This window comes from Battus philenor, unplaced genomic scaffold, assembly GCF_028537555.1.
Source record: "Battus philenor isolate CCGP_79_NKW_IND1 unplaced genomic scaffold, ilBatPhil1.0.hap1 SCAF_3, whole genome shotgun sequence".
Lineage (NCBI taxonomy): Eukaryota > Metazoa > Arthropoda > Insecta > Lepidoptera > Papilionidae > Battus > Battus philenor.
In genome coordinates this window covers 7977654-8091128 of record NW_027181693.1, presented here as the reverse complement: position 1 = coordinate 8091128, position 113475 = coordinate 7977654, and the positions used below count along the sequence as shown (strand labels likewise).

The 113475-nt window shown below is 32.2% G+C and overlaps 5 protein-coding genes across 15 annotated transcripts; 2 read left to right on the top strand and 3 right to left on the bottom strand.

The window, feature by feature from the left end:
• Nucleotides 1-47880: 47880 nt before the first annotated feature.
• Nucleotides 47881-49504, bottom strand: Rap2l (Ras-associated protein 2-like). Its single transcript, XM_068770106.1, has one exon. The coding sequence runs from the start codon at nucleotides 49182-49184 to the stop codon at nucleotides 48639-48641; it is 546 nt and encodes a 181-aa protein (XP_068626207.1). The 5' UTR covers nucleotides 49185-49504; the 3' UTR covers nucleotides 47881-48638.
• Nucleotides 49505-50228: 724 nt separating this feature from the next.
• Nucleotides 50229-61139, top strand: scramb1 (scramblase 1). 6 transcript variants are annotated; one of them, XM_068770230.1, is made up of 6 exons: nucleotides 50229-50342; nucleotides 51532-51886; nucleotides 54618-54883; nucleotides 56512-56736; nucleotides 58557-58718; nucleotides 59615-61139. In XM_068770230.1, exons 2-6 carry the CDS (start codon nucleotides 51547-51549, stop codon nucleotides 59666-59668), a joined length of 1047 nt encoding a protein of 348 aa, XP_068626331.1. In that variant the 5' UTR covers nucleotides 50229-50342; nucleotides 51532-51546; the 3' UTR covers nucleotides 59669-61139. The 6 variants fall into 6 exon arrangements, with proteins under 6 accessions (XP_068626331.1, XP_068626330.1, XP_068626328.1 ...); XM_068770229.1 differs by having other exon boundaries at nucleotides 50229-50369; XM_068770227.1 differs by having other exon boundaries at nucleotides 50229-50373.
• Nucleotides 61140-63167: 2028 nt separating this feature from the next.
• On the bottom strand, nucleotides 63168-65847 carry tef (teflon). Of its 2 annotated transcripts, none has more exons than XM_068770752.1 (3): nucleotides 65584-65847; nucleotides 64593-65499; nucleotides 63168-63518 (listed from the first exon to the last, which is right to left on the bottom strand). In XM_068770752.1, the coding sequence occupies exons 1-3, from the start codon at nucleotides 65688-65690 to the stop codon at nucleotides 63297-63299; spliced, it is 1236 nt and encodes a 411-aa protein (XP_068626853.1). In that variant the 5' UTR covers nucleotides 65691-65847; the 3' UTR covers nucleotides 63168-63296. The 2 variants fall into 2 exon arrangements, with proteins under 2 accessions (XP_068626853.1, XP_068626854.1); XM_068770753.1 differs by having other exon boundaries at nucleotides 64593-65496.
• Nucleotides 65848-68451: 2604 nt separating this feature from the next.
• LOC137926895 (regulator of microtubule dynamics protein 1-like) lies at nucleotides 68452-71444 on the bottom strand. Its single transcript, XM_068770632.1, has 4 exons — nucleotides 71322-71444; nucleotides 70544-70729; nucleotides 69941-70195; nucleotides 68452-69402 (listed from the first exon to the last, which is right to left on the bottom strand). Exons 1-4 carry the CDS (start codon nucleotides 71406-71408, stop codon nucleotides 69052-69054), a joined length of 879 nt encoding a protein of 292 aa, XP_068626733.1. The 5' UTR covers nucleotides 71409-71444; the 3' UTR covers nucleotides 68452-69051.
• Nucleotides 71445-77131: 5687 nt separating this feature from the next.
• pnut (septin 7-like protein pnut) lies at nucleotides 77132-113207 on the top strand. Of its 5 annotated transcripts, none has more exons than XM_068770060.1 (11): nucleotides 77132-77182; nucleotides 101238-101546; nucleotides 102975-103134; nucleotides 103644-103854; nucleotides 104523-104778; nucleotides 105238-105433; nucleotides 106617-106785; nucleotides 109134-109212; nucleotides 109801-110021; nucleotides 110880-110920; nucleotides 111845-113207. In XM_068770060.1, the coding sequence occupies exons 1-11, from the start codon at nucleotides 77168-77170 to the stop codon at nucleotides 111883-111885; spliced, it is 1698 nt and encodes a 565-aa protein (XP_068626161.1). In that variant the 5' UTR covers nucleotides 77132-77167; the 3' UTR covers nucleotides 111886-113207. The 5 variants fall into 5 exon arrangements, with proteins under 5 accessions (XP_068626161.1, XP_068626159.1, XP_068626157.1 ...); XM_068770058.1 differs by lacking the exon at nucleotides 77132-77182 and adding an exon at nucleotides 77834-78269; XM_068770056.1 differs by lacking the exon at nucleotides 77132-77182 and adding an exon at nucleotides 86647-87171.
• The last annotated feature ends 268 nt before the right edge of the window (nucleotides 113208-113475 follow it).

The following is a 113475-nucleotide window of genomic DNA, read 5'->3' as shown; positions in this document are numbered from 1 at the left end:
GCTCTTTAATAAAAACCCTCTATTATTATGTATAAAAGATGTTCACATTTAAGTTTTCATGTGCAGGTATTTAACCTTAAATATAACAAATTAATTTTTTAATGTCTGTTAATTTGTAATTAATATTTTAGAAGTACATCGTTTTGATTATCGACACTGTAAACTTGTTTGAATTTCGATATTATTACATGCTTTTCAATAAATTTTTATAGGATATATTATACCAAAAACTTTAAACCTTACTTACTCAATATTGAATAGCTTTTTTTAAGAAAATTGCCTCAAAATAATCTAGATTCTAGAACACTGGTAGCCAAGCGGTGGAGGATTTTCCATGGATGCAATCTTATATAATTCACAGTTTGGGCATTAGTTACATAGGATTGCCACTGCTTATAAACAAGTTTCCAGGGGAAAGGCAGCAGCGTTCTCTGCGTACCAAAATAACACACTGCGATCACCAACCCACCTGTCTGGCGATTATGATATATCCCTTATAGAATTCTTTGTAGGACGCCTATGCCTTGCAATAGGAGCCCCTCAAGTCCGCAAGTCATAGGCTGTAACGAAACGAAATGTATCTAAATTCTTACATATTAAATATCAGAATACTACAAAACACTATTTTCGTTTTGCAAATATTGCAGTATTAATACACACAGGTATGTTCTATTATGATTATAAAGGTTTGTAATGCTTTATAAACCTTAACTAGCGTGGAACAACTGAGAATGTAAAGAAATTTTTCTTTAAAAAAATATGCACCCTTAGATATTATTATTAATAATAATATGGTACAAAAAAGAAATATCCAATTAAAGTTGACATACCAAGGTGTGATGATTCATTAAACAAATATTTCAGATATTCATTTCTCATGACTAAGGCAAAGTACGTGCTCGTAAATTATTACGACTGTTTTGAAGAAGAAACAATAAATTTTTAAGCTTATTGCCTCGTAGCACACAGTACCGGGAAAATTTAAAACAGCTTATTGAACTTTTTTCCATTTAATTTATTGCTTACTTTACTCGAATCACATCAATTAGGTTTAACTATGACGACTAAAATTTAAAGAATTTATGGAAATTAATTCTTAAAATTGTTCGCTTATTTTTGTGGATTGTTAAGTGTATTAGTTAACTATTCTATATTATCTTCTCAAGAAAATCATAAAACCACTATTGTTACAGATATTTGTTATTTAAACATATCTACAATAACAATGGTAACATTAATTAACGAAAGTATATTCCAACGGAGATATTGTAATGAACGCGTAAACTAGACTGCTAACTTCTCCTTTTGAATTATAAAGTTGCAAGATCCCGCCGGAATCAAACTAATTAATTCTTGGAATACTGCTTGAACAATGTTACAAATACTCCAAGGGCTAATTATTTCAACTACAGTCTTATATCAATTGAACTTACAAAATTTTTTACCAAATCCTTTATACAACGCCAAATTGATGTACCAAGAATGTATTGTAATTAGTTGCAACTTTCCTGTACACGTCATGCCATGGTAACAAGTTCAAATTTCAATATTCTTCATTTAACATAGGATGGATTAATTCTCTTATTTACTTTAAGATGAGATTGCCACTTGTTCGCATGTTAAATGCTATAGACCGGAGAATAATGAGTAAAACACCTTATTTTTTTTAAAAGCTAAAAAATAAAAATTTGAGTTCGACGCCAGCCAGAAAAGTTAACAGGGCTACACACCAATCAAATATAGCTTAGTGACAATTTTTAAAATCTGAGAATACGAGCATACTAAATATTATTATGGATCCCATGGAATAAGCATGTACATTTTCCATGGCAAGATTAACAAACTAACTCGACGAAGAGTCTTCATACGTATTATAAATAAATATAAGCATAATGAACAAAGGTTAGTTTTCGACGTGAGCCTTATAGACATCGATTCTTTCCAAAGAATAGCATATACGCTGGTGTTACTGAGAATTAAAGAATATTGCCTGCTTACGTGTAAGTTCCATATTAATTCAACACACAAAACAATGAGTCAATAAACAGAAATTTTATGAAAATTTCCACTAAAAAGAAAGTTCTTCTTTGAAAAAATATACTGACGTTTCAGATCTCGAAATAGTTACAGTGTGTACTAAGTTATTTAAGTTGGAAAATACTTTTGTAACAAAATACAAATTATGTTAAATTTACAGTTAATTGGTTAAATAAAATCATATGTAAATTTAAAAAAAAGTTGTTACTAACACACAATCATGAAATGTAAGTTCGTTAAATATAACAAGATTTTCTAGTTTATATGGTTAGTGAATAAAATACAGTTTGAAAAATAAACTAACAATACTTACAACAAATCTCTGTGGAACCCAATTTCTATTAGCCATTATTTATATTTAAATAGCTTATTCAATAATAACATTAAAAAAGTATCGATGTTAATGGATAGCGGCATCACTTTCCAATACGTATAACCTATTTCTCATAACAATTCTGTTACATATAGTATTATTAAAAAAATTCCTTTCGCACGCTCCAGTTTAATAATTGTTTCTAAAACGTCCTGTAACTGTACCACTAGTTAAAATTGTTAATACTTTGGTCGCCAAGCCTCACGTAACATCGCGTTTACAGAGGTATAGTTAATTTCTCTTTTTATTCGTAGTTGCTCGATAATTTCGTGACATTCTATTAATGAAATCAATATTGTTAACACAACTAACACACTAGTAAATAATGCCAAATTAAACCTTTTTTCTAGCATAGCACTCAGTACACACGTTATTTTCATTGAAAATACATCATTGTTACGATCTCCTAAATGCATATCGGTTGCGCGCTCTTTGCAATGCGAATATATACATTTATGCTTGTTTATGCGGACTTTCACATGCCTCTCGTGAAAAAATATTGTCAACAATTAGCCGTAATGAAACACTAATGTTGAAATACTAACGCTACTTAAATCATTCATTCTTTTAATAATTAAAGAAAGATATATATAATTAGTTGAATGACAATAATTTAGATGCAATATAAAAAATAAAAAAGGCATTTACACGCACTTTTGAATTGCCAATTATATTAACATCAATAACGTAACCCTCGAATGCTGATCTACTGAGAAGAGTCGGCCAGAAAATCAATAGTTGCTCTTTTTAAATGAAATCTTTTTAAATGAAATTTAAATGTTTCGTATACATTACAATCACAATCATTGGACAGGACAGGCAGGAGTCAACGAACACAGTTGTACACATTTCGAACAACTAAAAACTTGAAAGTTGTAATAAGTTTTGTTTTTTAATTGTTTTTAAATTTTAAATCTAGGAAAAGTATGTCTAAGATACTTTTTAATATATGCCTACACTCTGTTAACTTTTTGAAGACGAAGTTTAGACGTTATGAGTTTATTATTATTTTTTATATTTACATGTGTCTTTCGCTATTTTATTACATAAGAATTAAATCAACCCGAATATGCTATGAATAGTTATATTGTTCCATAACACACCAACGTCAAAACTTCAATTCTGGTTCAGTAAGCTAGAAGTAACATTTTATGAGAAACATACTATTTGATTTAAACATTTACCGATAAAATATAGTATCTATGTAGTATTGTTTATACAAATATATTAAACATATTCATAAATTATCTATTACTCGTTCTAGAAACCTCGGTTTGACTCCAATAATTATATACGCTTATCAATTAAAGCAATGCTTAATAATTACTTCCACAAATACATTATTAATGAGAAGAAAATGCCTACAAGGAAAATATTGATTGGTAAATAAAACTGTTTTTGTTTTATTTGCTTCAGTGAGCTTCGATGTGATGGCTCATTAGTCACGTTAGGTAGGCACCTTGACAACCCGGTAGAAGGTTGAACCGACCGGCCACCGCAAAAACTAATGTATAGCTGTTTACCTGTTGGGTAATGTATCAGGGTATATAAAACGGTATTTTACTCAAGTAACATAACACCCTTCCTTGTTTATTAATATATACGTAAATATATATATATATATATATATATATATATATATATATATATATATATATATAAATATTCACACATATTTCTTGAAAATTATGTCAAGTTATCCTCTGAAGTTCGCAAAAACGATGCCAGCAATTTAATTTTGGACACGCCGCCATTTCTTCCCGAATGTTCAGCTTTAATTCAGCAACTATTTTCGGAGAGCACACACAGAAGATTTGTTTTTGGGATGCCCCCATATCTTACCAAATCTGGAGTTCGTGGTGCTTTTTCTCTGTTAATGCTATTAGCCATAGGGCTTTTACAGCTTTATCGATACTGAGTTCACGGAGCGAAGGGTCCGTGAAACATATAGTTCGTGGTGGCCACTCAATGTCACCCACTTCGACATGATTTTTCTTGAGAACATTTCTCGCACAAATTCGATGCTGATATTAGAAGTGACAAGTGACCCCATCCTGTTGGATAGAAGTCAAGAAGTTGTATTTATTGAGCTCTTGAATATTTAGCTATTTGACAAACCGAAGAACTTTTGATGGCCTATATTGCAAAAAATGCTTAATTCTCAAGAGACCTATGTATGTCACGCTCGAGCGCTTTTACTCATGCAGCCACTGTTTTCTTCACCACATTAAATACAGAATAGTGGTGATCTTTTCTTCTATAGCATCACGCCGAGGTTGAAATTTGGCTAAACTTTTAAAACAAATTAATGTATGTGTTGAAGGAAATATTATTCATGTGTTCAGAATAGAGTAGTTATTGAGAAGTTTATATATATATATGAATTCAAAGATGTATCGAACACCTAATTATAGCAAAACTTGTTTTCAAACAGCGTTAAATAACTTTACACTTTAAAACAACAAAATATAGATTGAACTAAAGTTAACCATGCATAATATAAATGCTTTATGACATATTTTAGTACAATAAAACAGTCGATTTAAACTTTTTTGTAGTTTTATGTAAATGATCAATGGATTTCAATGGTGTGTGTGTGGATTTCAATTTTAATGGTTCTCAAGTTTAACACTGTTACCGTGTTTTTATTGTTAATTATATTTCATTGGTTAAATAAAGAAAAAATGTTAATTAAAAATGATTAACAATACATCATTAACACAGCTTATATCGTTAAAAAAGACCTACACCCAAAACATATAAGTCAACAATTGTTAAAAAATTAAAGAAAAAAAGTGAACTGTATCAATACAGTCAGTATTGATATTTTTCACCGAGAGATGATATAGTGTTGCATTATGCTTACTATTGTTTTAATGCCACCTTGTCTTTGAATAAGATAGTTAATCACAGAGCACGTCACTAGCTACAGTTAACTGATGTATGTGACCACATAACCGCAGATCCGTGTGCATAGCATGCAACTTAAACAAAATGGATTTAGGTTGATTTTGTGATACATGTTATATAAATGTTTTAATCAGCTTTACCGCACAAAGACTATCGAATAACAACCTTCTATCATCTTTCTTCTCTTAAATCGACATTTATTTTCGATTACAAAAATCGTTCCATTCATTCATTCGTTCAATTCGTGCTGTCAATCTTTATGACTGTCAAGTTTTCCGCTTCTTCGTACTTCGGGATCTCGGTTACTTAAATTGAAAGTCACTCTTTCAGGGTACAATTTGCTTCAAAGATAGTTAACGTTTCCTTTTTTTCGTGTTTTTTTAAGCCTTAATAGACTCGTGTATAGTATTTTAACAGTCAATTTAAATTAAATTTAAGATGTATGCATTAGTTTTGACATTATTCTACATATAGTGTTGCCCAGCGGATTGGAAATGAATGTGGGCAGGCTACATAGCGCGCAGAACAGAGGCCCACGCCGTCTTATCTTATCTTAAGATTCTATAGAAGTAACCATAGACCGACAGGCGTAGGGTGGACGTCTACTCTTAAAGTGAGCAGACCACTATGTCAAGCTCGTCAGAAGACTCTATGCAGGACAGGCAGACATCTAATGCAGGCCTCTTCCGTCGGTCCTATTGGAAATCTATGCAGTTGGCCCATGGACTCAGTGACCCTGCTACGGCTGAAGTGATGGTGGTAGTATTCAATTGTAACGCTTATTTATCGCAAGTAAGTATAAAATCTAAATTAAGTAACGAAACAGTATTTTCCCATAATATAACTCAAGCTATAATGAAACTCGACCTCTGTTGTATATTTCAAAGTTTCATCTTAACCGTGTTTCTCACTTTAGGGTTATAATAACCTGGTCAAACATCAACTTACGTGATTATTTAAAATCACAAGGTAGAAACATCCGTGGTCTTTACCATTATTATGTAAATCATAGTCCGCTTGTCCATGCGAAGCGCTAATCTGTCCACTAACGAGACAATACAGCAAGGCCACTGCGAGGATATAGTACATTGGTTTTAGACAAAGGGTAAAATATTGTTTTTCCTTGTTATGTTACTTCTTATTACGGTGCTATTATATTGCTAATGTGTATTGTAATTGTGAATATGAAGTCTTGTTGATCCAAATAAAAAAGAGGTTGGCATTCATCTTATAGGAAATATCACATCGGCCGTAATAGGAAAGTATTATAAAATATTAGTAGAAAACTATACTCGTGCTCTCCAATTTGACATATGATATTAAATTAGTCATTTAGCAGCTATCACTTTCAGAAACTGGAACACAGTATAACTTATGACAGGTAGCTATATACATTGCGATTCTAAAAGAGAATTTTTTAAAACCGCAATAGTAGCTACCTAATTTTTCATCTCTCTCTTAGAACATAATATCGAGAAAAAGGATATTGAAGGAGCAGCGATGCTTAAAACATGTAATACGGTTCATGCAAAAGAGCGAGTCAAATCCTGAGATAAATGAGCGGCAGGAATGGGAAGGTAAATAAACGTCAAGCCATCTATTCACAAACATCTTGTGTGCGTCTTGTCACTTCTGCGCACATTATGTTACATGTTGTCTTGCTCAAAAAAACTGAGTAATAATAAGACAAAGACTATTGTTATATCAAATCGCCAACTACATTTACTTTTAGGATTAATCCACACTAAACTATTACGAAGTACGAAATTGTTGCAAGAAATAAATGTTTTATGTTTATCAATTCCGTCATTGTTGAATTTCAAAATTCCGGTGGTAGTTTACAATAGAATTTTATATTCCTCACGCTCAAATTTTTAAGAACAATATGGTATCGTTATTAAATGTAACCCATGTGATGTACACAAAGAAGTTTCTCTGAACTAATATTCTCGGAACAGGCCGCGATAAATTCCGTTGCAACCTAAGACAAAAAAGTTTTCCTCTCTTTTGTTGGCGGGCGAGGGTGAGCCCACCGATGGAGAACAGAGTCCCGCACCCGGTCCGCATCAGTCGCTGTGTCGCCGCGTCGTACTATGGAGTTTATAATAAATCTAGTTTCACATAAACACAGCCATGCTCTCTTCTTTTCTTGTTTCATAGGTTTAAAAGGGACGAGTATACTGTGTTAACACTGCAGCACACTCGGAGCGTCCGTAATACACTCGACGCCCGTTCACTTGGCAGAACGCCCAGTGACGCGTGCCAACGGCCACGTGCAGTCAGACAAGTAATGAGTTTACAGTATAAAATCAGCCATTTGATACCTCTCTTATATCGCCAGTCCCGTTTGGCAAATTACTACACTTTATTAATGTATAAACAAATATCGAACGATGTCTTCAAATAAAAAAGCCGTATAATGTCTTACTATTGCATTTAGTTTATACCAAAGTGTGCATATTCATTAAAATTATGATATTTGTTGCCATTACTGGCAACAATAAACAAATTCACATTGTATTTTTTGAAAGAAATACGCATGCGCTTCAGAAATTAATTACAAATATAGAATAAATATTATAGGTAAGTTTAGCCAGCCGTCTCAACAAATGAAGCACGTATGTCTAATCGCAATTAGTACCTATGCTATTTAAAAAGATTAATTGATAACACTGAACATCTTTATTGCTGCGACATGCGTCATTTAATCGAAATAGACGACAATTGTTGTGTATATTTATATAAACAGTCGGTGAATTAATGTTTAAAAGGCGATAATCATAACAAGGGACCATTAAAATGGCGCAGGACATTATTATAATATTAAAATTACACTTATTTTTTTTCCATTATCAAGAATCTGTGATCAGTTACTTGAAATATAATAAATAGAGCATAATTATGGAATTATAATAATGTCTCATTTTAGACGCATAAATCCATATTTATTTGACAAAGAAGAATTACAATAAATTTATACGCGTGATATCTAAGGTATTAAATTGTAATTCTCACATCCATACATAGATGGCGTTAGTAAACTATTCATACTTATAATTATTTTTTAATTCTTTTGTCACTCCTGTACAATTTCGTAATAGGAAATATACATTTTAAAGTATTTATATGTTCCTTTCGATGAAGATAATGGAAAAATAATTTCCGTTAATTTTTTTACAATGTGTCTCTAATGACTTACCCCACTGTCAGTTTTTATTTTATTAAACGATTTTATTTGATTTTATTTATAAATAACTAGTTTGCATTTATTATGTCTATGAAAATTCATTACATGAGGAAAATAATTTCCATCTAGGTCGGATGTTGAAAGGTCAGCCCTCATTAACAGAGTTATAATTTCAATAATTAAAAACCAAGGATTTAGGAAATCTTACTTCTTATTGCTTATGATTATGAATCACGATACTAGCGTTAACACAAAAAATGCCTAGATCTCAAGGTTTCGTTAATATAGTAATATTACTTAAACACGATAATACTACGCATTGGGTTTAGTTTATGTCAAGGAGTTGTTTAGTATCATTGAATCTCAGTGAGATAATGGAACATTGTAAAAAGAGACGGACACGCCTTGTGGGTGACGTCACATTCGACTGAATCATTCGTCCGTGCCTGCGGGAGCCGAGCGATGCTCTTACGCATAAAGCACAGCTCGTTCATTATGTACTTGCCACAATAGCAATAAACCCAAAAAATACGACTCTTGTTATTCCAAATACGCTGTCGATATTATAACGATGTCCTCATTCCTATTGATTATCACACTCGACAAAACGGATAAACGGATTTTAGGGTGCGTACAAATGTAGCGTTCTTATGATTCCATTTTTTATCTATGACCCGGTGATTATTTAATATATAAATTTTATCATATAAAAATACTCATCATTATACTATTTATTACGTTATACATATACGCTACTACTATATTTCTATATGCTATTTACTACTAATATTCTTAACTTTCCTATAAATTGTGTTACAATATGAATGAATGAATATTCTTACAAGGTGCTTTGAAAAACTCCCGCAAGATTATTATTTATTAAAAAGAAATAATGAATATAAACAAATATATACTACATGTACATGTGAATTAAAAAATAAAGTCTTATGCACAATTTTAGTTAAAAAGTAACCGTCAAACTAATACTAGCATAGGTAAACTTCAACGTTACAACACTATACACGTTTATTCTTTGAACCTACGTTTTAATAGTTTGTTATAGGAACGTGTCAAGTTACAGAGGTCTGATTGAACAGCTAACAATATGGTCAAATTAAGGAAGCAGCACACGTCTCGGCAAGTGCGACGCAAGCGTGCGGAATGTATAGGCGCACAGGCAGCTATTCAATAGCTATATCAACTATATTTACTTCAAGGCTGTTTCTTCAATCTCCTGATAAATATGTACATTTTAAAGTATATAAATCCATGTAATAAAATTTAAATATAAAATCTTTAGTAATTGGATATCCGTGATGTAAATACGCACGTGTTTACATTTAATTCACCTACATAAAAGGTTTGTTAAACAAAAATAATTTTATATTTATGTTTGATTAGATAAGTACATATTTCTTCCGCTAAACAATAAATTTGTGTAATTGTGTTGCGGTAAGTTCATCCGTAGTGAAGTAACCGGGCTAATGACCGTTACATTAAATTTTACAAAAGTGTGGGTAGGAAGTAAGTGGTTAATGTTTTTAATTTAGTAAATGTATTAACATACGAGATCGAATCAGCACTAAGGAAATTCTTAACAAACGAATGTAAGCGAAATAGCCAAGGTTGGAGTGGCAGTGGGCAGACTACAATGCGAGCAGAAGAGATGACCTTAAGGTTGTTAAATGAACACCGCAGACTGACAAACACAGGGTGAGATGTCCATTTACAAGGTGAACAACCTTATGAAAGTTGTTGAAAAACGCTGGAAGCAGGCTGCTTCGGTCTTGTGGAAAATCTGAAAAAGGCTGAATTTATGATGATGATTAATATAAGTAAATTCGTCTTGAATTTTTTCGACTATAGCGAACAATCGGACCGAGACTTAGCGCTATGGGGCTAAACATTATCTTGTGACAGCCGAAGCCAAGGTAACCTTTAAGAACTCTTATTACGGTAAAATTTCTAATAAAACGGTCCAAGCCCATGTTCCCAAATTATTGAGCAAAGTTGTTGATCATAGGTTTAGGCTATGCGATGTCAGCGTTGAAACTTGGTGTAAATAAAGCAAATACTGACCTTCATTATACAGATTAGTATATACAGATTAGTATATATTATTATGTTTAATAAAATACAACAAAAAACTATAGAAATGATAAATACAATACTACAAAACACAAAATGCTCGCTTATATTGCATTAGTTTAAAACTGTGTCGATTCCAAAGTTAAAAATGATGTAAATGACTTCTTGCCACCTGCTGCCTTTTACGAAATATTATATATATAGACAAATTACTAAGAAGCTTGACAAACCGCCATTTGTCATATTGACGTAAAGAATTGCATCACATTTTTAACTAAATTTAATTAGTGAAAGATTGTTAACGATATTTTAATTAATTGGCTTAATGCCATACTTACATACATACATACAAACACTGGCATATATTTATAATTTATCTGTTTATCTGTAACTTTAGTAACATGTATAAAAAATTTACTAATATAATTTAAACAGTTATTCTATATTTCTTTGAATTGATTCATCGACCCATACAACTTTTGCCCTCACGTCCTTTGTTTAAATACATTCTACAATCACACTTGTCACGAATGCATCCATCAATGGTAAGATAAGAACTCCAATGTGTGCCAATAAATCATCTCTTTGTTATTGTTGCATTTGTAGCTGATATATCAATCACCGTATGCTACAACTCTGGATATCAATTCGCAATTGCAAACACTATATGTCACACATTTAAGCGCATCACACTGTTATTCCCAAAATTTTAATTTTATAAGCGACTAGATTAATTTGTAGACTGACATCTTGCGTCGACAGTGATTGTTGTATGGTTTATCAATAAATATTTTAATGGTAACAATGGGTTAACAAGTTTTTTAAAAAAAAAGATAAAACCCCAAAGGAATGATTAAAAAGAAACAATACAAAATATTGTGATAATAAAATATGAAAATTTTAACGTCTTACACATGTATTTTATTAATCACAACGCTATTTATTTCTTATAACAAATAAAAGACTGACCTTAGCAGAATACCTTGTTAAAGTTGTTGGAAGACGCTGAATACAGGGAGGTCCATGTCCACGGGTGGACATCCCAGAACTAAAACGATAATGACGATGATGAAGAAATAAAAATTTTTTTTTACTAATATCTATGTTTATATTTTCATGTTTCAATTGAAATTTAATAATTATAAATATTAGCTGATCAATAGTTTTTATTTCGCAGTGGTGTTACATTATAAAGTGACGATCTTTTTGACTATAACCCGTTTTAGCTAACTGTCGATTACTGGTAACAATTTTGTTTTACATCATTTAATTAATAAAATTATTATCAAGATATTCAGGATATTTAAGGTGTAAAAGCTTTACAGAGGTAAATCTATAGCCCATTTGCCATCACATAACGTATCGTATAATCAATGGAAAATCAATTATTTTTAAAATAATAAACAACGTGATGATAATATAGTATGAAAATGCGTTTTAAAAATTCGGATTAATAGATTACGACGATGCCAGAAGCTACTAGCCTGTAAGTTTACATTGATAAAGAATTACTCTGCATAATAACTAAAGAAAATAATAAGTATGTACGTATTCACAAAACACGTGTAAAGTACGTCTGCAGGGGTGAAGAACCCGACAGGCCGCGCGATAAACTCAGACGCTGACTGGACGATCATTATAAATCATAGACGTAAATGTTGTAGCTTTTGACCTCCAGATTGGTGACGCCTCCTCCCCGCCGAGTATAAATATAACTAAACGCTCTCATGAAACAAATTAAAACACGGAAACCGGTCCTGAAGTTTCGCAATTACATGTTATAATTGAGGTCAGTAGATCATAGCAATGGATGACTGGATATCGTCAGTCGAGCACTGAATGATCATAAATGATATTAAAGTATGGCGTTCCGATGCGCATGCGCCCGATTTAGCTTCACTTGTTAAATCGTTTCACTACTAAATGGAAAGTGAACCAAGCCAGTATGTTTTTTCCTTTTGAATTTATTAATTGAGTTTTCCTGGATTTGTATTAACACAACTTTACTTTTTATTAAAAATACCTACCCCATGTCACTCTTAACAAAGAAAACCGCAAATACATCTAAACTACAAATGAAATAATTATATGAAATATTTAACTAGCAGATATGATATGGAGCAATATGAAATACATTCAATAAATACATATACAGAACAAGCCCACTGGTTACTGCACTGTTTCCTGTGATAGCACTGCCGCCGACCAGCGCCTCCGATAAACGCATCGACTTCCGTCCCATCTCCATCTTACTCATCGTAAAAAACATTGTTTGTATACTGATTTTAAAACATATTATTGATCCACAAACATTATATAACACTAGCTGTATTCCGCCCGCTTCGCCTGGCCCACGCTATCCTTTGTAAATGTATTTTCGTAACATTCATTCTTTGTAATTTTTAACATGCTATAAAAATATTCTGTCCAATCCTTATACCCATAATAGGGCTGTATTTAGCAAAATTCTTTTTTTTTAATGCATGTCGTCTCAATCCGTCTTGTAGTTACAATGCAATCCAATGTTTGTAATTTTTAACACGTTTAAAAATTTATTCTGGCGAAATTTTACACCTATAAAAACTATAATATAAAATTATCCATTTTAAAATGAACGAACCATCAATCCCTCTCGCGAGAAGAATTTCATAAAATTCGTTCTTAGCTAACCTTGACTCGGCTAAAGAAATATTTCCAACAAATTCTCTAGGGCCTATAGTTCCAGAAATATTTTGATGGTTTATTATAAATTAAAGGTTAATGAGAGATTTTTGAACTGTGATTAAATAAAATTGTTAATATATCCTTGTTATTTTAAGAAAATTTTTGTAAATTTTTAATGACTTATAATTTTAATAATAATTACAACGTTCGTACTATTAGTAAGTTAGAAACCATTTTTATTTAAAGACTAGGTTATAAGAAATTGAAAAAGAAATACTAGGTTATTTGGAAAAGAGTTTATAAACATTGTTGTATAGCATATATGATTAATATCAACACTTAAGAAATGACTAGATTCGCAGAAGAACTAAGATTACCAACAGCTGGAAAGATCGCTTGTCGGAAGTGCCAGCGGGCGGGGCACATTGGCAGGGGCGGGGGTGACCACGAGCCAGCAGACGTGGTATGGGTAGGCTTGGCACTAGCAGAAGCTAGCTGCATCACAAGCCCAGTCGTCGCGGCGATCTTTATGAGAGGCCTACCTTGCAGTGGGCGTCTATTAGCTGACGCGATGGTAAAGATGATAATGATTATTACTTGAATATAATATCCAGAAGGAATAAGCTTAGTACCTCCTTTAAAGGAGATTGTTAATTGGAGATAAATTCAATATTTAGAGTATCTCTTCTTGGTCAAAATACCTTCGTACCTCTGAGTATACTTTTTTATTTTTATTTATTATCGACAAACTTAATTAGGAATAGACAGCGCATATGAATAAACAATTACATGTTAAGTATATTATTAATGCTAGTATTAAATAATAATATGTAAATATTAAGTGATTTTTAGATAATGGTTTATGTACACATAAATTTTAAGCCTTATGTGCTAATTGAATTTTTAAATAACAAATTTAGCTAGTTCCCGTCATTTCTTATTTAGAAAACGATGAAGCCAGGGTCGTTGTCCTTTATTGAAAACAAGTCCAAACTATTTTACTTATTAATGACGATTAAGTTTTAGACAATTTTTTTTAAGTTTTTAATTGATGCAAATTTTTCGGGGCCAGTAATTAAAATAATGCAAATTTTGCTGTTTCTTGTTCTTTTTAATACTTTAATCGTTAAAAAAATTACAGAGAGTTTAAATGCAATTAATAAAAGAATAAATCGAAAATTACATGTAACTATTTTAACCTAAAATGCTCATTTGAAAGGCTTACATTTGAACTTTCGTGTCTCTATTAATGAAAATACTAATAATTTTATACATGCATCGTACGATAACACAAATTTATTAAGTGTTCTTATCACAGGCCAAGTAACCAAATGTCGATAAGTGATAATTCGAAGTGATCTGGTATTAGGGTCAATTGCCTTGTTCGCCTGTTGACTGAATATTTGATATCAATATTTAAATAGCTTCAATCGCGATCCATATTTATTACCTAAATGATATAATTTTAGGTATATAAATTTATTTGGCTATGTAATTTTCCGTTTTATTATCGTAGCTATGTCGCCTATTCAATACTAATTCAATGTTTATTTCACTAAATTATATTCATATTACATAGCTGAACAATTTGTATAACGAATTTCAAAAATTAAACAAAATATGTTTGTACGGGTTGTTAAGTAGTTAGTATTATTATATATATTGACTGTGAACAACTTTTGAACAGGATATTGATTTGCACAAACTTAGCAATGCTGAGACAACGGCCTTTATTGTACTTACCATTAGCATCTACCAACAATAGACGTAGTACTTTCTTGTTACATAGTGCAAATAAATTCAATGAGTTTTTATGTTATTTAGACCTTGACTTATTCTGCAGTAGTAGTAGGGCAGTAAGGCGCTAAATGTATACATTATTTTTTTATTCACTCTAAACAAGTAAGCGACATTTTATAGATATCAAACTGTGCTATGTTTACATGCATGTTTTAGTAGGTTTATTTTTTTCATCGCTTATGTTTTATGGTTTTTACTACGCTTCATATTTTTTTATTGTAGTAAACATTATAAAATTATTCGTGTACTTTATCTTTGGCTACATGCTTATATGTATAAAAACCGATCTCTTTGCTTTGCACATTTAATAGACATCTTTTCAACCCAAATTGCGAGTGGTATTTTGTAAAATCCGTTTTTAACTGACCCCTGCTCGGCTAAAGGAATATTCCTGTTAAGTCAATTCTCCCAATGTTAAGATTTTAGAGATATCGTAATAATTCATACATAGGTGGAAATCTCTTTTATATATAATTTGTGGACACTTGTTATCAACACACTTGCAGCTTACTTACTTTTAAATATTTAGTATGTTTTATCAGTGTTTTAGCTTTTCTGAAAATGTTAAAAATGTATGTAGTTACATGAGACAATTTATAAAATAAACTTCAGTAATATTTTCTGCTTATATACATTTATCATGGTTGATATGTTATAAGAAACTTGGTGAACAAGTGATCTGTCATGTCACGTTTTGGCGCCAGAACGCGAGGTCGCCAGTGTCACGGTCGCGCGGATTGCGACAGTGGTCACTCAGGAGTGTACACACGACCTCACCGCTTCGCTGCCCCGCCTGCCCAACGAGCTGCCGTAATACGGCTACGATTACATTTTTTTTCTGTAACTGTAATTATACTTCGTATACGTTTGATACTTTTATACAGTTATATTTATCAGTCATTAGAAAACAATTGATAGAATAATATTTGATAATAGAACGTTTCATTCTAACGCACCTTATTAAATTATAATAATAACCATCTGTTACTGTAATAATGGTTTTATAATATCGAAAGTTCTATGTTATGTATACATACATGTAAAAGCGGTTTCTCATTTATGTACTGACTCATCATGATTTCTATGTAAACACAAGACTTAGGGACTTGAAATTTAGTAGAAAATTTCTTTCGCTGAGTATGTATAGGTTTGATAAGAACGGATTTTACAAAAATCTACCCCCGCGAGAGGTGTTATTAAAAAATGCATAATTTCTGGTTCTTGTCCATTTGAAACTTAATTTGATTTTTTGTCATTTTGATGTTTACCTAGAATGGATGTTATGTAATTACAACCACAAAGGGCAGCGCAGACTACGCGAAACGCATGGAGTCCTTAATAAAGAGTAATTATTATTTACTATAATAACGGTTTTATTACACTGAATCTACTATATCATATATAATGCAAAAATCGAGACAAGTCAATTTATCTTGCAACAAAAAAAACTTTAGTAACCTAAGAAAAATGTTTGGGTTTGGGTATTTAAGGGTATAAGTCGTTTTTGCGGAAGACCGTTAAGAAGTAGCACCATTGTGACGTCTGTCTCCGACAATTAAGGAGTATGTACGCACTCATATTACGGCTTGGAACCAAATTCTCTATTATTACACTGCATGAGTAATCATACACCCCTTCTGTACCAAATGGTACACTTTGAACTTCAGAAACATGTAAATTGAACATATTCATCTATGAAAGATACATCTTAGATGTTTTCCATTTACATTTTTATTACTAATGCAAATATTATTAATTTTTTATTGTAAAATAAACAAATGCGTTTAAGTGTATAACATATGAACAACACTGTTTATCTGTAACACAAATTAAAGCATCTAACACGTACATGCAAGTTTCTGATTTTGTAATGAATCATGCAAAACATTTGTAAAACTTTTATCGTTATTGTAATAAATTCAATTTTCGCAGAATAATTGCGCGTTTGACGGCGCTGTTTACTTAGGCAGAATATTTATCTTTCATGAATCGTATAGTGCATTAGTGTGCTGACTGATTCACGTCCGTTTACATTGGAACGTAAGTCGGCCGGCGGACGGTGGAGCGTGAGCGTCAGGTCCTATTATTTAAATCCCCTTGGACACTGGTCCTATTATCCCCCGAGCTCGGCCGCGCAGGCATTCGTGTGAGTACGCCCGGCTGACTGCTGTCAATGCCTACATCATACGTCGGACCTGGAAATAAAAAAAAATCGAATGTTAAAGCTTACCTAAATAAAACGAATTTATTAAATAAATGTTGCATAAATATGTTTTTAAATGTTATGTGTATACCTCTTTAACAGAGCCTAATTAAACAAAAATTAGTATCTAGTTGAACTTTCCTATGATGACATCGTACAAAGCTACAAGGGTTCCAAACCTCATTGGTTGTAAACTCATGCAAGTTTTATTTTTTTTATAGTTAAGACTTTTCTACAGGACACTATTTTATTTTTTGATAAAATTTGTAAATTCAATGTATGACAATTCTAATTTTTAAAATTGAATTTTTTGTACAAAAGCGTTTATAGGATAAAAATAAGTAAATCTTTATAGATTCGAGATCATTTTTGGTAAAGTTATGTATCTAATACCAAAACTAAGACTAACACAAAATGTCATGCTACAATATTCTTTCTTTAATAAATAATAAACAGTTTAATATTAAAGGGAATTTAAATTAGATCATCTTGAACGAATTTTGCCTAAAATTAATTTGTAATTCCGCATAAAATTTTTCAATACACAAATATAGTAAAAAAATAACACATGCATTTAAACTTAAACATTGAGCTTTTATAGGCGCATTGAACCTATGTTTATTTGTGGACTAATTGGTGCGGCCTATTATAATTCCCTTGCATGCATGCAACACAACATGGAGTTGTTTCAACGACTTAAGTACACGGTCTTACGCAAAAAGAACAAAACGCAGGGAAGCCCGTTTCGTAGTTCTTAATATGGTCTTCTGTAATTTGTCTCCAAGAATTCTTTTAAATTTGAGATATAAATAGTACAAGAATAAATAAAATAAAATGGTTGTCTCTGCTGACAGAGCGATTCGTTCAATTTAATGACATTTAAAAGATTTTTACCAAAGTTTACACCCTATGATATATTTTTTTACTTTACGATTATGCTCTAACCATATTAATGCAAAAATAGGCAGATTTTTAAAGTTCAATGATATTCTTCGACATCGTAGGGTATTGCACAGATGATATTAAAATTTGCTGTTTAACTGATAAGATAAAATGTTGTTGGTGTCATTTTCTAGCCCCTAGAGGAGACGCTCAAACGAATTTCTTAGTCTTCAAATGTTACACAGTAACTACTAATGCCAGCACTCGATCAACAGTCAATTGATATAACCATAAAAAATACAGGAGACTATTTATTTTTCTGTGATATTATTATATATTTAGGGATTATGTCTATAGGGTAATGCTACTGATACAATTTTGTGCTTCAGAAGACAGCTCCCTGTGCAATCTATTCTATGGGGGCTAGAGACTAAAAAAAGAAAGCTTGGTGAAGAAAGTATTATGAAGGTATAAATATATACATGTGTGTATTAACATGTGTATATATGTATATATATACATATATATAAATCAAGACGCATTTGTCATATGTATGACAAACGCGTCTACTTAGACAATCAATCTTCTCAGACCACGACGCGTTTAGAACATTCGTATATTTAAATTAAATAATTTAATAATAAGAGAGAGATCAATCTCTTTCTAGTTTCTCATTTACAAAAGCGGTTTACAGTAAATGATTCTATGTGGGTAATAATATAAATAAATTAATAACATTATAGTAGCACTAAGCAGGAAGTAAATATGGAATAATGAATGCATTTAATAATAAGGAAACCCGCTGCGCAAAGACATTCATGACAGTTATCTGAAGCAAGTATTACCTAATGCTTTTTTAACGTGAATTTGCTCTACAAAAAAAACTGAAAGCAGAATCGAGTGACAAATCGATTGCGAGGAAGTACTTGTTTGATGAGGCAACGTTAATTAATCGGTTTACTGCCGGCGGTCGTCGACTCGCAATACGGCTCCTCCATTAACATGGTCCCACCAGAGACCGTATATATCTGTTTTACAATTGCATCATTCCGAATGTTAGAAATTACGTAGCAAATATTTTTCCGTAATTTTCCATCATCTAGAAATATTAGGACATATTTCAGAAAAATTAAATAAGTTAAATGCAGAATAATAAATATTAAAATACTGTTACATAAATTATTATCCAAGACGTGAAGACGATAGTCAGGGGTTATCATAAATTCACCACACAAACGTCTTATACGCTTGTCACAAACACTGTCCAGGGATCACTCGTGTAAATATTTGATACTTCACCTTCTTAAGTGCAGTCCAGTGCCGTGACATGGATGTACGTTAATTTTTAAGCAAGTTCTTGTTTACCGACGAGTACGTGAGTTTCAAAGAAAATACTTTCTCTCGTCCCGCGATGTTCCAAAACCTAAATACGATGAAACATCTGTTCGTGTTTTTATACAATTTAAAACTTAAGTATTTTAAAGTAATAAGTGCGGCTAAATCACTAACATAAAAAATATAATAATAAAAATAACCAATGCAGTAATTCGTAACATTAACAAAAGTTAAAAAAATCCGTGTTTTCTTTGTATAGTGTAAAAGAACTTAACATACCCGTATTATTGTTACTACTGATAATAAAATTAAATAAAAATAATCAATAATAGTTCGAAGTAACAGTTGGCGTTCATCAGGGATCCGCACTTAGCCCATTATTATTTAACTGCGTCATGCATTACCTCACAAAGGATATACAGAATGCCTTACCATGGTGCCTTCTATATGCAGATGATATTGTTCTTGCAAACAAATCAGCGGATGATTTGCAGAGAGACCTGAACCTATGGATTAGAGAACTAGAATCCAACGGCCTCCGCATAAGTAGATCCAAAACGGAACACATGCACTGTGCATTTGCACCAACACCAACACAAGGCCATAGCAATCTGAACATCAGTGGCATTCCAATACCATCCGTCACTAAGTTCAGGTACCTAGGGTCGACCTTAAGTATCGATGCAGACTCAACCGCTGATGTCAAGAACAGGGTACAAACTGCATGGATGAAGTGGAGGGAAGTGTCAGGCGTTCTATGTGATAACCGTATGCCCATTAAGACCAAGGGTAAAGTCTACAAAGCAGTTGTCAGACCAGCTATGCTCTACGGCTCGGAATGCTGGACTGTAAGTCAGAGACACGAGCAAACACTTCATGTCAATGAGATGAAGATGCTTAGATGGTCGGGTGGCGTCACTAGAATGGACAAAATACGGAACGAATATATGAGAGGTTCGTTTAAGGTAGCTCCGATCCCCAGCAAATTACAGGAAAAAAGATTACGATGGTATGGCCACATTCAACGGAAACCAGATAACCACGTAGTAAAAACTGCCTTAAGCCTCCCAGAATTCCCAAGAGGGAGAGGGCGTCCAAAAGCTACGTGGTGGTCTAATATCAGAAAGGAACTGGGAACCCTTCAACTTGATGCAGGGACAACCCAGGATAGAGTGGCCTGGCGCAAATTGATAAGGAGACCCGACCCCAAATAAAGGGAAAAGGGAAAGAAAAAGAAGAAATAATAGCTAAAATTTATTGTAAAATCTAAAATTTTAAATTATATAATGTGACAGACAACTCATTTGAAGGAGAATGGAAACACGCCTTTGCTGTTTTATCAACAAATACCTTTTTTACATTTACGCCCAAACTGTTGATGGAACAGAAAAGCCTACTGGCTGTTTTTTAACTTTTTATTGTACACCAAGATAGGAGATGAAAATAGATCCTATAAAATGCGCAAATTAAGTTCAAGTTACTGAAGAACAAATGGGAACTCTGAACCCGCATCTGTGTCTTGTGTATTAAATATTATTATCGACCTTTAAGAATTAAAAGTATACTGTTTCTTATATGTTTATATTCAATAATTATTTCAGAACATTACGTATTGCGGATATCCTAAAATTTCGTTACAATCATTGGCTATGATTCGTACCAAGAACCAGTCGCTCAGTTAGCGCGTAGCACGCAACCGTGTAAAGGATTACACGCTTAAATCTCACTTTCACTTTTTCCTTTTACGCTTTTGTATCATAACCAGCATCTCCGATACGTGAACGCAGTTTAAATTGTGTAGTGGCATACTCAGTAAGAGCCGGGATCGGGACAGCTGCTCGGTCGAAGGGCAACCGAGGCGTAGGTAGACGCCACCGCAGCGACAGTAATTATCGTGGCTATGTCGACGACTCCGGGCAGATCGTTCACCCCGAGGGACGTGCATAATACGCATGTGTCGGGATCGCAACCTATCGAAAACGCTAAACAGAATTCTCCGGTCCGTGTAAAAGGTTTCGTAACCGATACACCAAACAGACCGCATCTATTGCATTCAAACCCGATGGTACCAGAATTAATTATGAGAGCGTAATATGGAAATTATATCAGGTAATTATTTAGTTATACTGTTGCAATGAGCGGGGCGAGAACAGCCAATCGTGCAAGTCGACGTCTCACGGCCGTCTACCACCCACTCGCCGCTTAAGCCCATATAAAGTATACAGCTTGAATGTACAGTCATATTCATATTTTTAAATGTTATAGTCCGTGAGGCAATGCACTAATTGACAAACAGTCACGCACTCGAATTCGATTTTCATCGAGCGTGTACTTAACGGAGCAATCATGTAAATCTCTTTACGACGGTGCCATCCCAGTATGTGCTGCAAACACGTGGGCGACCTAGAACTTTATGACACTAATGACAATACATTGCGTTATAAAAATAACTGCTTTACCTAAATTTTTACAGATTTAACGTATTTTAATGGACATTTTTATGGTTAAAAGTATCGATGTCAAGGCATACACATTAATGGCGTAAAGTTACATAATATTCGTAACTATTTGTTAATAAGTCTGTACTTGTAGAATAGATGAGGGTTCTACAATTACAAGAAACGTTAGCCAATGATCGCACATGATACGTGATGCACGTAGTCCTCTTACTCATTAGAAGGTGAATTGTGTTTGTACAACAATGCGTCATTACCTTTCCCGTGCCGAGCAAATTCCCGTGATCTCCGCGCAAATTTCATACAAGTAATTACGACGTACCACTAGCGTTAGTGAAAGCTTACTAATACCTATACAAAGAATGAGGACTGTTACACTACCTTTTAAAAATCATACGATTATATTTTGAATTCTGTCGCAAACACAGTATATGGCAAAGATTCTTGGGAACAATCGGCTCCGGTTCCATCTGCTCGTCTACATATTACATACAAGGTAATTATTTAATTTAATGTATGTAATGTGTTAGGTTATTCAAAGGAAGAAGTATCCAATTTCTTTTCAGTCTCTATCTGCCTTCCGAAGCGGAGACAATGTAAATACATACATATAATATAACGAATGTTTTATAAGCTCCTGTAAGCTAAGTATACTTAAAATTAAAAATTTTGAATGTTGATTAAATTTACCAAATTAATCAAATGGATTCATATTTTTTATGAATATGTTTTGATAACAATAAAAAAGTGTACTTGGTTTTCAGTATTTTGTAATACAAATATTGAGACGTTAAAAAATAAATGAAAATTTTAATTACTACTAATGAACTGTGTTCTAATTTAGGCTGAGTTCGCTTGATGCAGATTTCGTAATCATAATCTTTACATTTCTCAAAAATAACTGTTACTCTGTTCTCCATTCTAACGTAATTTTTGAAGAATTTTTGTTTTTAACATCTACATTTTCATTACCTACAAGTCTCCTAGGGAGCTGAATTTACAGGCAATATCATTTACCAACCAATTAATAACTTTTTTACTTAAAGCTGGTTTAGTACATATTAACTACTAACTTTTCGTAGAATTTTTTCTGACTAACTTACGAACTTTAATTCATTATTTTTGTTCATTAATTAAGTCTTAATTTTTAGGAAATTTAAAAGAGACAGTGTACTACAACGCTTAAATACAATATTATATCACAACGCTTTTATTATAAATATGTATTTACTCCAATAGCCCGCAATTAAACGACCTGGACTTTAAAATTACGATGATATGCATACCTAGTAAATATCGACTTGAAAAATTGTTTAATTTCCAGAATCAAAGCCGTAAACCCTGAAGTTTTACAAGAGTTATTTAACTATTATGACACCGAAACTGCGCCTTCGGTATGCGCGCAGCTAGACGAAGTATCAGCCGTTCCTTTCCGTCTGCCGTTTACGCGGCGGCGCTCGTGTCCTTTCTTCCTCGACCCGCACCTCGTCACAGTTTCCTCAAGCGCGGTACACGGTACGGTTTCTATAGCACTATAAAAATAATATTAACAGATATTAATCACTACGGACAAACTGTTTGCAGTCTTCGCCTATCAACGCGTACATTGTTATGAAAAATATCAAACACAACTAAAAGCATAAAGATGACAGTACAAAATGTGATTAATGTTGAAACATTGCAACTAATTCAAAGGGTTTTTATATGGCACTAAATGTAAACAGATTTGTTACCAAAATAAATTGCGTCTCGGCTTAGTTTAGGCAAGGGCGGAAGGTGCGGGATGGTGATTGGGCGGCGCGGCGAGCGTAGAGCGGAACGCAAATAGCCACGTGACCCGGCCATTGACTCGGTTTATCCTAATCCGTCCTACTACTCCAGTTCAATCCTCAAGATGCGGCCGGAGCCGATCCGACACCGCCCGCTTCAGTCGTTTCGTCCATACACCGCACCGAACATTTGCAACTTTCACATGACCTAATATTTTTGTGCAGCTGTGACGGTTACAACATCATAAACATCGCAATAATGTGCATAGATTAATGTCATTGTTAAATGTGTTTAATCGTTTCACAGAGTAATCTGAATTTGGTGACCTCTGGGAACTTTTGTACTTGTACCAATCTATAATTTTATTGAGTATATTTCTTTTTTAAATGTAATGAAGTTGAAATAAATAAGGTTTAGATATAACACAGTTATGTTACAATTTTCAAATTATGGATAAGGCCCATATCAAGCAGTGACTAACGATTGAAATGATGATGATAATGGTGATATATGTCTATAACGCAGGCAGGATTTTACGATTAATAGATTCACTACAGTCATAAATAATGCAAGAAATAAATAGTAAGGAAACTTTATAAGTTATAAGAAAAATCATCTTCAAAAAGATGTATTATCTTACCTTCAAGTTTTATAGCGTAAGATGAAAATTATATACAGAACAAATTCATTCTTGTATACAAATTCGTGTAAAATTTTCGGATGCAAAACATCGCAAATATTTGTCTAGTTAAATACAACATGCTGTACCGAATACTCAAGGCACAAAATACATATGTTATTTAATGGGCAAACCTTTTGTATACAACCAGACTTAGAAACAGATGTGGAAACGTGGCTCCACGCCACTTTTGCGCAAAGTAAATAATTACAATCCAACAGGCTAGTCACACAGAACCATCTAATTGAATTTTTAAGTGGCAATGGTTCATGTAAGTTACAATGTGTACAATCTAATTGTATACTTAAAATTACGCGGTAATTGTTTATGAAAACTTTTTTTTTCCATTCTCAGTTTCATCTTTATAGAATAATGTACATACATAAATGTTGTAAGGAAAAATCCAATTCAACGTTATAGCAAATACAGTAAGTATATTACTTCTTTAATATCTACTCAATCTTCATATCATTACTTACTAAACAAAACTCGTAAATATTGTCTTTTTGGGTAAATATAAGCATAACATTCCAAAATAAAAAGCAAAATAATGAAGATAAATCCCAAAATTAGTTTATAATCTTTATCTACGTTACGTCATCTTACAAGAAGCAAAAGGTACAAACCTATTATAATCTGTTATCGGCCAGAGTCCGTTTTGTAATTTCTCAACTTTACTAACAAATAATTAAATTATTTGAGCATGATTAGTTGTGCTCAATAAATATAACAATTTAAATATAACAAAGAAGATTTCAAGCAATATCTTTTGGTTTTACGACGATAGATACGTCTAAACAAAGCATTTGTCTTGTCACGTCATTAAGGAAACATCATCAGCGTTACTTAATGAGATAAACAATGAACGGAAATGTTTTCACTGCACTTTTAAGAATTGATAATTATTTCAAAAGGTGAAACGAAATTATTTTACATAACAGGATAAACAAATATTTTTATTTAGATGTATTTGTAATAAGTTACCAAACCTATGTATGTGTAATATTTTATCGATTTAAATATTAATTTAATTTAACTCTGTACCACTTAGGTTCTTTAGTAAGCGTAAAAAAAAAATAGACTTTGCTGTATGCATTTCATTATATATATATATATATATATATATATATATATATATATATATATATAATGAATATATATATATATATATATATATATATATATATAACGACGGTTTTACGATGACGTCACAGATATTAGATTTAAAAATATGTTTTGATCAATCACTCGACTTCTGTACCTTTATTATCGCCCGAAGTACGTACTGCCCCGTCGTCAAACACACTTTCAACTATTCTCTACATTCACACGCTTTGTTCAAAAACAATGAGCCTCAACGTTCTTTTTGTTTTTATTCAGACGACCTTTGTTGATAATAAACAATATCTCGACTATCAAGAAAGAAATCATGTAACGTGAGATTTTTGAGGCCTGTGTTTTGCAACTATTATATCTATTTTTACATTTAATATCATTAATTAATTCTATAGCTCAAGGTCTTTTGACACGCAATTTAAACATTATTAAAAATTAAATTACTTAGTTTTATAATCGCAGCAATTTCTTTTGAAGATTTCTATCAAGTTATCTAAATATTACAGGTTATGAAATATGCTCGTATTAATACTGTATACCCATGCTTAAAGAAAAAACACTGAATCAGCTCTAAGTGAAATAACAATACATAAAATATCGCCTAACAAAAGGATTTGGAAGCTTCTCACGTCCATTGAATTGGTTTACGTCAATGCGGCCATTACGCCCAAAATATCCGACACGCGAGCTCTAGGTCGCTTAAAAAGCATGTCAATCGATTTACATTATTTTTTTGAGGGTGGCGAAGTACGTAACTAAAGCTCACTTATAATCACCTTTATGTCACAGCCTGGATCGATAAAACTCGCCATATAATTGACAATACAATTGCAATGGTCGGATACATTGAATAAAGTAGTCTTTTCAATTTCATAATTCAGTTAAAACTTTTCACTTAAAATGTGATATTAACATTTAAATAAAGAGGCCATTTATTGCTTCATTTTTGCGAAAATGTTATGTAATACAAAATGGACAGTGCGCATGACATTTACTCTCGTGGAGCGAGTCGTGTGCGAGCTCCTACTTCGCCCAGATATGACTTCTGGCCTTCGTTGCGCTAAAGCCGGCCATCCGTTCCGCTCTAGCACCTACGTAATGCTTTTGTTACTGATAAATGATACTCATAGAAAACGCTTTTGCGTTCATAACTGTCACCAAATACCTACAATCAGTAACAGGACTCTCTATAAAATATAGTATTTAACAAGTTGCTCAAACTGTTCATCATGATCGCATAGTATGGACGGTTTCAGACAAACAGCTTAGCATGACTGAATATCATCGTACAGAGCGTGTTATGAAAACGGAGACCGGTTTCGAAAATATATCAATTGAAAGCAGTCAACTGCTCGCATGTTTAATATTATTGTGCAGCACCGTGCGTCGTCTCACTTGCAACATCATCGGCCGTCGTTACATTACCGAGTACTGTCTGCACCTTAACCAACTTTATGAAAATGGGTGGTCATCAAAATCAAAACTCACCTGTACTATGTACATGGTATATACATTTATCGAACAATTTTAACGGATTCGCGACGCATTCAGAGAAAGTTAAAGTACTTTCGTTATTTAATTATTGATGTTCGGAGACGGTGTTCATGTTTTTTTTTCAACTATTCATTAATTTGCATAACAACAACATATTACTGGGTTTAGGTATTACGTAAGCACACTGATTTATTTCTGGTTAGATTGTGAAACGACGGATTGATTTCTTGAAACGTATTCATACGTAAGAAATATCGAAACACTAATTTTGTTTTTACTTACAAGAGTAAAGAAATGTTTTCGGGCAAGCTACTAAGAAAATGTCTTATATCACACGGCAGCGGTTTTCCTTTTGAGCATCACCTGCTCACACTGTCAGACCACGTAAAAATCGAATTACCGTTAGACATGTGTCATCGCGTCCTCGTTATGGCTGCCAGTGCGCTGGCCTACCAAACTAGTTTCATCATATACCCTTTTCAACAATATTTCATTTCATTTAATTTTGTGACTCGTAAAAGTTAATTGCGTGATTCGAATATTTACCGGAACTATTCAATTGTAATATTTCTTAACTACCGTATGCTCCTACGCAATATCTATAACCAGATTATTTAGTTCTTCTTATCTTATTAGTTTAATTAAAAAAATTAGAGTACGTGTAAGTTTGTAAAAAATATGAGGTTATAGGTGAAATTTACTTTTGAACCATATTCAGGAAAGTTCATGAGGTAATAATTCAAAAAAATTAATTTCCTTATCTATTCTTATTTTTTATAGACAGCGCTTGGGATTTTCATTTTAGTGCTAACACTACTAATGGTACTGATTGTTAACCTCTTAAATAATATAGATATGCTTTTTCACTGTTGTCAATCAAAAACCTTTAAACACTAAAGGTAAAAATAATAATACACTGAAACAATTACCGGCAATGATTATGATTCCTAATTTTAAAGATACATGACCTGGCCTTGAATATACTTCACTTTTGTAATTATAGATACCGCAACAACGAAATACTATTTTCATGACAGATATTGCTTACATCTGTCTTTAAACTGTCAGATATAAAGCAGATGCAGCGACGGGGCTCTGTGCCAACTTATTGCAGCCCTTTATAACGAATTTTCGTCTATCACATATCATATTTGTATATCACATCATATGTGCATATCACATCTGTAACTTGTATAAAGAAGCTATTTTCCACCACAATAAAATATGTATGAATGAAATATTTGCATATGAAAAATAAAAACGGTGGGGAAATGCTCTTTACATGAAATCGTTAATTGCAATGTAAGTACCAAGTAATTTTAGTTTCTATTTCATTTTCTTGGAATAAACTCACAAAACATACATACTATGTTAAGTAAATTGTTTTTAATATTAATTTTAAACAGCGTATAGCTTGAGTTTAATTTGCCTTTGTAGCAATGATAATACATTAAGATTAACTGGTATTATATGAGTAATTCCTCTTGTATATATTTAATTTTAAATTCATACCAGTACTTGATATACAAGCATAAATACATTTTTAATTGATTTATAATACCTTCCTGTCTAGAACAGAGTATTTGCAATCGTAAAGCTAGTACTTTGCAATGAGATGACATATTTCGTTTAATTTACTCAAAAACATTTACTTTCCCAAAAGACTGTTTTTTTTAAGAATATTTATCGGTTATTCGATAAGATTAGGATAGATATAGAAGGCCAGTGGTATGATTCGGTCGTTACATATCCGAGCCCAACTTTTTTTGAAACATCGGTTGGAAGGCAAAATTATGATCGCTTAGATAAACTGATAAGCTATCATCGTTTCTGGAACTGTCTAAAAACCATTGATTATATTATAAAGGATCTTTCACTCACAACGACCCTCTTTGTCTAGCAACCAGAGACTCAACGAGCCATGGAAATGGCTATACACTAGATTTCTAAACGAGATCGAATCAGGAATGAGGAGAAGAACGAAAGTAATCATAATAGACCAGCGGATTTAGAAATTAAGGAGATAGTGGGCGGGCCACATAGGACAGAAAGCCGCCAGCATCTTAAGGTTTTGAAACGAGACCACAGACTCGCAAGTGCAGTGTAGGCCATGAACGCATAAAATGGCATACAACCTTTTACAGGTTTTTTGAAAGAGATGCAGTCCGCTTCCAACCGATGTTATCGGAGATCGATCTACGGCTGAAATGATGATAATCCTTATAATATAAAATATAAATGGTATTATAATTAAGCTTCATTTGAATAGCGTTATCAACGCTTGCTGATAAGTTTCCGTAATACTTCTAAAATATTTTAGCTGGAATCGTTATCACGTTTTCAAAAGCGATAAACTTATCAATATAGCTTATGATTTTTATTTAAAACAGATAAATACTTGAGTTTATTTTAATTACTATCTGTATTACGATTAAAATACAGCTTTTTCCTGCGTAATTATACAAGGGCTTGTGTAGCAAGATTTAATGTGTCAAAAATACAGAAATTAATCGATTACACTTTACGTATTTACCTCTGTTTACTTCATTTTGTATCTATAAGTTTTCAGAACTGACACGAACAGATTTATTAAGAATAGGACATGTTTGCACAATAAAATGCAATCACTCAATAAATACACTTTAACGTTCCGGAAACTGTCACGCATTCACCTTATCTATTCAAGTCAAGGTAACTAACATTAAAACATCTTTCTTCCGCTTGGTGTACGAAATGCAATGAATTCCAAATATTTTAGTCACGGTTATTTCTGTGAAATAACGTCTGTTACCATTCAACCGAATGCATATACGAACGGCCAGTCGATGATTCAACTAATGACGGCACAGACGTAATGGACTTCCAAGGTGAAATAGGCGGTAATTTTTATAAATTGGCTGACGCTAATTCATTATAATAGGCAAAAAATAAATGTATTGCTAGGAAAAATTATAAGAAAGACTTAGACGTATTAAAGAAGTTTGTAAATACAATTTTCTGTCAATGTTTTGCAATTATTTCTTATAATTGACTTAAATTAATAATCTATAACAATCTATTTTTTATGTTGAATTCTCTCTGACATGTCTGCTTTCAGATTCCATAATTTATCTAATTTTTTTAATTAGGCACAAAAATACCAGTTTCCTCTACAAAAACTAATCAAGTAAAATTTTAATACCATTAAATTACATTCAGCAGTTTTAAAATTGTTGTGAGTTCGTTAAAGATCGTTTGGTGTTAGAACCGTTTAAGTTCCTTTTTATGCAACAATTATTTGCACAATCACAAAAGTTATTGCAAACTACCGTTTCGTCTGATATTTATACGACTTATTTCACCGCTATGTGACTTGCAATGTTAACTGTACATATTGATGTAAATTATAAATCGTGGAATTGGAACTTCACATACATTACTCACCCTAATTATTTTAAAACTTTGTTAAAAAATTAAATATCATTTAATATATAGGTAATACATTTCACAATTATGTTCTCGTTACTAAACCATATCACAAATAGAAATTTAAAAAAAATAATATTATCACGTATACAGAATAATTAATATTAAATTTAAAAGCTTCAAAGGGGTGAAGGTACACTTGTCAGCAAATGGCTTTAAACCTTTTATATTTATTTCCAATCAGTGCATAACGATCAACAGGATTAAGTTACATTAATTTATTTTTTCTATTGGAATGCGACAAGCCAATAACTTCTGGCATACAAAGGCTGCAGGGACAAATACTAAACAATAATTAATATTGATATCCAATTTTTGAAAAAGTTTTTTTTCTTACTATACTGTCATTTTTTGTTAATACTTCTGAAATAATGGATTTACCAAATAGGTAAATTATATTTACCCTATTGAGTAAATTAAAAATTTACCCAATAGGGTGTACCAAACATTAATTCCAAATGGGGTATACATTCGCCAATTTAAAGATTTTATATGCAACACCTATAACCAATCATCCCTTATATATGTATGCATAGTCTGTACCGGCATTGTTTATAGAATTTTGTTAATGTTGTTTCTTTAAAGTTTATGTATTAAAAGAATAACTACAACAGTCAAACTTGGTTTAAAAACTCTGAGCACACTGGCACAAGCGTTTTAAAAGTTATGAAGTTACTTCAGATTCAAAATATCAATAGACAATTATTGTGTCTAAATGTCATTGATGTGTCCCGCTTTAAAAAATCTTGATATGGAATTTAGTAAATAGTGATATAAAAAATATGAAGGTCGTACAGTATTTGTAATGAAGTATGTCTTATTCCTTATAAATACAAATATTGATACCACAGATAACAAATTTGTTGTATAATATTTGTGTGACAGTCAGACTGCAGTGGCTCCCACCTCGACGCGGCCATAAGTAATCACAGTAACACCTGAATCAACTCTATTTGTCATCAGGACGATAGCGGCCGCAGTCAAAAGTATTACACCGAAAATGGAAGTTATTAACGTATCCTTGTCTAGCTCATGGGTGGTAGTGAAGGAGAATTCGACCTTTTGCGAATATTGCAAATTAAATCTCGAAAAAGCTACGACTGCTAAGAAACAAAAAATAATGTTTCTTAACAATAGCATATTTATACGCTACATGCTATACATTATTTTTAACCTATAATATTTAACAAGGAATATTCACATCCGTCAATTATGAGTATTATCGCAACAACTTCATTATCTAATCTCCAAAAATCTGACTTTTGTGTTATATTTTACATTTTTATATTACTAATGTTATAATAATGTGAAATCCTGTTTGACTCATTTGGATCTATAAGGATTTTACGATGAATATTGAAATGACAAATAATAAAAATGAATACGAACGTTACTCTGATAGTGTGACTGTGTAGATAGCTCAGATACATTATACCGATGTTAGGAGTGATGTATGTGTTTGTTATGTGTCGTTGTGTGAAGCGCTTATCGCGCGGCAGGAAGTGGCTTGGTTTATTATTCGTGTCGTGCATCATGCGGCTGCGTGCGTCGGCGCAGGCGTCCGTGCTCCTGAACAATTTAAACGTCAGATATACGACACTAACGGGACACTGATATTATCTGTCATTAAATAAAATTCCAAATACTTCTAATTTCTAACTTCATTATGGTTTAACTGGTGTTTATCTTCATTAATCATGAAACTATTTACTAATTGAAATTTTCATTATTTTTTTTATCAACAAGATGTAATCTACTGAAACACATCTCTGCATTGCTCATATAGATAATGAAAATCTCGATATTCTTAATAATATTTGCTTGTTACATAGTAGCAACAAACTACATTTTAACATTGGTACTATAGTTTGTTGGTCTATTTTTTCCATAAACAAGAACACGAAAAACCTCCAGGGATATACTATCATAGTTAATATTGAATAATAAAAAACAATTTAAAATGTGTTACGCAATGGGAATGAGTGAAGGGTCTGTTTGGAGTTGCATTAGGAGACATGTGTAGGAGTTGCGTTCCAGTTCGTCATTACATTAGTTAAGAGGTAATACTACTAAAAGTAACATTTTTAAATTAATTTGTCATGGATCGCTTTTTTGATTAGAATCTTAACAAAAATGTTTTTTAGAACTAAAAATATTTTCAATATTTATAGTTTATTGTAAAAATGCAGAGAGGAGGTCAACGCGCGGCACTAGTTCAGTCTACAAGCACACAAGTCCTGTCCGGGGAACGGGTTTGACGGCAGGGTGCAATTGCAGGTCAACAACTCACCTTACTGATCCAAACACGAAGACCTATCAACGAAGATCACGTCGCTGTGCAGTTTTCGCGTCGCGATGGTTTAAGATAGAAGAATTTACTCTGTATGTTCAAATACAACTAATTAATTGTATTAGTTAATACCATTTTACTGTTAGGTGTAAATTTATTAACCGAGGCCCATGTTTGTTTTGTTGTTGCATAAAAATTATAAGATAAATATTATTACTTAACCAAAAAAATCTTATTAAAAGTATTTTTAAGCTATAGTAAAGCTTGGTAATGACTTGCTCTACTATTTGGACATAAAAGTAACCATAAAAACTCGTTCGAGTTTGTGGTAGAATTTTCTCAAATCAAAACGCATTTTGGAACTGTAGTAGCTTTTAAATTAAAGGATGCAATTACAAGGAAACTCAAATTGATCCTTATTTCTATCAAGTTGAATTCTTCTGGTGTTCTTATGCTACACACAAGTGGTTAATATACTATATATGGATAGTAATTAGAATAAATATATAATAACCCTCCAAAACTTTATGTGTAGATATCATGGAAAATGCAATACAAACGCATTGTATTTTACTTAAACGAAACAAGAGCTAAATTGGTTCTTACATACAAAATGCAGTACAGGTTTTCTTTTCAAATGTAACTAGTAATCACTAAGGCCCGAGGATGCATAACTTCGTTACTTATATAGCATTCGACATGTATGAAATAAACAGCAACAGTAGACAGATACTCAAACAAATAGCCGGTTGCGTGTATAAAAAGTCTTCTAAACGAGACGAGACCCATTTGCTTTTGCATTTAGCTGGGATGTGGAGAAAAAACAAATAAATAAATAAAAAGCAGTCTGTTAGCGACTAACTGACAAACATTAACACACGCTGATTTAAAAATCTAAAAGGTTTTGAATATATTCATTATTTGTACTCTTTATCACCATTTGAATATCGATACAAATACAACAACATAGATTAAATAAATCTTGATATCACGTCAAAGAATGTACGAAACGATAAATTAAATGCCAAACTTATATGACGTAACCTACTGCAATGGTTAACAGATGGACCAATTGTCTATAAAAGGAGATTTAGAATTGTATTTGTTCGAGTATTTGAAGAGTTAAGATGTCTACGGAGTATGCCGGATGAGCCAATCAGTATAAAGTGAGTCACACACATAGGCAGCAATGAGCCACGCACGTTCCCGGCCTATAATTGAGCCCCTATTCTATAATGTGGATGTTTACCCATAATGGATGTTACGATCTCTCATTCGCACGTACAATAGCTGCCACTTTATCCTGGAGAGTAAAAGAGAGCGCCAAACGAATTATAAACATTGGGTTACAACCAACTTCGCCTCGTTAGTTGTGTAGTAAATGTTGTGATAGCGCTACTGGGTTACAGTGAAACTGATCTCCAATAAATACGTAATAAAGAATGTCCGTTATACGCAATGAAGTATGTCAATATCTAACACTTATGTAACCGTTAGATTAGTGTGGGAATTTTTGAGTATTTTTCACCGTAGTTTACGTGGTCTTAAAATTATTCTATATATTTATAAGCTATAAAACACATAGATGTAGTATTTTGACAATGTCTTTTCGTCGTGAAGTTCAAACTAGTCAAATATTACTGAAATTATCTAGTCGAAGATTAAATTAGCCAACAAAAAGAGATCACGCCTTCACAAAACATTGGCGTAAAGAATTCCATTGTATCAGATTTTAATTTTTAGTTTTTAAGTGGTTATATCAGCACATTTTAAACTTAATAAATCTATCTGTGCTCATTTTTTATCTTTTCTCTTTTTATAAAACCTTAAATCAAATATCGTAGTAATATAATTATTTGTATTTTGACTTACCTCAATTTACACGATCGTTTTGATTGATGTCATGAAATGTGTTATAGAAATTCGACGATGGTGTCTCAAATGTTATATTAGACAGTGTCAGTGTTAAAAAAAACGTTTACATCTATATACATATATATATATACATATATATACATACATATATATATATATATATATATATATATATATATATATATATATATATATATACATAGGATTATAATTAATAGAGGTAATATATATAATATTGTTTCCGCCAAATTCATCCTTTGAAAAGTACATAAAATATTATCACAGATGTGCGTACTTTCATATCTTAGAAGTTATTTATAATAAATATACCAAATAAAAATTAAATTTAAGATATAAAAATATGTAAAATTTATTACAGTTTCATAATAAAAGCGTCGTATTGAAATCCGAAGTTACTTGCGTACTTTATTTAATTAAACTTTTAAACAAAATAGTTAATTATTATGTTCATGTTTAAATTGACAGTCATTTATTAAAATTTAATGGAGATAAATAACTTAACTTTGAACTTAAGTAAAACCGATTACAGCCTTGTCCGAGTTATCTTTACAAATACATCATTAACACTCATGACATTTATAATTATTTTTTAAAACCAAAATTCCAGATATGTCAAGAAACCATTTTTTTCTTATATCTTTATTTTAATGATAAAGTGTAAAATTAAAAATTTGGAGAATTGGCAAATGAAATGATACTTTGGAAATACTACATGTTACATTCTTATCGATTTGCTTTCTACTTTGAATTGATGCCCTCGTCCACAGCCTGATAAGCGAGCCTTATCTTAGGTAAATTGTTAACAAGAATATAATCGAACAGCAATAAATTGCCGAGTTGTCATTTATTTATATATAATATGATTCACTTGAGACCATTTACAGTGATCACTTATGAGCCAGAAGAATGCCGGAAGAGCCCAATTTGATAAAAACTAAAATCAGCTTCAACTTTCCAATAATGGCATCGTTCAACTTAAAGCTACAAGAGTTCTAAACACATTCAGGTCCGTGAAAAGCCCATGACAAGATCAGTTTTTTGTAAGAGTGATCACTTTTACAATATCCCTAATGCAGGAGTAAATCAATCAATCCCCAAGCCTTATTATCACTTAAATGTCCTTCTCATTTTAATAAGGTTTTGATAAAAAAAAGAATATTTCGTTATACTTTAGAAACATTAAACGTAAATACACACCTATTGTAGAACTGTACACTGTTGCCCCGCAAAAAATATACTAATTTTATAAAACCTTGAGATAAGTGTATGGAACTTCTTAGTCTTATTTATTGCTGAAGGTCGCATCCTTCATGGAAATCCTTGGTCGAGGATTCAACGAGTTGCCTCCACAGGTCTCTATGACCTGGTTTTCTGAGTACTTCCGTTACTGTGAGCTAACCTTATACAGAATGAATTTTTATTTTACAACAGAAGGCGTTTTCAAAATAGCGTGCCGTTGCTGAAAGAACAAAATTATTTACTTTTACTCTTTAATTGAATAGTCCAATGATATAATAAAATAAATAGCCGAAAGTGCAAATACTCTTTGATTTATTGTTAAAATAAACTTTAATTCGTGATTTTTTGTATCGCTATGTTGGTTATACAGATTAAGACCAAATATAATAAGTTTTTTTATCATAACTAATCGAAGTGTCATCATAAGCAATTAATCGTGCTTTCATTACGACTTTTGTTGTTAATCAGACTCACAAAATCAAAACCGGGTCACCCAACCGCAACACGCACAATATTCAAGTTAATATCAAACAAGGCTTTAATTAGGAATAGTTTATGGGGTTCTATGTTATTGGCTAGATTTAATGCAAGCTTTTTTGCCATAACTTACATTTTTTTGACAAGATAACGCATTGTAGTAATATTTCACAAATTAATTTGAGGAGGTAATAACACACTCACAAATAATCATGTAATATAAAAAATCGGCATATATTTTTAATACACTTCTAACGTCTTGAATAGAATTAAAGAACCTAACATTTTTTGCTTGAGGTTAGGGTATACATCACGCATGCGTTGCTTACATCACTCCCAATATCGTATCAATCAGTATTCATAAAATAAATTATTTAATAAAACGAATCACGATTCGCAGCCATGATTTAAAATTTTGCGGGATCTAAAAAATCTCCATTGGCGCATTGGTGCAGCGCAAAACTGTCTTACAATAATGTTAACTATTTTTTGCATTCACGTTATTTTCTGAAAGGAATAAAATAGATTACTTGAATATTTTAAAGTGATGCAAGCCTCATGTTTAAGCAAATTAATGTTTTTATTTAGTACAGCAATGTCTTTGTAAACAGTCGGTAAAGTATAATGACTACATCATAAACTGAACACATGTTTAGATTTAGCAGTTGACACAAAAAGTCAATAATATCACTGTAACTCCAAACGAGCGTCATTGTACCCAACTACATTAACACCCCAAACGAAAATATTAAAAATGTTGAACAGACCAACAGATGTTTTACTTTGGTGAAAAGACACGGCTAAAACAAACAACATATTCCTTTCGACTTGGTTTATTTAATTTGCTCGCAGATCTTAGCGTATTTGTAAATAGGCGAGTGTATTCCTTTCCGACGTCTGGTTATAAACATTGAAACATATTGGGAGCATTGGCGGTGTGCCATTGCAGTAACCGTGATTCAAGCGAGCGTCGTGCCGACTTGCGCTTGACTAAAACCGCGTGCTGTGACGCGCACGCATGCTACTGTACAATTAATGTCTTGTAGAACTATACCGGTGATTTTTTGCAACGATTTGTGAGAATACGATTTCACCGAGAGACACAAAGCGACGGTACTTCGCTCGTTCCAATACTAGGCGGTACTCGACTACGTTTGACTACTCATCAATGCCTTAATACCAATTATTGATATCAATTTTCTTTTATAAGAGTCGTTGGTAAATAAAATTAGTATCGCTGGTGATAGAACTACTTCAGAAAGAATTTATAGCTAGATATCAATGTGGCGTTTTAACTTATCTACAATTATTGAAATCTACTTACTATATATATAAATCTACTAACTTTAAGTTAGGGCTAATTTTAACTTACATCTCAAAATAATAAGTACGAAAACAGTTAGTATTATACTTTATCACGATATAAATCACCATTAAATGATTACCTTCCTCGCTTTTTGTTGTAAAAAAGTTTATTCCACAAGCTTTTATTCGGAACTTCATCCGAATGAATAAAGTTGCGGTTGACTCTGATTTTTTTACGTAAAAGTACCACAGTTTTTATACTGTCAAAAATATATTATACATATACCTTACATCTGCTGTTTCTTTTTTAAAAACTTCAATGAACAGAAGCCACTTTATTATTGTGCTTCGGTTCGTTGTGTGGATTATTTAGCTTTTCTAGAGTGGACTACGATATATAAGAAATACAAATAATAAATAAATTTGCTTACTCGCTGTCAATTTTAAAAATAAAATTATTTCATATTAATGAATATTGCTTGTATTGTAATTGCAGTGATGCGATGTCACTGGGATTTATATGAATGTAAAAGTGTCACATGCTAAGAATTTTCATTGAGAATTTTTTTCAAATGTGTAAATATCCATCCAACGAACAGAGAAGTAGTACACGTTGTCGTCGGCATTGAACTTCGCGCTCGAAACATCTATACGCAGAGCTGACATACATTTGGCAAATTACCAACTTCTTATGCTCAATCGACTAAAGACAAAGCTTGTGTAGCGTTCATACGGCTATAAATGTGGCGGCAGAATTTCTGAACAGAATATAGGGAAGTTATTCCAAAAGGGCGGTGACGCCTTTTACACACCAGTGTGTCGAATTTTTTATGAATTATCCTAACTTTTTCTTTAACGCTTAAGCAAAAATAGATTTATTGCTTAAGTTTATAGTTGTGTAAATACTATCGTTCACAACTATGTAACATTAATTAATAGACTAAAGGTAAATTTGTATTTTTTTTCTTCTTTACAGCAAAAGAGAGAACATTTTTGTATATCCTACATGCTCTTAGCATTCCTATCACAAGTTACCAAAAAACTTTATACTGTAGACAAGAATCGAAAATTTTAATATGATAGATATAAATATCACATACATTAAGAAAAGTGGTAATTTGGATCAGGCAAACAGACCAGACAGGAATAAACAACTTTATATGCAAACAACCTAGACGAATATACTACACAATATAAAAATTAATCGCCGAATGTGTTTCTGAGACTAAAACTAGTCTAAAGTAATCGAGGAGGGTTATAAGAAGCACAGGAGTAAAAAAAAACACTTTTCTGTTATTATAATTATTATCCATACAAATAACAGTCACAAAAATAATAAATTAAGTGTTTACTCTGAAATATGTTTTATTTATTGTATTGCGGCGGGATTCATTTTACAGTACAGTCTCTCGTAACAGTGACTGTCAATGTGTCTTTAAATTTATATAAATTGGAAGTATATGTAGGTACTTCGTTTTATTCATCGGATTAAACATCATATATAGTTGGAAAGTAACAAATTTCTAAATATAATTATGATGTTACCAATTCCCTAAAACAATATTTTAACAAAAAAAAACACATAGACGGACAAATGTCATTAAATTAAAAAAGTTAATAAAATATACTACACACGTAGTATAAAACTGCCAAACATTTGTTAGCCGACAGGTTGTCATGTTACCGAGTTAACAGTTGAATTCGTTTCATAATTTCACTTTCTGGCACGACGTTGTGCAGTGTAGAGTTTCGGTGTCGGTCGACATCGCATGTAGCAGACAGTGAGTACATAACACTCGCACGCAAAACTTATAATCACTAGTTGCGAATTAAACATCTTTTATTAGTTTCACTTCTGCCGATTAGCCGATACGTATGTTTTTACTCTCTTAATCAATGTCACTCTTTAATGAAATTTTATTACGTTACGCTCCACCGTTAATTACAGTTTAACCAAGCACAACGGTTTAAGCAGTTTTATTAAAACATAATGGAAATCTTATGAGTTTTCAAATTTTTTACAAACGGATCATTTTTACATTATTCTTTACAAAGAAACACAAGCTGTACTATAATAAAAATAATTTAAATATGTTGAGTATTTATAATATGTTAAAACGCATCCGTTTTATAAACATAATTTATACATTAAACATCAAAAAATCTAAATTTGTAAACAAATGATAGAATGCAACAGTATAAATCAGTTGCGGTCAAAGAGCGATGTGTTCCCGAGCGGAAGTCAACTGTCGATGGATGTGCTCATGTCCATAAATACAAATGTTTATGATACCTAACTGCTTACAAACACACGCACATATACTAGGAAAAATGTTAATCTGCGTTATAATTTATATAAGAATTAATCTTACTTCATGTATTACATATGTATTTATTATTTGATCTATTTAATATGGCTGCCTACAATAGAAAGGTTTCAATACATCCCATTTCATACAAACACAACTTAAAATTAACAGGATCTATTACTTACGGTAATCGACATCCCATGTCGAGACATACTAGTCAAAGATACACTAATCATGAACAAACATGATCTATAGTTTACTACTTAACACAATCCAGTGGCCAATTTCTTTAATAGCGTGTATGTGTCTGTATAACATACAGAGAGTATTCTACTCATTGAATTTTATGAAAATGGGCTTACTTTGCAAGTTTAAAACTAAAGTCGATCAGACATTAAATATTACTTTTTTTTCTGTTTCCTTAAAGTAACCTATGGGTAGAAGACCTAAACATGTATCTTTAACATGGTTGTGACATAGTGGGGTGCCATAATTGTAAAGCTTCTTTACATTCAATATCCCTTAAATTTTGAACTATTGAACGGAAGCTGACTAAAATGAAACCTGCTCAACACGTGGCTGCATTTCACGCCAAGTCCCCCGAACACAATGCATGTCTCTCATTTTGTTATTATGTCGACCGCTCGGAAGCAAGCACGTGTGGCTCATCCCACCCGCCAATTTATCTCTATGCATTCAAAATCATCTGTTAACCTTAATAATTTAAGACTCATTATTGCTCTTTTGTGTTACATGGTTGACAAAATGTGACATTAGAAATTACACACTTATCCTTTTATAAAGAAAGTTCTTTTTACTTTAGTGACAATGATAATAGAGTAAAATATTCGTCCATTCTTGTAAAACATTATACCGAGAATTACCAAGAGAACAAAGTTCTCTTTCGTTTTATTACCACGAAGACAACTAAAATTGATAAATAATGGATGGAGTGTGTAATAATTAGCTTGTATTGCTACCGTAGTTTTAAAGTACATAAAATATTTAAGACGCAACATAAACATTGTCTGATACAGTAATGAACAGACGAATGCTATTACCGACTACATTTTTAGGTAAGGAAATTCAATGGTGTTAATATTTGTACATGGTAGGACTTTCACAACAGAACTGAATCTTGTTTAATCAAAAGTAAATGAAGTTTTAAGATCCAAAAAAGCACGTTAGACGCACTTGTCTATTACACCATTTCATACATTGATTACCTCGATTTATAATAAGATCGATTGAGGAATGAGGAGACCCGCAGACAGCGTCTTCTTCTCGTCTCACAGAAACACTTGAAGGTACTATTCATTAGCCAAATGTTATTTATATCAAATAAGTAAAATTTAATTTAAATAAAATTTGTAACCTAAACGTGCTTCATGCTATAATGACAGTTACCAGATTCTTAAGTTGCAATAAAGTATCATCAGCGTTATACGAATAACGTTACATACAACGTAGTAATGAATAAGTACGTTGTAATATTTTTCGATATTTTTTATTATTTTTCGTCTGAGGTTGTTTATATTTTTTTGGTGTTTAAATGTCGCTAATTTAAAAAATAAACATAAACAGTGGCACGTAAGCAACGAGTGACGTCGTTATAAGAAGATATGGCAATATTGGGACACGTTGGTTAAAGCGGGCGCGCCATATTGGGTGCAAGTAATGCAAGTCAAGGTGGGCGTTTGCGCAACTCTACAAGGACTGTGCAGCCGCTGGGATAAAGTAGTAGTTTTAAACAGCATTTGCCTAGCAAATACTAGTTCACAATGTGGATATACAAGACAATTTTTTTTAAATACAATACTTACCTTCGCAGGAATGATTTTATATATAATAATAATAATAAAAAAAAACATACCACACCTAAAACAATTTTTTATTTTGATAGAAATTTCGTGCTAAAGTCGCCGAAAGACTGGATGCAAGTTGATTTTAACCGGTCCTGTCAGAGATATATGGGGGATGTAGGCCGTTCAGTAGTGGATTTTCTATAGCTAAAATTATGATGATGAACGTATTCTCTAATTACGGATTGCTATAAATATATTTAATAAAGATCTATATATTAATCTAATTCAATGCATATTACTTATGTAGATTGATAACCTGAAAAATATAAGGTAACAATAGTAGAATTAACATCGATGGTTGACTCCCGTATATATAGCGTGTAAAAATTATAAATAATTTGAAGTCTTGCGTAATGCTTAGGTAACGATAGTGTTCAAGAACGCAGCGGGCCGTTTAACCTGGAATCAAAATATGTTCGATCTACTACTCACGAAACGGCATAGGCTGTTCGGCCTACGCCTTGCACAATACGAGCGAGGACATCTGGCTCGACGGCGCCCATTGACCAGTTTATGTAACTCACTAAGAACTTTAAATTCAAAAATCAGAATTTCTTATGACGTTGCATTGCTTATAAATACGTATACGTATATTTTCACTACTTCATATATGAAGTAGCGAAAATACTGTTTAACACAACGAAAATCATAATTAAAAAAATTAATTTGCTTTATCATTAGGTTGATTATTTAGGTGTAAAATAGGTATTCCTATAGCACATTTATTAATAAAAATCATTAAGACTCATTTATTTCTAATCATTTTGAACAAAGTGATTGCTAAGAAATATGTTACATTAATTTTTCAACTTCTTGTAATAGTCTGCAGGGACAAATAGTGAACAATGATTAATTTTAATAGGCAGTATTCCGAAGTTCAAAATGTTTTATGCTATTATTACTTAATCCATTAATTTTTAGATAGGGCATCCCATAACCAATTAACTCCGTATACTCCGGCAAAAGATTTTTTTTAAATATTTTCTTTATATTAAGAAATCATGAATGCTTGGTAAGGCAATACAGAGCTAAAATAGTAACCACTGATTTCACGAATGTGTTGTGCGGCATACAGAGACTAGCTGTGAAGTATAAAAACAATGAAATAAAGTCGAATGTGCGGCATGGAGTCTGACTTTCGTTATATACAATTCTTTACATGTCATCTATGAAATATATTCAAGAAAATACGATTAACATTGTTATCAAACCACATTCAACAGCAATCCAAATTTTTGACTATAATACTGGATTTCACTTACTATAAATGTATCAGTTGCATTTCAAAATACACTGGTTTGTACACATTTATTCGAGTCCAAGATAACGACAAACTTTTTATTAGGTTAATTCAAAACATCGTATTTTACAATGCCTTATCTATTATTTTTACTTAATATTATCGACATAACTGTTTTTAGACATGTAAAAACATGAATAATTGTGTGTTCTGTAACGTTTTCAGGTGAATTATTAACATTGTCATCCATCGTTATTTTTAAAATTTAGTCCGTCCTCTGAAGATCGCCACGATGATCAGTCCTGTCCACATCCAGCTGTCCGCATCCAGTGACTTCCAGAGATCTTAACTGCCGTTTTAAAATTTGCTGTTCTTTATTTTTTAGCCATAAGTACTAACTCTATACAATTAGATTTTATAATTAGTTTTCTATAAAAATTTCAATACACCCTTTCCTAAAAAAATTATTTCGCAACTCGGAAAACATTCTATATTTCAAATAATAAAATATCGAACTACTACTATAAAAGTAACACAGACAATTGTACATAATTGAGATAAAAATAACTTAACATCTGTTCATATTTACTAGTAATACTCTAACATATTTTAGGTTATTAAAGATTTGTTTGTGTAGTGACGTATATACATACATAAAAAAAATAATGTGAATTGTAATAATATGCAAGAAATTATTACAAGACGACGATAAAATAATTAAACAATAACTTGAAAACCATTTATAACTATACAAATTAAACAACAGAGAAATAACATACACGCATTGGCAATTTACATGATACTTCAAAGCATGAGAACTGAAGGTACCCAACAATTCATACCTTATTAAGCAAATAACAATACATTCCCATTGCCCCTTGTATGAAGTAATTGCTATTAAAGAGCAGTAATATAATATAACCGGTAACTATTGTTCAATGTAACGTTGTGTAACATTATTTACGCCCTATAAAGCAAAATGTTTTGTGCATATTAAGAGCCAGGGAAGCTGCGACTTGTTTTTGTTTTTTTCTCTTTTTAATTATACTACTAAACAGATAGGCAAAATATGGAACGGGCAGCAACCGTACATTGCTGGGATGGGTATTTATAGCCGCCCCACACGCAGTTAGCTGCGAGTCGCTAAGCGCATCCCGCGATACTCGAGGGACGCCATGCGCCAATACTTCTGCTTTTGAATGGACCCAGCACGAATATACCTCTTTAAAGTTCAAGCTTTTCTTATAATTTTAATAGCATTACTTAAAATATAACAAACTATTATAGACATCACATTGAAAAGTCTTGTGCGAAAATGTTACAGATTATAAAATACTTAATTGTTTACCTCTGTTTTCATACATTACTATTTTTATAAAACTGCAACTTCAGCTATCCCTAAGTATAAATAAATAAATAAATACCAAAACTAAGACTAACTTATATGTGGATTAAATTACAAATATATTTCTAATGTTATTTTCTACCCTACATCTTAGATATATATATATATATAAGAAGTATATATGTGTATATATATACCCAATATCATTGGTAAGATCATGATCATGTCAGCCGATAGACACCCACTACAAGGTATAAGCCTCCCCCCAAGATTTTCAGTGACCGGTCTCGCTCTATCCGCACCCAGCGACTTCCCGCGACCTTGACTATGTTGACGGTGCACTTAGTTGTGAGGCTGCCCACGCCACGTCTACCGGCACTTGGTCGCTGCTCGAGATCTTTTCAGCCCCATCAGCCTACGGTTGTACGAGCGATGTGCCCGCCCACTACCACTTAAGACGAGGAATTCTCCAAAATACTTCAATTATCTTAGTTCTACTGCTTCTTCTCATTTTTGATTTTTTACATATATATTTCATATATAAAACAGCACCGACGAAATATGGAGATTCTTTGTCCATCAGCACAATGGAATTATTTAGCGAAGTATATTTTGTTAGGTATATTCATAACTTTGTAGTAACATCGTTTTCAATTATTAATAGTACAAAAATTGTTAACAAAACGTGTTTTTGTATGCGGAAGAAACTAAAAATACTTTAAAGCTAACTCTAGAACAACTAATCCAAAGCTGTTCGTCTCAACATAGCAATGCTATTTGAGTTTACAGAAATTAGCTTGTTTCTGCTAAAAAGTAAATGACAGTAGCTGTTGACCCCCTTATGTGCTTATTACATATCCACAAGTGTATCGATGACTAAGTCAAATATTTTATAATAATTGTTTATATAGCTGACTCAAGACTTATCAAGTGTATTAATCACTTACCTTACCGTAAATACGTGTTTCCTTACCTCTACTTACAGTTTACGTCAACCGCCGCAAGACCTTGTGACTGCGTATAATTGATTTCTTCGTTGTCATTTTTTTCTTCATTGTCATTGAAGTTTAGTAACTGTTCTTAAGTAATATAAACGTTGATATAGCAAAACATTATGTAGGTATCGACGACGAAAACAGACGTAACAAAAAGGATTAGTTTTTGAATGAATGAAGGCTGAATGAATATATTAATTACTCCCTCACAATACTAATGTATGAATGATTAAAAGGTTAAAAACGGTAAATACGACATATCTGTTTTAAACTGCACAAACAGCCAAAACATATCTTCTAAACAAATTGATTTGTACATGAATTCATTGTTGTCCCATTTATTAACCTATTATGGTCAATCAGTTTCGTAATAATTAAAATTAATTTTATAAAAATAATAAACATTTAATATAATTAAATATTAAAAAATCTAAAAATATAATATATAGAAAGCCAATCTTATAACAATTCAAGATAACTTCAGTATTTATTTTAAACAATTTATTTTTATGAGTATATAGTATTGTTGTGGACTTCATTACAAATTATGAAGTATGACTCTTGTATACAAAGGTTATTCAATATTCGACCTTTTTCGTACACAATATAATTTGTAATACATTTAATACTAAAAAGCATCCCTTCTTTACTAAGGCTAAGAACAGAAAAGTTATGGTCTGAAAAACAATGCATAACAGTACAAGGTACTTGATTTATAAATACAACCTTTATTAAAATGAACTGTATATATACCTATGAATCACACGCAATATGCTACATATATATATATATATATACTATATAACTATGTAATATATGAGCCCTTCATGATTCATCTGTTAGAATCTAAGTCCTGTTCACAGGCACCATAACATTCCATATGAAATCTTTCACAGATCTCCACATTTTTAATTATTCACTTCTAACTCTTTAACTGTATGAGGTATACAGATATATAAATAATGATAGATAACTAATTTAAATTTAAATTTTGTAAACAAATATTTCCACTACAGTAATATAAATTTGAAATCAAATTTTGTCAAGGAATGTCCTACTAGCAAAGCTTTATATTTTTTCATCAGGTTTTCCCAGAACCCTTTTCCAAAATGTGACAATTTATTACTCAACAATGGTTTATCATTTAAAATTACTATTGCCAGGCAAACAGAACCACACCAAAGACACTTTTTTATATAATCTATTTATTCACAAGTGTATTTGTATATTATATCGCATTATATTTACAAGAGATTTTGGCACAAAATGATACATTTTATTATTTCAATATAAATTATAATGTTTATATGACTAATCTCATTGTTAAATATAATTGAACTCAATATTACCATTTTGTGATTTTAACTGCAGTTGAAAGACCGTCATTAACAACTAACATCAGACACAAGTTCAGTCATAAGGAACAGTTGTTATTTATATGAACAACAAATTTGTCCCATGTTATGTGAACTTAATAAAATAAATTAATATATCAAACAATTAAAGCTTTGAAGAAACCAAGTATTATAAATGTTCTCTTGTAGACAATAGTGGACCAATGTACATTATTTTTAAACTTACATGGATATTTATATACTCTTATATGACACTGTTTCATATTGCAAGTATAATCATGGAAATAAAATATATTAAAAGCCCTGATTACTAAAAATACAACAAAAATTCATTTTCAACTTTTATGCTGCAATTAAAATGCATTGCCCCACTATAAATTCCAAAAGTTCATGGTCAGTCAATAATTGTTTTTTTTTTAATTTTAAGCAGTAAACTAATGTCAAATTGTGATAGAATAAAAATAATGATAAAAATATGTAATTCAAAATTAATAGGATAGTATTTGAGTAATATCACATAAAAGTTGATGTTCATATAGCACACATAGATAAAACAAGTGTCAATTTTTTTAAACACATTTATCTCTTAGTAAGGTAGCAATGGTCATGAAAAGTCAAACACTCAAAATTACAAGTGGTCTATTAAATGATGGACATGTAAGGAACATGCTGACGACTCTATATCCATTTAAAAATAATTAGCCATTTGTAAATTAGCAATCATTTGTCCTTGTATGGCAGCTAGCTTTGATAAAAGATCTTAACAAGAATATGTTTAAAGCCATGTTAAACATACCTCAACCATATTAAAAATTTTTGTTGCTAAATATGGTGAAATTTTGAAAGTGGAAACTTAACTCTGCTGATGTACACGGAATGGTAAATTGACTAGCAGATCTACTTATATTTTGGTCATAAAGGTTTGTCAATATGTTTTAAAACATTAATCATGTAAGAAGTGAATAAGTACTAAAAATTTTACATAACTAAATTTTCTCAGTAAAAACTACTTAAAGCATGATATTTAACAAAAAAAAATAGTTTGAATTAAGTAATAACATGTGATGTAGAAGCCACAATAAACTTTTAAATGACATATAAGAGTATGAATGTTTACCTTGTTTGAAGAATAAAACTTCACTTGTTATTCTCCCACATAAAACTTTTATTATAGATATTTTGTTATATGTATTATCACAAATCCTGGTAGACTTTAAAACACAATCACACAACTGACAATTCTTAAATCTGTGTTTTCTTTGATTACTGATTTTTCATAAACATAATTTACACATAAAACACAATCTGCATGTTGACTTAAGTGTAACTTTATGGGGCGCACTTTACACAATCATAAATGTTTATTGCATATTTGGATGGCTTTTTAATTCCCTAAAACCGTCCTTGTCCTTCCACATTATTAATCTCATCAAATTATATACAAAGTTCACTAACATTACTTGACAATACATTTATTGTTGTTGTATAAGAATCAGACACCATCCCAGTTACTTGAGAACAAAATCAAACTTATTACAACTTTGCTGCTACATACTATGTTCCAATTTGAAATAATACTTAATTTGGTTGTGATAACGATCATTGCGGGAGTATCTACCAGTACTAAAGTATGAAAATATAAGATAAAGCACCTCGATTGGACAATGGTATGTATCATAGATATTAACAACGTGATATGACGCGCTCCGCGGCCGCCGAGGGTCCGGCGACGAGGGCCAGCAAGGCGCGCACGAAGTCATCCGCGCGCCCTTTGGAGGCAGGCGACCGTTGAGCCAAGGCGGCTGCTTCCCTGCCTCGTCTTGCAGTCTTACGAGAAATAAATGCCACATTACACTCTAAATATTAAAGCACTGTACAACAACAATAAGGTTTCTTGTCCTTTTCTGGACTAACGTTCATTTCGCGCACAATCTCGGCGAACATTTCATTTACATTAATACGACTCTTGGCCGATCCTTCGAAGAAAGGGCAACCCCACATTTGTGCTAGACTTGAACCCTCAGCTTGTGAGACCTCCCGCTGATGTTCCAAATCTGCTTTGTTACCAACCAGTAAGATTGGTACACGCTCAGAACCTTTTACACGCGTGATTAACTCTTTCATTGGCTTTATATCTTGGAACGTCTGATGATTAGTTAACGAATATACCACCACGAATCCTTGGCCATTTTTTATATATAAATCACGCATTGATGCGAATTGTTCAGTCCCCGCCGTATCCAATATTTCTAAAACACAAGGAGAATTGTCCACTTCTATTTCTTTCCTATAAAAATCCTCTATGGTGGGGTCGTATTTTTCCATAAAACATCCGGACACAAACTGCACCGTCAAAGCACTCTTACCGACCCCACCCGATCCCAGCACAACTACTTTGAATTCGCGCATTATTGTAGTATCTAAATCACACTTGCCAGTCTTCTTTAAAACGTTTTAGAAACGTATTCTCACTGTGTGCTATAATAATGTCATTGCTATGTCGGTTTATGACTCATTCGATAGGATCTCTAGAGAACGTTCACATCGAACAGATAACTAAATGGTAAACAGCGACGCCATTTTAGTTAGATGAATAGAAAAACAACTTTGATTGCATCCCGGCGTCGTGCTAGTCACTTCACACGCGAAACTACAAACACGGAAGCAAACATCTATCCAACTGACTTGTTTCACGACAGAGTCGACAGCGACAGCAGGTTGGTCAATGCACTCTCTTGCTATGGTTTCATTGGTGAATGGAATAATTACCAACCGGATACCGATGTTGCAACATGATTATTTCCAAATAACACAATTCTGTGAAAATATTTTTGAACGTGTTATATGTTTTAACTGATGTAATCTAACTCTTTATTAAGTTACAGATTGCACTTAGTTTAACCTTCATGTGAATGTTTTAAATAAATAAATATACAATTAAAACCTTACAGATTAGTATAAAAAATATTACTTTTAAAAACAAATCAAGTGAAATTAAGTTCTAAAAATTTATGTACTAAAAATCTATTACTTTCCTATAATTGTTCATGAGCTAAAAAAATATCATAATATTATAATTCCACAGTTATGTGGAAAATTTAATTATAGTGCTACATTAAACCGGAAATGCTTTCAATTTTAACGGGCAACACTGATAATCGTTTGAAAATAAATAACACCTCCTTAAAACCATCTAGAAAAATAATTTATGGAATATAATTCTATGCTGAATAACCAATATATTAATAAGGTTTTGTAAAGTTTGATGCATCTAATTTAAATATTTCTCATAATTTTAAAAGAAATTATTGCTAATATTACAACGATTAGATAAACATAGATCTACAATATTAAAACTAATATTTTGTTAAATTTAGCAATTGTCATTTACGGAGTGCAGAAACTGGTTGCTGTCAGTTTCATTAATATCTATGACCTCTGACTAAATTTGACAATTGCGTTCGAGCTATTATTATGTTTTGACGGATTTGATATTTCTGTTCTTACCTTTTATATCTCAAATAAAGTATTTGTTAAACTGTCGGTAATTGCTGTAATCCTATATTTGTAAGTTACTACGAAGTAAATTATAAGGCAGGTAGGATTTTTAAAACTTGCGATCTTCGATAGTTTCAGCTATTATGTATCTGATTTTTTTGCACATCCCGGCTACATGTCTATAAGTATACTATTAGAATAACTAGTTATTTTTGTATTTTTTGTGAGCTAAATGTATTCTACTTTGCTTGAATAAGTTTTTAATTTCTTACCATTCCTATTATTGTTTTGATTCCTTTACTACCTCTATTTCTTGGTATCACTAAAATTAATCGTTTTTTTCTTGTATACTTTGATGTCCATCACAACCAGGAGATTCAGTTCTTTTTACGTTCACAGTAGCGATTGGATAGACTAGATCTTTTGTTAAGTATAAATTTTTATTAGAAAAGTCTAAAAATAGAGTCTATTTCTAATTTTTGTTGTGAAAGTAAAATGTTATGATTTTAATCCTAGAAAGTGACGATTTTTATTGGTATTAGAAGTAATTTCTAAACTGTGTGTGAACTAAATTTCTTATTTTTGTCTTGGCAAAATTAAAGAGGTTAATGAGGCTCTGGCTAGAAACAGCAGTACAGTGTATCTTGGTATAACTGCAGCACTGGCTATGACCAAACCATTGTCGGATAGTTAGGATACTAAATAACATGAAATTTAAAACAAGTATAATTAAGTAAATTGTAATAATGTAAAATATTAGGTCAGATAAATGAATTAGAATTGATTATGCTAAGATATATGAATTAGAGATAAATAGTAACCCACCGTGCCACCTATTTGTTGCAAATACAAGACATGCACACATTGTACATGTAGATCACAGAATTACTTGATAATTTAAGACAGAAAAATAATATAAAGTGGTTGAATTTTAGCAACAAGTAACCTAGGTGAATGATAATGATGTTTAATTACATACCATACAGGCAAACAGAAATAAAATAAAGAATTACAATAAGAAAAATGTAAAAAGTAAAAATGATAATAAATGTAACCAATATTAAAGAACTTTGTCATTTGGTGGCTGAAGATTTATGGGTAACTTAAAAAATATTGTTTTACCATATTTTATTTCTGTAGTCTTCTATAGCTCATGTTTGAAAGCAAATTCAATTTAAATAACCATCTATAAATATGTCTTTTCAAAAAAACTACTATGTTGACTTTAAAAACTTGTTTATCATAAATATGTTTACAGATTAACATTGAAGGCATGTCTCATAAACCAACACCATACAGCCCTAATTTTCCCCCTGGGCAGGGCTATGAGCCACCAGCAGAAGGAGGAAAAGTAAATGAAAGTTATCCTATGAATCCACAAGGTGGTTATCCTGGACCTCCACCAAACCAAGGACCTCACCCAGGTCCTACCCTACCACCTGGGGCTCAGCCTTTACCAGGAATGCATTCTGGATTCCAACCAGGATTTCAACCTGGTTTCCAACAAGGATTTCAACCTGGCTTTCAACCAGGTTATGCACCTGGATATCCTCATCCGCAATCCGGCTACCCTGCACCAATTGTTCAACAACCAGTGCCTCAAGGTCCACCAGGTATGCAAATTTTTATATATTATCATTGATATTTACATTTCAGATAAAATCTCATATAAACAAACAATTATAACTCATCATCATAGATGAGAATTTAGAAGTTAGTTTGTTATTATTTGCTTGACACAGTACACTTAAACATGTTGCTATCTATTTTTTTCTAGTATATTAGTTGTAATTTTTGGCAGCAAAAACGTCAATGAAAAATTAAAACAAAGATCACAAACAATTTGTAAGTAAAAATTAAATATATAAAAAGAAATATACATACCTGTCATGATATTATTGTTATTAAGCATGCGCCCCAGCCGCGCATCAACTGTTGCAGGTTCCGATGCACAGATATAAAGACTGCATTGCAACCTTAGGTTTTCTTGGGGTGTCAGCGATTATTACAGACAAGGAAAAAGGTTATAGGGATATCTTCAATGGGAGAGAACCCATGCCCTTCTCAAAGAATCACATCAAGTGTGGTGACCACCTAAAGATGAGCAGAGCAGTACCGCCTTAATATTTCAAGCCTTTATGGATAATAAAATGATATGTGACAGTAAATCTACAGTGTGAATCTCAATGGGCAGCATACCAGTGCCTATCAACGAAGGATGTTATTCACTGGTTTAATATCTGCTTAAAAAAGACACGGTATTCAAATTACTTCAGAGGCTCATGCTTACCTTAGAATTGGTCATGTAGTACATAAAATACTAACAAGATCAACCTAAAGGTCCAATTAAAGGTCCCTGATAACGATGCTGGTTTTAAGTTGTTGTCACTAGTGGCAGCAAAATGGACAAGTGTCATCACAGGAGTGTAGCTATCAGCTGACAATCTGTTGCTGAAAGGAAGTATCATAAATCGGACGCTGTTGTTAATATAGCAGATGTTCAAGCAATAGCCACATATGACAGTCCTCTGCTAAAAACTAATCAATAAACAATCTTGCAAGGTTTTATTCATGAATTTCAATAGAGAGTGTTTACAGAGAACATTTTATTGGATTATTAAAAATTAAAGGAATGAAAAGATTTGTCAAGAATAAAAGATGCACTGAGATAAAAAAAAGATGAGAATGCTTTTTAAAAAATCTGTGAAAAAAAATATTTTGTAAAAATATTTTGTAAAAATAGTCCCCATGTACCTAATTCAGGGGTAGTACTAGAGGCCCTTAAAAAAAGTGGCCTTTAAAAAAATCATTTCATTGGAAACCATAAAACATACTCATTATTTATTATATAGACTTTGACTTATAAGTCATTCACTTGGCAAAGCTTACCTCACTAATTGGAATAGATTATACCATACAAAAGTGTGTGCTGTTATTAATTGCAACAACCAATGCTTGTATAAAAACCTTTCTCCTTTATTGATTTAAATTTGATTGTTCATACTTTTAGTTCTATTTCTTTACAAATAATTTACTTATTAAATCAGAGACAAATTAGGCATTTAATTCAAAATTACATTTTTGAATTAATGTTATTTTATTTAAACTCTCACTATAAAAATAAATAATTTTTACTATAATTTCACAAAGTGTCTTTGACTTGGAAAGTTAATTCTCATAGAGATTCTGTTCTGCTATGTCTGCACATGTCTGAAGCCAATGATATACAAAAATTATGTGATTTTTTGAAACAACTTCAATTAAGACCCACATTATGGTCATGTTTCTGCATATAAAATGTGTCAATAGTAATAATAAAATTTTGTTTTCAATATGTTGCCCTTTCCTATCATCTTATACATACAAGTTAATGACTCCTTACTCTGATAAGGATATTTATACTTCTGCAATAGTAACAAATTATCACTTTGTTGTGATATGGTGTTAGTGTATACCTGTGTTCGTTATTAATTTTAAAAGAATTGTCTCTAAATCTTGTGAAGGTTTATTCAAAGAACATGGTGATTGAATATATTGAACGTCCATTTGATATTTTGGAGGAAGATTTGTGTAATAAGGATCAAGTAACAAATAATATTAAATGGTGGAAAAATAAGAAATATTTTTCTAGAAAGTGTAATTTTGAAAAATTGAGAAGTCGTTATATTGTATACATTCAAACGCTGAGTACATCAAGTGCCAAGAGGACCATTTCGAGAATATTTCGTAACCTTTTTAAATCACGCCACACTGGCTATGAACAATTTTTAACTGAAGAGGAAAAGAGGTTCATCATATTTAAGACCAACCGGGATTTGGTGGAGGATATTAAATACTAATTTTTATAAAATAACAAAAATGTTTGTGGTACTGTAACAAATATATTTTCAAACACTTTTATAAGAAATGTTTGTCATAATAAAATGCGTGGTCTCTAAGGATTTATTTAATATTCTCATTTAATCATTTAAATATTGTATGAAACTACACACTTAATTCTTCAATATTGTCTACATGTTGATTGGTTATTAATGTAAAAGCTTTAAAGGAGTGAACATAAAATCCATTTTCTGTCTAATATAATAATTTTTGCAGATAAATGAGCTACACATTCCCTCTTTAATGCATTTAGATTTAATCACCTTGTATAACTGAGCCTATCAAATTCCTCACTTATAAAAATTCTACACAAATTTGTTTTAATTACATAATTGTATTTAGTACATTACATTACATTCTATTTGTTTGTGTTACATATCTTGTAATCACGTCTTATCATATGTAGGTAAATACGACTATTAACCACCTAACTCTTTTACTATCACAAGTTCTGTGTTATTTCAGGTGGTTGGATGACTATTCCTCGAGGGCTCAGCAATTGCCCTCCAGGTTTGGAATACCTATCTATGATTGACCAGCTGCTGATGCACCAAAAAGTAGAACTGCTCGAAGCTTTTACTGGATTTGAAACAAATAATAAGTATACAGTGAAAAACAATGTTGGACAAAAAGTTTACTATGCAGTTGAAGACAATGATTGCTGCACTAGGAACTGCTGTGGTCCTATGCGGCCGTTTGAAATGAAAATCATGGATAATTTCCAAAACGAGGTGATGACTGTTCGAAATATTAATAGATAACGCTATACGTAAATTACTTTGCGGCATTTATAATAATGCAGTTTTTCTATTTATGTGATGTGTGTTAAAGATAAAGCACCTTTACAGAATACTCATTTTACTGCTATATATATATATAATATATAATTAATTTTGGATTCCATTTCCACCTGCGATTCTCTATAAATGACAATTTAAACACAGCGATGACAACAAAATGACAATTTAACAGTAAATATGTTTTTTCAATAATTTATTGCAAATAAAAATTGACCTATGGATCAGAGAGGTGATATTGAACCTTAAAAGAAAGCTTGCCCATCTGAAGTGGCACAAAGCTCGTGCATCGGAAGGCCATTGGTGCTGTAAGGTTCTCGAGTGGCGACCACGAGCCCGCAGCCCCCCCACTAACCGACACGGACCACGGGCCGGCAACATAATCAATGTCGTGGAGGTCATTGGACGCGGGAAGCGCAAGACCAGTCATTGTGGCAATCTTTACGGGAGGTCTATGCCTTGCAGTGCGCCAATTTGACGTGAATGTCAAAATATATAAAAAATTGCCGTTTTTTTTAATCTGTAAAAAAGTAAAATTATTAACATACATTATCGTCCAAACGTCAAGAAACTTATGTTTTAAACAAAACAAAGGATTATCTACAAGACGTGACAATAAAATTAAGATTTACGTTCTACTACTACATTAAACAAGTTTTAAATATTTAACAGTTTAGCTTCGTTTACGTTTCGTCGGAATAGATTTTTCCTAGATATAACATAGTTTCTTTAACAGCTGACAAGCGATGATTTTCAATATAATATTATCAATAAAAAAAGAAAATATTTATAAAAAAAAAGAAATAATAATTTCAATAAAAGTAATTATAACTGCGTTGATCATTTTAATAAGAAATTGCAAATACTTAACAAATCACGCTTAAATTACGAAGCGTTATTGTAGTAAGGTGAACTTTATAAAAACAACTTAATAAAAAAATTTCGAACTATTTATGAATAATTGATCCGCATAAATATGCTAAATATTTTAAGAAATCAATATGAAATTTTAGGCATTTACGTATCGTTAGGAATAATAACTTGCTGAATTAATTGTATGTATTTTTTGTATGATATATATAGGCAAAAAATAAGATTTCCAGTCTGGCATTACATTTTTCTTCGTCTGCATTTTATAATATGGAATTCTTCATGCACAGTACACGAAATATTGTTATAAGCTAAGCACAGGGAATAGAAAATGAGTTTCTTTTTAATGACATCCTTGTTTATAATTAGGTGTTGATTTACCTGGTAACAAGCCATTATTACCATCCTGACATCCTTGGAAATCTGAAATATTTTATATAAGAAATTGAAATTTGATGTTCTGTCAATGTAAATATTGTTTTAATTTCAGGGTGACTGGTTAGAAGTGGAAAAGCTTTAGATCTATTTCCAATCATCACTGTATAAAGAGTAACTCTAAAATATGTTACATTGATTAACAAGGCTAACCACTGAACATTAATTAAAGAAAAATGTTTGTCTATACATATATATATATGTCACAAAACAGCTATTTCGTGTGGTAATTAATTCCTGGATTATATTTATTTCAGGTTATACATTTGCATCGTCCCCTAGCATGTGACTCTTGTTGTTGCCCTTGCTGGTTACAAAGCATGGAAGTAACAGCTCCTCCGGGAACAGTCATTGGATCGATTGAACAGGAATGGTCTATTTTTCAACCATCATATGTGATCAAGAACGCAGCTGGAGATGTTGTACTAAGAATCAAAGGCCCTTGCTGTACATTCTCAATTTGTGGGGACGTAGAATTTCATGTGAGTTTAATTTAAATATTTAAATCAAAAACTACCCTCTGAAACATCTTGTTTATGATACTTTTACAAAGTGTGTATACCTAGATTGCAATGACATACACATCTTACAGTATTTATGTGCAAAAGTGAATATCTTTTCGTGTTTAGTCTACTTTTTATATACTATCTGTCCCCGAGCGCTTTGCGTAACCCGCCGTAACTTTCGTGGGTGTGCTGGATGTTGGGCACAGTCATCTGTCCCATAGTAGGTAGTCCGATGTAATGAAAACACTTGTCAGATGGTTTAAACGTGTAGTAAAATATCACAGCATCAATGTCAATCAAAGTTACAATAATTCTTTTATTACTATAGCGGTATTAGCGACGCATCTAGCCGGTATTGCAGCGCGTCAAAGATAGAGACACACACGCGGAATCTAAAGAGAGAGTAGAAAAATAGACGCGTTCTTATATAATGAGTTGGGGTGCGTTTTATTGAAAGCCAATGGTGTAATTTAATAAAATCTTTTGTTGGTTATTTTTTACATGGCAAAAATAATATTCTGGCAAAATTTTATATATATGTGGTATCATTTGAAATTAAACATTTTTCATGATCGCTCACACCTCTCTTCAGGCTAGTTTCATAAAAATTATGCGTTTAGGCAGTAATTATGCATTTTTATTAAACGCCTCAATCTCTGTTAGGGAGTAGAATTTAGTAGGTCTGTTCGTATCATACTTCTACTCGGCGAAATTAATATACTCCTACCAAGTTTCAAATCTCTAAGCCTTATGTTGGAAGATATATTGTGTTGAGTCAGCACATAAGTGTAAATCTCTTACAAGTATTTCAGGTGGCTTTTATTGCTTTAACATATGTGAAAGTTGTTCCGTATTTTTTTTTCCATTATAGTTTATTTAATATATTTTCTTTTACAGTAAAGTCTAAATATAACTGAACAAAAACATAGTTTGTTAAGCATTGAACAATGGTACTAGTAACTAGTTTACTGGAGATACATACTTTTATTACTTATTATTGTAACTGTACCTAAATGGGAAAGGTTTAAATCAGAGTTCCCCAAACTTTTTGGTGTCGTAGACCCCTTACCATGTATTTCCGTGTTGGGTAGACCCCCTACTTACCTGATATTGATTTCCTGTAAATTTTTAACTGATGTGAAGTTTAGTGTTAAAAACTTAAAGTAAAAACACATGTTAATTTATACATTTTTTAATCAAATTTAAATTAAAACTACTCAAAATAAAATTTTGTATCTGTCATGTAAAATATACGTAACATTAATAAACTTAAAGTAAACTATAAATAAAAAAAACATAAACAGTGAGTCAATATTTTTAGTGAGAAGGATGAACCTGATGCTTTAATAATAAATTATCAACATTTGGGGTTTTGATATTATAAGATAGTATGATGTAAGTAAATAGGTACTATCAGTGTATGTGTTGAGATCCAATATCGTGGACCCCCATTTTCATTTCATGGACCCCCAAATTTTTTTTCGCTGACATAGACCCCTTGCAGGTTGTCATAGACCCCTAGAGGGGCGATATAGACCACTTTAGGAATCACTGGTTTAAATGCTTACGGAAACTGTAATACACTATAAGTATGTTTGGGTTTATATATTGTAAACATTTAATATTATAAAGGCAATACAACAGTATTTGCTTGCAAGCATGTCAACTTGAAATATGAATATCTATATTCTTCACAACAAATTTTCTATGAAAGCTTATATTAGATTTGTGTAAAATACAAGTAACATTTCATAATAAAACCAAATTAGCATAAAAACACCGTGTAACAATTACAGGTATATTCAAAAGACGGCGAAACTAAAGTTGGTAAGATAACTAAGCAATGGTCAGGACTCGCACGAGAGTTCTTCACAGACTCCGACTACTTTGGTATAACCTTTCCAATGGATTTGGATGTGAGGATAAAGGCAGTCTTATTGGGTGCATGCTTTTTGATAGTAAGTATCAATAATATAAGATAACACTTAGTGAAGATTTTCATCATAAGGAATGAGTAAAGAAGCATATCATAGAATATCCACGCACAAGGTGGTTAGATAACCGGGTTTAGTTCACTGCAAAATGTTTGTTAATAGCTGCTTCCAACTGATCCTGTTGGGACGGCCTAAGTTTAGCTGAGGACGTCATATGGCTGAAATGGTGATGATAGGATGTTTTGACTCAAGTTTGATTTCAAAGCAAAACCCAGTTTTACATCATTGGGGAATCCATTAAGCCTTTTTTAATTAGTTAAGTCAGGACTAATAAGCGAGTTAACCTCATAGTGTACTTTAAAGACCATTGCGCAAGTTGCTTAGTTTAATTTACTCATTGGCGACAAAAAATATTCAAGAATAAATTATTTGTTCTTATTCATACCTTTATAAGTACACTAAATAAAATATCTTTGTACTTTATTGTACATAAATAATTCTGTTCTATATCCAATTGATAGAACATATACATGTTCATAACAATTTGGTTGAAATAAAAAAATACTGGCCAGTCTTGAACTATAGATAATTTAATTTTTTTAATGCTATAAAGTAACGAAACGCACATCTTTCACATTGTAGCAAGTGATAATAGCATTAAGAGTGCACACTTTAGGGAATTTTCATCATCTACACTCATAGCAAAAAAAAATATGACTTATTAGATCAATAATTACACTGGCCTTGGCCTTGATCATGATGACCATATGGCGACATTGTCTATATAGGCAAGTAGTTGATTAGTTGATTTAAAGTCTTTTTATATTTTATGTTCATAAATTTGTCAACTACATGTGACTTAGACATTATGACAAATATTCCCAGTAATTCACTATGACCTATAATAAATTTATTTTCAGGATTTCATGTTCTTCGAAAAAGGCAAAAATGAAAATACCAGGGTGGAATTCTAAGAGGGACACGTATAATACTCGTGTAATGTTAAGATACGTATAATTTTTCAAATATACATGTAACCAATGTAGTCTTATGATCTTTGTAGATCTCGAATTTATGTTAATTTTAACTATATATTTAACTATGTGCTAAATTACGAGTTAACTCTTGTGGCAATTCATACACATATAGAGAAAGTCTCTATAGAGAATATTAGCACAAATGAAACCTAAGGTTTGAAAACGCTTTTATCTTATGCTACTAAAACTTAAAGCTTTACTGCATTTTTTACTCTGTTACTTTTTGAATATTTACAGTATAATCTAGAAAATTAGTTGATAAGAAAGTAAACCGATAACATTTATCTTGTTTTTTATACAAATTATTTTTTATAATAAATACCTGTATTTTTACTAAAACTTGTCATAATTTAAGTTGGTTCAAGATAAATATATTTATGACAGTTTTAAGAGAAACATATTCCCATTTGGTGCTCTATTGTTTAAAATTAGTATTTCTTATTTCCTAACACTTAAGTATATTAAACACAATATGTTATATCTTTTTTACAATATATATTTTTATTTTATTTGTTATGTTCATTGATAATTAACAATGTTTCGCATTAAATCTTGCCTATTGTTTAGAAAGGTTTGCAAACTTTTTTTTCTCATAGACCACTTTCGAAATTTTGCTGGTTCTGGTGGAGCTCCTGCACATTTCTGCCAAATGTCTGAAACTTAACAAAAAATTTGAAGATTAGATTACCATATATTCCTGGGGGTCCATGTGAATCACTCTGAGAACTGGTTTAGTAGATTGTAATTTCACACATCAATAGACCTATACAAAATAACATTTAAATTAAAAAATACTGACTTTTGAGTTACATACAATTAATCCAATCTGGTAAGTGTAACAGTCCGACCTTTGAAATTAAATACACTTTATTTACATAAATGTAATTGAATGCGTTTATCTCTCATGTTTTATGGAATGAAGCCAAAAAAGCTAAATACAAATAGTGGTAGAAAAAAATAGAGATGTGATAGCTGTGTATATCAGGCATCATACTGATGCTTTCTAAATTTAATCTTTTTTAAACAAATTTTTGACGATCGACTGCAATATGCTCATTTTTGCTAAGGGCTTTTGAGGATTGTTTTAATCATACTATAGTTGTGAAAATTTTGAAGCAGTATAATAACCGTCTAGTATAATAAATATCACATTGGTAAATTAAAAACTTGAAAAATAAACAAATATATGCTCATGTTATTCACTTGTTTCCTATATCTTATGACATTATTTGTGATTATCTTTTCACTGCATTTATATGTTCAACTTTTTATTACTTTCCATAATTTAAATGACTATGCATACTATTACTACTAATGTATATTTTTGAAACATTTAATTATTAGTGGAATATAATTCATGATCACATTATACTTTCTTAATGCATGCTATATGATGTTTATGACGGAAAATATTCTAATCTAGATTAAGGTGTGAAACAATGTAAACATTAAATGAATATAAACTTGGTAAATGCTTAGTTGTGGTTTTATTATCAACTTGGACTAAATTACTGGTCCGCTAGAGATGTAATTGGTACAACACAATCGGGAAATTACACAACTGATTCAGAATTGGATCAATGAAAAATGAGGGACATTACATACAACTGTCTAAGCTATAAATTCATAATTGGTGTTTGTTGTACATATATATATATATATATATATATATATATATATATATATATACACACACACAACATATGCATCGTGTGTGTGTATATACAGACATAAACAACTAAAATCTGTTTTGATACGTTTTTATTAGGATTTTCGGCCAGTTTGTTTATTTGATTAAAACAATATTTTTTAATTTCACAATGGTCCCTTTGTTAAGATACTGAGCTGACATTGACAAAATGTGGTTTAATTAATGTAAAATATCAAACAGATTCTTAGTCCAAGGATATGCTGGATTCCTGAAAATGTTTGCTTTCACCATTTATAAGAAATTGTAATGTTATATAAATTTAGTGTGTACAATCTACTCAAATCAAATTCAAATACAAATCAGGGACCGGACGAAATCCCCATCGAAGCTTAGAAGTACCTTGAAGATAAAGGGATAGATCTTATCTATTTTTTCAAAGCCTGGGAAACTTCATGTCTACCAGACGCATGGTGGTTAAGCACCATCATTCCCCTCTACAAGGGCAAGGGTTGTAGATATGAATGCAACAGTTATCGCGGATAAGTTGATGAGTCACACGATGAAACTGTATGAGCAAGTGATCGATGCCCGGTTAAGAACTGAGAGCTCCTTAACTAAAAACCAGTACAGCTTTGCTCCTGGCCTTCAACCATAGGTCTCATGTTTGCCATAAACATGGTTACTCAGGAACACAAACGCTCTTTATCGCTTTCTTAGACATGGAAAAGGCATTTGATCGCGTTCCTGTTACAACAATCTGGTGGAGCCTTCGTAAGAAAAATATCCCTGAGAGGTACGATATGTATAGAAATGTGAAATCGGTTATTCGAACTGCAGTGGGGCAAACGGAACCAATAGCGGTTACCAAAGGGGTACACCAAGGTTCTCTACAAGTCCATACCTTTTCTGCCCGGTGATAGATGCACTTACTGAGCATGCCCAAAACAAAGCACCATGGACATTTATTTACGCAGACGATGTAGCTGTTTGTACAACATCCCGAAAAAAGTTGGAGGTAGCTCTCGGTGAATAGAAACGTCAGTTACAGGCAGGTGGTCTTCAGCTAAGTGTTGCGAAAACCCACTACATGGTGTGCAACGAACCTAATTAACTTGAATACCCTCTCATCATTGATGGACAACAAGTCACTACATGTGACGAGTACTTACAAATATTTAGGTACCATTTTGCGCAACTCAGGAAATTTGGAGGTAAGTTTGGAGTAAGTATACAGCACCGAATCGCAGTTGGCTGGCTAAAGTGGCGAAAAGTAACTGGCGTTACCTGTGATCAAAGGATGCCAGTGAAGCTTGAAGGCCTGATATATAAGAGCATGACTAGTACGTTCGCGGTAGCCTCGGGGTAAGTGACATGGCCGATAAGCTACAAGAGAGTCGGCTTAGATGGTAAGGACATGTAAAGAGCAGATCTGAATACATCAGAAATGTCGCTATAGATCTCAACATTTCTGGGCCCAGAAGAAGAAGACCGAAAACAAGATGGGCAGATACCATAGCGAATGCCTGCAATGTTTCCGCGAACGACGTGTTCAATCGCGCGAGGTGGAGAAAGAAGATAAAGAAAGTAGACCTCGTGATCAGATGGGATTAATAATGCTCAGGAGAGAGAGAGAGAGAATCTACTAAACTAAGAACTGAACATTTGTTAGCTAGGAACTACAATGCCGCTCAATATTATATAATAATAATTACATATTCGATAAATTATATTCCTTTTATTATATTAACGATACAATGATTTAATAGATTTTACACACAACCATCATAAAAAATGTGTAACAGTTTTGTAATTTCATTAAAAGTATGTTTGTGAATTAATTCATTTTCTTTAATAAAATTAGAACATTATAAATAAGTTACAAAATAATCTACATGTGAAGGTATTGATTGATACCTATTTTTTTAAGTTATATGAGATTTTTTGTGTGCAAACTGAAACTTCTGCCTGGTGCAAGGTGAGATTAGCAAAACTTTCTTCCGATTGAGATTCTGCAGGTTTCTTTGTTAATATATTCTCCCTATGAATATGTTTTGTTACAATTGGTTTTGGTAAAGAGGTCATCAACTGTTTCGCCCATTGGCTTTCCGGAAATTTCTCTTCATTTGGCTTTTCAACCTGGGCAAAAAAAAACAATAATTGTAAACATTACTACTAATTTCTTTGTGTTTAACTAAATTTTGTTCTTAAATTTTCTTGATATTAACTTAATGTATAAATTCTGAAACTGATTTTCCAAAACAAAGGTACAATAAAACAATTATATTCATAACCTTGTTATTCTCCAAAGAAAGAAGATTTAATTTTTGGGGTAAATCTAATTATTTGTAAATAAAATATCCACCACTACATAGAAACTATTAAATATAAATGGATTGATTTTTTTTTATTTAAATTGTTAAATAAAACCTAATTTTATAAAAGCAGAAGGATGTTTGATTCTTAAAAAAGTTATAGTACTATTTTATTTACAAATACTTACCAGATGATTGATTAAAGTTGTAAAAGCTTTAAAGGAGTGAATTTACATTTAATTTTATGTAAATTGTATGATATACCATCACCAAAAATCAATGGTTGCATTAGTATCAAATAATGTCATCATATTATATTAAAGTATTTTCAAAAATTAGTTTCCTACACAAATAAAGCCTACCCCCGCAGAATTTGTACTGCCAGACATAATTCACCTGTTGCATTTCAATATAAAAAATAATATAATCTTACATATTGTAGAGTGATCACTTTGTACTGGGTGATTGAAATTGTTATAAAAGCTTTAAAGCTTTTTGTTCACAAAAAGCTGTACATTTACCTCTTTTTAGCCTTTACAACTATAACCTATTACCCTGTACCCAGTGCCAAAATTGGGCAGAGTCCCCTAGACAAAGATCTCATGGACTTTCACTCAATATGCATGCAGGATTCCGACTCGTGGGTGCTTGAGAGAGCCAAACTTTCACTAAGATGACTGTGACAATTGGAATAAACATATTGAAAGGTGACATAACTACTAAAGGAATTTCAAAGTCATAATATCAGTGGTACCAAGACAAACTCTTGTATATAGACTTATCATTGACAACTGTAATACCAGCAACATTCACATATTTGTGCTTGGTTAATAAAATTAAAATATCATCTAAACTGCTTCTCTGTGTGTATGTAATTAATATCAAAACAAATATTTACCACTTTAATAGTTTTGGCACATTTGTAAGCAACAGTTGGTAAGTTGATGTTCTCTTTGTTGGATTTATTATCAAGGGTCTTCACTGATTTAGGGATGAAGGATGTTCCTTTCAAGGGCATAGTAGGCTTAACATTTTTTAGCAATGGGACATGAGGACTTCGGTTAATATATGCAGCTACAGGGCTTGTTATATATTGGTATGTGTTAACTTTGCTCGGAGTTTTATTTGAAGTGAGAACAGTTGGTTTCTTGACAGAATTAGGTGTTCTTGGGGTTTTAAATTTAGAAATTTCTTGGGTTTTTTTCTGAGGGCAAAGCTTTAGATTTTCTTTAGGGCTTAGATTTTCTGCTTTTATTTTTTTTGTAGTGTTTGAAATTTGAGTTGATACTGGTAAAATATTATCTAAATTATCACTATTTATAACTTCATTTGGTATTTTTGCCGGCAAATTAAGTGTTATTTCTTCCATGTTTATAGATTCTGTTTTTACATTTATCTGTTTCCCTGTAGTTTTGTTTATTACATCGGTAGCAAGTTGACTTTCGATAGTGTTTTTTTTTTCATTACCTACAACACTGTCATTTACGTTTTCAATATTGTTAGCTTTGTTTTCCTGCTTAATGCATGGTGCATTATTTAATATGTACTCCACCACATCAAGTGTATTGTCTAAAGCTTCCGTTTTATTGCTTACTTTATCCATTTCTATTGCCGAAACTAAGTTTTCCATTTCCAAAAAACTATTATTAGTTGAGTTAATATTCCAGTTGGAACAAGCCCCATTATCCGTTGAAATGTCTGAACTTGAATAATTTAGAGAATCTTTGATGTTGAGATCAGGTTCAGAACAAGTTTCAATTAGTTTAACACTGATATCGCTATCGCTGCCATCCGCATTTCCACTGCTGTAAATTATTTTAAAAAAGTATGATGAATTTGGTAAAGTAAATGTAATTAAACAATGACTAGTCTCAATAATATTTACTTACGTTACACTATAGCGATCAAATTTTAAACGTTTTTTAACTTCTTTTAATGAAATTTTCCCGAAAAAAACTTCATCGTCGCTCAAACCACTAACATTGTGCATAGACATGTTTCTAAAATGAGTTGTCAATTAATATTCTTAAACAATAGTTTTTCTAAATCAGCCTTATTAAATTTGTTTAAAAGTTAATGCTTGTTTTATTTCCTTATATAAAGTCAGTGCTTTGAAATTAACCGCTACCTATTTCAATTTGAAAATTGATATATTTCACTTGTTGACAGTGACATTACCAAAGAGTGTATCAAGTGTCATTGTTAGCAGCGATATTAACATTAAAATGACGCCCACATTCATTGAAATAATATTGTGCTTACATATGCATAAGAAGATTTTACTTCTTTTATTACACATATTTTAATGATTTAACTTCAATTTAAATTGCATCAGTTGCTAATTTTATTGTCTTTGCTTGTTCGGGAACAGTTACGTTTAATAAAATTATTACTTCGTTTCCAAATCAGACCTTAGTAAACATTACTTAATTTCAGAGTACTTTGTATTAATATATTTTAGGTAAAACATTTATTGAAATAATACTAATCTTTATAACAATAAATGTAGGTAATGGCACACTTTGATGGAATAATTTTCGATATGTCGAATTTAAACCTCGAACTGTCGCTGTTTGCTTGTTGAAATTGTTGCGGCCAACATAGTACTACAAACCTACCGAACCCTCAAGTACTTAAGCCCATTGCAGTTACAGTACCAACTTACCTATTATCTTACAAAGAAGTAACGAGCGTTATTTTAGAAATAAGTTACGACTAGACTCGACGCGACGATATTACTAAATGCTACTCGGCGTGCAATTGCAACGCAATTTTTTCTTCTTTTCTTGACGAAAGATTACTGTTGACTTATTGACATTAACATATTTCGCGGGCTTAAGATACTAGAGCGCTATTACACGTTAACTTACACCTCTATTTAAGTAAATAAGCTCGAAGACCCCTTGGGCTCCCCAAACTCGGGCTATTATTTAATATTTCAGTAGTAAAGAGAGGGTACCTATCCAGCTTGAAATAAAAAAAAAAACTTTTAAAATATATAAACCAAATAGACCGCATTACAATTCCATACGGAATGCCATTACGAAATACTTGTATTTATCAAAGTTACATGGCCATTTGTATATACCTACGGAAATAATATCATGGAAAGTTCCCACAGTCACACGGCGCATAAGTTATCGTACCACTTCGCTTCAGTACAGTCCGTCGTCTGTCAATAAGTCAATTGTTTTGGCATCGGTTAGGACTCACAGGTTAGCAAGAGGGTGATAAACTATAAAGGTTCTAGTAGTAGTCACAGTGGCCCCTCCCTCTCCCCTCAAAAGAAGCGTGCAGGTAGATCGATGCGTCTGCCGGGATGTGATGAGGTTAATTAACTTGATATTTCCCGTTGGCTCGTCAATTGTCTTCGTTGAACTTAAAATGTCATCGTATGCTAGGTTATGTGAAGGTATGCAGGTTTGAGACGATCGATTTATATTGTACTCTGCTGGCTAGGGTAAGGCATGGTGAATACTTTGTCTGTTAGCTTTATGAGAGACCCATTAAGTGTTGCAGAGGCTTCTTAACAGCATTTCGTCGAATAAACACTTTATCGCTGGTAGTTACTTATAGGTCGGGATGTATGAATATACTTCAACTGTTGCTATGTTCTAATGGTGATTTTACTGATTTCAATAGTGGTTTATGTAGTTGAAGTTGCCGGTTGAAGTTGTTGCTTTTAGCCCAGGGGCTTTTACAGCTTCATACGAGCAAAGTTCACGGAGCGGAAGGGTTCGTGAACTTAAAAGGTTCAAAGAAGTGAATGTACGTATGCGTGACACGGTCGTGTGACTGCGGTGACAAATTTTCTATTTTGCTTAACGTATGACGATGTATCTTAGTTTTTTCCAAGAAATTGCAGTTTTGGCCATTTTTTCAATATCGCTATTCTCGCCGGGCCAAAAACAGCTGTTTTCCCGGGTGTTCTTCTTTCAAAGCTTGGCAAGGATGTTCTCCATGACGCAATGTACTTGAAAAAGAACAGCTTGGTTAAGGTCGCGCTGTGAATAAGAATCAACAACAGGATGATGTTGATCAGGGAAATATGGTAAGTCTTTGTAATACCATCAGGGCCAAGAACTTATTTGTGGAGTAGATGCACCGCACGTTACTGGGTCAATGTTTACTAGGAGCTCACAAGAGTGCTCTTCAACCTTACGATCTTCGAGAGATTGGCTGAATCTACAGGAAGCGTACCCGAAAGAGTGGAAGAATGGTTCCTTATGCTTCACTTTAGTGCAGTGGCGTACCTAGAACTTTTGCCGCCCGGGGCGATCTCCAGTTTGCCGCCTTTTCTATTATATGTCAATCAAATAGTGGTTTTTGATTTAAAAAAATATTGATATATCACTTCAAAGTAATCATTCAAACTTTTCAAAAGAAATGACATTTATAAACTGACATCAAAAAATTTAGGTTAGGAAAAATTGCCGAACAAAGTCGTAAAGATCCTTTTACGAATTTAACAAATTTTAATGAATACAATAAAATAAAATTATTATCTTGTTCTTGAATTAGAATCCAAAATTTACACTAAAATGCATTTAAATATACCGAGGAATAATATTCGAAATCATAAGGTTAATTATAATTTATGTAAATCAAATATTAAACTTTTAATAATCATTTATTATTCAAGAAAGAAAATAAATTTGAAATGAAAAAGTTGCTTTTTACAATTATAAGTAAATGTGAAAAATGCCGCCCCAAGGTAAGTGCCGCCCGGTGCGGACCGCACCCACCGCCCCCCCCTAGGTACGCCACTGCTTTAGTGCCTTTAGACTATTCCATAATTCTTGAAACAAGTTTTAATTTTTTACTTATTTGACATCAAATTGAGTCGGAGGGGAAGTGATCATAGGTGTGCGTGATGGCGTTCTTGTATCTTACATCAGAAATCAGACGAAATTATACTCCGCTGGGATTTGCTTTTAGTAGCCACGACATTCACGTCATATTTATTAGAATATGCGTCGTTACAGAAAAGTACGTCCAGTTTTTTGGACTTTGTAGCTATTGATTGCTGTTTTGAGTATTTTAGGACCTAGTGGTGCAGATTCCAGGCGTAGAATGAAGTCCATGTAACACAGACTCAGTGTGGATGGTACAGCCTTACTGAAAAAGACCACCAATGAAATAACCCTTTTTAATTCATTGTTATCATCTTTTTCTAAATCACATTTAAACTCATGAGTATCATAACCTTTTTTATTTGAGAAAACTCCTATTTTAATTTATCTCTGTTCATAATAAATCAATATAGGAGATTGTCTATATATACTACAGCTAATTCAAAAAATCAGTATCATATTCTTAGATAACACTTCTTGCATTACATTTGAGAATAAAAACAACTATTTTATTTTTTTTAATAATTCTGTTGCCTCTTTGTTAGCTTTATGATCTTCATTCGACTTAGCAGGGTAACTAGCTGCTAGTTGCAAATAGTATTTAGCTTGATCTTCTTTATTTAGTTTTAGGTAACAGTTGCCAAGCCTCAATAGATTAATGCTATAAAACCTAGGTTGCACTGACTCGGCTTTTAAAAAATATTCAAGAGCATCTTCATAACTTGATGTTGGAAGTGGACAAAACAAAAGTTCTGCAGTTTTCCTCTGATGCCATGGCATTTCAGTAAGTTGAAAACACCACTCGCCCAACATATGTAAAGTTGTTGCATCATTTGGATTAAGTGTAACAGCCATCTAAAAAAATATAATACTGATAAATAGCAATAAACATACCTACTTATATTAATCAACCAATATATCAATATGACATTCCTTTATGTGAATAAGAATACCAATAAATTTAAGAAAAATAAAGATTGTCATAAGGTTAGCAAGAGAATAAAAGAATAAGAGAGAGGCTTATTTAACTTTTTTTAGGCTTTCTAACATTATTAGTTCTTTGGTGGGCAACAGTGTACAGTACTACAAAGGTAAATAATGATGCAATAAATTCAGGTTCATTAAAAAAAATTAAAAAACCCTCTAAAAGTATGAAAACTTTTAGTGATAATAACACTTAGGAATTAAATTCTCTAATATTGTGTTAAAGAGGTGGTAAAAGAGACTACAAAAAAAATTTGTAGGCTTTTCTCAGAACAGGGCACGCATGGAACCCAGTATAGCAGAGTTTAGTTACTATCTAATTGTGCATGACTGGCATTTCTACTATGACATTCACAAATGACTATAAATGATCCTAGGTGAATGATAATATGAAAAACTGAATATATACGTCCATGTGTTCTTTTATGTTGTCAAGTTGTTTTATCCTCTCCTTATAGCCTTCATAGCTAGTTTTGGCTTCTAATATCAAAGCAAACCATTTGTGAACAGCATAGTTTTCTTGGGATTTAGTAATTTCATTTTCTATTATTTCATAAGCTTGTGTAATAAGATTCTTTCTATAATTTAGGTCATATTTGGAATCTTTGGCCATATTGTAAAGTGCACGGCAAAGGCGCCATCTAACATCAACATTATCTTGAAGCTGTAATAAGAAATAATAATTCCATTAATGTTTCAAACTTAGGGTGTAACAAAAGATGTACAGAGTGACCGGTTATAGGAATAAATGCTTTAAAGGGGGAACATATAAGTTCATTTGTCAGCAAAAATCTTTTACAAATATTTTCAATCACCTTGTACAAAGAAACAACTCTGAAATATGTTACATCAATTTATAGTTTTCAATGGAAAGAAGAATGACTTATGGCAGTAATAAATAAACTTAATAAGAAAACAAGTCTGCAGGAACAGTAAACAATAATTAATCCATCATTTATTTAAAAATAATATTTGTTTAAATACCCAAATAAATATTGCATAATATCACCACCTTACTTATGTTCAGTGTTTGATAACAATCTTCATAATGACCACTGTCGAATTCTTTATCAGCTTTTTCTATGATCATTATAATATCATCTTTTTTATCACTCTTTGTAGCTGGTTTTGACCACAAAAAACCAAATCCTGCAATACCCAGTGTGAATGTTGATTTCACATTTCTTAGATTAGGGACCTAAAAAATTGAAGCGACTTGAAAAAAATAATATTTGCAATACAAATTATTAAAAATGAATGAAGGCTTGAATTCAAATTGGAAAAACAGATCACTAATAAAACATACTTTTTAGAATAATTAGCCAGATTTTTCAAACTTTGAAAATGAATAACATTTTAAAAAAAAAGGCTTATAATTTTTTATAAATAATTGGAATTCATTCAAATAATGAAAGATGTTTAAGTCCTGCTTTCCAGTGAGATTTTTAGTTTTAATTTACAAAAAAACCTTTAAAACTATATAAGCTGGTTTCTTTTTGTGTAAATAAATTATAAATTAATAATGAACCTAGAAAAGCACTGTACAAGATTTGTAAACGCTAGTACAATTTAAAAGAACAAGAAAAAAGATTATTTCGTTAAAAAAATAATAAAATATAAATAAGTAAATAATAAAAATAAGTAAGTAAATAATATATAAGCAAATAATAATAAATAAATAATAATAAAAACAATTGAAATATTTATTAATCGACTTACTAATGCATTTGATTGTACACAAATGAACTTTTATACATTAGTTTACAGAAATTAATTCTGTTTACACTTACATCAGATATATATTTTGTAAAATTTGTTTGTTTGCGAACAATTCTAATTAGCGCAGATCTTAAAAATAAAATCTTGTTATTGAACATTTTAAAATAACTTATTCATATCATACGACTACTTTGAAAAACAACATCGAAAAGAGATAAATTTATACTACATTTATACACTTACTCTGTCAACCATAATACATAAACTATATCTACCAAAAAGCAAAAAAATAAAATACAAACGGTCACAAGTGCAGTTCAGCAGTTGTGTGTGTTTTTTTGTCAATTAAATACTCCCTTTCGTCTGATCTTAAAATGTTTCTTGTAATTTTCATAAAAATTGCATACTAACTATAATGATCATTTTTATTATTTAAAATATGGCCTGATTAGCACATCAGTAATTTGATAAATATTGTAATAATTTAAATGGGTAAGATTCTTGTCGAATTGCTCTTTTAATTCCAAAAAATATTTTTTTCCCTGAATTTTTAAACTAGAGGAAAATAAATAAATCTGAGGAAAATATTAAAGTACAATAAATTTTAAAATTATTTTATAATTTCACGATATTGCAATGGATAGTGTAATTTCGGATGTAAATTTGTCATTAAATTGACCTCTCTTACTTTAATACCCTTCCTAATGACTATATACTGTAATAAGATAACTATTAGAATTTTGATTTGAGAAAACATCTTACTATCTTTTCATAGTTAATTTTTAATAAATTGACTGATTTTCGACATTGGCAATAACATTCAAAAATCAATTTCTTCCCGGTCCAAGGGCGGGTGTAACTGTTGACAGTTTAGTTAAGTGCAGTGCTAAAAAGTAGTAAAATAGACATGTTTTTATTGTGAATTATTGTTTTAAAGTGTTGTCACTATGCAGAGATCAGGTAATTTTCATTACTACCCTTTAGCTTTAAAAGTACTTATGTAACATATCGCGCCATACGTATCTTCGCGCCAACGATTTTGCGCATAGTTTTAAATTTTATGCTACAATTTAGTATAAGTAGTCTTGTAATTTTTTTTAACCAACGTTTGATTTTAGCGATATGTCTCTTGTGATTATAGATGTAACAACGTTTTAAAAAGCATGGCATAAAATTTAATATACTTATGAATTTACGATTCAATGGATATTTAATTCAAAATTATATTTTAAAATTATAAATTACATATTTTCAAGAATTTTAATAACTTCATAATTTCAGTGAAAATTAAAATAAGGAAATTACATATTTTTAGAACATAATACGGATAGAATGATGTTTAATCTCGGCGTATTCCAAACAGACTAGCATGAAGCCATGAATATCATAAATTCTAATTTTTAGTGTAAATATTTATTATAATCTTAGAAAAACATTAAAACGATTAGTATAACTTTTGTTTTGAAGTTTATTGTCACCTGTGTAGAAGAAATTAAGTATATAGTTTCAAGTAGTGCATTATGTATATAAAAAAATTTAGGCGTCAAGAATAAATCAACTTAAAAAGGTGTTATATATAGGATTGTAGCCCATTTTGGTCAGGTACCAAGTCTTTTGTTTAGTACATAGCTTTTAATTTGGCACATTATAAATATCTTTTTTAGAGATATCATGTCTTTATGAACATAATTGGTTTAAAGTTCTTTATGTACATATTCTATAAAAATATGTTGGTATATATAGAGAGTATTTAAAACGGATTGTATATATAAGATTAATGTTTTCAATAAAACAAATCCAATATACCTAATCAAAGGCAGAGTACTTTAGTTAATTCAACTGGTTGTTACATTACTTATCATAAGGTGAACACTGTTTCAACACTTAATATCATAAAAATAAGTTCAATACCATAGAACTTATGTTAATATGTACATATACACAGACTATATTGTCATTGTGAATGATCTTTGGCCTATAACACTATGTGCTACCATAAACTGCCTCTATTATTTTGTATTGCTTATGAATGATCATTTATAAATATTGTTAAATACATTTCTTAAACAATATGCAACTAATATGGTTATAATGGTAAGCAAGTACATTGAAATTACTGTAGGCAGGTATTGCCTGTTTAATAGTGATTTGTCAGTGTTATCCACATTGTTTAATGTAAAAACTACAAGTGGGCTAGGCTGATGTATTTGTTTCCAGCATATTGTCATTGTTGCTGTGTCTAATTTCCACAAGTTCATGACATTGCAATTGTTTTACATAGGCAAAGAAAGAGTCCTTATCCTTTTTTTTTTTGTTAAAAAATTATGAAGGCAGTTTTAATAGGTTTCTAAGAGATTATTTATCAAAAGGAACCATTTCCTTACCCTTTACCTGTGCACCATCATCATCATAGCAGTATTGGATGTTGCTAATTTTTTTTCTTGTATGGAATTATAATAGGAACTGTAAGAAAAAATTAAAAATTTATTTTAAATTAGTATTGCACTTGGGATTTGCCACAATATCGGTACAAATTCAATTAAAAGATATTTCATGGAAAAAAAACGCTTGTGATTTGGATCTAAACCCAAATTTAAAGAGTAATCCATGTAAAAAGTATGATTATGCTGTAGTTACTACCGCTGTAGGCAATCAGTCACTAATTCTTTAGTAATAAGGTACTGTTTGCTGCGAATATGATGGTTCAAAAGATTTAAATGTAGGTTTGTTTTTATTAAAATAAAAATGTATGTGCATCTGCCGATTCAGATGTTGCTTATCAAAATCCCACATAATTTGCTAAAATACTTGTTTTTATACTATCGATCAAATTTACAAATGAGCCTAAGGAATAAGTGGCTTAATACTTGTGTAACAGCTCTCTGCTGATGCAATGCTTCAGGCAACTATTTGATGGCCATTGATTAATAAAAAACCTAATAAACTACCTTTATAAATTAAATCTTTAATAAAAAAGAATAGGTCACTGGGGTAGCCTTCAATGATTAGTTTGATTACTTTTCCCCAGATGTCAAAAGATATTCAAATAAAAAAAGATCGCCTGTCAATAAGTTACTGTTAATCAATGCACCGGGTCATCCTCCAGAATAACATTTAACGTTCACATTCAGGTATATTTTAGAACAAATGAAATACACATCATTAAGCTAGTATTAAATTTATCATAGATTGCATTAAGCATGTTGAAATGAAAAACTTTTATTAGAGCATTACATTTCCAACTTAGCACATACAGAGGAGAATGTTGTTGAGTTTAGGAGAATGTTGTTCAGGCTGACATTGAAAAAGTATTGGCTGATGAAAGAAAAATAATTCAAAAAGAAAGAAAAAATTTGTTAACTAGTAACAAAAAGATGAGTTAGATATATAAGACAATATTAGATAAATAAGAAATTGATAGTAATTTATCAAAATTGTTATCATACTCTCCTAATACATTCCTTGTATAAATCTTGTCCAGAATAATTATATTGTACAATCAACTAATGTGGTGTGATTAAGAGAGCGCGAAAGTCGTCTCCAGGATTGCTATTGTTAATTGTGATTTCTTTGCTAATAGGGTAGACAGCATAAAATAAACACGATAACGTCATAATTTTCTCACTATTGAAATTTATTTACATTTTAAATTCAAAACTTTTACTCTAAACCTCAAGAGAGTTTGAGAACAATCATTGTTTGATGGCTTTTGCATTTGTAAAAGGCTGTATTGTTGCTTGTCCACAAACCGTGTAACATTGTTTCTTCGTGCGAATCCTAACAGCTGTGACGTCACAATCTCGTCCTGTTAGTGTAATCGACACCATACATGCATTTACCTCTAGTACTGTGGTCTGCGTTTAAACTTTGCGCTTTTTCTCGGTATACTTTATTATAAAAATTAACACAATTTAAATACTACAATAAGATTACTCAGCTCATAATTCATTAGTAACGCTTAATTCATAAAACAGGTAGTTTATATTCATTATTATTTTACCATGGAATTATTCTATATAGCTTAAATATTGACAGCTATTGGTATTTCTAATGTCGCGTACAAAAAGTCAATTCAAATAAACGATCGTTTATATATACATATAGACACAGTTTAATTCGGTTGTAAATTCAAAACGTTTCTGAATTTTAAGGTTTCCAGTAAACTGGTAAGTCACTAGAATCACATATCATTGAAACATTTTTATTAATAAGACGGTAACTAATTGTAATAGAATTGGCTTGTTGTAGATCGACCTTTGGAAGAAACTGTCCATATAGATATCTCCGTCAAATTTCGGTACAACAGTAATTGCCGAAGTGTGTTGCAGTTTATTTCGAGTTGTAAACACGGTGCAGTTAAAAAAAATTGTAACGAATAAAGCTAGGAAGCTACGCTTTGTTATGCTTGCAAATCCAATCTCTTTCCTGAGGTTAACTCCAGAATTAAGTCGTCATTTTTAATTAAAAAAATAGATTCAGTAAACTCGTGAGCGTAAAGATCTATAATAATTTGTGTAGTAAAAGTTTCTAATATTTTATTCGCAGAAGAATTAATTAAATTGCAAAAAACAGGCCACCGTATTTAACAACCGAGTAAGTGTTCTGATAAATTCATTGGACCGAAGGCCAATTTGAATCAATTCTTCGTTTGTAACATTGCATGCAAATTATTCATACAAGATATAGACTTTGTTATGGTATAATCTCTTTATAGTGCCATTCTCTCTTTATATTTCATTTATGAACGTTGTGAATTTTTAAAATTAGACCACTTAAATAAAACTAAGTTAAGAAAATGGCATAATTACCGCTTTTGAACATTTCAAACAGGCTTATTTCTTCTATTTATTGTCATATACCTTACAAAAGATTTCTTGTAAACTTATTGAGAATAAAACAGTTACTAACAGTTTTTGAATTAAACGAATTGTGAATTCCCTACGCGAATTGAAATAGCATGTTCTGCAGTGGCAAGTTTTGCCGCTGCGCTGTTCAGTTGTCGCGGACAGTGGCTTGCGGAGCGCTCTCTTAAAGTAACCGCGTACACACACGCATATCTCACACATTAACATAATTTTGATTCGGTAATCGTATAATAAATAGTACATTTATTGATTAACCTTTAGAAAGAAATGTGAAATGGTCTTATTCCTTTGATTAAAGTACAATTAAAGTGCAGTCGTGTTGATTATTTAATGTGAAGTTCATATGGAAATAAGTAATGATCATCAATTTAATTGCGATATACATGAATAAATATCACGAAGGAGCGAAGAAACTATTCTCTCAAGTATGAATACATACCCGCCATGTAAGAATTTACGTCTTTATATATTTTTTTTTCAATCCAAAAAATATTGCTAGGCGTAAACAAACAGCTTTTGTTTTATCATGATGTTTATTTTTATTATTTTAATGATTATTTACAGTAATTTATGCGAAATGCTAATATTGAATGTAAGCATTCTTTTTGTCGAGACTTAATGGTTCACGTCATTTGTTTGATTTGTTTGCCAGTAAATACCGCGCAGGCCATATCGAAAACAATCTAGATATAAAAACAATAGCATTCAAGTCTATTGATTCACGGAACCGTGTGTAGATTTTTTTTATTACAATGTCCTCCTTGCACTTGGTAGCCTTTGCATTTGTCAGTTAAGAATTACCTCATTATATTCTTAGATCTAGACTGAAAAGATTGTTCATGGATGTCGGTTATATGGATAGTACGGATAGTCTGGAAGACGTAGGTACATGTTGTCTTCCTTGTTTAGGTGTGTATTACCAAATAATTTGTCTTAGGGCAGTCATTAGTTTTTACTTTAGAATTATTTTTAGAGTTATACGATCCATTTTATTTTTAGAATAATTAAGGGAAACTTTAAATCAAATTATTGTTACATGTGCTGATTTCCTGATGGGCATGGCAGCGGTAAGTACAAGAAACTGTTTTCTTTTTTGAAATCGTATTTATTACAAAAGACAGTCCGGAAGGTCATTGTATGTTTAAGTATTCATAGGTTATTGATATCGATATCAAAATGGAGTTATTAGGTCGCGAGAACCGTTTGTTCGTAACTCACGTACGTGTACGTTGCGTCGCGTCGCGTTGTTTGAATTACGAGTAGGAATTTGCGTCCGCTATTCAGCCCTCGCACTAGGCTTCCCGCCCGGCATCGCCGTGACATCGATATTGGCCCCATAAGAGCGTTTATACTTTGTATGTATATATTTTTAAGCGAGACTTATACAACGGCTACCATTCGTTGTGACGAATAAGTCTGCTATCCACGACGCGCCCTTGCCATTGTTCCATTCCAGTAAGCGAAACCGTAATCGCAGAGTGGTCGTTTTCATTGTTAGGCGAGCCGTTTAGTCCAAAAAATACTTTAAACCAAAAAAAGAAGTTTTGCGTTTCTTAACCTTCTTTGGTAATGTGTATCGTGAGTTTGTCTGGTCAATCTATTCCATACTGTGTAACTTGTTTAGTATTATTTTGGTAACTGCAGTCAAGCAAATATTTAAATACATAGCAATTAGAGACAGTCAATATTAAACTCAGTTAATATAATATTTATTTAAACATTACTGGGAATGTTTTTACCTACATAAAGTGCTTGTAAATGTTTAAATTGTATTTTCATTACGTGCAGTGTATGAATCACGATTAGATTTTAAGTATCGCGCTAGTTTGTTATCAGTTGTAGTTTTAAGCCAAGTGTGGCTGGCGTAATCGGTTGATTCACCCGTGCACCAACATTCGACTCCCGTCCGGATGTGATTTGTCGACGGAAAATGTGGTATCTCGTTAGTGTGTTGCTGTAGCAGTGTGTTTTCATTCTTGTTTAGTTAACACATGACTGAGTTAATATTGTTTGTTAAATTAAAAATAAAAGTGGGTGTTAATGTGAAAGTACTAGCTTATTAGGATGGCTTCTATATCAGATTCGCCGGTAGCGCGTCATCGCTCTAGGCCCGTTCTGGCTCGATACCAACCTATGGGTACCGCCATTGACCAGGTAAGCTTAGTTTTTAGTCGAACACAAAATTATAACTTGACAAAAAAGGAAATTTAAATTTTCTTTAAACACCAAGAACCAAATTGTATTACAAAGTGACTCCTCGCTACTGTTTATTCTTAATATCCATTGTTTATGATATTTCATGCTCTTAGCAATTTATTTACACACACCTTCAAATATTTGTTATTGATAAGACGTTGAATTACGTTTTCAATTTGTTTAATGATTAAAAGTTTCGTTAAGTTCTAAATGTTGCGTCTGTAAATTATTACCTATCAACTAATAATGTATTAAATTGAATGTGTCAACATTTTCAAATAGGAGAAACAAAACGAGTTATCTTTTTTAAGACATTGGCTGCTATTTGTCCAGTTTTCCGTCTTCTAAATAGTCAGCTGCGCATGATATTTATTTTATACCTTCTGCATTGTATATATATCTGTACATAGAGACATACTCTTTTGGAAGTTTTTTGTTCATGACTACAGAGAACAACAGAGTAAAATATCAATAACACAACGTTCAGTGAAATTTATTATTTAACGATAACATTACGAAAAAGCGTGGGCATTAAAATCTATGTAGGCCAAGCGCCTAAATATTGTTCTATGGCACATCTGAATATAATTATTTTTTTAGATGTTACCAATTTCATTATAAAAGTCGAAGTAAATTATAAAGATTTGATTTATGTAGCCAAAATATTATGTTATATAAATTATTTAAACGTTTTATGTTTAATTACTTATTTTACAAACTGACCAGGCTTTGACATAAAACATTACACTAGTTAAATACAATAACACAAATAGTTTTGTGTTTAGGCCGGCCCAGTTTATAAACGGAAACCGTAGGTATTGTTTTAGAAACACGTCTTGTTGCCATATAGCACGTGCCATTTTGACTAAACAGAAAGTTTAATTTGAATCACTTGGTGATAAATCGTTCTCTAATAAAGGCATGGTACCCCGGCGACATAAGTAAAATATTTAAAATTATAGTTGTATATAATAATTATTTACTTTTGCCAATTTATAATAGCTGAATTCTATCCCTATATTAATTTTATTGTCTTACGTCTTACCTAAGTAGCTACAGATTGATGTAACATTTACTACCATATTATTAATTTTGTTCTCTGATTACTACATACATAGCATAAACCTATGCTTACTTGTGTATAATATCTAAATTTAGTGCGGTACGTTTGACGGTGCCTCCATGGATTGCACAGTGTACGTTACGTATGGCACTTAATTACTTATTTATTGAATAAACAAGAGAATACTTTATATACCTACATAGTTAATATTAAGTATTCCATGAGTTTATAGTTATGACTAGCAAGAATTATAAGCTAACGGGAAATATGTAATAATGAAAAATATAAACCGCACATCTGTTATTTACGATGTATTTTAATGCGATGTTTCCTTGTGGAACAGAAATTGTCGACGTGCGTTTGTAAAATCGTGTTGGTAATAATGGGAGTAGCATTTATGTAGTAGTTACCGAACTAAAATAGAATTATCTGACTTAATGTACTTAGTTATTGTTTGCCTTATCTGTGGAGGTACTCTAGAAAATGCTGTGATTAGACAAGAGTATATACTGGAGCAATTAAAGGAAACCGATACTTAGCTGTTCATATATCGTATTGAAGTATAGTTTTATCCTGTTCACATTCAAGTTGTATGCATATAAATATTATATTTTTATATATTGAATTGACACTTCATTAATGATATAAGATTGTCACTACACAAACAAGTTTCCAGAGGATGGACGCCGTTATTTGTCTTAGCAGTTGATAAAGAGAAAAGAGATCTAGAACTAGTTACAGCTGCAGGAATTCGAAAATTTACCACGGACAATAGTTCCGAGCAAAAAATATTTAGTAGAATTTTACATTTTTGTCTCCCGTTTTTCAGCTTGCGTATAGAATAAAATAAAAGAGTTTTTATTCGATCTCCGTCCATAACGGTGGGCCTTGTTTGATGGTTTTACTTTTAAGATAACAATAATGAGCTTTGTTTGTTTAGGAAATTAATCATATTAATAAAAGAATAGACAGTATTTAAAGCATCTTTATTTGTTTCTATATATATATATATACACACACACACACACACATATATATATATATATATATATATACATAAGGACAATTAAATGATAAAAATCATAGTCTCAGATGCATCATTACTAACATAAATTGCTTAATGAAGCGCACCGACTGCGTGCCTATTGTCATTTACAACGTATCAACTAACCAGTTTGTTACAGCGCACTTTACATGGCTTCCTATGTGCCATTTTACAATACTATTATTCAAGATAAATATATAATTTGAAAAAGGTGTCTACATACATACTACATATATATATTCTCTCTACTCTAGGTCGAAATGCAGGACGTTTACCTGTAGAAAACATACGTTTATTGCTCTCTTAATCAAATAAAATATTTTCCAACTAATATTAAAGCTAAGGAATGAATTGCTCGGTTAGTAGAAAATTGACCACAAAAAAGTCGTCTGGATATGTTGTGAGGTCTAGATTACGACGCGTTTGGAATCACCATAGCGGTAAGTTGAAAAATGTAATTTTAGGGGAACTCGATCTAATTTTATTTTTTTTTTAAATTGGGTTTTTGGTATTCTTTTCATGACGTACACAAATGGTTTATATCAATGATTCTAAATAGATAATACTATTATTAGAAATAATACAAAAAGTAAGAATTGCGTAAAATATTATATGCAACATCCCAATGGCAGTCGCCGCCTTGAAATATAAGATGACACTTCTCACGGCAGCAATTATGCAAGCTGCAGCGTTATTCAAACCGCGGCTGCAATCTTAAGACAATGCAGCTAACCCGCAGAATTTGACGCCTAAGATAATCAAGAGGAAAAAGTGTCAATTTTGTTTTAGATAATACATTTATTAAGGATACAATAAACGTCATTTTTATATCTTAAATTTGTAATTATTCTTGATTAATAAAAATGAGGATATAACTTTATCAAACAGGTCGGTAACATTAAAGCAATTTTCTATCGGACTTTTATAACATAAGCGATAAAGTCCTGGTGGTAAATCATGCCATTTTGATAGCATAGCGCTAATGAGAACATTTTGTACACGTACATAGAGTTGATAAATATTTTACTGTCAACCTTGGTAAGGTTAACCTGAATTCTATGTATTCTTTTACTTCATAACGGTCTCTATATTGATTACCCCATACACATCGCTTACTATAGGCAAACCCGCGTTCCAGAGCGATTCTCTCTGTCCAGTTCATCCATTATAGATACTGTCTCTCATAAATGCTATTATGAGGTAAACCGAAGATTCCTTCGAAAAGAGATTAGAAGCATCGCAACAAAATTGAAATCTTACACCAGAGTGGTATAATGCGAATAACATTGCTTGTTTCTGATTTGCGAGGTCCAGGAAGAAAGTTCTTTTTTATCGCTATCTTAGTCAAATAGGCAAGATATTAAAAGAGTACCAACAAAGGAAACCCTTACTCAGTTACATACTCAAGTATAGCTTGACCCACACCACTGCGCTGATCAGTAAGAGATTGTTTACGTTTATGTTATACAGATTACGCTTCGAAGAAGTTTTAAAAGACGGCTTTTAATTTTTTTTTTTTAAGGTTGCAAGCTAAGTTAATACAATACAATAACTAACGCTTGGTACAGAGGTTCTTGTCGGTTTATAGCATGGAAAATCTCTCGAATATCTCGAATATAAATGTTCAGAAAATAGAGATGTACACGTATTACTGTGTTCGGGGGTGCTTCACATTTTGTGCTTAGTCTTAAAGTAACAAGTTTACGCTTGTGGTGTAACGTTGGATTTTCTATTACAAAAATTTTATTGCTTTACGCTGGTATCGGTGAAAGCTATGTTCTGGTCACCTTCCAGTATAAAACTAACAAATTATGTTTTTGTTAATGTTGTAAAATCCAATATTGTAACCAAGAAATATTTATTTAATTAAAGCATAAAAATTATCTATAATCTCACGTTTACATTACGCCAATGTATGGTATACTATGTTTGGAAGGAAAGCATATGCAAGTTAACATCTTTATTATATCTTTCAACATCCGTAAGTTCAACAAACTTTTAGCCGGCATTTCGTACAGATGGCTCATATGGGCTCTTTTTCGTTTATCTTCTTGTTTACATTTGTTTTATTTTAAAGGATGGTTATTACATCCTTATTACAATTTTAGTTCCTTTTTATAATTTTTTTCTAACACACTTGACAATTACACTACATTAATTTAAAATAAAAATGGGTATATTCTCATCAAAGCGTGACACCAGGTAATATAATTTCGAAATATAGTTTTACACACAGACAGATGATAATTAGAACAATATTTTTTCTTTAAATTTATTAAATTTAATTGATTATCCATATACATACGTATCACAAATCGATGTTAATAATACATAAGATAATAAGTGATAAAAAGTTATATTCATCAATTAAAAAACTACGGTCACTATTTGTCTAGCTATTTAAAAATAACTTAAAAATTTGAAAATCCGATATCTGCTCATACATTGACTGTCAGGAGGAAGAAAGTTTGTCGATTTAGCTAGTTTATTATAAATACGGTAACAGGAAATATTTGCATCTTTAGTTGAATAAAATGTTTGTGTTATGCATCACGTGTTTAAATAATATTTATTAAAATACAAATATTTTAATAATTCTTAAATTCTTAATTTCTTCCTTTTCTCTAATTCTTATATATATTTTATCTAATTCTTATATGTCTTCTTTCTTATACAAATACCTTTAAAATTCCCTTGTTTAAGGATACGCCTCTGCGTTTTATATGTTTTTAATAACGCTTAAAAAACAGAGTTTTTGGTATTGATATTTCAAGTTAACTTTATTATTATATATAAACAGCAGGTTTTTATTGCTTAAATTAATATAAACGCCATCTATAATGAGAACATATGTTTAAAGGCGTGTAATTGAAACATTTTGTTGGATATGCATGTTGTACTTATCAACTGCAAACAGACTAGTACATTTGCCGTAAGGTGGCGCTAGCGCTTCTGTTTTTAATTATTTGATTCACTAAATATAACCCCGGGGCATTTTTACGTATACATGTATTTATAAGTATATATATATATATATATATATATATATATATACATACATATATATATAAATATTCATTAGATAAAATCAGTTCCCGTTTAAAATATTTTTTAAAAAATAACTTAATTATTTTTAACGAAAATTAATGTAGGTCGCTAACGTGTGATTGTAGTATAGTTATAAGGTGCATTATTATTAAAGATAAACTTAATGTTTTGACCAGTGCATATTTATTAATAAAACTTAATACGACTGACGTTTCAAAATCAAATAAAAATTTTAATTAAGGTTAATTATATAAAGAAAGTAAAAATTTTTTAATGTTTCTACCAAAATATTAATAATATTTTACTTTTTCATCGTTTTAATAATTCTGTTCAAAAAGTTCAAACAAGCTTGCATCTCTAAATATTTCAAGTTTCCCACTTAAACTAAATTAAGTTTTTAAATATAAATTTAATCAGCTGCAAACTTCAAGGCTAGATTTTAAAAAAATATTTCAAAGCGGAATACATAATGTGGACCATATTATTTATGCTTCGAGCATTAAGCGGTATTTTTAGTATATGAGGCAGTCAGTAAATCATTTGACGCGATCTAACAACTTTCTCTTATATACTTAACGACGTGGCTTAGTCTTATTTGAGCAAAATGTACCAATAATTAGGGGGACCAGAAATTAATGTCGCTTTTTTAAGTTAAATTTACACGACTTCATTCTTAACAAGTTTGTATTTCTAATCGATAATATATCCCCCTTCGTTATCAACAACTTTTGCAATGTAGTGTACAAATTTTCAAAACCAGAGCGGTAAAAATGAATCGGTTTTTCTGTAAATTAAGTCAATGGAAACGTCGTTACTTTCTGGTGTCCCTAATATATTTTCAAGTATACACAAATTTTTTAAACCATTCCAAGCTTCTAGCATACTAACTAAAGTCGTGTAAAAATGCACGTGACTTTACGGTAACTTTAGAGATATGATTATACAATTTAAAAAAAAAATCGCGTAAAACGAAAAAAATCTAAATATAGTCTCGAAAAATCGTGCAAAGAAGTAATTATAAAACCCATATTACTATATTTACTGTATTTCTAAAAGAAAAACAATTCATTTTTATTCCGTATAGGAAATACAAATTAAACTAGGATTAAAAATCAATGTTTTACCTATTCATTGCTACTTGATAATAAGCCGCTACATTCATTAAGGAATGGACCAAAAATACTATCATCAGTAGATACGTCACATTTGCCGATATCTAGTAGGACTGCAGGGTTTGTGGAAACCTTATGTGAAACCTGCTGTATAGATAAGTTTCTGTAAGCACTGTCAAATTAAAATTAAAAAGATTTTGTAAAGATTCGTGTCATAACAAAAAAAAACCCTGTAAAAATGTATTTATTCTTATTGGTGAACCGCGTTAGTTAAAAATAGAACATCATGAACATCGTGTAAAAAAGAACTTGTAAATTTGGGTGTACGTAATTAGTTTGCAATGGTATAACGTTTCTAAAATTGCGAGGTGCAGCTCGCTCTCGCAGCGCATTGATTATACAAAACAAACTTGACTGTAAAGATGCATGTTGAGTTCGTTGCAGTTTATTACACTTTCCAATTACCATTGATACCGTCGCGGGGAAGCGTTGCACCGTAGGGTTGTGGCGGTCGAGGGTGGCCACGCGCTTGCGCTGTGCTGCGGTCGATTGTCAGGACCAGGCTACCATGCTTTCGCCACGTGTTGTGTTATTCGTTTAGACTATTTTTTATCAGATAATCAAATGTACCTCGCGTCTTTGCAAAAATCAAAAAAATTTATATATACTTTTGTCTAATGAAGTTCACCGCTTGTCGGTTGTTCTTTTTCCTTGAAATTTGTTACATATAGTTATTAATGATACAATAGTATAGTTTGAAAATTTAAGTTAAATTTAGTTAAATTTAAGTTTGAAAATTTAAGGAGTTATATGTATATATGTATAATGATTACACCTTAACCTGTTTTTACTGACCTATTTACTGTTGTCTTTCATAATATCTGTGAATGTTGTACACCTTTTAAATAAGCAGGTGTATCAAAATTTTTAATTATTATAACGCTTATTTAAATTAGTAAATAAATTTTTATTACCGTTAAAAACTAAAAGTCTATAGTTTTTGTTCCTTTTTTTGACTTATTAAAGACAATCTCGAATGTTTATTACTGAATCATAAAAGGTAAAAGATGTAATTCAACAATTTTGTACATGCATCATTGCGGACGTCTATTCTCTTCGACTTAAAGTACTTCCGCTAATAATACCATACCGTGGTTCAATTCACATCTTGGCTCAGGCAGGCCAGTGAACCAAAAACGTCATTTCCTTCTTTCACCTATTGAAAATTTGATGTTGTTAGAACTATAAACTTTCACTAAATTTAGCATTTTCATTTAGGGAATAAGAAAAAACTTACGACAGCTAACCTGTGTCGGTTAGTCAACGTAGATTTGTTAAGGGAACGACTAATGTGACTCGGAAGAGGCAGATTGAATGCCTGCCTCGATACCGGTCTGCAAATTAATTAATTTCCATTGTTTTTTGTGTGTACTACTATATAATTCAGATTAAATCCAGCTAGGCTTTTGGCTACTACTTTATTTCGATTGAAATTATTCTATGTAAACTGTAGTAATCTCATGGTTCTAAAAAGTACATCACATAAGTGTCATATTAGCGTATAAAATATACAAACAAAATCAATATTTGAATGGCAATATTGACTTTGTTTTGAGAGGCCTTTAATAATTGTTTGAAATGCTAAGCGCATTGTTAGAGTGCTCTTATTCAAATCGACTATGCTATTAAAAAGACACTATGTAGGGTTGGATTGATTAAAAATAAAATACAAGAGTTGTGAAAATTTTGTGAAAACTTCTAATGATTGAGTAAAATAAGTCAGAAGTTACATTGACGTAAAATTGGAGAAAAATATTTAGTGTTACGATTTTATTGATATGTATAAAATTAATGAAAACGTGTTTCTCTGGGTCTTTAAATGAAAGAAATGAAATAAACATTAATACCTTAGTTTTCGTGTTAACCTTGACATTAGTAAGGAACGAAGCATTTTCAACCCTCCAGTGGAGTGGAGTAGGCGTGTGGCAATGCTCCTGAGAGACGTCGGGGTCGGAGGCACGCGGTGGGGGCTGTAGAGCGCCGCCCGCGCGTCGCGCCGAGCTGTCAAACCGCCTCCGACAGGCAGCCGGTTCGTACGTTTGTCGTTCGTACTCGCGTTGTACGCAGTGACAGTGTGTGCTCTAGAAATCGCATGTCGGGAGACCAAGGGAGATGAACGGCAGTACGACGACGGTGAATGGCGGCGCCGTCAACGGTACCAATGGCGCGTTAAATGGAATCGGATCCGCGCCGCGCACCGCGACACTCGGAACACCCAGTAGTTACGCGTACACGTCCAGCGGGTCCCTCCTCGGAAGAGGGGGCTCGGCTAGGCCCGTGCCGCCGCCGACGTTGCCCAAGTACAGCGGATCTTTTAGCGCCGGCAGCACTCTCTCTTCCACAGGCCTTCGGGAGAGAGATAGAGAAGGTGCCGGTGGCTCTCACCGTTTAGCTAGCTTAGAACGTCTAGCTCTACGTCAGCGTATAATCGAACAGAACTCAAATAATCAGGTGTCGAGCACGACCTGTGTTAATACTTCGACCAATGGTGGACCTACCTCGGCCACCGTCACCCTCACCGATACTACTACGGTGAGTCCTATGCACCCCTCTGACAGTTCCCCTAATCGCTTGTTAAAGCACCCCAAAAAGGGAACTCTCGTTATTTTAGTGCAACCCTCTTGGTTACCATTGGATTGTGATTATAAAGCTTATGAACATTTTCCTTAAGTAAGTGCATGAAATGTTTATTTGTATGTCTCGTAGTAATATTTAAAAACGCAAACAAGCTACATTCATTAAATATTTTTGTTCATAGTGTAAACAGGTTGTATAAATATAATGAAGTGGCAAATAACTATGACAAAGGAAGAAAGATGCATTGTTCAGTTCATTTCTTTGCTTTCATTGTATGAATATTATAAGGGTTTAATTATATTTTTGACGTTTTCTACCTAATAAAATACATGCATTATTTCAAAAAACCTTTACACTTTAATATTTACTCTTATAAGAAAAGGGTCTCCGTTATCCAACAAGACTACAGCGAATGGTATGTGTACGTGTAAATATGTGAGGTTTTAAATAATATTTACATTCATAACGGGTAACTCGTTGCATTTCGATTCGTGAAGTATTTAAAAAGGAGCAGTCGACAGTTATATGACCTAATTAAAATCACTTTTTTATATAACCTTGATAATTATGAAAAAAAGCAATTGAGAATTTTTTTTAAAATTCGTGGTTTCTGCTTGACTCGTTGTTTTCGTTTTTTTTCCGTCGTTTGTAATTATGAGTCATTCGTAGTAGATGTTGTGATCAGGCATTGGTGTTTTTGTTTTTGTTTTTCTCTTTGTAAGAATATGGTTGGTGCATTCTCACACAAGTTCCTCTAGAGATACGACTGGTCCTTGCGGGGAGGGCTATGCGGGGTGACTGACCCTAAGACATACAGGGTTAAAAATAACCCATGCAGCGGCGGCCATTCTGCTCGCATGTGTCGAATTCACTAAACAGACATTAACTGTTTCATGGTCGCGCCATGACCTGAAATTTCTCGTAAGTGTAATTAAAACTTTCATCAAAAGTTTTCTTTAATTTTACAAAGTTGACGTACTTTTAATTTGAGAAGGAGGGAGATTTGGTCGCAAACAATTAAAGTTTTTGAATAACTTTATTTGGAGTAAATTATTACAGTGTTTTCTTAGTACTCAATTGAATTTCCTATAAGTTAAACAATAGAATCTAGTAATCAACAGATTATACATAAGAGACAGTCTTTATTGTTCTGTTTACTGTAGTCAGTATTCTTGGAATTTGTCTTATCTTAGGCTGCCTTATCGCGGTAGACGCGTTGAGAAAGCTTGGCAGATAGATAACGCAGAAAATAGGCTTTTGTATGTATTTCTGTATTTCAATTACTTAAAATGTGTTGATGTTATTCAAGTTAAATAAACGTAACCGATCTCAGTTTAAACTTCGAACCAGCAAAAGCGGTTAGGGCACGTTCTCCTCTTGCATTATTTTGCAAATAACAGAAGGAGGTAACTGTACGTATTTAACGGTGGTTTTCGACTTTCTCTCAAATGGATTAAGGTCCACATTACCTTTTTTTACAAAGAAATTTATTTTCAACAATAAGGCTCAGCTTTTGTCCGTCGGGTGCGCGTAAGTGTGACGGCCCGGAATCCTTTTGCATCTATACAAAATTATAGCCATAATTAACTTATACCTGAGTTAACGCAGACGCTTCACGCAGTGATTCTAGTTTTTTTTACTGATAAAATACTTATTATATAATGACCTTTAAACATTTGATATTGCTTTGATATGATTCGTAAGATAAGATGATACTGTGAATATAAATAATACATTTTTGAACGATGACTTTGTGCAGGTGTTTTTAAAATTTGCTTCAGTAAAATGGCGATGTATTTCCGCCCTGTGTGGTAGACGCGTCACTGCGGCGCTTGTGTGCCCCGTCAGCCGGTAGTGCCGGTAACTTAACCTCAAACCGATACAGACGCGAATGTGCTTTATAATAAAACGGCTGTTCTCTTTAAATTGTCAAACCTTTTATCGATAGGTCTTACGCAATTTTAACATTGACTCATGTAAGGTATGTTATTTGTGTACTAGTCAGCATAACGGTGTTGGAAAGACAAAAAGCTGAATGTAAGTGGTCGTTATAAAAGTAAAAAAAACGTACGTGTGCTCGCGTCACAAAACAAGGTTTTGAAAGTGAATCACAAGTGATTGTTTCGCGTTCTTGGTGATGTGTGCGTATGACTGTTAGGTTTGATTTGTGTTTGTAAAGTGTTTGTGTTGAAGCCGAGCTCGTATGGGTATAAAATGGATGGCAACGCTTTAACTAACGGCAATGTGCAAACCAAATTGACTCGATGCGCTAGCAGCGTAGGCGACAGTGGAAATGATAAGACAAAAGCAGGGTGGTCTAGCCCTCGTGAAATTTGGCGAAATTTATCATTAAGGAGGAAAGCCGAGGTGAAAAACTTAGTAATATAATATTTTTTAGCTTCGTATAGAAATAATTTCCGTGAACTAGTATTGATTTGCTTCCATTCGGCAATATCACACCTTTGCGTGTGCATCGGCTTTGCACTGTCCTTGGCTTAAGAACCAATGTTAGATACAATTTTGTTTAATTTAAAGTATAAAGATATGGTGCATGCGATAAGGAAGATAAAACAGTAAACAATAATACCATCGGTTATATTATGTTTTATCTTGTCTTAACTGGTTATATTATTGTTGTGATATATAAAATAGAAATTATAGTGCCGGCCATTGTGGCGATCTCAGTGAGGCCTATGCTTTGCAGTGAGCGTCTAGGTGTGAATTAATGAAAATTACACGATCAGTGTTTCAACAAGACATCAATGTCATTTGTTCACATGTCAAGACCTTTATTTAAGAATCGGTTTTAAAATATGGTTTTTATTGTTATATTGAACATTGATTTTTTTTAAATTACTTGCATATGAGTTTATAAGTGCAGACGTTAACAATTACTCATACTATGTATGTTTTACCATAGCAAATATTGTACGTAGCTAATCATACAATCGAATAAAATTAAAAATATATCAAAATACGTATCTGACATGCGATATAACAATAGTAGAAGGGAAGCGGTGCTACGATAATTTGCATTCAATGTCGCGTCGATGCTCACTGTTCGATCCGTTTCCTGATAAATCGCGTTTATATATTCTACGTATATCCATTTTCATATCCTTGCAGCTGGGTCGTTGACTTGGTCTATATAACTAACACGACGCAACTGCATTTGGCGCCTCAGCCTGTTGCACATTATCTGCAAATGGCGAATGTGTCTACGTCGCGCCCACATTTCTTGAACTATAAATAATTTAACAGTATGGACATTTAGGTGCCACTTGACACGATAGTACATCTTGTGCGATATGGTATAACTTTACTATATAGCATGAAAATATTTCTAACATGTTTAACTTGCACTATTTTTACTGTCCATTCATGATAAGAACAAAAATAATGAATATTTCTGATGATTAAAGATAACAAACAAATTAAATACTTGTGTTTGAACTAAAATAAGTCAATTGTATATTACGTACTTTTATTGTCACTGTTACACTATTTAGGCTATTAGGTTCTATAAATTGTAATAGTTATGTCAAGGATTTCATCGCATAATGTTTTATAATACAGACGATGTGAATTTTTAGAAGATAAAAGAGCTTCAATTGTTAATGTATTGTAGTGCAATTGTTTATGTAAATGAAAATTTAAAAAATTAAATCACGTCTGATCTAAATAACCCTCGTACTTTGGTATAAGTTTCTCGGTGGTAGTCGATTTCGTTGTCCTCGCTTCAGCCCATATATGCTCACTGCGAGGCAAAGGCCTTCCCTTATGGACACCTAAGGGGGATATACCATAATTTGGTTGGGTTGAACGATCGCAGTGTGTTATGGTACGCGAAGGACGCTGCGGCATCCTCTGAAAACTTGTTTGTGAGCAGTGGCAATCCTGTATAATTTATGTACAAAGTGTGAATTATATAGAACTATCTAAGTAGTCTAACCCGCAACCTACGATCGCAAGTATCAGTCCTCTATCGCTGGGCTACCACTTCTTTGTGGTAGTGAGCTTCTTGCAAAAAATGCGCACCACCAAAGATCGACAACATATGTATGTTCCTATCCGTTTATTCAAGGAACTTCAAAATTTTTTACGCTTAATGTTTTTTTGGAAGATCGTTTACGTTCTAATTAATTTTATTGTTTATGTGTATTATTTAACCAAGGGTCACGTAGGTGTATTTTTTATGCAGGGTCACATTTAAAATGAGCGACAATTAATTTAACCTCAATTTAAATAAGGTTCACGGATGACGTCCTTTGTAATTAGTCGTTAATCACATTATGCATGTCATATAAAATGAAACAAAGAATTGCATGCTTTGCTTATTTAAGTATTTACAATAGTGGACTTGAACCTATTTATTTCGTCACTTTGCTTTTATTAACGTAGAAAAGGTTAATGATATTATCCTTTTATGCACGAAATTATAAATTGAGGTTTTACTTATATAAAACACCTATAAAACTGAATACTTTTTTCCACAATATTTTGTATCTACATTCTTTTTTTATTACTTACGGCGAACTTGTTTGTATCACAATAAACCTAACACATGTTTGAAGCTCTGATCAAGTATTTAGATCAAGCATATATGAAAATTAACGAAAAGAATGGCTTATTTATAATTTATGATATATTTAATATTAATTGCAAAAACTGCGTTCGTTGTTTAGGGTACAAACGAAATTTTAAGTGGGCAACTGTGTACAGTATTACAATAAACTCGTATTTGACTCTAAAAAATCTTGCAATTAATTTAAGATGTTTATAAAACAAAAACTTGTAAAATAAATTCTATAGTAATGTGAGACATTTGTTAAGTGATAATAGAGCTTGGGAATGAATTGCGCTACTGTATTGAGAATGTTATAAAAGCGACAACAAACAAAATACCCGCCGCGTCCGAGATAGCGTTGGAACTCTCTAGCATTAAGATTAAGGATACCTATACTCTATATTGGTAATTCTGATTTTAGTTTTTGTCGAATTGCTGCTTTTCTAGCATTCTCATGACGTTCACAAGTATTCACTTTAAATATTCCTATGTGGTTATATGAATAAATTAATAAATATGTCAACACATTGTAAGACGTTTAAATGAAGTATCTAACAAAACTTGTATGACGTTACAAAGTTTAGAATTTTGAGTTTATAAGTTTAATTTCAATTCTGTAAACGATGGTACTTCATTACTCAAAGTAGGAAAACAGTGCCGAGATGTACATAAAACAACGCACACTGTCCGCCTTCGCACCACCCGCTATGAATTATGTAGCAGAGACGCTGGATGCATTGTATTGCATTCAAGATTAACAAGGCTTAGCAGCCAAGGTTTTAATAAAACTATAGTAATACAGGTCGCATTTTTTTTACTAGTTGCAATTTTTCATTTATTTCAACTCTTACTGTCATGTTAGACTGCTTTTCACATCTTTTCTAAATATCCTTTCGTGATATTACAGCTTATCTTTAGCTTCATTATCAGAACTGTATTCTATATGTGGTTGGGTAGGTCGAATTATGACATTAGAGCAATAAAACTAACAGTAATATGGAACTTAATGTGCAGGTAACGTTTTTATTGCCTCTTATAATTAATTGAAGTTGAGCTAAATAAATATACGTATTTTAATGTACTAAGTAATGTAATCAAATAAAACTCCGCCTAAAATTATTATTTGTTATGATCTGTGGTATATTGCACTAGTCTACAGTCTGTGGTATATTACACTAGTCAAAAGAAATTTTATTACACTCATCCGTGGTCTTTATTTAACTAATCTTTGATCCGTTAGATAAAATAATAAGATTAATTAATAGAAGCAATGTCACTGATCATTACTATGCATCATCTCTAGAGACGTATCCGAATGAACTCGTTCCATTAGCGTCGGATCCGGTTTTACCTACGCGAGGATCAAACGCCCACTGGCGTTGTTACCGTGCCCGGGATAAGTAACTGCCAGTGTGATGCTTAATTCCACCTGAAATGGGATTATAAAACAATGCCGATTTAAGAACATAACGCCGTAAGAGATTGTCAAGCGATAGTGAGTTTTATACAATTCCCATCTATACATTAAACTAGAGAATAACATAAAAAAGTTCCGGGAAGAAGTTGTCTATATTTAAAGTGATTCCCAGAGTACTAACTTATCATAAAATCTATAGAACCATAACGCATAGAAATTTGAAATTATGAAATTCCACCCGCAGAGGCGTTAAATAATAAAATTGTTTTTAAACTATAGTTTTATAGGTATAAATCTTGTCCAGAATTTTGTTTACCTTTTAAAAATTTCCAATGCATTTAATGAAATTATACCCACAAAAGAAAGAAAGAATGAAACAAAAAAAGAAAGAGCAAAGAAAGAAAAAAAGACATTACGGACAGCGCCAAGCGGTCAATTATTTGCCAATTATTTGTCAATTCAAGATATTATTTATCGTACTTTATTTATGTTAGATAATAGTATGTGTTATTTCGAAATTTTAGCCCTCTAACCACAAAACTGCGATAATTAATTTTAAAAGTCCTCCCTAGATGCTTACTAAAAACTTAATAAAACGAGAGGAGAAAGAGGCCAAAATTTGAGGGAATGCCTTATATTGAAGCTTCCCAGCCAAGCTCTATCAATATTTATTGTGTGTGGGTAGTCTTATGATAAAAAATCTTATTCTGTTGGTCAAAAATTCTATGACATTTTTAATTGAATAATGCGAGGATATCAACACTTGGCGATCTTTTAAATAAAGAGTCTGGGTTCGTTAACTTTAAACAATAAAATCGCATAAAATTAAGTAAGTACATTTCATACAGCTGTTAAAAACCGTTCCCATTCTATACTTCAAAAATGTCTGCTGCAGCTTTAAAGTCAAAATGTCTGACATCAAAATGCTTAAATCAATCTTGTGCGGGCATTGTGTACAGTTCATAAAACTTAAACTTCTTAATCTCTCAATTTCTTTTGCTAGATTCAGTCTTGGTGAACATTTACTTAATGGAATCGAAATGTAACAAAAATAAATAGAAAAATAATTAAAAAAAATCATATAGTTGTAAACATTTAACCCTACCTAATATTTATGTTCGCTATTTCGGTTTATTTTGTAAATTTTAAAATTGTTAAAAACCATCCATTGGTAGAATATAGTTGTTGGAATTTTTCGTCTTCCCTACCAATAATAATGAATGATAATAGTCATGTAAAGTAGGCAATAATTTTGTCTTAAGAATTAATTAGTTGACAATAGTATAAAACAATGGTTTGAAAAAAATGGAACGGCATGTGAACAGGCACGCGCATTGTATGCAGAAAGTTAAATGAACTATTGACCTGAATTGCAGTCATTATCTTTGGATATCTGGTGAAATTTAATGGAACGAAACTAGTATTTCGTTACGCCTTCAGTTTGACGGGAGATTTTATAGTCACGACTAAGAAGTAGTGTAACATTACTATTTTATTTTCGTTGGCTCGGCATTGTGTATTAACTAATAGCTATGTATAGTAATGTACAAGAGTATATCTTTCCGCCCTGTCTTACTAATTATAAATACAAGGCTCTCGTTTATGTAGTATCTGTATAGATTTACGTTTTTTTATAAGGCTGACCAGTGTCATTTAAATTTTTATAATAAATATCCTCTATATAAAATTTTTTCTAGCCATGTTTTCTATGCTTAGCAATGGGCGCCTATCGGCTGACATAACAGTGATGATTATGATGAACAAATTTATTTTATTGTCAATTATATTTTTTCATTTCACGTTGTGTTCTACAAAACAAAGGATATAAATTTATGAATATTTTTAATTATTAATATTTTTTCCCCTATAATAACTACTTTAATTTTTTTTAAAAAATATTTGTAGGTTTACTGTTGAATCATACAAAGGTGAGCTGTAGAAGCAGAATACACTGAATAAAGAACATTGTCTTCTTTCATATGAACGTCCGTGTCGTTAACACATCACGTATTTAACACACACAACACACATGCCTTCATCATTGATCAGGCCGACGAAGATAAAGTAATAAACATATGTCATTAGCTTGTGTGAGCCCCCTTGTTATAGTATACGGTTAAAAATATCCCTCGCCGAAGCATTGAAACGCGTAGTGTGCACAATGTTATTAACTTTCAAAGTAAATCGATCAAGCGTAACCTCACATGGCAATGTACACAAGTATGAATGCGTGGCAGATCGACACCTGTGGATACACACCACAACTATTCTACTGAAAAACATTCTTGTCTCCCGTACTATAGAGCGTACTTTACAGTCGCACGAGCAGTTGCTCGTTAATGTTTACTTCCCGTAGAAACGTTTGTTTGGTTAGGAAATGCTGCTATTAGGTTGCCAAGTAACGGATACTTTCACGAATGTGCTAATACTAGCGCAGTTAAAAATTTCAAAGCTTCCTATTCCCTCCGTCTGCCGCGTGTACGAAATACGTTATGCCACAATTACGTGGAGTGTTTAAACAATGGGACCTAATGTATTATTAAAACATTGTATTGGTTACATAGTTGTTTTTACACTGGTATTAAATAGCGACTTGTACAGTTGACGCATATACAATTTAATAATATTAAGCCGCCAGTTTGGTGTCTGAGCTCACGATTTAATTTTAGCGATACGCGAGTGAACCAAATTCTATCCGGGTGCAGCTCTTAATGGGAATTACATAGAATAAATCTATTTTTATTCTGATTTATATGTATATCTGATAGAAATAGAATAATATAGTGAACATCGTCTTTTAAAAAGTATAAACATTAGGTGGATTTACACCTAACCGTTGATTTTAAGTTAATCTACGAGGTTGTTAATGATTTTTATGTCATAATAATTTTGTTGCGCTGTATTAGTTATAAAGTTTTAATTTGAATGAAGAAATTATAATTAGATGTGGAAGTTTCGTCGAAAAACTTGTGAAGTTTCTTAACTTTTGGACACCTATTTGTTTCACTCGACTAAAATAAACTTTACACCGAGAATAGCAATAGATTTGAGATGCCATATGAGATGTTATTATTTAAACGTAAATGTAAAGGATTGATTGGCAGTTGCTGGTTATAACAAAGGCATAATATCTCGTCACGAGAAATCGAAAAATATACGTATAATCAAATCACGATTTGAGGGCATTACGTTAAGTCTTTTCGTAAAGAAATTTCTGAAATCATTGTGTGCGTGATTTTTTTTAAATAAGCAAAATATTTAAAATTCAACAAAAGGTCTAGTTAGGAGTTCGCTGCAAATTATTGCACGAATCTATTTAAGCTTTCAAAATATCGTTGCAATATTCGTAAGTAATTGCTGTATGCAGGATGTTATATACTGCGAAACAGCTCAATATAGGATTTTTTGTTCTACTTACGATAATTTCAATAGACTCTACTGTCATGTAATACGAATAGATTGGTTTTGCGGTGTCACACCAGCCTGCGGCAGTTATAATCGTATTGTATGTACAATTCACATTCGTCTTACAAAATAAATGTAAAAATACGTTGTAACATACTTTTGTCCGTAGATTTCTAGGAAATTAGTTTTATTAACGGGACATTGCCGATGGTTAATACAGATCCATTAACATTTACGTCAAGAGAAGGCAGCCATAAGAGCCCAAATCTACAGAAACTTAAAGTAAAGGTAGGAACCGTCATGGAACTCCTATTACACGCGCCTTCATCTAGAAGAGCACAAGCTCAATCTGGTTTTTATTGCCATCATTTATCGTGTAGAAAGATAGACGCCGATTGCAAAGCATAGGAATTCCTTAAAAATCATCACAATTACCTGTCTTGAGCTGCTCGCATCCTGCGCATCAATTTCTTAAACTTCTTTAATAAAGTGACTGCTTTCCGAAATTCCGAGTCGTGGTATTTCTTGTTGAAAAATTGAATTTTTTCTTTGCTTTTTTTAAATAAAATGTGCGACGATCAGAAACCAAAGAAATTTTATATTTAGCTATATATAGTGTGTCGTCCAGGTGGAGCAATGTGCAATAGTAAATTCAACTTCCAGGATAGAGGATGTGATGAGCAGTGAAAAATTATTCACATCCTCTGTTCATCGTCATAACCGTAACTAACTACATTGTCGTTACGTAACCCGTAGTGTAAAGACTGCTATCCTATTAAGTAAATATTTTGATCTTACTTAACTGTATGTTTTTCTTTTAACGTTTCACAATGATATTTTACTAAAAAATGTTTCAAAAGTCAATATAAAACTTTGTAATAACAATGTTATTTGTGAATACTAAAAGAAAATTAACAAATATAGAGGTAACAAAAAATCAATCTATTTTTTAACGTTTATTTTCAAAGAAAGCGTACTTAACTGTTGGAAATTTGGGAAAAGGGAGTCTGATTTATTTATTGTATGTAAAATTTTTTTTATTAAAAAAAACTAAAACTAGCTGATAATTACATATAAGAGAAGAAGAGAATGAGAGGGGGGGGGAGGCCATTTACTGTTTATAAAATCCATTATAAACAGCTTTTAGTTTATATATCGATGTATGTAAACTAACAAAGGCTTGATCTCAACAATTACTATTATATCAATAGGTATATCGCGAACATTGTCCAGAGATTAAACGCAGGAACATGGTAAAGAAATTCAAAATAAAAGAAATTCTTAATGTTATATAAGATGGATTCTATTAATTTTATTGACGTTAAGTTGAATCTGTCGCCTGTTCGGATGATAAATGCCTCAGATCTGAGAATTGGCGAGGGAAACTCATCAGGACTTAAGAATGTAATTACGTATTCTTAAGGTGTACTATCCTGTAATTTTATCAATAACGTATGTTTTTGTGGACGAATAATGGTAATATATACAAACAATGGTATAATACATGTGATAAGGCTGTTTAATCATAAAGTTAAAATTTAATGGAATTTATCAGTATAGTTGTGAATTTCTATGATAAGATATAAACATGTAACGTTTTGAACAAACGTAAAATATGATTAAAGAATCGAACGTCATGCCATTGGCGAGGGTTTATGAAGTATATTACCTAACAATATGAAGCGTTAGTCAGATGTTGTGTGTGGTTGTGTACGGGTTTATTGTGGCTACACTCGCATCTAACAATATTATTAATATAATGTGGACAAAACAGTAGTCAATAACCGTGAAGGTTAAACAGATTTTACTCAGTTTCCTTTAGAACGCCGTAATGATCCGAACGTTAGTAAATTTTCCTCATTTTGTGCAGAAGTATATAATAAATATAAAATAAAAAGATTTAGTTTTAAAATGTTACATGTAATTAAAAAAAGATTCAGTACAAAAAAACGCGAGAAGAATAAATCTGATGTCGATCATAAGGTAAGCTTAGCAAGTTCATTACGTGCGTAGACCATTATATTATAAATCTTGGATATACTGTAAATTCTTAACATTAAAAAAGTTTAATATTTTATGTGGCTATAGTAAACAAACAAATTCTTTAACGATACCGTATCGGTTTCATTTTGTTTACATCGAAGTAAAGCGTGCTCTTTAATAAACAACGGATATAGTCAAAATCTGTTCTGAAGATTGGTGTGTGACTGGCTGGGCTCGCAAAGGGTACCGTTAGTGCTAAATGATTCAAGATACGTATTCAATGACTAATAGTTATTCCTGGACCCGCAGCAATAACGTCAAGTGTGAAGTCCGAGTGCGTCTAATGCGGCGCATGTCCATATTGCAATTACTGTGAGGGCGCAACCGTCGTTCGAGTGAAACGTTCCGTGCTTACCCTACTTCGTCATTAAAAAATAAATGGCTATTGGATATATGTCCACTTGTGTTATTAACATAAAGTTTGTCGGTCTTTTTCACAATGCACTGTAAAGAATTAACTACAAAGCGTGACATTGAATAAAGGTTTAATTAGATGTTAATATATCTTTCTAAGAAATGAGAATTTATTAACTTCTATGATCTATGGAATGTCCAGTGATAATATAATAATAATTTTAAAATTGACGAATGATTATATTAACCATGATATATTTGATTTTCATATTAAAACCAATTTCTACGTGTTTTAGTGTAAAAATTGTTAGAAATTATTAAAGCCGTATATGGATAATCAAAAATGATCTCTCTTACTACATTAATTAAGACTTCATATCTTAGAAGGCTGAATAAAAATTCATGCAACTCTTAAAGTGTAAAGAAAATATATTTAGGTCTAGAATTATTTAATGTTTTATGACATTAAGTTCATATATTTCGTGGAATTATATTCTTTATAGTCGTTAACAGTTTTGATACTAATACACTAAAACACAATAAAATAATACATTTGCTGTAAAATAAAAACATAAATTTGTATTCTATGTGTTATTATGCAGGCTTTCAGTCACCGGCATCTCGGATGAGCCGCTCGAATAAACCTAGCGAATGCTTCTACTTCAAATCCGTTTAATTGCTATTTGCTCGTGATTGCTTATGAGCAATGTTTGTATCAGCGTGCAGCGTGCACACACAGATCGCAGCTCGCCGCTGCGGAGGTGTGCGTCGCATGTAATTCAAGTATACTGTAAAGAGTTCCGCGTGAATCACCGCTTTCGCGGTTCTTGTTGCTCCTATTGTAAAGCGGCTGTTCGTGGGACTGCTTATAAGGCGCTTTCGCTTTTACTTCTTTCAATTATTATAGAAAGAGTCGGCTCGTAATTTTAACATTTTAAAATATCAGGATATTGCCCGAATTTTAAAATACGAACTTTTAATGCCGGTTTTTTTTTATCAAATAGCAATACATGTCGACATAATAACGCTACGTTCTAAGCTTAATCATCAAGTGGGTAAACCTCTCGAATGTTGACACAGATAGCTATAGTATTACACAGTCGCCTTGGTGTCGATGAGTCATAGACGGCAGCGCGGAGCCGGCTAGACCGACTTGACGGAGCGCGTATAGACAAGCGCCACCACCTCGCGCCGGTGCAATTATTTATTACTCGTACTGTTTATGACTACTTATATCAAGTCTCGATTATTCAGACCATTGTCATGTCGGTCTGTAACAAGTCATATTATTGTCGCGCTTAAATGTTGCCTATAGATTTATTTCACCACATGGTAAACTAACACATGATTTTATTTAGTAATTTTAACATTTCCTTGGAAGTCGCTGAAGGCGTGTGATCTGGCATCTTGGAGATCTTTGCGGCAGGCCTGTGCCTTGCAGTGGATGTCTGTCGGCTGACATGATGATGGCACCTGTTTCTGTTATCCATTACGTCATTTATATTAAAGAAATTGTAGACACCAATTACATTATCTGAGTTGCAAACTTACTTTCTGGTTTAACTAACTAAAAAACCAAGGTAAAAGCTTTAGTTTTTAGATAAATTTTGCAGAGTAATTAATGCGAAAATATCAGATCCCGTATGGCAGCTTAAATTCACTACGCTTAGGCTCTTTTAGGTACTTTTAAGTTATTTGTTACTTTTGGATTCTTGTATCATAAACAATAGGAAGTGAACATAACATAAGACCTCCATTTAGCCACTTCCTAAAGTGAAGTGGCTAAATATTGGTCCTTTTCCTACTTAGGATGGACTTCCGCGAGGTAACGCCTGATTCCATTAAATATATAAGACCTCAATTCATAACGTGCGTTCGCTGCTGCGGATATAGGTCCTATAGGTGAAGTGATGATAAGAAACGATAGAAAAATGGTGACCGATGATTCTAATGTGAGACCATTGGGGATTTAAAGCAAATTTTGAGGACCTGGTGTCTCCCAGTAAGTCAGTCCAGCCAAGTTGGTACGCGTTGCTACCGGTGAATATAAAAAATAATGAAAAAATCTACTTATTATTTTCATCTTTATTAAGTTGATGTTATATAAGTTAGCAAAGTGAGCCATGCTTTAACCGAGAGCAATAACAGAGCCGGAAGACTGCGACAAGAATTGCCCGAGTATCAAATTATTTAAAATCGTAATAGCTCTTAAAATAAATTTATATTTTATTGCAGTTACAGAGTAAACGGGAGTTGTTCTTCAAGTCCGAGTCGGTGAGCGGCAGTGCAACGGGACTGCCGAGTGGCGCTCCTCCTGCGCCTCCGGTCGCTCCGTCTGCGCTCAAAGACGCGCTGGCCAAGCGCTCCGCGACGCTGCCCGATCCTCACGAGAGCAACCACCACGAGCCGAATGGCATTAAGATCGCCAGCAGTGCGTCGATCGACACCGGCAAGATTGCACCACCTCAGATGCCAGCTCCGCCTGTACCGACTACAGCGCCGCCCACCGCTCCCACGGCACTCAGGAATACAGAAAATATCAAGGTTCACTTATGCTATTATCAAATGTAATTGTAAATCAAATCATTATTCACCATAGGTCAGTGGTCGGCAACCTATAGCTCTTGACTCACATGCGCCTCTTTAGAGGTGAAGCTGCAGCTTTTCAGTTCTACGCGCAAATATTATAAAATCTGATAATAAACAAGCGTTCTCTTGCATGAATATTATTAGAAGTAAAGTAAGAAGCCAGATGACAAATAAAAATTTAGAGTCGTGTTTTAAAGTTAACGCAAATTATAAGCTAATTTTATCCAAATTTTCGAAAAATGGTCACAGTGATTAATGATTTCTATATATATAATGTAACTTGTGAAAAACACTACTATTTAATCGTATATTTAGGTATATGAATGAATAAATAGATGTTTAATATATAACTAGTAATTTTTTTAATCTTTTCTTATTATTAGGATTAAAAATTATGAAATTGTAATTTTTGACTCTTTCGACTCTAAAGGTTGCCCACCCCTCCTATAGGCAAAAGGTAAACGCAAATGCTCTCTGTTCAGTTGATATAATATTAATGTCTGAAAATTATTTCCTACGGATTTGCAAAAATACTTTTTAATCTAGATTATAATACTAAACGGGACAGTGACCATTACCACACATTAAGTTTTACTCGACGCCATGCTTCAATTTTTTTTCACTTATATGCGCTTATAATTACGCGTTTTATTTTCTTTTTTTTTATATATTACTGCCAATTTACATTTACTTACTACTAAAATAGAAGTTTTATTAATGTGAGTTTAAAGTAAAACAGTGATATTAGAGTGATATTTCATATATTTATTATTTTATTTTCGTTTCAATTGATGAATTCGTTTGCATCATCACAACTGATGCGTATGAATGCAGTTTAAATAAACATCAATTGCTTCAATTGGCTTAAAAATCCTGAAATGCACAAACATATGTATGAGCAGTAGCAGTAACTTAAAGGCTTATTTTCTGTCCATGCGTTTTGGCATTGCTGGTTTAATCTCTATTTGACTTTTGATAGGATTATTGTTAACCTATATGAGATATTCTTCTCAATATTTTCAGCCTTATAAAGTAATGAATTTTTTTTTACAATCAAAGCATGGATACATAGAACGTATATACGTAGGTATATTTTTAATTTTTATTAATAATTTACTTAACTCATAAGTGAAATAAGCCTAGAGAAAAATTAACTAATGAAAATTCTGATGTGTAAAATTTTCATTTTAAATAATAACACCGTAATGATTTGAAATTTTCATGACATTCGTCACCCATTAATTACGATCACAATCTTAGCAGCACGATCAATTCCATGAAAGTTATCAGTTTGTATAGTACTTATCCAAATATTTTAGATTTTGTTTGTAAGCCTTATAATTTAGAATAATTTTATTAATAGGTATCCACGTTGTTTTTCAGAAAGTCGATCATCCGCCTGTTGCTCCTAAACCGGAGTTGCCTAAAATAGAAAAACCAAAGACCAAAGAATTAGATGGATATGTGGGCTTTGCAAACTTACCTAACCAGGTGTACAGAAAAGCGGTAAAGAAAGGATTTGAGTTTACACTTATGGTTGTCGGTAAGTAAAATTGTAGTTTTTCGCAACTTTCCAGCTTTGCTCGTTATGTAAACAAGGAAGGAAAGAAATTGTATATTAATCGTTTGTATAGGTAAGATCTTGTACAGATTCTTTAGATAAATGCGTTGTATATTTTTTTGTTATATATTTTCACTGTTTTTGCAAAACATGCTTTTTTATAAAATAATTTACATTAAAAATAAATAGGACTTTGTAAACAACATCTATTTGCATCTTTCTGTTTATAATTAATTATATTTATATGGAAAACCAATAGCTACTGTCTAATATTTCGTCAGTAATCTACATCACCATTTAAGCCGTAAGAAGTCCAATGCTGGACATGGGCTTTCATAGATATTTCCAATAGAACCGGTTGCTAATAACCGGCGCATTTAAGCATAGAGCAAATAAAACTCCAGAATATTTGCTTTTTATTAACATTAGTTAATATGGAAATCTCTGGAGTCATGAACTTGTGTGTAAAACTTGTTTTAACTCGTTTACAGGTGAGACAGGTCTGGGTAAATCGACGTTAATAAACTCGTTGTTTTTAACGGAAGTCTACGATAGAGACAAACACCCAGGCCCTTCGTTGCGTGTGAAGAAAACCGTAGGAGTCGAGACGAGTGTCGTTATATTGAAAGAAAACGGAGTTAATTTAACTCTTACGATCGTTGACACGCCTGGATTCGGTGATGCCGTAGACAATAGCAATTGGTGAGATTATACAAGTAATAATATCGCAGATCGTTAAAAAAGTATGGTGTTGTTCTGAAACCATTTCAGATAAAGTAATAGTGACATATTTTCGAATTTTTTGTTAAATGTTTTTATTTAAAAAAAACATTTTAGTCTTTAATTTTTACGGTATATGGGGGGGGGGGGGAGGAGAGGATGCATGAGGTCTATACAATGTTTTTTTTTATTCGAATTAAGGTTTAATGTTTAACACAGATAAAACAAAAATTGGATCCCTAATGGCATCAGTTTATTTTAACCATAAGTTTTTATTAACCTTAAAGTAGTAAATAATTCATGATAAACTGTGGTGTGACTATATGATTTTGCTTCCCCATTTTATCATTATTTTCTCTCTAGATATTAAAGCAATATAACCTCGATAACAAAGCAATGTTTGCTAGGTACTTCAAAAAATTCTTACAATATAAAAAAAGTATATAAATGTTCGAATTAAAAACATGAAACAATACTAAACATAACATAAATAGATTAATAAACAAATCGTTCTATGGTCAATGCTTTAATTTTACATATGAATTTTTTATTAGGATTTAGCTAGATTTAACAGTATAAAATAGACTAAGAATAATGAGCCCCTAAATGAAAAAAATCAAATCTTTACATTTGACTATTTTTTATTTTAGTTGGCAACCTATTATTGATTTTGTGGAATCGAAATACGAAGAATTTTTGAACGCGGAATCTCGAGTAACACGAAAGGCAGCACCGCCAGATACTCGGGTGCACTGCTGCTTGTACTTCATCGCACCCAGCGGACACGGCCTGAAGCCCCTCGATGTCGAATTCATGCAGCGGCTCGGAGATAAGGTTAACATTATTCCGGTCATCGCAAAGGCCGACACCATGACGCCCGAGGAATGTAAGGACTTTAAAGAGCAGGTACGTTTTCCGTTTTTTAACGCTACCGAAATCGCTGTGCCGCGTCTTATCGCGGCGTAGCGCGCGGCTAGTCGGGAGGGGGGAAGTATCAACCAGTTTCGCCAGTTCGCCATCGATGCTCGCGGCTGCAGTAGTCGTGCTCTTTTTTCTCGGTCCCCCTGCTCGCTGCGCTTTCATAAGGCGCAGTACAGCAGTTTCAGAAGCATGTTATGTTGACATGACTTCGTATAGTTTGTTTTAAACCTAGTCTTAATCTGAACTAAGAAAGTTTTAATCTGAACTAAGAAAAATGAAAACTTAAAATTCCGGATTATAAGGGATTTTTTCGAAACAAAATTTTATTCCGAAAATCCATTCTGTTATAAATATTTAGCAGATTAGATGTGTTAATACGTTTTGTATGTAATGCTAAAAAGTTGACCTGCTATTAAAATTTAATAATTATAATAAAATTTGTAGATAATGAAGGAGATAGCGCAGCATAAGATTAAGATCTACGAGTTCCCGGAGACCGGCGGCGAGGAGGGTGATGGTGCGGAAGCGACTAAGGCTTTACGCGCGAGAGTGCCTTTCGCTGTTGTGGGTGCCAACACTGTCATTGAGACTGAAGGCAAGCGGATCCGCGGCCGAAAGTATCCTTGGGGCATTGCTGAAGGTAAACTTTTTAATAAAATAAAATACCTGAATAGTGTATGGATTTTTCAATAATATGAAATTATATAATCATCTGTAGATAAACACGTCATTCCCAAGGTGTGTTAACTTCTATGAAGAAAGTTTAGTTTAGTACTCCTTAGCACACAAACTTTCTACAAATATTTTTGAAATCAACCAATGCAAGCTTTCTGGACATGGAAAAGCATTGCCATACATTGCCTATAGAAAGATTTGTTCACTGGATGAGGTCAAAGCTTAGGCACTTTTTATTCTTTTGGATTTTTTAATCTTATATTAATTTAATATTCATCCATTGGTAAACGTATGTTTTATCCGTCTTTAACACTAATCATACCAACAAACTAAATATTTATTTCTACAGTAGCAGGTCAAATGACCTGACTTTATGTTTTCTGTTTGACTGTAAGAAACACGGTTATTAGAAAGGAAATAAAAAAGTAAATAATTGTTTAATTAATGTAGATTAAAGTTTAATAAAAGTAGTAAGAAAAAGTTATTAAATCAATAACATGATACATGCATTTTTAATGTCAGTCTGAAATGGGTCATTTGACCTGCATTTGGTACATTTAGTGTTAAAATTACATATCTAAACCATTACCATAGTATATTATGGCCAGAGATTGTATGATTGAATGCCTTTTTGCCTAAAGTTATCTTTTTTCACTTTCTTGACGAATAAAAGTAACAACAGTGTATAGACAGTTGGCTGCTGGGTTCTTAAGGTTCTGTAGTGGTGACCACTAATAAGCAAGCGTAAAGGACACAGGTAGACAAGATTTTGCGAGATCTTGTTGTAGTCGTCGGTGAACGGATTCAAGCTGCTTTCCACCAATTCTTTTAAAAATCTGTGGAGGTGGTCAAAGTCCAGCAGTAGACATCACGGCTGCAATAATGATGATGTCGATCGCCCTAATAGGTTATTAATTACTAAATTATTTACGGAGTCTACGTACAAGTAGAAGTAGTCAGTATCAATCACTAATGATGGTGTATTTATTCCTCTTACTCATCTATTAGCGTTCCCAATTTTTTTTTATACAAAAATGTTTTCCAGGGCTCGGTAACATATGTCGTTTAGGTAAATACAGATATTCGAGTTTTGGTTATTAGGCCTCGTCCATTTATATAAAATTAGTCTAATAAACTTTTATTTTCAGTCGAAAATTTGGAACATTGTGATTTCCTCGCCCTGCGCAACATGGTAATTCGAACACATCTACAAGATTTAAAAGACGTAACCAGTTCAGTTCACTACGAAAACTACCGATGTCGCAAACTAGCCGGCCTTTCCCACGATGGCAAACCACATAGGATTAATTCCAACAAGTAAGAATAAGTCCATACATATAGTTTACAATTTTGTGTGTTCCACCTATTCTGTTATGAATCTGCAATTCTAACATAATGCCTTAACAAGTTACATAAAACCTAAGTTAATTCATTCTAACATACTATTAATTAGTTTTCCATTAAATAATTTAAAAGGCATGATCAACAACCTTAATAGACGTGGTTGCGTACGTTACCGATTGTTTTGAATATCTTACTGCCGTCACCGCTTTTAAGATGGCCAGACTTTTATTGCGACAAAATAATTATAATTAATTGCGTACTTTTAAAAATCGAGATAATTTCAGAGTCGATGTAATTTCATTCCTGCATGTCTGGTCACCTTTGACGCGGTCAATGACTTTACTTACTGTCGCAGTGTTGAGCTACCAGATTTAATTTTTATTTCTCATTTGTTTCTATAGTTGCAACAACATTCCTTATTATTCGAATGTTATGTGCTTGAGCATGCAGAAATGAAACTACATGTTACTGCATAATACTTATTTGTCATTAATTTTCTTATCATGGTGTCTTAAAAATAATAATATTAAAGTTCTTTGAGCCTTTGGTGGTGTTAACAAAGCGTTTAGGTTTTAAACGTTCATGATTTAATGTCATTAACCAAAATAACGTATACACGTCTGCAGCGGCATTAAATATTATTAGAAGATATGTACTAAATGTGGAAATGGAATACGCAAGTTTTTACAAGTAACTAAGTCGTTAAGCTTCTTTAAATATGTATAATATAATAATGATCTGCCTGTATTGATAGGTGAAGTCAGGCCAATATTTTAGATCTTCACTCTTATTTTTTGGGAACCCCATTGTGTCACTCCAACATAGATCCCTCTTTAAGTCTCCCGTAGACCTGGACTACTTTTCGAATTAAGTCTGTAGCTAAAAACATTCTTATATTTGATATGGCATTGTCCGTACGGTATGCAAAAATAAAAATACGTTTCGTACCGGACGCCTCTATTATGGGATGTTCATGAACTGAATAATTAATGTCTTGACCCCCCGGCTGTATGTGTCTAGTTGCGGATACGCCGTTATTATTTGTATTGGATTGTATCGTTTTAAGCTATTTACATTCCTTTCACTCTTACGCCGCGTAAATGCACACAAATTTTATACATACAAATCAATCATTATATCAATTCAAATATTTCAATTGTTCTTGATCTACCTTTTCTAGTAACATTGTTTACTTTTTTTTTGAAAGCTTCAATGATAGTCCATTTTTTTGATATTTTGATATTGTTTAGAGTATCATTTTATATGGCATGATTTAATACGATACATGTTTTAACAAGTGAAACCTGTCAGGAATTTTAATGGTAAATTGTATTGAATAAAAACGTGTATATTTAATGTCACTGCAAGGCGCGTGTACGTTTGCTCACTCCACGTGTTGTACCTTAACAATGGTTGTGTTGGTGTTCAGTTTGTGCCCGCAAGGACTGATGAACAGTTTCATGACCGTTTGGTAAGTTCATAGCACACAAAACCGTGTGCTTTTTACATTAAATCACTAATTTTCATACGACAGCACGGGGTGTTCAATGTTTTCTGCTTTCTTTTTTTTCAGTGTTCTTTTATCTAAATTCATATGTAGATTATTTATAATTAAATTCTGATTCATTAAAATTTAATGTATAGATACAGCTTGGTATGTTGTCCAGTTAGTGGATTATGCACGCAATTGAAATAAAATCACGGCCGATGTTAATGTTTAGCGCGTAACCTAGTATCTAAATCTTTTATTGTTTAAATGTATATATTTAAATATCACAATATGATGTTAAAAATATAGTATATAGCATGTGTCTTTAATAAAGGGATTATTAAATTAATTATTAAAGTAACTTAAAAAACCACTTACAAATATGAGTTTTCCCTAGAATGCATATAGCCTTTTTTCTGATTTATCATTAATATACATGAGAAGATATAAAATTATTTCTCTACTTATTGTTTGATATTGAGTAATTTTTTTATCTGCCCTTTATGTATCATAGGCATGTTGATTATAGAGAATTACTGCTAAGGATAGATAGATTATCTCTATCCATCCTCAGTAGTAATAAATATCTATAATAATTGATATTAATATTTATACACATTGTGTTTTTTTTAGAAAAGGAATAATTTTATTTAATGAAATATACAAATTCATTCATGTGTGTAATATTAACAAAATATTTACTACAAAATTTGTACAGTGTATTTAAATCAATATATTATTACATCCATTGACTCTGCATGTGAGTATTTTTAACAAATATCTTATAAAATACATGCTTAAATTATTTTAAAATCAATAAAATTGTTCGCAGGAATCCTCTAGCTCAGATGGAAGAGGAGAAACGAGAGCACGATCTTAAAATGAAAAAAATGGAAAGCGAAATGGAACAGGTAAAATATAAATAATATACAAATACTTTTCGCAACCAAAGTATAGATTTGTAGCTACCCTCTCTATTATCTACATTTCCAATAACAGTATGATGTTTCATTATTGTGTAATTTTTACTAAATTGTCTCTTGGTAGAAGCTTATGTTTATAAGTCAATTTCTACATCTCTTCGTGATACAACTTCTTAGTTGCGTTTCCAAAGGCAGTATTAAGTTTTTAAAATTTTCTTTTATCTCTCACAAGGATGATCACTAAATACTAGTATTAGTAATTACTGATGTTCCGCAACCCCTGCTTTCCTGTGACCGATTCGCCCTTTCCAGCTAGGAGCCGTTCTCAAATGAAAATTTAAAATATCATCTAAATAGATCGAAAAATGCCCTTGACTAAAACTGCCGACATGGCATTCTACATAGTGGAGGGCCTAGCCACCGCGCCTACTCCCGGTCGCCAGTAGAGAACCTTTTAGGCCTCCTTTTTCGAGCTACGTCAGCGATTTGAATAGGAAGGCCTAGATAAATTGAATTTATTTATAACTTTTATTATTTTATTCGTCAAGATATTTCAGTGTCTATGTGAACTTCTAGGTGTTCGAGATGAAAGTACGTGAAAAGCGAGCCAAGTTGAAGGAGTCCGAGGCGGAGCTTGCTCGGCGGCACGAGGCGACGCGGCGCGCGCTCGAGGCGCAAGCGCGCGAGCTGGAGGAGCGACAGCGGGCTCTGCAAGCGGAGCGCGCCGCTTGGGAGCGCGACACCGGTCTTTCTCTCGACGAACTACGTCGCCGCTCGCTCGAGGCCAACAGCAAGGAGTAAGTTATTTTTAACAACACCCCCTACATTACATCATGGACAAAGAAATCAAGACAAATTGATATTTCTCTGTCCGTTTTCCACAAAATCACTGTCATTATTGAATCTAGACTAAGTTATTCGTATTTTTCATGACAACATAATATTTTAATCTAGTAACTTTTACTTCAATTTTTACTTTAAAATTTTTACTTTAATTTAAAAACGTCAATTTTTAATTATTGTACCGAAATACTTAAAAATTTAATGTGAATTCTGACAGAAGTATTAAATAACGTAATGATAATATAGTAGAAAAAAGCTTCTTAGAATACTACATATTAAAATTAATTAGTGGTAGCTCAGTGGTAGAGTAGACTGATAGTTGCGATTGTAGGTTACAGGCTCGATTCCCACAATACATTGTTATGTATTTCACATGATGAGTCTATGGAATGAAAGACGAAAATTAACTATTGGTTATGAGTCTATGGAATGAAAGACGAAAATTAACTATTGGCTATTATTTGTCCCTGCAGACTTTGTACTTCAAGAAGTCATTGGCTGGTCGCGTTTCAATGAACAAATTAAATCAATATATTTCAGACTAATCACTTTATACAGAATGATTGGAAATAGTGTAGCATACAAGCTTTATATTTATAAGCTTTGTATTTAATATCATCCTGCATATCATGTTTAGTAACAACTAAGAAAATATAGACATGTGACATCAATAACAAGCAATGAAAAAAAACGAGTGAACTCAATGCATACATACGCAGTCCAAAAGGGTATATGTGTAAATTCGACTAGAAGTTTTAGTTACTTTAAAGGCGGTTAAAAGGGTAACATAAAAATTTTTGTTTTCCTTCCAGGACGGTGGACGGAAAGGATAAGAAGGATAAAAAAAAGAAAGGTTTGTTCTAGGCCTGCGACTTATAGCGTCGGCCTCACACCCACCGTACGTAACACACGTGTGACTAACCTCTAGCCGCAGGAGCGGTGCGAGTCAGGCGTTTCAAAATAATACTTACATACTTTCTTCTAATCACATTTACATAGTGTATTCCTTTGGCATCCTCAGATGTAATGACGTGAGTCGTAGTTTATTCTTGACGTAATGCCGGTGTTTCATATGATTTGTATTCTTAACCCCTTACATATCGCTTTTCACTAACTTGTTATCAAATATACCTTCCTAAACTGTAATGTTTCCATGTTAGCTCACTGAGATTTTAAGAGATTGATTGTTATCTATTGTCTAAAGTTATTTTGATTATTGTGCCATTATCAGAATAGATATGATTGTCATAATACTTCATTACTCCGTTTACTAAGTATATGCTATGGTAAATTCAATGTAATTTGGGCAACATTTCACGTTTATGTCACTTTAAACATTTTACATGAAATTGTGCTTACTTTGGGAAAACCTGTTACTAATCAATGGGATCTGTTCTACTATGTACATATTTGTTTGGTACACGCTTATTTTAAAGTTGTGTGTGTATTTTAAGAAGTGATGGAACTCTTCTATGTTGTTAGAAGTGCAGAATTAAATCAGTCTTACAAATGTAAGAATTAATATTAATTAGTTCACTTGAACTATTGCGATCTTAGTATGGGCTTTAATTGCATTTGTCTGTGAATATTGATATATTTACAATATTTCTTTTGTGTTTATAAATAGTTTCCATCAATTTTTAAGAGATAAATATGTCACTCCTAGGTGATTTTTAAAATGTATTCTTAAATAATTAGTTGTGCGTTATTGTGTATTAATAAATTACATTTAATTTAAAGATCTTCCAAAACTATGAATTGCTTATCCGGTTTTCAGATTGGTCTTTTAAGAGTGTCGCAACAGGAATAGTTTTGTAGTGCAACGCGCGCACCGCACAAGTTAGCTGCGTATACAATCAACTGTAATGTATTTGAACAACGATATCAAAGACTACAGGAATGTTATAAGACATGCTAATAATAAACATTTTAAGCAGTGTTCAGTTAATCTTTTGTATTTAATTGTAAGACATTTTCCATGACGCATTTATTTTGTAAGTTTGGCCTAATTTTAAAAGATATTTTTTTTTAAAAAAAATGCAAGTTTTGTGTGACAGCCAACAGCAAACGGACAGCACAATTTTTATGCAAAAATCGCAAGTTTTATTACGAACAGACGTAAACGTCCATAACGTTGCCAAAGTAGCTTATAATCATAGTCAGCTAACGGCTATGTGTGAGGTATGCGGTCGCGGTCGTCAGCCTAAATGCCGCCAGCGATAACTCTGTAAACAGCTAACGATGTCGACCCGCTCAATGTACGTTTGAAATAATAAACTAGGGCACTTTTGAAATTTCTTATGAATAGGGCAAGTTAAATTTTAATGATGCTAGAGGTTTGAACTATCGGTTTCGTGATACTAGACTTTACTTCATTGTAGATTCTCAAGTAAATTTTGCATTAAGGTATTACTTACACGATTTCTAAATTGGAATGTCGATTTGACTTTTTTACTATTGTGATGCGGTTTTTCCGCTCGGTCGGTGCAAATAAATACCTAAGATTGGAGTTCGACATTGATTCCGGTACATCGTGCTTAGTGATATTAAGGCAAGCTCATAGTTCAGCTGTGAGATAGGCTCTAGCTAGATGTTAGCGTTGCATTGTATTTGTAAGGAAGGTAATCGAAATGGATCGCTTGGCAAGAAATATGGTATTGTTGCTTCAGTGTCGTAATATTTTGTAAACATTATGAAGGAGCAACGGACCTCATATCCTTGGAAGAATATAGTATATATACCATGTTTGTTTTTAAACTATATACTTTATTGTATACACGATTATTAAGATTTATATGTGTAAATATTTTCTTGTGATCTTTCGATTGCTCGAATCTTTATTAAACATGTTATTCAATGGGACGTAATTTATGAAATGCATAATCCTTGTTTAATCTGCATACCGTATTTAAATTTGTTCATTAATTCTCATTACAGTATTGACTACCGTTGAAAAGTTTTTAAATTTAGAATGTAAGAACTGTTTTCGTTTCGATGTACGGCCTCGTGTCGTTTTACCATACAATTCGTTTGCTTAGTCATTACAAAGGATATGACGTATGTTGGAGCGTAATGAAGTTTTGACGATGTAATATATTGTACCTTTGAATAAATATAAATAAATACGTAATATATAGGAATTTATAGTTGTTTTATTATCAACTCACAGGTGTTACGGAAACTGGAAAAGGGCTTTTTTGTGAGAGTAACCTCAAAGGAAATATATTTAATATCTAAAAGTTGTTATGAAAATTGAAAAATTGAGAATTTGAAAAAAATATTGTTAGCAGGACAAAATTATCCGAATAAACTCTAATCTATCTGCCTTGAACAGTTACCGTCGCATCATAGGAGATTTCCCCAAGATAAGTTTTGTTAGGGTAATCCCTGAATAATAATTATTATATT

Bases quoted from the DNA above. Each gene is read 5' to 3' on its own strand.
- tef (XM_068770752.1), bottom strand. From the start codon at position 65,690: ATGTCTATGCACAATGTTAGTGGTTTGAGCGACGATGAAGTTTTTTTC. The intron at 65,500-65,583 runs GTAAGTAAATAT...AATAATTTACAG, and splicing joins TTTGATCGCTATAGTGTAAC to CAGTGGAAATGCGGATGGCA. The intron at 63,519-64,592 runs GTAAATATTTGT...TTTTTTGCCCAG, and splicing joins GTGCCAAAACTATTAAAGTG to GTTGAAAAGCCAAATGAAGA.
- Rap2l (XM_068770106.1), bottom strand. From the start codon at position 49,184: ATGCGCGAATTCAAAGTAGTTGTGCTGGGATCGGGTGGGGTCGGTAAG.
- pnut (XM_068770056.1), top strand. From the start codon at position 86,752: ATGAACGGCAGTACGACGACGGTGAATGGCGGCGCCGTCAACGGTACC. The intron at 101,547-102,974 runs GTTCACTTATGC...GTTGTTTTTCAG, and splicing joins GGAATACAGAAAATATCAAG to AAAGTCGATCATCCGCCTGT. The intron at 110,921-111,844 runs GTTTGTTCTAGG...TCCGGTTTTCAG, and splicing joins GAAGGATAAAAAAAAGAAAG to ATTGGTCTTTTAAGAGTGTC.
- scramb1 (XM_068770230.1), top strand. From the start codon at position 51,547: ATGTCTCATAAACCAACACCATACAGCCCTAATTTTCCCCCTGGGCAG. The intron at 51,887-54,617 runs GTATGCAAATTT...GTGTTATTTCAG, and splicing joins AGTGCCTCAAGGTCCACCAG to GTGGTTGGATGACTATTCCT. The intron at 58,719-59,614 runs GTAAGTATCAAT...ATTTATTTTCAG, and splicing joins TGGGTGCATGCTTTTTGATA to GATTTCATGTTCTTCGAAAA.
- LOC137926895 (XM_068770632.1), bottom strand. From the start codon at position 71,408: ATGTTCAATAACAAGATTTTATTTTTAAGATCTGCGCTAATTAGAATT. The intron at 70,730-71,321 runs GTAAGTGTAAAC...TCAATTTTTTAG, and splicing joins TTACAAAATATATATCTGAT to GTCCCTAATCTAAGAAATGT. The intron at 69,403-69,940 runs GTATATATTCAG...ATATTTTTTTAG, and splicing joins ACATAAAAGAACACATGGAC to ATGGCTGTTACACTTAATCC.